Here is a 122,696-nt window from a genome sequence, read left to right on the forward strand (position 1 = left end):
ACCGTGTTTTTGCATGGAGCAAAACTAAAAAATAAACTGAAATAGCAATTTACTAATTTCCAATCAATATCTAATAGAAGTGATAGAATCCAAAAGAAAATGTGAAAAACCAAATATAAATGTTTGTCTTATTTGTAAACATAAGTATGTGGTATATTATAAAATAATATTTTAAATCACAGTTATTATAAAAAAAAATTAAATTTAAATTATATTTCTGACAATCAATGATATTTTTTATCTTTAAAACACTTGGACTCCAAATCGAAATGAAGTTGAGCATTTTTTTAGGGTAAAGTTCCAAAGAAAACTCCTCTGCTTTCACGAAATGTCAAACTAGCATTTGAAAAGGTTTGAAACTATAAAAATGAATGTTATCGACTTCAAAATGAAAAATTTCAAGAATTAAAATTGTTTAGTGTCACATTTATTCTGAAACTAAGTATTTTATTTTTCAAAATCATCAAGTCTTTGAATTTTTCTATTTTGAGATCGTCAATTTTTCTTTGATGATTTTTAAAAAATAAAATTCATTTTGAAATCAATCAAGAAAAATAAAAAAAAAATGGAGTAATTAGCAAACAAATTCAATTTGTTTTAATTGTCATCAAATTACCCGCTCAAGTCACGAATCTATGGGATATGCAAACGAAAATGTAAAAAAAAAAAAAAACCCATGCAATGTTATTCTAACAAAATCTATAAATCAGAATTATGATATGTAATTTTTTTTTATAAATTTAAATTTTATTGATTACTATAATTTTAAATCATCGCTTAATTTTTCTTTCCACCAGAATATTATAAAGCATCCCGTGCATTGCAAGAGGTTCATGCTAGTTCAAAAGAAAAAGAGTTAATTTAGTCCTTATATTTATTTATTTTGTAAATTAACCCCCTTTATTATCTAATTATCACAAAGAACCCCAAAATAAAAAATAAAAATTTACACCATATTCTCCATTTCTTTTTTATTTTTTATTTTTCTTCTCCTTTCTCTCTCCTCTTTTTTTCTCTCTTGTCTCTCTCCTCTTTTTTCTTTCTAAAATCAATTGAATTTTTCTAATCCATCAATCCCATTCTTAGAAACATGTATGCATCCCACATTAATTCCTGACAATAATAACCTCATTCATATAACTAACTACAGAGGTTACTGCCAGTTATGATCAAAAACTCTGATGAGATTCTCGATATTCCGTGGGACTCTGAGCCGGCCTGCTATAAATGTCATCAAAATGTAGATTTACATTCCCTCCCGTTTCAACATCTTCCTCCATATAAGTTGCTCGTGACAAACTCCTCCAATCCAGAAGTTGTTGCTCTTGCTCCTCCAAGCTTCTATCTGACAAATTATCATAATTATCTGAAGTGAACCGGTTGAAATTAGGAGGCTCGAGAAAACTATCTTGGGTCTGTGCACCTGGTGGACCACTTCTAGCCCACAATCTGGTTTATCAGAATGTACATAGTCGCTGGTATCGTGTTGCCTAACTACACTCACCCGGAAGAAAGGAATTAATGTCGATGCTCCCGAATAAGACTCCGTTCGATCTTCATAGTTCTGATTCCAAAATTCATCATTGTGAAAAAAAATAGTCGAGGCTACATATGTGCTTGAACCAGAACAACCTTTGTTGAATGAAGCAGAACCTGGCGAAAGAAAATGAAGATAATGAATTGATTTTGATGAAATTCATATTCAACAGTTTCTACTTTTCCCCTCAATTAATTATGTGAGACTTCTTCTTCTTTATTTTTGATGGATTAGCAAAATTCAATTGAATTCTTAAAGAAATTAAGAAAGCGGAGAGAGAAAAAGAGGAGAGAGAAAAGAGAAGAAAAATAAAAAATAAAAAAGAGACGGAGAAGATGGTGTAATTGATTTTTATTTTTTATTTTAGGGTTTGTTTGTGATAATTAGATAATAAGGGAGGTTAATTTATAAAATAAATAAATATAAGGACTAAATTAATTCTTTTCCTTTTGACTTTTAACACCGTTAGTCAATTTGGTATGTATTTGCTAACGGAATGAACCTCAACGTACCACTTTGCAAACTTTTAAACCACATAAGTGTTGTTCGAAAATAGGTGTAACCACGAGGTTTATTTTTGTACTTTTCCCTTCAAATTATTTCATAACATTAATTTAGCTTTTTTTATAAAGAATATTGTGTGAAGTGTGAACAGTTGACTGACGTTAATTAGATGAGATTTTAATACCATAAGAAATCGTTATTGATATTAGCGTGAAAACTTCTATATATATATATATATATATATATATATATATATATATATATATATATATAGAGGAGAAATCAGGTGTGACACATTCCTTATGGTGTGACAAGCCTTATTGTGTGACAAGAACCAATTTTGTAATTAACCAAAAGGAGTGGTAAATTTGTAAATAAAATGAAAGAGAAAATTGTTTTATTTTTTTCTTTAAAATGTATTTTCCCGACTTTTCCAACCTAGTTTTTCAAAAAAAATTATACCGTTGGACTCGTCTTAATTAGACGGTCATTTTAAGATCCCAGAAGCTCGGGTAAAAAAAATTTCCGGCGAACGGAATCCGGCGATCTGTTTTTCTGTAAGAAAAAATGTCCAGAAAATTGTCAAAAAATTCCAAAAAATGTAAAACATCATTCTCAGAAACTTTAATTCTTGACTCAAAGTGAGATTTCTTACGGTTTAATCACAAATCAACGGAATCCGGCGATTAGATGGGCGTTTTCCGGTGAGAAATCTGAAAGTGTCCAGAAAATTCTCAAAATATTCCAGAAAATGTACAACATTATTTGGAGAAACTTTAATTATTGATTCGAAGTAGGATTTCTTACGGTTTAGTCCCAATAAATTGTTGAAGCATATAAAATGGATAAAATTAAGGAACAAGTTTTATTGGGACTAAACCGTAAGAAATCCCGCGTCGACCCAAGAATTAAAGTTTCTTAGAATAATGTTTTACATTTTCTATAATTTTTTGAGAATTTTCTGGGCAACGTTTTTCTCGCCAGAAAACGCCACCCGGATTCCGTTCACCGGAAATTTTTTTACTTGAGTATCAGGGATCTTAAAATGACCGTCTAATTTAGACGAGTCTAATAGTATAAAATTTTTCGAAAAACGAGGTTAGAAATGTCGGAAAAATGTATTTAAAAAAAAAAATAAAATAATTTTCTGTTGGAAAAATATAACTATTATGTTGGAACAAATGGTAAACTAATTTGGAAAAATTTCGTACACTGTCGGAACAATGTAAGTAGGACAAAAAACGTGCCCAGAAAATTATCAAAAAATTCCAAAACATGTAAAACATCATTTTAAGAAACTTTAATTCTTGGCTCAAAGCGAGATTCCTTACAGTTTTGACCCAACAAATTATTGAAGCATGTAATGGATAAAATTAAGGAACAAGTTTTATTAGGACTAAACCGTAAGAAATCCCGCTTCGACCCAAGAATTAAAGTTTCTTAGAATAATGTTTTACATTTTCTGAATTTTTTTGAGAATTTTCTGGGCAATTTTTTTCTCGCCAGAAAACGCCCACCCGGATTCCGTTCACCGGAAATTCTTTTACTTGAGCTTCAGGGATCTTAAAATGACCGTGTAATTTATACGAGTCTAATAGTATAAAAAATTTTGAAAAACGACGTTAGAAATGTCGGAAAAATGTATTTTAAAGAAAAGAAATAAAACAATTTTCTGTTGGAACAATATACGTATTATGTTGGAACAAATGATAACAAATGGTACACTGATTTGGAACAAATGGTAAACTGATTTGGAACAATTTCGTACACTGTCGGAACAATGTAAGTAGGACAAAAAACATACCCAGAAAATTATCAATAAATTCCAAAACATGTAAAACATCATTTTAAGAAACTTTAATTCTTGGCTCAAAGCGAGATTCTTTACGGTTTTGACCCAACAAATTGTTGAAGCATGTAAAGTTGATAAATTTAAGGAACAAGTTTTATTGGGACTTAGCCGTAAGAAATCCCGCTTCGACCCAAGAATTAAAGTTTCTCAGAATAATGTTTTACATTTTCTGGAATTTTTTGATAATTTTCTGGGCAGTTTTTTTTCGCCAGATGTAATCTTATGGATTAGGGATTAGAGTTGGCTCAAATACATGAATATCATAATTGAGTACAAAATTACAACTAAAACATATTATCAAACTTAATTCTTTTTTTTAGAACCAAACATAATTTTTAATAATGGCATTGAAATAGTATTGTCTCGTCAATCTTGACTTTAAAATTATATTATTTTTAAACATAGGCTGAATTTGCTTTTCCCAAATAAAAATATAGCTACATTTGTAACATATCCCTATTAATGTTAAGAGAAAAATTGTAAAATAAATTTTGAAATCTCTTATTACGCTATTGTTATTAAGAGACGATAACTAACCAAAAAAAGAAGAAGAGATAATTTGTATGATTGAATTATAATTAAAATTAATTTTAAATTTTACAAAGAAAAATTAATTTTTTAGGAGTGGCAGTCTATCTATGCGACCTCGCTTGTGTTTTTGATGGTGGATTACTATTCCCAGTCCCAAATTCATATACTCAGCCTCGAAAAAAGATGATACTATCCCTTACCCTATATTTGAAAAATCCTAAACCCTCTAAAACTCTCTCAAATCTCAATTCATTCCTAAACCCTTGATTATACGTGTAATGGCAAGCAATCCGTCATCCCCGGAAAGAGATGATCACGACCAATCCGCTGATCTCGAGGTATATTTCCATTTAAAATTTTCTGAATATGTTTAAAATTTTCTGAATATCATGGTTGCTGGGGTCCGGGGCGTGTGAACATTGCATCAGGTCTCTGTCGAAAAATTGGAGCATGCACTACTACTAACATATGGAGCAGTCCTTGGCTTCCAGATAGCTTGAATCCATACGCTATCAGTACTCCGTCGCTTGAAGAACCAATGGAGATGGTGAAGGATTTAATGGACCAAACGGGCAGCTGACATAAACAACTGATACATAGATTATTCAACGCAAGAGATGAACGACTCATCTTATCAATTCCAAATGGGAGACCTTGGGCCGGTGACTCGTGGTTCTAGCAACACACTCCGAATGGGGTGTATTCAGTGAAGAGCGGATACATTCTGGCGGTAAATGCCTCCGAAGACGAGCCCTTGACGACAAACGCAGGTATCTAGAAGAAGTTGTGGAAAATAATTGTTGCACCAAAGGTTAAGAATTTTCTCTGGCGGGTGCTATCTCAATGTCTTCCATCTTTGTCCAACCTCAATACAAGACACATCACTTTGCCCAATCGGTGCCCGACATGTAATGATACTGGCGAGAATGAAAGTCATATTTTCCTAACATGCTTCTTTGTAAGACACTTATGAGGGAGCTTTTATTCTGATGACAGAATGGACGGAGTCTGTGACTTTTTCAGTTGGTTCGTTCAGTTATTGGAAATTAATCCATCTTCGATTGAGATAATATCAATTATTCTATGACAATTGTGGAAAAATCGGAACCGTACGGTTTGGGAGAAGAAATTCTGCATTGCTGGGACGGTGCTGCCAGCAGCTTATATCGAGCTCCAAGACTGGATGTCGGTTACTTGGGTGAAAGAATTACAACAGACGGGATCAGTTGAAGGATTGATCAAATGGAGGAAGCCGTTGCAGGGATCCTTAATTTGTAACATTGATGCTAGAATGTGTAAGGAAGAGGAGTTCACTTCAACTGGTATGCTGATTCATGATCATACGGGTAGCTGTTTGCGTGCAAGGAAGATGGGGTTCTCTTACTTGATCAACCCGACGGTAGCAAAAGCTATAGCAGTTAAAGAGGTTTTAAGTTGGATCAAATCTTTTGATCTATCTCACGTGAAAATTCAATCTGATTGTTACGAAGTTGTGCACATCAAAATTTCAACCTGTCATATTGATCTAATGTTATACAAGATTGTTGTTTTTTATTAATATATTTGAACCTAGTTTCGATCTCATTTATTAAACGATCAGCGAACCTATCAACTCATTCCTTGGCGAAGACTGTTAGTTCTAGTTCTGATTATGGTGAGTGGGCATGTCCACCACCGTTTATTTCCGATGTTCTCTTTTTAGATTTAATTTAATTCAATACATTCTTAAAAAAAAAAAAAAAACCTTACCAAACTATTATTATTTTTTTATGTAAATTTGGTTGGCCACCTTCATCTAGAGATGAGCAAAATAACCGGTAACCGATTACCAAACTGATAATTGTACCAAAAGTTTTAATTTAGTTCGGTTATTTTAACATTCTGGTTCGGTTCGATTTTAATTTTGGCTTACTTTGGTAATCGGTTATCGGTTCGGTTACTGAAAAATATATCGGTATAACCAATAACTGAACCAAACTTATTATATAAATATAAAAATGTAATTTTGTTTTTACATATATAAATAACTTATAAAATATAAAATCCAACCCTTAAAAAATATACTTTTATCTTTATATATATGAATTTTGGTCCATTAGTCTTTAATTTCTTCAATTGTAACTATTATACAAGAGCATTATTTGAAAACCAATTAAACAAAATATACAAAAATTAAATATTATGAGTTTTCGGTTATTCAATCGCTAACCGAACCGAACCAAAAATTTTCGATTAAAGAAAATTCGTTTATCAATCTTATTTCGTTCGGTTCGATTATGAAAATAGTACGAATTTCGGTTTGATTAACCGAAAGTTCGGTTCGGTTAACCAACCGAAACGATGTTCACTCCTACCTTCATGGTTTGACTTTGATGTACAGTAATAAGCCATATTTGGTAAACAATTTTTTTTTTTTTTTTTTTTTTTTTCATTTTTTCTATATTGCCTTTCAACTTTCAAGATATTCGATCGTCTTCTACTTCTCTCTCTCTCAAATTTTATTTGGTAGCTCTTCCACTATCATTAGCAATGGCTGAGAGAGGCTTTACCTACGTGGGGAAACTACTATCCAACTTGATCAAGTTAATTCCAATTGACTTCGAAAATCTGAAAAGATTTTGGGGATTTGAAGACGAACTCAACCAGCTTCAACAATCACTAGTTTCCATTGCTGACCTAGTTGAAGATGCAGAGGAGAAACAACAGACACTGGCGGATGTTAGAGGGTGGCTGAGAAATCTGAAAGAAGTAGCTTATGAAGCCGACGACTTGCTTTCTGAGTTGGCTTACGAAACTACTCGATTTCAGATTCAAAATCAGGAGGTATCTATATAATCTGATAGCTAGGTCGTCAATTAAATTTTGAATTCACGGAATATGGAACTTAGTTGTACGAATTTATAGTTTCTGAACTAAGAAAAGAGTAAAATTATTAGAAGATTCAAAACTAGGAGGTTATTTTGTTCTTAATCACAAATAGAAATTTATGGTTATTAATTATCATTCCAGGAAAACTACTATCTAAGTTATACATGCTTTTCCAACTAGGTTCATAGCTTCTCTTCAATTTCAAGAGCCATCGACAATGTCAGAAAGACTAAATTTCTTGGCCAAATGGTGCCTAAGCTTAAGAAAGTGAACCAGTCACTACAAACTATCGGGAGTGGCCTAATGGTGCATCTTGAGATAGTGAATCAGTCACTACAAACTATTCTGAGGGACGGTCTATCCCTTGGACTTAGTTCAATCCCACACAATTTGGAGAGTATAATGTTTCAAACTCCTGCTATCAACAACTCAGTTGTAGGAAGGAAAGCTGATGCAGTAAAAATTGTCAACCTGATTACTAGCTCCTGCTATCAACAACTTACGGTTGTTTCCATTATAGGAGGGGAAGGTGTAGGAAAGACGACTTTAGCTAAACTTGTGTGTCAAAGAGTCATGGCTTTAACCAGAAAACCTTTTGATGTTACAATATGGTTGTGTGTTTTTGACAACTTGAGTGTACACAAAATTTTGGGAGGAATGTTGCAATCTTTGAATGCTTCGAAGGGGGACTTAACCAGCCAGGATGCAATTCTTCAACAACTTAAGGAAGAGTTGGTGGGTAAAAAATTTCTTCTAGTTCTAGATAATGTTTGGGACGCCGATCCTAGACAGTGGGATCTTTTAAAAACTTTGTTGTCAAGAATTTGTACAAACAATGGAAATGCTATTCTTGTCATAACTTGTTTTGAAAATGTTGCATCCTCTATAGGGATTTCATCTCAGCATAGTTATCAGCTTAATTCCTTGTCTAATGATGAGTGTTGGTTCATTTTAAAGGAAAAGGCATTTAGAAATGCAACATCACCAGTCCCATCAAATTTAATTGATATAGGAAGGGAGATTGCAAAACTTTGTAGAGGAATTCCATTGATTGCAAAAGTTTCAGGAGGGATAATGGGATTTAATAGGGATGAAGAAGCATGGTCGAAAATTAGAAATAGCTACACTTGGATAGAAATGAAGAATCAGGATTATTTTGCTAAGGTCGAACAATTTTTTCATCACTTGCCCTCATATCTAAAGCCATGCCTCGTATTCTGTTCAAAGTTTCCAAAAGACTTCCTATTTAGAAAGGAAGAGTTGATATGGTTATGGATTGCTGAGGGAATTGTTGAGTCATGTGACATGGGCAACAAGTGCTTTGATGCCTTATTTGCAAGTTCCTTGTTCCAAGATGCAGAAATGGATGATTATGATGATGTCATATTATGCAAGATGAATGATCTTGTGCATGATAGTTTATTATATTTGTGCGCACCTGAAACATCCTCCATCAATTATTTATATACAGATTATCAGCATGTAGCAGATTCGATGAATGCTCTAAAGGGTGGGGCCAAGAGGTTGCGTACTCTTATCGTGGTCGGTGCTCCCAATGAAGAGATATGGAAGGTAAAAAGGTTGTGGAGTCTGTACTTAAATGTTGCTGATATGGAAGTATTGCCATCAGCAATCGGGGAAATGAATGATTTGAGATATCTCGATGTCTCAATTACTAAAACCAAAGAGTTGTCTGAGTCAATTACCAAGCTGTACAATCTTCGAACTTTGAATCTCTCAAATTCTAGCATCAAAGGGTTGCCTGAGTTCATCACCAAGCTCTTCAATCTTCAAACTTTGAATCTCTCAAATTCTAACATCAATGAGTTGCCTGAATCTATCGTTAAGCTCCATAGTCTTGAAACTTCGAATCTCTCAAATTCCAACATCAAAGAATTGCCTAAATCCATCAGCAAGCTTCACAATCTGCAAACCTTGGATGTCTCAAATTCTGACATCAAAGAGTTGCGTGATTCCATCACTGAGCTCTGCAATCTTCAAACTTTAAAATTCCTTGAATGCAAGGAACTTACCAAGCTTCCTAGAAGGAAGATTAACAATCTGATCAGTTTGAAGCACATTTCTTTTTCTTATGAGAACCCGATGCCATTCGGTTTGGGGAAGCTAAATGGTCTTGAAACATTGTTATTCTTTGTTGTGGATCCCAACTGGGGAGGTAGCATGGAAGAACTTCAATTCTTAAACAAACTAAGAGGGAACTTGAAAATAACCAGGCTTGAGGAGGTGTGTGATAAGGAAGAAGTTGCACGAGCAAATTTGCAGGGGAAAGCAGAAATACAAGGACTTGTTTTTCAATGGAGTTATGGTGCAAATCATAGAAGTTTAAGGGACGAGGAACTGCTGGAAGGCCTTCAACCTCATCCAAACATAGAAAGGATAAAGGTCAAGTATTACATGGGAGTAAAATGGCCATCATGGATGTTCAGGATGAAGAGTCCAGGTAATGGTAATTCTTTTGGTGTGATTAATAATCTGGTGGATCTCACGTTAGAATGGTGCTGCAACTGTGTACAACTCCCTTGCCTTGGAGATCTTCCTCATCTTAAATTTCTGAAGATGAATCACATGGGAAAAGTGAAGCGCATAGATAACGATTTCTATGGGATTGACATTAAAGGCAGTAGCATTGGATGCTTGAGGTTATTTCCAGCATTGCAATCATTGTCCATAAGCTGGATGGATAATTTGACTGAATGGAGCTTTCCATCTTATGGCAATAATGTTGTTGTGTTCCCTTGTCTTGAGAATTTGTCCATTCAGTCTTGTTCTAAATTGACAGGTTTCCCGATGAGTGATCTGTCTGAACTTGTGAAGCTAGAAATCAGAGATTGTGAGGAACTGAGGCTCTTAACTGATAAGCAACAGTCCTTTGCTTCTCTTACAAGTCTATCAATTGCTGGATGTTCAAAAGTAACTTATCTTCGAAATTGGCTTCAATCTGACGAGTGTTTCATGGAATTAAGTGTGACAAGATGTGAATGGATGATGTTTATTCCAGAAGATCTAGGGAAGGTAAGCTGTTTAACCTCCTTAGAGATATATTGTTGTAAAAGATTGAGATATTTTCCTGAGGGGATATTATGCAAACTCAATCGGTTGCAGAATTTAAGTATTGGTGCATTCTCAGAGGACTTGGATGATTTTCGTTATCTGAATGGAATCAAAGACCTCCCCTGCCTTGAAGTGTTAGAAATATGGGGATCTGATTTTTTTGGTCGTGAAATGTGTTCTATACCAAAACAACTTCAACACCTTACTGTCCTGAAATCATTGAAGATAATGGGATTCACAACAATGGAAGCATTGCCAGAATGGTTCACAAATCTTCAGTCCCTTCAGTACCTTTCTCTGGATGACTGTAGGCATATTGAGTTTCCATCAACAGCTGTAATCATACAACGCCTCTCCAGTTTAACGCGCCTCAGCCTTAACTGCTGTCCCATTCTTACGGAAAGTATATCTGAATGGTTGCTGTGTTTGATCAGCACAGGAATCAAAGTTGAGTTTTCACCTGTATCGAAGGTCAGAGTCCGTTTGGGATATTAGTTGGATCAATTTTTTTATTTGATTCAGTTTGGCTCCAAGATGCTCATATAATCCTCCATGAGAAGGTCATCAGGTAATTTCTTGAGATAGTAGGTACTTGTGAACTCCGCCTGTGAGGGTCACTTGGTGGCCTTTACAGCCGGTCCCAAGCCCGGACAAAGGAGGAGGGTTGCGGTAGGTTTGTGGCGGCCAGCGTAAAACTTAGCCACATCTTATGACATGAACCATAATATAAATACCGTTGGGGCGTTCCCTACTCAGCGACGCGCTGCACTTCCTAGACCCGGGTGTAGTGATAAATGTGCAAGGGTTGCTAGGTCGTCGCCCCGAAGCGGCGCGCCACCCCAGGACCCGGGGGTGGTGTCAAATATGCAAGGGTTGCGGGTAAATAAGCTAGTCCACGGTAATGGTAGGGGTAGGGGTAAGGGTAGTAGGTTACGCTTTGGGACATGGAACATAGGTTCTTTGACAGGAAGATTAGCTGAAATTGTAGATGTTATGAAGAGGAGGAGAATAAATATATTATGCCTACAAGAAACCAAGTGGGTTGGAGCCAAGGCTAGAGAGATAGCTCCTTGGGGTTATAAGCTTTGGTACTCAGGAAAGGATAAGGGTAGAAATGGAGTAGGTATTCTTATTGATAGGGAGTATATTGATGAGGTAGTAGCGGTGTCTAGGAAGAGCGATAGAATTATGAGTGTTAAGCTAGTGATAGGGGATGAGGTTGTGAATGTCATTAGTGCATATGCGCCACAAATAGGATTAGATGTGTCTATAAGACAAGCTTTTTGGGATGACTTAGAGGAAGTGGTGCAACAGGTTCCTAGGGATGAAAAAATGGTACTAGGGGGTGATCTCAATGGACACGTGGGTTCTAGGCGAGATGGGTTTGAGAGTGTTCATGGAGGGTATGGTTTTGGAGATAAGAATGAAGCAGGAAATGATATTTTGGAATTCGCATCAGCCTATGACTTGAGTATCATGAACACATGGTTTATGAAGAGAACATCCCACTTAGTGACTTATCGGAGTGGCGGTAATGCGAGCCAAATTGACTTCTTCTTAGTAAGGAGTGCTTGGAGAAAGAGTTATATTGATTGTAAGGTGATCCCTGGTGAGAGTACGACAACCCAACATAGAGTAGTGGTGCTAGATTTTCGAAGTAGGAAATGTATAAGAAAACAAACACCTCAAGTAGAGACTAAGATTAAGTGGTGGAAATTGCAAGGGGAGAATCAACAAAAATTTGTGGATGAGATGACCAAAAAAGATATTTGGACTTGCAATATGGATTCAGATATAGATTCAATATGGAATAAGATGGAGCATAGTATAAGGGAAGTAGCGAAGGAAGTTCTAGGGGAATCTAAAGGTAGCATGCCACCGGGTAAGGACACATCTTGGTGGACAGAAGAAGTACGACAAGCAGTAAAGAGTAAGAGAGAATCCTATAAACTATTGGGGAAATGTAGGAGTGACGAGAACTACGAAAAATACAAAGAGGCTAAAAGGGAAGTAAAGAAGGTCATACGAGATGCTAGAGCAAAGGTGAATCGGGATCTGTATACAAGATTGGATACGAAAGAAGGGGAAAGAGACATATATAGAATTGCTCGGATGAGAGATAGGAAGACGCGAGATCTCGGAAAAGTTAAATGTGTGAAGGATGTGGACCAGAAAGTCCTAGTTGGAGATAAGGATATCAAGGAACGATGGAGGTCCTATTTTGATGACTTATTTAATGGAGATCGCCAACAAGATGTTGGAGATATAAGTATCCATCACGATATGATAAATCATGAATGCCTGCGGAGAATTCAAAAGGGTGAAGTCAAAATGGCATTAAGTAAGATGAAGTTGAAGAAAGCAGTAGGACCTGATGGCATCCCTATTGAGATTTGGAGATGTTTGGGAGAAAGAGGAATCGAATGGTTGACGACGTTCTTCAACAAAATTTGGAGAAACAATAAGATGCCATCAGAATGGAGGAAAAGTACCTTAATCCCTTTGTATAAGAACAAAGGCGATGTCCAAGATTGTGCCAACTATCGGGGAATCAAATTAATGAGTCACACTATGAAACTTTGGGAGCGAGTGATTGAACAAAGGCTAAGGAGGACGGTGAAGATCTCGGAAAACCAGTTTGGCTTTATGCCGGGAAGATCAACTATGGAAGCCATCCATCTAATGAGACAATTAATGGAGCACTATCGAAATAAGAAGAAAGACTTGCATATGGTTTTCATTGACTTGGAGAAAGCATATGATAAGGTACCAAGGGAAGTACTTTGGTGGGCCTTGATAAGGAAAGGCATTTCGCGGAAATATATTGACATCATAAAGGACATGTATGAGGGAGTATGCACGAGTGTACGTACTAGTGTTGGGAAAACTGAAGAGTTTCCTATTACGATTGGAGTGCATCAAGGTTCCGCACTAAGCCCATTTCTTTTTGCCATCGTTATGGATGAACTAACAAGTTCACTTCAAGATGGTATACCATGGTGCATGCTGTTTGCAGATGATATTGTGTTGGTTGATGAGACGAAAGAAGGAGTGGAGATGAAGTTGGAACTATGGAGGCAAACTCTAGAATCTAGAGGCTTTAAGTTGAGTCGAAGTAAGACAGAATATTTGGAGTGTAAGTTTAGCGGCCGTAGGAGTAGGGAGGCAGGGACAATCACCCTAGATGGGAGAGTTGTTCAGGCCTCGGATTGCTTCCGGTATTTAGGATCTATTATCCAAACGGATGGAGAAGTAGATGGAGATGTTGCCCATAGGATTAAAGCTGGTTGGTCGAAGTGGAAGAGTGCTACGGGTTTCCTTTGTGATCCCGGCATGCCTAATAGATTGAAGGGAAAATTCTACCGGACGGCAATTAGACCAGCATTGTTATATGGTACGGAGTGTTGGGCAGTGAAACACTGCCACATCCATAAGATGTCGGTGGCGGAGATGCGTATGTTGAGATGGATGTGTGGTCACACGAGAAAGGACCGGGTGCGTAATGAAATAATTAGGACAAAAGTAGGGGTTACATCTATTGAGAATAAAATGAGAGAAAACCGACTAAGGTGGTTTGGCCATGTGAGACGTAGAGCGCTTGATGCGCCGGTTAGGAGAACCGAAGAGTGGCAAAGGGATGTAGTGGTGAGGGGTAGGGGAAGACCTAAGCAAACTTGGAGGAGGGTGATCGAGAGTGATATGAGTTTATTGGGAATTGAGGAAAATATGGTAGTGGATAGGACGGAGTGGAGGGAGCGAATCTGTGTCGCTGACACGACTTGATTTTCACGGTTTTATATGATGGTTCATGTTAGCCGACCCCGAATCATTTCGGGACTAAGGCTTTGTTGTTGTTGTTGTTGTTGTAGTAGGTACTTGTGAAAATTCCCAATTGCTATATGATTTCTTAAAACAATAACAATTTCTGTTCAAAGTGAGTGCTTTTCATTGAATGTTTTTTTACATTTTGGATGTTTTTCAGAAGCAAAACTTTAAATGATCAGCCATTGTATTAGATGTACTTTTTGGAGGCCGATAATGGGGATGAAGACGAAGATAATATAACAGAGAATGAGGATACTGCACTTGAGAAAAAGTAAGATGCCTCTTTTCTGTTGGAACAAAGATTTCATACGTTATAATATAAGCATTACAAAAACATGTATACATTTGTTGTAACTTGTATTATTAAGCAAATTATGATTCCTAAAAAGCTCACTTGTTTAGTTTTAATGTTTGTATGAACTAGTTATGAGATAGCGCACGGAATCTTGTGTCAATACCTATTTATTTATAGGGTTTTTTAGGTTAAGCTTTTCATCCCTTTAGGAATCCTTGTGAGTTTAGAATTCCGTATCCCTCAAGGAGTTCGAGTTCTGGGAGGAATCCTTTGTCTAGTGGGATTCTAGAAGGTTCTTTCGTATAAGGAGGTCGGAGCTCCGATCGTTGTCTTCGTTGGAACTCCTCCGCACGTGCCTTTTAGCCTCAAAGGAGCGAAACTAACATCATTCACGTGATGTCATTTTGCATGATATCGGTTAGGTTTAATGTTTTTTACATGGAAATTATATGCAATGATTATCAAACTTCTTATTATTGGGGTTGTATTTGGCAATCTTGTTGCTTTTGCTGTGAAATAGGAGAACTAGAAATTGAATAGGTTTTTCAATTACTATAGAAGAATTGATTCATCTTCATGGCGGAAGGGTTGGTTTGGGTCATTGACTGATGGTAACCACTGTTTTATAATTAATATCTTGCTTTGGAATTCATTTCTTTAAGATGCATTGCTTTGGAACGGGTTGAGGATAGGAATTTTATGCAATGCAAAATGCATGATTTTGCATTCTCTCTATCCAAATTTGATGTGCTGACTAGGGTGAACTGTTATTGAAGGCGGCGAACTAAAGCGTAATAGTTGGTTGGTCTTTTGAATTTGTTTAAATTGATCTAAAGTGTAATAAATTGGTCTCTAGAATTGCTTAAAGTGATGCTATTACATGCTTCAACTTGTCTAAAAACGATGCTTTGTCACTTAGAATTTGGAAGGTTTAATCATATCATTTTAAATCTCTAAAAACAGAAATTGATACATCCGATGTATATTCCATTAACCCCTTCTATATAGAGGCAATTTCTTATGGAGAAAAGGTAAACATAATATATGTCTATGTATCAATTTCTGTTTGTGCCATTTAGCAAAGGTTGAGAATGAAATTGTGCTGTTTTGTTCCTTATGCTCTTCTAGAAAATTGAAGCTGATTATTCTCGTTTTTTTTTTTTTTTTTTTTTTTATTATTGGAAGGCTTTGTCAAAATTTAGCCCTCATTGGTAGGTGATCTGTAAATTCCACTGTAAACCCTCATGGAGGTCTGTGGTTTGCCCTGACCTTGGGAGTGGGTAGACCTACCCTTACCTAAACTTTTTGTCAACCAAAAAAAAATTATGTAAATTTAGGCCTACTATATACATATCACCTCTAAGTCGGGTAAATTATATACGATGTATACAACCTTTAACATGTTTTAGATTTTGATATACAATCTTTATTTTTCCACACAACACTACCACTTTATGGGTGACCTATAACTAAAGTGTGCAGATCAGTCTAAGCCGTACATAGCAAAAAGACGTCATGAATCAAAAAAATGACTAAGTTTGTTTGTTCAGTCACCATTAGATTTAGAGGTTATTATAAGTAGATCTGTTCATGGATCGAGCTGGGTCGGGGCCAACACGCCTTTATCTAAAAATGCACAGTCCAAGCCCAGTCTAGCCAGCTATTATTTAGGCGGACATTGGTTGGAAAAGCAAATCTCAAACCCAACCCACATAAGTCCACCTAAAAAAAATAAATATAATTTAATAAAAAATAAATTTATAAGTAAATTTTAATATATAAATTTATTAATTAATATTAATAGATGAACTGGGTCGGATTGTGTTATGTTTATAAATTTTAAGCCCGTCCAGAAAATAGGTGGGCTTAACGTGCCTGAGCCTAAGGTCAAATATTCTTGTCCAAGTTCGGCCCATGAGATATTGGCACAAGCGTGTTTTCAAGACACGTGAACAATAATTCTATGGTGGAGCTTAAAATATTCTGAGGCTTAAATTTAATAAGCCTAAATCTAACAATGATTGGCCAGATGAAAACCATTATGGTTGGCTAATGACTGTCAAACGAATTTGACATCAGGAATATCTCACAACAAATAAGGCGCATAACATGCTCCATCGAATCCCAAACAACCACAAGGATTCAGACAGTGGCAAAGTCGGGATTCAAAGTTTGGGGGCTTCGTTAAATATAGACTTTTTCTGAATAACGACTCAAGACATTTGATTCATATTGAAAATGTGTTTATATACATATGCCAACTTAAGTGCCTTGTTGGTGTAGTAACGGTGTGCCCACTGATATGTAGTAACAGTGTACTCACTGTGTATCATTGTAACACAACATGTAATTTGAAGTTGTTTGTACTTAACCTTTTAGATGATAAAAATTTAAAATAGTGTCACGAAAAATATTCAGATGATACGAAAACAAATGTCTATCTAATGTGTCATGTGAAAGGGAAAATGGCGTAGTGTTGATGTGAACTTTGGTTTTAAGTAAAGTGTTTGTATCTGTGAGATTTAAATATTGATATTTTAACATGTTATATTTTACAATATCATTTATAAAATAAATATTTTAAACATAATTAATGTTTTAATTTAATTGGTATAAGATTCATCTAAATAATACTAATATACAAGAAGTTTCAAACAGAGTAATGGGAAGATTTATAAAAAAAATGAAATACAGAATACAGTCTATTTAAATTTTCTATTAAATATGATAAAATTAACTTTTTTTTTTTATTCTAAAATATTAGGAATAAAATTAAATGATAATTTTGGATTTGTTTTTTTAGTTGACAAAGGTGATATACCATGTTCTTCTAGCGCCTGTATATCTCGCGCTCTCTAATTTGGTTTGGTAGCTCTTCCAGTATCATTAATGGCTGATACAGGCTTTACTTACGTGGGGAAACATATATTATCCAACTTGATCAAGTTAATGCCAGTTGACTTTGAAGATCTGAAAAGATTTTGGGGATTCGAAGACGAACTCAACCAGCTTCGACAATCACTAGTTGCGCTTGCTGATATAGTGGAAGATGCAGAGGAGAAACAACACACGGTGGTGGATGCGAGATTCTGGCTACGGAATCTGAAAGAAGTAGCTTATGAAGCCGCCGACTTGCTTTCTGAGTTGGGTTATGAAACCATTCGACTTCAGATTCAAAATCAGGAGGTATCTATAATCTCATCACTATGTGGTTTTAATTTCATTGAATATGAAACTTATTTCAAATTAAATTTATTAGAAGATTCAAAATAATGGCTATTAGTTTAATCGAATGAAATTTTAATGATTTTGTTATCATAAATGGAAGTTTATGGTTATTATCATCCCAAGAAGACTAATCTCTAAATTATACATTAGGTTCATAGAGTCTCTTCAATGTCAAGAGCCATGGACTTTGTCAGAAAGGCTAAATTTCGTCTCAAAATGGCGCTTAAGCTTAAGAAAGTGAACCAGTCACTACAAAAATTTCAGATGGACAGTCTATCCCTTCAGCTTAGTTCAATCCAACACAATTTGGATAATTTGTTGTCTCAGAAAAGGTTCCTAACAGACTCAATCATTGAGAACTCATTTGTAGGAAGGAAAGCTGATGTAGCACAAATTGTCAACCTGCTTCCTAGTTCCTGCTATCAACAACTTACCCTTGTTTCCATTACGGGAACGCATGGTATAGGAAAGACGACTTTAGCTAAGCTTGTGTGTCAAAAAGTCATGGCTTTAACCAGAAAACCTTTTGATGTTAAAATATGGGTGTGTGTTGCTGCCAACTATGCTGAACACAAAGTTTTGGGAGAAATGTTGCGATCTTTGAATGCATCGATGGGGGGCCTAACCAATGAAGATGCAGTTCTTAGACAACTTAAGAAAGAGTTGGCAGGAAAAAAGTTTCTTCTAGTTCTAGATGATGTTTGGAACGACGATCATAGGTGGTGGGATCTTTTAAAAACTATGTTCTCAAGAATTTGTACGAACAATGGAAATGCTATTCTTGTCACAACTGCTTTTGAAGAAGAGGCATCTATTATGGCGACTTCATCACATCATAGTCTTCAGCTTAGTTCCTTGTCTCGTGATGAGTGTTGGTTCATTTTGAAGGAAAGAGCATTTAGAAATGTAATAACACCAGTCCCATCAAATTTAGAGGCTATAGGAAGGGAAATTGCAAATAGATGTGGAGGAGTTCCATTAATGGCAAATTTTTTAGGAGGGATAATGGGATTTGATAGGGATGAAGAAGCATGGTTGAAGATTACAGATTATTTTGTTTTGATGATACTAAGGGGCGATTTGGATTATTTGTCTATGGTCAAATTCATTTTTCTTCACTTGCCCTCATATTTACATTCATGCCTTGCATTCTGTTCAATTTTTCCAAGAGACTTCCTAATTAGAAAAGAAGACATGATTTGGTTATGGATGGCTGAGGGGATTGTTGATTCATATGACATGGGCAACAAGTGTTTTGATGCCTTACTTGCAAGTTCCTTGTTCCAAGATGCAGAAAAGGATGATTATAATGATGTCATATCATGCAAGATGCATAAGTTTCTGCATAATCGTGTATTCTATTTATGCGGGCTTGATACATTTAATAGGTAGAAGTCATCCCTAGATGAACCATTTCCCATCTACCATTTATATTTTGATGAACAAATTGCACCAGATTCGATGGATGCTCTAATGGGTGGGGCCAAGAGGTCGCGTACTATTGTCGTCGGCGGTGCTCCTAATCAAGAGATATGGAAGATGAAAAGGTTGCGGAGTCTACACATAAATGTTTCTAACATGGAAGTATTGCCATCATCAATCGTGAAAATGAAACATTTGAGATATCTTGGTGTCTCCATTTCTAAAACCAAAGAGCTGCCTGAGTCAATCACCAAGCTATACAATCTTCGAACTTTGAATCTCTCAAATTCTAGCATCAAAGAATTGCCTGAATTCACCACTACGCTCTTCAATCTTCAAACTTTGAATCTCTCAAATTCTAACATCAACAAGTTGCCTGAATCCATCAGCAAGCTCCACAGTCTTCAAACTTTGAATGTGTCAAATTCCAACATCAAAGAATTGCCTGAATCAATCACTAAGCTCCACAGTCTTCAAACTTTGGATGTCTCAAATTCTAACATCAAAGAGTTGCCTGAATCCATCACCGAGCTCCGCAATCTTCAAACTTTGAAATTCCTTGAATGTAAGGAACTTACCAAGCTTCCTAGAAAGAAGATTAACAATCTGGTCAGTTTAAAGCATATTGCTTTTTCTTATGAGCACCAGATGCCATTTGGTTTGGGGAAGCTAAATGGTCTTGAAACATTGCTATTATTTGTTGTGGGTCCTAACTGGGGAGGTAGTATTGAAGAACTTGAGTGCTTAAACAAACTAAGTGGGGACTTGAAAATAACCAGGCTTGAGGAGGTGGGTAATAAGAAAGAAGTTGAGAGAGCAAATTTGCAGGGGAAAGCCGAAATACAAGGGCTTAGTTTTGAATGGAGTTATGGAGCAAATGATAGAAGCTCAATGGATGAGGAACTGCTGGAAGGCCTTGAACCTCATCCAAACATAGAAAGAATAAAGATCAAGTATTACATGGGAGAAAAATGGCCATCGTGGATGTTGAGGATGAAGAGTCCAGGTGATGGTGATTCTTTTGTAGTAATTAACAATTTGGTGGATCTTAGGTTGGAACGGTGCTGCAATTGTGTACAACTTCCTCGTCTTGGAGATCTTCCTCATCTTAAATTTCTTAAGATGAATCACATGAGAAAAGTGGAGCGCATAGGTAATGAGTTCTATGGGATTGACAGTGAAGGCAGTAGCATTGGATGCTTAAGGTTGTTTCCAGCATTGATATCATTGTCCATATGTTGTTGATACGTTGGTAAGGAAGATTTTGTATGATAAAACATTCATTATAGAAACATGCGATCAAATGTTTAGAAAACATATATGTGAATCAGGTATCATTATGGTTCTTTCACTTGTTTGCAGTAAATTATAAAATGTGAACAACTGTTTGCCAAACAATTACATGGAATGTTTTCATATACTCTCACGTGCAAAAAAATTCTTATGTTTGATGTAATTAGTCTGACATGTTGGAGTGAAGTGTTAAATATAATCAGTTGTTTGTGAGTTCTTGCACTTGAATGTAAAACTCTTATTTGAATTCCTGTATTTTCATACTCAATTACTAGAAAAATCAGCGTATCCGACTTGTGCAAATCCAAAGTTCCTAGGAGGAGTCCTTTCTTGGTCTACAAATCCAAAGGTAACCTAACACCTTCTTTATTCCTTCATTTTGTTTTGCTTAAAAGCTTAGCCTTGTTTGGGTCAATCAATTCCAGACCTTTCTGTGAGGCAGATTATTGAGAAACAAAGAGAAACGGTGCTCTGCTGTGACAATGTACTCGAAAAGGGCGCTTTTGTTCGAGTTAAACCAGAGAGTTTCTGAACCAAAAGTTGCCAAGGTAATTGTGTGCAACCGATTTTGTTAGAGCTTGTTCTTTATTTATAGTTTATTTGAGATTGAGATTTTGTTTTGATTTTTTATGCTATGGTTGACTTGTGGGAAAGTGATGGTAATTGTGCAAATTTTAGCTTGTTTGGTTATCTTGATATGGTGAACATTAATTCTCAAAACAAAGCTAGGAAGGTCGTCAATTATTTCTACTAGTCTAAGTTCCAAGTTCTATAGATTGTCGATAAATTGCTTCTATGAGTTTACTTCTCTAAAATTGATGAACTGTGTTCTTTGTGCTTCAATTTAGGATTCATTGGGACCTCAGCCTGTTCCATTAACTGTTCCTGCATAAAATCTATCAAAGTGCTTCATTTTGTATTGAATTATGTAAAGTCTAAGAGAAGAGAGGATTGATCCCTCCTGCCAAAAGTTCATTTATTTATGTTATTATTTCAGTGTGCTGTTAATCCGAGCAGAGAGGTTACTTTGTTGATTTACTTCAGAACCTGAGTGATGAGTAATTGATTATGATTCTGTATTGGAGATTAATGCATAAACCACAAGAGTCCGTTTGGGATATTAGTGGAATGAATATGAATTTGCTATATATTGTTTTTGTTTGAGTTATTATTGAGATAAGCATGCTAAGTCATTGGAGATAAAATTAGAACAAAATGGAAGGGAGGAGTGTCAAGTAAGAGGACCCGATAAAGTTCTGCCGCGATTAGCTAATGAGTCTACCACCCTGTTACTCTTCCCAGAAAAGTGTGAAACCACCATCCTCATTTGACTGACAAGGCTAAGACAATCTTGCCTAAACTGTCAAGGGATCCGAGTAGACTTCTTAGGTAAAAGATTGACGACAACTAGAATCAGCTTCCACCCAATACATCTCCAGCCTTTGGACTAGGCAATATGAATGGCATAAATGACCCCTTGCAATTCAAAAGGACAACAAGGAGAAAGCGGGATGGCAAGGCACCATGAGCAAAACCCCAACGATTCCTAAATATTCCACCAGCCCCTGCACCCCCAAAGTCGTCTGTCACCGAGCCGTCAGTATTAACCTTGATCCGATCGGGGAGAAGGGGGGGCCATATGACTTCCACAATTCGTGAAGCCAGAGATAAACGTTGGGTAAAGATAGTTGTGATGGAAAAAATTATGAGTATCAATAGCTGTGATTCCTTTACTTCCAAATTGTACCTCACGGACCGAGCTCCATAAATCCCGTAGCAGCAGATGAAAATTAGGATCGATCGAGTAAAAAATTGTTCTATTTTGGGTTAAGACATGAGCAATTTGAATTAGACTTAAAATAGATTGACATTCTGAACTTATAAAGTGTCTCGTTAACTTTCTGAACTTACAAAGTATCTCGTTAGTTTTCTGTACTTGTTTAAAGTAACATAATTAACCATTAAGTACACGTGGCAGAACAAGATTAAATTTGGACAAATTGAAATATATATCACTTTAAGTAAGTTCAGAGCCGAATAGATCAATGTAAGCAAATTAAGGAGGTCAATATATAACTTTAAAGAAATTCCAAGGTCTAATACACCATTTTAAGCAAATCCGCAGGCCTAATGAAATATTTTGTAAAATCAGAAAATCAATAGATTTTTTTAAGACAAGTTTAGAGACCTAACGATGTATTAAGCTTTTTATTATTTTAATTACGCAAAAATAGTCTTCAGGCCCTGATCTTTCTTTTTTTAATTCATAAAGCCCTTGATCATTTATTTGATCAGAATAAATATTTGATCATTTATCTTTTTGTCTCGTTAAGTCTATGCTTATCAAACTAGTTAGTTGTAAAAATTTAATTCAGTTCATTTCATTTTTGTCGGATATTAGTTTGAAGTGGACCTTTAACTATGAGTTTGAACTTTTAATTGAATTGGTTGGTGATAATTTTTATTTGAAATAATATATTTACATAAAAGATATTTAATGAAAAAAAGAATGAAATATCATAATGCTTTTTGCCTCTTAATTATGCATGCTCTTTAGTTTAGAATAATTTAATTGGCTGTGTAAAAGTTACAAAAGTAGAAAAAAGGAAAGTAATGAGTTAGCAGTTAGCATTGGATTCTTCCAAAAAGAAAAGAAAAGCAGTTAGCATTGGATACCTTCATCTTCTTCGAATAACACTAATCTCTTTTCTGGATATTGGATCATCTTCTACCCTCTCATCTCTTAAATTTGCTCTTCCACTATCAATATTAATGGCTGAGAGAGGCTATGTGTACGTGGGGAAACTACTATCCAACCTGATCAATTTAATTCCGGTAGACTTTGAAGATTTGAAAAGATTTTGGGGATTTGAAGACCAACTCAACCAGCTTCGACAATTACTAGTTGCAATTGCTGATCTAGTGGAAGGTGCAGAGCAGAAACAAGAGACTGTGGTGTATGCCAGACGGTGGCTGAGAAATCTGAAAGAAGCTGCTTATGAAGCTGACAACTTGCTTTCTGAGTTGGCTTATGAAACTACTCGACTTCAGATTCGAAATCAGGAGGTATCCATCTATAATCTTATAGCTAGGTCGTTAATTTAATTTTAATCCCACTGAATATGAAACTTATATCTACTAATTTATAGTTTCTGAACTGAGAAAGAGTAAATTTGTTAGAAGATCCAAAATAATGAAGTGTATTGTTATTACAAATTAAATCTCAATGATCTTGTTATCGCAAATTGAAATGAAATGTATTGTTATTATCATCCCAAGAAGACTTATCTCTGAACTAAACATGTTTTTCTAACCAGGTTAATAGTTTCTCTTCAACTTCAAGAGCCATCAACGATGCACGAAAGGCTAAATTTCGTAGCCAAATGGTGCCTAAGCTTAATAAAGTGAACCAGTCACTACAAAACATTCAGAGGATATGTCTATCCCTTCAACTTAGTTCAATCCAACACAATTTGGAGGATAGTTTGTCTCAGACTAGGTTGCCAACAGACTCAATCTTTGACAACTCAGTTGTAGGAAGGAAAGCTGATGTAGCAGAAATTGTCAACCTGCTGACTAGCTCTTACAATGAACAACTTACCGTTGTTTCCATTGTAGGTATGGGTGGTATAGGAAAGACGACTTTAGCTAAACTTGTGTGTCAAAAAGTAATGGCTTTAACTAGAAAACCTTTTGATTTTACAATATGGGTGTGTTCTGACAACTTCAGTGAACACAAAATGTTGGGAGAAATATTGCGATCTTTGAATGCATCGATGCAGGGCTTAACCAACAAAGATGCAATTCTTAGCCAACTTAAGAAAGAGTTGGTCAGTAAAAAATTTCTTCTGGTTTTAGATGATGTTTGGAACAAGGATCATAGCCAGTGGGATCTTCTAAAAGCATTGTTGTCAAGAATTTGTAGAAACAATGGAAATGCTATTCTTGTCACAACTCGTAAGGAGGAAGTGGCATCCGTTATGGGGACTTCATCTCAACGTATTTATCGGCTTAATTCTTTGTCTAATGATGAGTGTTGGTTCATTTTGAAGGAAAGGGCATTTGGAAAGGTAACAAAACCAGTCCCATCAATTTTAGAGGTTATAGGAAGGGATATTGCAAAAAAATGTACTGGAATCCCATTGATTGCAAAAGTTTTAGGAGGGATAATGGGATTTGATAGGGATGAAGAAACTTGGTTGAAAATTAGAGATGCTATCCTTTTGAAAGAAGGGGATGTTTTGATAGCTATGTTCGAACGAATTCTTCATCACTTGCCTTCATATTTAAAGCCATGGTTTGCATTCTGTTCAACTTTTCCAAAAGGCTTCTTAATTAGAAAGGAAGAGTTGATTTGGTTATGGATGGCTGAGGGGATTGTTGAGTCATTTGACATGGGCAGCAAATGCTTTGATGCCTTACTTGCAACTTCCGTGTTCCAAGATGAAGAAAGGGATGCTTATGGCGATATCATACTATGCAAGATGCACAATCTTGTCCACGATCCATTGCTTGTGTCCAGATCTGAAACATCTTCCATCTATCATTTATATGTAGATGATCAAGTTGTACCATATTTGGGGGATACTCTAAGGATTGGGGCCAAGAAGTTGCGCACTATACTCGTAGGCGGTGTTCCCAATCAGAAGATATGGACGATGGAAAGGTTGCGGAGTCTGCACTTAAATGTTTCTGATATGGAAGTATTGCCATCATCCATTGGGAAAATGAAACATTTGAGATATCTTGATGTCTCAATTTCTAAAACCAAAGAGCTGCCCGAGTCAATCACGAAGCTATATAATCTTCAAACTTTGAATCTCTCAAATTCCAGCATCACAGAATTGCCTGAATTCATCACCAAGCTCTTCAATCTTCAAACTTTGAATCTCTCAAATTCTAGCATCAAAAAGTTGCCTGAATCCATCAGCAAGCTCCACAGTCTTCAAACTTTGAATGTCTCAAGTTCCAACATCAAAGAATTGCCTGAATCCATCAACAAGCTACACAATCTTCAAACTTTGGATGTCTCAGATTCTAACATAAAAGAGTTGCCTGAATCCATCTCCGAGCTCTGCAATCTTCAGACTTTGAAATTCCTTGAATGCAAGGAACTTACCAAGCTTCCTAGAAACAAGATTAACAATCTGTTCAGTTTAAAGCATATTGCTTTTTCTTATGAGCACCAGATGCCACTTGGTTTGGGGAAGCTAAGTGGTTTGCAAACATTGTTATTCTTTGTTGTGGGTCGTGACTGGGGAGGTAACATTGAAGAACTTCAATACTTAAACAAACTAAGAGGGAACTTGAAAATTACTAGGCTTGAGGAGGTGGGTGATAAGGAAGAAGTGGAGCGAGCAAATTTGCAGCAGAAAGCAAGAATACAAGGACTTTGTTTTGAATGGACCTATGGATCAAATGATAGAAGCTCAAGGGACGAGGAACTGCTGGAAGGCCTTCAACCTCATCCAAACATCGAAAGAATAAAGATCAAGTATTACATGGGAGAAAAATGGCCATCGTGGATGTTGAGGATGAAGAGTCCAGGTGTTGGTGATTCTTTTATAGTAATTAATAATTTGGTGGATCTTTGCTTAGAACGGTGCTGCAACTGTGTACAACTCCCTCGACTTGGAGATCTTCCCCATCTTAAATTTCTTAAGATGAATCACATGGGAAAAGTGAAGCGTATCGATAATGATTTTTATGGAATTGACAGTGAAGGCATTAGCAATGAGTGCTTGAGGTTGTTTCCAGCATTGAAATCATTGTCTATGAGACGGATGGATAATTTGACTGAATGGAGCTCTCCATCGGATGGTAATAGGGTGGTTGTGTTTCCTTGTCTCGAACATTTGTCCATTCAGTCTTGTTCTAAATTGACAGGTTTTCCGATGAGTGATTTGTCTGAACTTGTGAAGCTAGAAATCAGAGATTGTGAGGAACTGAGGCTCTTAACCAGTAGGCAGCAGACCTTTGCATTTCTTACAAGTCTCTCAATTGTTGGGTGTTCAAAATTAACTTATCTTCGAAATTGGCTTTTATCTGATTTGTGTTTCATGGAATTGAGTGTAAAAAGATGTGAATGGCTAACGTTTATTCCAGAAGATTTCGGGAAGGTAAGCTGTTTAACCTCCTTAGAGATATATTGTTGTAAAAGATTGAGATATTTTCGGGAGGAGATATTATGCAAACTCACTCGGTTGCAGAATTTAAGTATTGGTGCCTTTTCAGAGGAGTTGGATGATTTCTGCTATTTAGATGGAATAAAAAACCTTCCATGCCTGGAGGAGTTAGAAATATGGGGATCTGATTTTTTCGGTCGTGAAATGAGTTGTCTACCAAGTCAACTTCAACACCTCACAGTCCTGAAATCATTGAAGATAATGGGATTCACAACAATGGAAACATTCCCAGAATGGTTGACAAATCTTCAGTCTCTTCAGTCCCTTTCTCTGGATTACTGTAGGCTTCTTGGGTCTTCATCAACAGCTACAGTCATACAACGCCTCTGCAATTTAACACATCTCAACATTAACTGCTGCCCCATTCTTGAGGAAAGTAAATCTGAATGGTTACAGTCTTTGGACACCACAAGAATCAAAGTTGAGTTTTCACATGTCTCGAATGTCAGAGTCCGTTTGGGATATTAGTTTGATGAATTTGATTATGTTTGGCAGTCCTTGTTTAAGTCTTTCGAATATAATTATAGGAATAGATATTTGTTGTTGATAGTTTGATAATAAGAAAAATTTTGTATGATAAAACATTCTTCTTCATATTCATTATAGAAAGATGTGATTAAATGTCCAGAAAACATATATGTGGATCAGATATTATTATGGTTCTTTCACTTGTTTGCAGTGAACTATAAAATATGAACAATTGTTTGCCAAACAATTTGATGGAATGTTTTCATATACACACAAATTCAGTCTGATATGTTTTTCTTCTAAGTATTGGCCATACTTTTAGTTCATCTTCTTCAATTCAATTCAATTCAGTCTCGAGGGCGAGCCATGGCGCAACGGTAAACGTTGTTGTCGTGTGAGCAAGAGGTCACGGGTTCGAGTCTTAGGAGAGGCCTCTTGCCAAATAAATTGGCAGGGGAAGGCTTGCCCCCAGCACACCCTTGTGGTGGGACCCCTCTCCGGACCTCGCTCAGCGGGGACGCGTAGTGCGACCGGGCCACCCTTTTTAGTCTGATATGTTGCTACACACTGATGTGAATTGCATCGAGAGTTAGAAGCTTAAGGAAGAAATTTAGATGAGATTGCATTATTTGTATACTTTAATCACTGATATAGAATTATTTGAATCCTTTACATTATAGTAAACAGCTCCGTTTTTGAAATTCCATATTTATTTTCCTTCAACTATTCATTTGCTGGCCCTTTTTAAATATGGCTTCTTAAAGGTAGCAATTGCTTTATTGGAAGTTCTAATAACTATGTTCTATTGCTTGCTATATTAAATTCAATTAGAATTAGATTAGGTAATGGCTATACATTGAAGTATAGAGTTTGATCAGTTTATCGTTATCGTCGAGTATCAACAAATGATCATGCGATTTAGGATTCTTGAGAGACATTAAGAAGTGTTCTAGTTACAATATATGTTTTAATTGCGGTTATTTGTTATATCTTATCATTTTTGTTTGTTTGTTTGTTTACTCTCGTGCTCATGATTGCATATAGCTTTTGAGCTGATAGAGCATCTGCAGACGGACAATGGGCGAAACTAATATTAACATATAGTTAGACTGGTGACTGTAAAAGCTTTTGGTTTTATTGACATATCTCTTAATGATACATATAGTTAGGTTCGTTTTCATTGGAGAGTTTAGGTTTTCTTAGAACCTAAATTGAAAAACATATAGAGATCTATCTTAAATATACAAGACTCATAATATGATCGCCAAAATGAAATTGTGGTGTTTTAAGGCGAAAATACGGGGATCCTCCGCAGCTCTCAAGATCAGTTAGTATGTACTGGAAACAGTTGCATTATCTTATCTTATAAGCACTCATTTGTTTGAAACATTTTTCAATCTTTGGTTTACTATTATCAAAAACCAGTAAACAGAAAAAAAGAATTAGTTGCACTTAGGAGAGAAGCCTTTGTATGATTTTGTAGGATTATTTTAGTAATTTCAGCTGCAATTTTGTATTAATGATATATGTTGATAATAATAACTTCTTATGTCTTATTGTTGATAATAATAACTTTTACGTGTTTGCCTCTAATTTCTTATTTCTTATGTTGATAATAATTTCTTATGTCTTATTGCAAAATAGTCATTTTGCAGTGATGTTGAATTTAGGACATTGCTACGTATGCTTTTGATTGCTCGGCATTTGCCACAACTATATATATGCACGGTTTAGAACTAAGGACCGCTTAGCTTCTGATTTTTTCCGATTAGTTCCTCTAGATGTTGTTTTGGTCCTTAGGCATATTTTTATCCACTTGAACCGTCTAAAGCAGACCATCTAAACCGTTAGCTGCTGTTTTAGCGATGATGAATAAAAACATTTTTTTATTTTTTATCGTTAATTTAATTTTACGTGTTTGTACACTTTTAAAAATATATGTAACAAATATACACATGTTTCTATATTAAATAATTTTAATGTTTCCGACTTATAATCATCTATTTTCGGGGTTCGGGTTGTCACATATTAATTATTTTCATAATTTTAATTATTGTTGTTCGGGTTCATGATTTTGGAGAAAGAATTTTCAGTTTTTGATCAAAATTATGAAAAAAGGGGTGGTAAATAGCAACCCACTTAATGAAAAAGAGTACATTGGAGAAACTGTTTCGGAGTAGAATATGTTTCCACTTTTCGAGACAAAGATGGGGACTGGATGATGCTCGGAGATGTGCCTGGAAGTGAGTTTTACACAATTGTCCGTTCAAATTTTCTTTTTAATTGAGTTTTCAGTTTGTTAATAGTATATTTATTGTAATTTTGTGCAGAATGTTTGTTGAATCGTGTAAACGATTACTGTTGATGAAAAACTCCTACGCAGCCAGTGGTTGCGCACGTGCAGGTGTAGGTGCAGGTGTGAGGATATGTTCAACATGCTCGAGCTAAGAGTGAACAAAAACAGTTATTGAGCAGAAATTGCTTTTTACAGGTTTCATTAATTGGATACTGCAATTACTTTTTCCTTTTTTCTTTTTTGGGATTAATTTTGTCCCCAGTTTTCAGCTATAGATTATTATCCTTTTGTTTGAAAGGAACACAGAAATTTACATATATTACCCCACTCTTTTTAATTAGTTAGTAATACAAAGATGAGAGAGAGAGAGAGAGAGAAAAAAAAAAAAAAAAAAAAAAAAAAAAAAAAAAAAAAAAAAAGATGGTGTAATTGATTTTTATTTTTTATTTTGGGTTTTTTTTATGATAATTAAATAATAAGGGAGTTTAATTTATAAAATAAATAAATATAAGGACAAAATTAACTCTTTTCTTTTTTATTTTTAAAACCGTTAATCAATTTGGTATGTGTTTGCTAACGGAATGAACCTCAAGGTACCATTTTGCAAACTTTTAAACCACATGAGTGTTATTCGAAAACAAATATAACCATAAGGTTTATTTTTGTAGTTTTCCCAATTTTTCATTACATCCAATTTATAAATATTTGAAAGAAGTTAAAGTGTTAAATTTTTTTTTTTTAAAAATCCTTAAAATATTGTTTGAATAATAATATTAAAAGAATAGTTGAATAGAAATCATGAGTTATTTTCTTAACTATAAATTATAATATTGCCACTCCTAGCCGTAGGGTGAAATTGGTTATAATTTATAAGAGTTCAGATGTAAAAATACCCAACATTTTAGGTCAGGAACAATTTTATCTCTAATGTTTAAAATGGTATAATTTCTCTAACGTTTGTAGCCAAGAGTAATTTTACTTCTAAAGTTGATAATTTGGATCAATTTGAGAAATAATTCATCAAGCTGTTTACTCAGTCATTAATCTTATTATCTACACTTCACACGTGTGTCATTTTATCAGTAACAAATCGCAAATATATGTAGGAATGCGAAAAAAATAAAAAAAATATACTGTCTTTTGTACGAATTAGATAAAAAAAATCAAAAAATCAAAAAATTTATGGAATTTATAAATATTAATCTTTATTCTATTATTAAATTATAAAAAACATGAAATCTTTTTTTTAGAACAAATTGATATGCAATTTGTGTAAAATAAGAAACAAAAATATTTGTATTTTATAATAGTGTTTGAAATCGACCAAAATTATTGATATTATGGATAAAGTTGCTCTTGACTATAAATGTTAGAGGTAAAATTGTACCATTTTAAACAGTAGGGATAAAATTGCTCATGACCTAAAACATTAAGGGTAAGAGCATCTCTAACAGCCTCTTAAATTGACTCTTAAGTTAAAATTTGAGGAGAGAGAATGAAAAATCAGCTCCAACAGTCTCTTGGTGGTTCCTTAAATTACTAAGAGCCGCTCCATCCTCTCTATTAATAGAGAGTTTCTCTCCACCTCTTAATGCCTCTTAATTCATTTTTTATTAATAATTTAGTATTGTGGACTCTCTCTCCTCACACTATTAGTAAATATATCAACAATTAATAATTTTAATGATAAAATAATAAATAAGAAGTGAATATAAGAAGTATTGTTGGAGATGATATGTCTTAGAGCATTTCCAACAGCCTATTAAGTTGACTCTTAAGTTAAAATTTGAGGAGGGAGAATGAAAATTCAGCTTCAACAGCCTCTTAGTGGCTCCTCAAATTACTAAGAGCCTATTCATCCTCTCTATTAATAGAGAATCTCTCTCCACCTCTTAGTATCTCTTAATTCATTTTATATTAATAATTTAGGGTAAACTTCAAATAAAACCCTTGTGGTTTCACTAAAATTTTCAAATAAAGGATTGTGGTTTACTTTTTGTCAAAACGAGGATTGAGGTTTTCAACTTTAGCAAAATAAGGACTTTTTTTATTGATACTATTAAAATCACCATTGACGACTTCAAAAATGACATATTTTAAGAACTACTAATATTCTAAACAACTTTAATTCTTCAACTTTTTTATTTTGAGATTGTTTAGATGATGTTTGGTAAAGAGAGAGAAAGTTTTAAAAAAGATGATTTTCGAAAATCGAAAATGTAGTTCCATAAAAAATATGACATTGAACAACTTTAATTCTTGAAAACTTTCATTTTCAGGTCGTTAAAGATGGTTTTAATAGCATTAATCCAAGTGCGAAACCTCAATCCTCGTTTTGACAAAAAGTAAACCACAGTCCTTTATTTGAAAATTAGTGAAACCACAGGGGTTTTATTTGAAATTTACCCAATAATTTATTATTGAGGAGTCTCTCTCCTCACACTGTTGGTAAATATAACAACAATTAATAATTTTAATGATAAAATAATAAATAAGGAGTGAATATAGGGAGTATTGTTGGAGATGAAATGTCTTAGTCACTCTTAAATCACTAAGAGTCCATTATTTATATTACTTTTAGAGAATGCACTAAGAGTCTCTTGGAGATGCTCTTAGTTACTCTTAAATCAGTAAGAGTTAATTATTTATATTATTTTTAGAGAGTCTACTAAGAGTCTTGGAGATGCTCAGATTTTAAATATTAGAGAAATAAAAAAAATAAAAAAAAATTGGATAAGTTTGACAAAAATATATGTGTTTTGTTATAGTGTTTGAAATTGACCCAATTATCAATGTTGGCGTAAACTTGTTCTTGACTACCAATGTTAAAGGTAAAATTGCACCATTTTAAATGTTAGTGGTAAAATTACTCATTACCTAAAACGTTAAGGGTATTTTTGCACATCATCCAATTTATAAAGTGTAATTAATAAATAGATTTTAAATATTGGAGAAATAAAAAAATAAGAAAAAGAAAATTGGATAAGTTTGACAGATGAGGTTGAGGTGTCACTATGTTCTTACGCCTACAAATTCAAGACCTAATTTAGTTTGTGTCGAAAGAAAGAAACTGCTTTTGAAGGGTGGGTCTTATCCGCCGCCGTGCGATAGCCCACCCCTCCTTCTCGCCGCCGTAGAACAACGAAGCATCTGTGTAAACTTTGATAGATGCGATTGCGATTGTGATTGAGTCGACTATCAACTGATAGTCATGAACCCATACAAAATCATCGGAAATCTGGCTAAATCCGGCCAGCTACTTCTGGGTAAGTAACTCTTTGTAGTTTTGCTCTATTAGATTTTATGTTTTAATCGGAATTCTGTGATCATTACTATTTGGATCTGGCAAATTGAAAATTAACGAAGAGAACCTAGGTTAGGTTATTATCTATTTAGCATGGTCCTTTATCTCAGAAACCTTTTAGCACCCCAAAATTAAGTTTCAATAAAATGCATCAGAAGGCTAACTAACTTACAAGTAGGTGGATTTAAACAGTCGTTTCAGTCATTTTAATTTTGGGTTCCTAATATAATTTTAAGGTGAAAAAAATAGATTATATGACCCTCTGAATTTTGACGAGAGTGAATTTATAGATGAGAGGATTATATACGTTTTATGTTCATCTATGTCTCCTACTTAAGTTATCGTTCTTATCGAAAATCAATTTTAGTTGGTATAAATGTTGGACTAGCTGTAGATTTTGAAAATTAAAGCAACTTATTTTAATAAATGTATGTATGCACTATTGGCTATTTGATAATTCAATGTAATGAGAACCTCGATTGTCAAGCATTTTTTTAGACTATTAGCAGTGGAAAATGGCATTACTTATTTACAAAAGTGATGCAGAGTTAATTAGTTCTTGTTCAGTTACAGAAAATAAGGGCCATTTTCTGGCAACATTTTGTAAGAAATTGGAAAATGCAGATAAATTTTTAGTTGCAGATAGTCTTAAAGAGCAAATTGGAAACTAGTTTTCCAAGATTTGTATTTTACATTTACTTAGGAAACCAATTTTGTGATGTTTTCCACATCTTTATGAGGAAAATATGGAAAAAAAGGGAATTTTCGATGAAATCTCATAATCGCCTTTTTTATTATTTTTCGTTTTTAATTATTTTTACTATGTCATGAAAGCCATATGATGCTATAATTGGTTTAGAACACATTAGCAATCTTTTCTTGTTTTAATTTATGAAGATCATATTTTACTATTGGTATTTTAATATATTTTTCACATGTTTTCTTATTTTAATTATAAAATGGCTTGTTTATAATATATATCACATTTTTCATAATGTTTTATATATTGAATAAACAGTCTTATTTACAAAAATGATGCAGAGTTAATGAGGTCTTAATTTACCTTAACTTAGAAGGTAGAAGTTCACTTAATTTGTTTGTTAGCTTGCACAAAAATAACCTCCTAATTTGGAATTTATATTATATATAAAAATGCAGATGCAGAAGGTAGAAGTAGAGGGATGGAAAGAGAATCAAAGGTGCGTGAAACATTATTTGGGGAGGAGAAAATAAAAGAGATGGTTAGATACACTAGAGGAAGCGATTACGTTGAAGTTAAGTGTGGCTGCACCAGCAAAAGGTACGGAGACACCACTTCAACACTTCAACACTTCGAGTTTATGCCAACCGCCAATTTCTTCTCGTCCGTGATTGCAGTTCCGCCTGTCTACGGAGTAATTTGCTACTTCCTCTTGTCTTTCTATATCTCTTTCTTGAAATATAGGGAAAATGCATGATAGTAAAAATTGAATGAATGCAGTTAAAAATGCAACATATTTCACTTGTTTCTTACTAGAAGTATAAGTATGATCGTTTGAGCATCGTATATATGCAATGTTTGTCCTCTTTCCTTCTCATTGCTCTTCACTTGATTGAAATCGAATGGATAACTAATTGATGTTTGAATTCTCAGATATATTTCATTATCTTCTCGTTAAACTACTATTTGATTTTGATAGTTGTTTTTGAGTTGAATAAAATGTCTTGTGTTATTATGGAAGACATAGAAATTACTTGTTGAGGCCTACATCGCACAAGAATTTTGATTTCAAAGCTTTTTAAGTTTCCAAAACGTTTCGGAATTCGAGATTCTCTGAAAACTTGTATGAAATGTTTCGGGTCATGATTCTATCGTTTTTTTTTCATGAAATGTTTCGGGTCATGAATCTTCAACCCATGCCCCTTCATTCTCATTCCTATTTGTTAAACATGGTTACTAATAAGAAATTTCTATGAATTTTCAATAACTTGAATAAATGTTTTGCATATTTTTATCACGTTTTATGGTGAATTTTGGTGAAATAAGTTGCCTGGCAATGGATTTTGAGTGGAAATTTTTTGCAGCTAAGCAAGGATCTCAACCTTGAGCCTAAAAAGATCAATTTCTGGGAAATGAACTTATGGAATCATCCAAGAGTTCTGGAACTGTGCCAATAGATGCAATGACATTGGTTGAAATGTTCCTATATTTGGTAAGTAGTGAAATTAGCCCCAGCTCTAATTACATTATATATGCAAGGACTCATTTCAAGAAATTTCTTTTGATTATGCAGGGTAAATGGGTGGATCTCTTTCCAACAATTGTTACCAAAGCATGCATAATTCAAGTACATGAAACTGGAAAATTAGGACATATGAAACTGGAAAATTAGGACACATGAAACTGGAGCATTATGCAAAACAAATATGGTTAGACAGTGAACGTTTTGTTGTGCTATACATCCATAGATGTCAACACCATCAATAATCAAGGTGAGACTGCAATGGATCTGGCAGATAAACTTCAATACGGAGACTCAGCATTAGAAATCAAGGAAGGTCTTGTGGAGGGCAAGTGCAAAGCATGCTTCGTAACTGAATGAAGCAAGTGACATAAAGCACGAGGTCCGCTCGGAAACTAATAGAAGAGTTTCTGGTAATAGCAAAAGAAGTAAGGAAACATCACAGGGGGACTGTCCAAAACACCACGAATTTGGTAAAGTCATTGATGTTCTCTTTCCTTCAAATGCTTTCTTGGCTATATTCAGTGTGCCCGGGCAATATTGAACCCGGTCACTGTGCCATACGACTGGTCCAGTAGATAGCCTAAACTCCCCCATTTCCTTACAATACAATACTGAAATAACAGCATATAACCCACAGAGCCTAGCCTAGCCTACTTTGTTCATTTTCTGATATTTATTTGGAGAGATTCATCATAGTGAAAAAAATAGAGTATTATCCTGTTTCTTTTTTGATTTTTGTTGGATGACATTGTTTTGTATTGATAAGATATTAATGGGAAGGAAGATTAATAGATGAGATTGCAACCGATTCATGTTTTTGATGATTTCAAATGTTATTAGCTGATATTAATCTCTACTTGTTATGTTGGTTTGTCCCCTGTGCTTACAACTTTTGATTCTCATCTTTCCTTGTGTACTCTTCACATATTTATGGAATATGTCATGCTCTGGAAATTTAATTATACTCCCTCCATTCTCAAATAAGTGTCGGAAATTTAATTATACTCCCTCCATTCTCAAATAAGTGTCGTTTTAGATCATTGTTTTTATTCCTTTTTAAGTGTCGTTTTCGTTTTTTAATAAAATTTAGTATAGGTTTTTGGTCTAAACATTTAAATTTTGTCTTGATTTATGTGTTTTTTAAGCTTTCAAAGTTTTTTCTCCAATCATCATAAGAGAGAGAATTTTTATTTAGTTAATCCACTTAAATTTATTAATTTAAGTGCACATTAATTGTGTTTATTAATTTGTGTGAAAATTCTAAAACGACACTTATTTGAGAATGGAGGGAGTAGTAAACAGCTCCGTTTTTGAAATTTCAATTTTCTTTTTCTTCAACTATTCATTTGCTGGCCCTTTTTAAATATGGCTTCCTTAATTGATTTATTGAATATATTCATTGGCTCCAGGACCCCCTTCCGTCTTAGTTCTAAGACCTTGCAATTATCGTGTTCGAGTCGTGTCATTTTGGGTTCGTGTCAAAAAGACTAAACCCAACCCAAAAACTTTCGTGTCAAAGTCGTGTTAACCTGTTCGGGTTAGTGTCGATTAAGTGTTGTGTTTTCGGGTTACATGTAATTTTGTTATGCATATATATTAGGGTAAATTTCAAATAAAATCCCTGTGGTTTCACTAATTTTCAGATAACGGACTATGGTTTACGTTTTGTCAAAACGAGGATTGAGGTTTCGCACTTGGATTAATGCTATTAAAATCATCTTTAACGTCTTGAAAATCAAAATTTTCAAGAATTAAAGTTGTTCAATGTCATATTTTTTTTTATGATACTACATTTTCGATTTTTGAACTTTTTTGGAACTCTCTCTCTAAACATTAATTTTCTCTCTCTTTACCAACATCATCTAAATAATCTTAAAATAAGAAAGTTGAAGAATTAAAGTTGCTTAGAATATTAGTAGTTCTTAAAATATATCCTTTTTGAAGTCGTCAAAGATTATTTTAGGAATATCAATCGAAAAAGTCCTTATTTTCCTAAAGTTGAAAACCTCAATCCTAATTTTGACAAAAAGTAAACCACAGTTCTTTATGTGAAAATTAGTAAAACCACGGGGGTTTTATTTGAAATTTACCCTATATTACGAATAACTCTTAAAAATATAAGAAGATATGGTACTATTTTTAAACATTTTATATCATTTTTAGATTAGTATGTTAACACTAATTATCGAAAAGTTATCATGTTAGATGGTCATGTAACATGTTTATAACAATTTAGGAAATTCAAATCAATATTTACAATTAATAATTATAATTTTATTATCTTTATTAAAGTGACATAAAAAATACGAGAGAATATAACAATCATTTCTAAATATCCGTATCATTTCGTGTCATTTTCAGGTTCACATATCAACACTAACCCAACCCAAAAATTTGTGTGTCAGTTTCGTGTCAAACCAAAAATGACACATTACCTACTAAGCTCAACACTAACACTAAAAATCCGTGTCGTGTAATCGGGTCGTGTGTCATTTTGCCACCTCTAATAACTATGTTCCATTGCTTGCTATATTAAATTCAATTAGAATTAGATCAGGTAATGGCTATACATTGCAGAATATAGTTTGATCATACATTGCAGTATAGAGTTTGATCAGTTTATTGTTATCGTTGTGTATCAACAAATGATCATGCGATTTAGGATTCTTGTGAGACATTAAAAAGTGTTCTATATGTTTTATTTGCGGTTAGCTGTTATATCTATCATTTTTGTTTGTTTACTCTCCTGCTCTTGATTGCATATAGCTCTTAACTGATAGAGCGATTGCATATGGCTCATAGCTGATAGAGCATCTGCAGACGGACAATGGGCGAAGCGAAACTAATATTCTTCTGCTAAGGAATAATGTAAGACTGGTGACTGTGAAAGCTTTTGATTTATTGAAATTAGAAGATAAACATAAAGATCTAGCTTTAACACTCTATTATAAATTAGAAGGAATAAGAATGCCCCCAGGAAGTAAAGTAATTAGTATAGAAACAAAAATGATATATGCCCTTACAGGTAATCATCATATCAGAAAATCTGTAATGCAAATAATTACTGAAAGTTACAGACATATTCAAGCTTTAATCAATGGAAGAGAATAAAGAAATAACAGAACAAACCCATACAGAAAATACTAATATCTACTATCAAATGGATACTTATGAAGGTGGTATAACTCAAACTTTAAGTTTTAAACCAGATATTTATCAGAAAATACAAGATGAAACTGAAGAGCTATCTGTAAATAAGATATTTAAAACAAAATGGTTTGAGAGAAATAAAAATATACGATATATTGTTCAGAAGCATGAGAATATTATAGATACAACTACTATAAATGGTAGAGCAAGGATAAATTTAATAACAAATGACGTAATAAAAAGAGAATTATCCAAATTATCACATAAAGAAGCAAAGAAATATAGGAATATTTACTTTGGAGGAATAGAATTCACTATAAAAGCATATTTTCAGAAAAATATCGATACTCCTATTCAAATATATGTATTAGATGATAGAATATTAGATAATATCCAAGATGCCTTAATAGCAGTAGTAAGAGGAAACTTAATTTATCAGAAACTTAAATTCACAATTCAACCAGATTTTAGTATCTCATTAGAAGATAAACATAAAGATCTAGCTTTAACACTCTATTATAAATTAGAAGGAATAAGAATGCCCCCAGGAAGTAAAGTAATTAGTATAGAAACAAAAATGATATATGCCCTTACAGGTAATCATCATATCAGAAAACAAAATGATAGGGATATATTAGTACCAAAATTATATCAGGAAATATTAGAACCACTAGAACATAAGGAAAATTCCATCATAACAATACCAGATGAAATATGTATAGATTTTAATTCTAGAAAACTACAACCAATCCAGAAATTATTACCTAGGATAGAAGGAGGAAGGTTAAGTTTTAAGAAAGACATAATAAGACAACCGAGAACATTAGATTTATTACATACATATTATGAAGATAAGTTACGAATAAAAGTAATATTATTTAATGAGCTACGAGCAACTGACTGTATAGCTGAAATTAATACAGGAACCAAAAGTTTAGTACATATTAGCCAAATAAATGAGAATAAATGTGAACTAATCGAACCACAAACTTATAACTGTCCAAATAGTACAAGAGAAATAATCATAACTAAAAGCATAAGAATTAGATTTAAAATTCAAGATCTAGAATATGAGATAATTGTAGGAGTAACAGAATATGATAGTACATATGCACTATTATTAGGATACGACTTTTTAAATAAAATAAAATATAAGATAAATAATGAAGGAATTACGATAGAGGACCAAAACAAAATACGGTATATAAATAAAATATGAACATACGACAACAACTTGATAAAAAAGAGAAAAAATTACAAATAATAAAAACTATTATGGCAGAGACAATCATAGAATCTCAAATAAAATATTTAGAAATTGAATCTAAACAACAGAGACTAGAATGTGAAATCAAACAATTAAACTCTTTATTAGAACCACCTAAGAAAGAATGGATCAAACTTGAAGACGGATGGATAAAAAGAATCTACAAAGATGAGTGATCCTAACCAAAAATTGGACCAAATATGGATAGAGATTGTAGCAAAAGAACAATTAAAGAATACTCTTAGTTTAATACAAGAAAACCATATTCAAATCCAAGAAATGATAACACATGAATTAACAAAACTGTGGAATACATCGGAAATACCAACGTTTAAGATAATTTTGGAAAAATTAAACATGTTAGTAGCTAATATAGACAAAAGAAAAAGACCCATAGAAGAAAGCTGTAGCATTACCTCAGGAGAAAATCTAAACATTACTATAACACAAACTAAAACTCCAGAAATAGTACCCATAGATGCTTGGAGACGAAGCAAGGACCCAATAATGATGGATATAAGTGAAATAAAACCTAAAATCCCTACAACCGTAAATAAAACCTTAGATCTGTTAACCGATTTACACAAAAAAGGACAATTCTAATCTAATGGCCGAACAAGAACATAGTGTAATAACATTTCTTAAAAATCACGCCCAAGAAATTATTGAAAAGGAAAAATACAAATATGAACCGCTAAAAAACAGCAAACTCAAAGACAATGATGCTAAACCATCCAATGTAGACGTAAGCACCGAAGCCGAATACCTTCAACTAAAAATCGAAAAACAACATAAAGAAATCAAAGACCTACAAAAAGAAAACATAAAATTAGTCATAAATTCGAGTACAGAATGGGTCGAAAAATATAAAAAATATAAACACAAATTTAAAAATACTAAAAAAGAATTAAAAGAAACAAAGCTAGAATTAAAACAAACAAAAACAGAGCTAATCCACATTACAGATGAATTAAAAGAATTAAAGGAAGAAGTAAGAGTCTTAAGAACAATGGTTAAAGAAGTAAAAGGGAAAACTATTCACATCAGTAACAGTAGTAGTGATAGTTCAGATAGTTCAGATATTCAAAGTGAAAATAAACTAAAAATCATTGGGTATATAGAAGAAGAAAATAAAGATGAAACAAAATTAATAGAAGAAAATCATCAAATAATGAAAGCATTAGAACAAATGAAGAACATTAATGCAATAATAGAAGAAGAACCAGAAAGTGATATAGAAAACAACGAATACAACAACAAATACACTAGGTATGAAGAATCAGATATAGGATCAGAAAATATAGTAAACGAAGATGCCGATAATTATCCAGAAGAAGAAATGATAGACCCCAATTTAGACGTAGTAACTAAAAGAGTACCTACGATTCCACAACATATACCTATAGGCCAACAAGGAGACTTTAAAGAATTTATAGGATCTATGTCTCAAGGATTAAATCCAAATGGATATTTTTTAGACTTAGATAATGTCTATGATGAACAAGAAATAAGTAGACGAATAAATGATTGGAATTTAGGAATGTACATAGCCTTAATGAATTCATCTCACACTGAAAATTTAGATTATATGTATGACCTAATCTCTAAAACAATGATAGGAAAAGTAGGATTTTGGATGGAATCTATAACTCATCAGTTAAGACCACAAATAGAAGCTTGTGCTCATGATTGGAAATCAATGTTATTATTATTCGATATGGTATTAAAAAGAGAATTTTTAGGAGAAAGATGGTTAGTGGCTAGAGAAACAGTATTTGCTGAAAGAAAAGCTGAAATAATAATGAATTTGAATAACATGAAATGTTGTAAAATTAGTAAATTACCAGAATATACTATCAGTTTTACTAAGTTCTTTTATGAAGCTAGGTTTTTACCACAAGAAGGATTGATATACCAACAACTATATTATGACCACTTACCAAACCCATACAACGTAGAAGTTTCAAAAGAATATACTCAATTAGAACCAAAAGAAAATACATTAGGAGAAAGAATTAGAGTACTACGAGCTTATCTTATGCGAAAATGTGAAGAATATAGAGTTCAACAAAAGGTTAAAAAGGATAAGAAACTCGGGTTACGAGAAATATGTGGATTCACGGAAAAACGGTTAGTTTTTGGTTGTGATGATAAAATTAGGAGAAAATATAGACGATATACTCCTAATCGCACTTATAGACATAATCCGACATATAAGAAGTCTTATACTAACAAGTATGATAATGGACGATTTCGACGAAAACGATTTAGACGATATAAAAATAATCCCGAAAATCGGAACAGATTTAGATATAAACGAAAATTTAGGAAAAGACGAGAAAGACCACTAAGGGATAAAAATACTAAACTTACAAAATGTAAATGTTGGAATTGTAATGAGAAAGGACATTATGCTAATAAATGCCCTAAATTAAAACAAAAAGGTGTCAAATATATAGGAACAACAGAATTTATAATGAGTCTAGAACAAATAAGAGCCAGCGATGATAAATGGCATAAAGAAGATGAATTTTATATTACTGAAACAGAAGGTGAGAACTCAGAAGAATTAGAACCAATAGAATATGAAGATAGTGAAACTAATAACTAATGGTAGCCATATATGTAGAAGCACCGGTAGAATATAAACCTAATAAGATTATAAAACGCCGCATATTTATAGATAGTGGAGCTGATATATGTTTAGCGAAGCAAGATGTACTAGTTCCCCATAAATGGAAAAGATCTAAAGGACATAAGGTCAGAGTTACATGATTTAATGAACAAATGAAAGAATTAGATATTATAGCCGAAAATATGAGATTAATACTTAACAAGACAATCTTTCGATTACCCATAATTTATCAAGAAAATAATATGAAACAACATATATTATTAGGAAATAATTTTCTTGATTTCTTTAAAGTCCAGCTAATCAAACCTGAAACCATAAGTCTTTTAACTCCTTGTAATAAATGGATTATCCTTAAGCGCGTCCTACCTTTATATCCACTCACAATACATAATATCAAAACAAACAGAGATACTAATTTAGAACTTTTAAAACAAAAATATTTAGACCATTTAAAGATCAACTTTGGAGAAAACCCTATAACGTTGTGGGAAAAAGAAAAGATATATGCTAAGATAGAACTCATAAACCCTAATGATGTTGTTCGCACTAGACCAATAAGATATAGTCCTGATGATCAAAAGGAATTTGAAATACAAATAAAAGAATTATTAGACTTAAAATTAATTCAAGAAAGTAAAAGCCCTCATAGTAGCCCGGCATTCTTAGTAAGAAAACATAGCGAACAAAAGAGAGGCAAAGCAAGAACGGTAATAGATTATCGAGAACTAAATAAGAAAACGATTTTTGATGGATATTTTTTACCTTATAAGAGAAATTTAATTAATAGATTATCAGGAAAAAAGTGGTTTAGTAAATTTGATTGTAAAAGTGGCTTTTGGCAAATTAAGCTTACTAAAGAATCAAGACCTTTAACAGCATTTAGTGCACCACAAGGACATTATGAATGGATTGTGTTACCTTTTGGTTTGAAAAATGCACCCCAGATATTTCAACGACGAATGGATACGATATTTAGAAAATTAAATGACTTCTGTGTATCGTATCATTTAATTTTCTAAATATCGTATCCATTCGTCGTTGAAATATCTGGGGTGCATTTTTCAAACCAAAAGGTAACACAATCCATTCATAATGTCCTTGTGGTGCACTAAATGCTGTTAAAGGTCTTGATTCTTTAGTAAGCTTAATTTGCCAAAAGCCACTTTTACAATCAAATTTACTAAACCACTTTTTTCCTGATAATCTATTAATTAAATTTCTCTTATAAGGTAAAAAATATCCATCAAAAATCGTTTTCTTATTTAGTTCTCGATAATCTATTACCGTTCTTGCTTTGCCTCTCTTTTGTTCGCTATGTTTTCTTACTAAGAATGCCGGGCTACTATGAGGGCTTTTACTTTCTTGAATTAATTTTAAGTCTAATAATTCTTTTATTTGTATTTCAAATTCCTTTTGATCATCAGGACTATATCTTATTGGTCTAGTGCGAACAACATCATTAGGGTTTATGAGTTCTATCTTAGCATATATCTTTTCTTTTTCCCACAACGTTATAGGGTTTTCTCCAAAGTTGATCTTTAAATGGTCTAAATATTTTTGTTTTAAAAGTTCTAAATTAGTATCTCTGTTTGTTTTGATATTATGTATTGTGAGTGGATATAAAGGTAGGACGCGCTTAAGGATAATCCATTTATTACAAGGAGTTAAAAGACTTATGGTTTCAGGTTTGATTAGCTGGACTTTAAAGAAATCAAGAAAATTATTTCCTAATAATATATGTTGTTTCATATTATTTTCTTGATAAATTATGGGTAATCGAAAGATTGTCTTGTTAAGTATTAATCTCATATTTTCGGCTATAATATCTAATTCTTTCATTTGTTCATTAAATCATGTAACTCTGACCTTATGTCCTTTAGATCTTTTCCATTTATGGGGAACTAGTACATCTTGCTTCGCTAAACATATATCAGCTCCACTATCTATAAATATGCGGCGTTTTATAATCTTATTAGGTTTATATTCTACCGGTGCTTCTACATATATGGCTACCATTAGTTATTAGTTTCACTATCTTCATATTCTATTGGTTCTAATTCTTCTGAGTTCTCACCTTCTGTTTCAGTAATATAAAATTCATCTTCTTTATGCCATTTATCATCGCTGGCTCTTATTTGTTCTAGACTCATTATAAATTCTGTTGTTCCTATATATTTGACACCTTTTTGTTTTAATTTAGGGCATTTATTAGCATAATGTCCTTTCTCATTACAATTCCAACATTTACATTTTGTAAGTTTAGTATTTTTATCCCTTAGTGGTCTTTCTCGTCTTTTCCTAAATTTTCGTTTATATCTAAATCTGTTCCGATTTTCGGGATTATTTTTATATCGTCTAAATCGTTTTCGTCGAAATCGTCCATTATCATACTTGTTAGTATAAGACTTCTTATATGTCGGATTATGTCTATAAGTGCGATTAGGAGTATATCGTCTATATTTTCTCCTAATTTTATCATCACAACCAAAAACTAACCGTTTTTCCGTGAATCCACATATTTCTCGTAACCCGAGTTTCTTATCCTTTTTAACCTTTTGTTGAACTCTATATTCTTCACATTTTCGCATAAGATAAGCTCGTAGTACTCTAATTCTTTCTCCTAATGTATTTTCTTTTGGTTCTAATTGAGTATATTCTTTTGAAACTTCTACGTTGTATGGGTTTGGTAAGTGGTCATAATATAGTTGTTGGTATATCAATCCTTCTTGTGGTAAAAACCTAGCTTCATAAAAGAACTTAGTAAAACTGATAGTATATTCTGGTAATTTACTAATTTTACAACATTTCATGTTATTCAAATTCATTATTATTTCAGCTTTTCTTTCAGCAAATACTGTTTCTCTAGCCACTAACCATCTTTCTCCTAAAAATTCTCTTTTTAATACCATATCGAATAATAATAACATTGATTTCCAATCATGAGCACAAGCTTCTATTTGTGGTCTTAACTGATGAGTTATAGATTCCATCCAAAATCCTACTTTTCCTATCATTGTTTTAGAGATTAGGTCATACATATAATCTAAATTTTCAGTGTGAGATGAATTCATTAAGGCTATGTACATTCCTAAATTCCAATCATTTATTCGTCTACTTATTTCTTGTTCATCATAGACATTATCTAAGTCTAAAAAATATCCATTTGGATTTAATCCTTGAGACATAGATCCTATAAATTCTTTAAAGTCTCCTTGTTGGCCTATAGGTATATGTTGTGGAATCGTAGGTACTCTTTTAGTTACTACGTCTAAATTGGGGTCTATCATTTCTTCTTCTGGATAATTATCGGCATCTTCGTTTACTATATTTTCTGATCCTATATCTGATTCTTCATACCTAGTGTATTTGTTGTTGTATTCGTTGTTTTCTATATCACTTTCTGGTTCTTCTTCTATTATTGCATTAATGTTCTTCATTTGTTCTAATGCTTTCATTATTTGATGATTTTCTTCTATTAATTTTGTTTCATCTTTATTTTCTTCTTCTATATACCCAATGATTTTTAGTTTATTTTCACTTTGAATATCTGAACTATCTGAACTATCACTACTACTGTTACTGATGTGAATAGTTTTCCCTTTTACTTCTTTAACCATTGTTCTTAAGACTCTTACTTCTTCCTTTAATTCTTTTAATTCATCTGTAATGTGGATTAGCTCTGTTTTTGTTTGTTTTAATTCTAGCTTTGTTTCTTTTAATTCTTTTTTAGTATTTTTAAATTTGTGTTTATATTTTTTATATTTTTCGACCCATTCTGTACTCGAATTTATGACTAATTTTATGTTTTCTTTTTGTAGGTCTTTGATTTCTTTATGTTGTTTTTCGATTTTTAGTTGAAGGTATTCGGCTTCGGTGCTTACGTCTACATTGGATGGTTTAGCATCATTGTCTTTGAGTTTGCTGTTTTTTAGCGGTTCATATTTGTATTTTTCCTTTTCAATAATTTCTTGGGCGTGATTTTTAAGAAATGTTATTACACTATGTTCTTGTTCGGCCATTAGATTAGAATTGTCCTTTTTTGTGTAAATCGGTTAACAGATCTAAGGTTTTATTTACGGTTGTAGGGATTTTAGGTTTTATTTCACTTATATCCATCATTATTGGGTCCTTGCTTCGTCTCCAAGCATCTATGGGTACTATTTCTGGAGTTTTAGTTTGTGTTATAGTAATGTTTAGATTTTCTCCTGAGGTAATGCTACAGCTTTCTTCTATGGGTCTTTTTCTTTTGTCTATATTAGCTACTAACATGTTTAATTTTTCCAAAATTATCTTAAACGTTGGTATTTCCGATGTATTCCACAGTTTTGTTAATTCATGTGTTATCATTTCTTGGATTTGAATATGGTTTTCTTGTATTAAACTAAGAGTATTCTTTAATTGTTCTTTTGCTACAATCTCTATCCATATTTGGTCCAATTTTTGGTTAGGATCACTCATCTTTGTAGATTCTTTTTATCCATCCGTCTTCAAGTTTGATCCATTCTTTCTTAGGTGGTTCTAATAAAGAGTTTAATTGTTTGATTTCACATTCTAGTCTCTGTTGTTTAGATTCAATTTCTAAATATTTTATTTGAGATTCTATGATTGTCTCTGCCATAATAGTTTTTATTATTTGTAATTTTTTCTCTTTTTTATCAAGTTGTTGTCGTATGTTCATATTTTATTTATATACCGTATTTTGTTTTGGTCCTCTATCGTAATTCCTTCATTATTTATCTTATATTTTATTTTATTTAAAAAGTCGTATCCTAATAATAGTGCATATGTACTATCATATTCTGTTACTCCTACAATTATCTCATATTCTAGATCTTGAATTTTAAATCTAATTCTTATGCTTTTAGTTATGATTATTTCTCTTGTACTATTTGGACAGTTATAAGTTTGTGGTTCGATTAGTTCACATTTATTCTCATTTATTTGGCTAATATGTACTAAACTTTTGGTTCCTGTATTAATTTCAGCTATACAGTCAGTTGCTCGTAGCTCATTAAATAATATTACTTTTATTCGTAACTTATCTTCATAATATGTATGTAATAAATCTAATGTTCTCGGTTGTCTTATTATGTCTTTCTTAAAACTTAACCTTCCTCCTTCTATCCTAGGTAATAATTTCTGGATTGGTTGTAGTTTTCTAGAATTAAAATCTATACATATTTCATCTGGTATTGTTATGATGGAATTTTCCTTATGTTCTAGTGGTTCTAATATTTCCTGATATAATTTTGGTACTAATATATCCCTATCATTTTGTTTTCTGATATGATGATTACCTGTAAGGGCATATATCATTTTTGTTTCTATACTAATTACTTTACTTCCTGGGGGCATTCTTATTCCTTCTAATTTATAATAGAGTGTTAAAGCTAGATCTTTATGTTTATCTTCTAATGAGATACTAAAATCTGGTTGAATTGTGAATTTAAGTTTCTGATAAATTAAGTTTCCTCTTACTACTGCTATTAAGGCATCTTGGATATTATCTAATATTCTATCATCTAATACATATATTTGAATAGGAGTATCGATATTTTTCTGAAAATATGCTTTTATAGTGAATTCTATTCCTCCAAAGTAAATATTCCTATATTTCTTTGCTTCTTTATGTGATAATTTGGATAATTCTCTTTTTATTACGTCATTTGTTATTAAATTTATCCTTGCTCTACCATTTATAGTAGTTGTATCTATAATATTCTCATGCTTCTGAACAATATATCGTATATTTTTATTTCTCTCAAACCATTTTGTTTTAAATATCTTATTTACAGATAGCTCTTCAGTTTCATCTTGTATTTTCTGATAAATATCTGGTTTAAAACTTAAAGTTTGAGTTATACCACCTTCATAAGTATCCATTTGATAGTAGATATTAGTATTTTCTGTATGGGTTTGTTCTGTTATTTCTTTATTCTCTTCCATTGATTAAAGCTTGAATATGTCTGTAACTTTCAGTAATTATTTGTTTTTGCATTTCTATTGTCTGTTCTTGCTCTCTATGTTTTTCTTCTAATCGTTTTACTTCATCTTCTAAGTCAAAAACTCTTTTTTGTAATTTTATCTTTTCAATACGCTTAGCATCTAAAGCACCTTGTGCTACTTCTAATTGTCTATCTTTTAATTCCATAATTTGTAATGCTCTTCTACAACTTATAATATGTTAATTGATATCCTGATTATAAATTAATGGTTTTTCAGCAATAATCCTAAGACTTTCAACTGGTATATCCATTATCTAGTGTGTATAATTCTGAAAAATCACGATTGTGAAATTAATTAGGCATTTAATCATTTCTACTTTTCTTATTAACATTATATGCCTATTTAGATCACTAGTTCCTATATTAAGGAGATGTTGGTAATATTCTAATAATATAATTAATTTGCCTAATAGAATAGAAATTTCTAAACTATTGCTTAAATCTAATTCAATTATGCCGCTTGTAATTTTATCAACTGCTTTCCTATGAATATTAAGCTGTGATGCAAACATACTGGTATATGAAGATGACATAGTGATTTCAAAAAGTTCTAACTATTTGTGAGATCCTTTGAAAGCTCTGATACCATTTTATGTGATAATTTGGATAATTCTCTTTTTATTACGTCATAAAAAGCCACTAGAACATAAGGAAAATTCCATCATAACAATACCAGATGAAATATGTATAGATTTTAATTCTAGAAAACTACAACCAATCCAGAAATTATTACCTAGGATAGAAGGAGGAAGGTTAAGTTTTAAGAAAGACATAATAAGACAACCGAGAACATTAGATTTATTACATACATATTATGAAGATAAGTTACGAATAAAAGTAATATTATTTAATGAGCTACGAGCAACTGACTGTATAGCTGAAATTAATACAGGAACCAAAAGTTTAGTACATATTAGCCAAATAAATGAGAATAAATGTGAACTAATCGAACCACAAACTTATAACTGTCCAAATAGTACAAGAGAAATAATCATAACTAAAAGCATAAGAATTAGAATTAAAATTCAAGATCTAGAATATGAGATAATTGTAGGAGTAACAGAATATGATAGTACATATGCACTATTATTAGGATACGACTTTTTAAATAAAATAAAATATAAGATAAATAATGAAGGAATTACGATAGAGGACCAAAACAAAATACGGTATATAAATAAAATATGAACATACGACAACAACTTGATAAAAAAGAGAAAAAATTACAAATAATAAAAACTATTATGGCAGAGACAATCATAGAATCTCAAATAAAATATTTAGAAATTGAATCTAAACAACAGAGACTAGAATGTGAAATCAAACAATTAAACTCTTTATTAGAACCACCTAAGAAAGAATGGATCAAACTTGAAGACGGATGGATAAAAAGAATCTACAAAGATGAGTGATCCTAACCAAAAATTGGACCAAATATGGATAGAGATTGTAGCAAAAGAACAATTAAAGAATACTCTTAGTTTAATACAAGAAAACCATATTCAAATCCAAGAAATGATAACACATGAATTAACAAAACTGTGGAATACATCGGAAATACCAACGTTTAAGATAATTTTGGAAAAATTAAACATGTTAGTAGCTAATATAGACAAAAGAAAAAGACCCATAGAAGAAAGCTGTAGCATTACCTCAGGAGAAAATCTAAACATTACTATAACACAAACTAAAACTCCAGAAATAGTACCCATAGATGCTTGGAGACGAAGCAAGGACCCAATAATGATGGATATAAGTGAAATAAAACCTAAAATCCCTACAACCGTAAATAAAACCTTAGATCTGTTAACCGATTTACACAAAAAAGGACAATTCTAATCTAATGGCCGAACAAGAACATAGTGTAATAACATTTCTTAAAAATCACGCCCAAGAAATTATTGAAAAGGAAAAATACAAATATGAACCGCTAAAAAACAGCAAACTCAAAGACAATGATGCTAAACCATCCAATGTAGACGTAAGCACCGAAGCCGAATACCTTCAACTAAAAATCGAAAAACAACATAAAGAAATCAAAGACCTACAAAAAGAAAACATAAAATTAGTCATAAATTCGAGTACAGAATGGGTCGAAAAATATAAAAAATATAAACACAAATTTAAAAATACTAAAAAAGAATTAAAAGAAACAAAGCTAGAATTAAAACAAACAAAAACAGAGCTAATCCACATTACAGATGAATTAAAAGAATTAAAGGAAGAAGTAAGAGTCTTAAGAACAATGGTTAAAGAAGTAAAAGGGAAAACTATTCACATCAGTAACAGTAGTAGTGATAGTTCAGATAGTTCAGATATTCAAAGTGAAAATAAACTAAAAATCATTGGGTATATAGAAGAAGAAAATAAAGATGAAACAAAATTAATAGAAGAAAATCATCAAATAATGAAAGCATTAGAACAAATGAAGAACATTAATGCAATAATAGAAGAAGAACCAGAAAGTGATATAGAAAACAACGAATACAACAACAAATACACTAGGTATGAAGAATCAGATATAGGATCAGAAAATATAGTAAACGAAGATGCCGATAATTATCCAGAAGAAGAAATGATAGACCCCAATTTAGACGTAGTAACTAAAAGAGTACCTACGATTCCACAACATATACCTATAGGCCAACAAGGAGACTTTAAAGAATTTATAGGATCTATGTCTCAAGGATTAAATCCAAATGGATATTTTTTAGACTTAGATAATGTCTATGATGAACAAGAAATAAGTAGACGAATAAATGATTGGAATTTAGGAATGTACATAGCCTTAATGAATTCATCTCACACTGAAAATTTAGATTATATGTATGACCTAATCTCTAAAACAATGATAGGAAAAGTAGGATTTTGGATGGAATCTATAACTCATCAGTTAAGACCACAAATAGAAGCTTGTGCTCATGATTGGAAATCAATGTTATTATTATTCGATATGGTATTAAAAAGAGAATTTTTAGGAGAAAGATGGTTAGTGGCTAGAGAAACAGTATTTGCTGAAAGAAAAGCTGAAGTAATAATGAATTTGAATAACATGAAATGTTGTAAAATTAGTAAATTACCAGAATATACTATCAGTTTTACTAAGTTCTTTTATGAAGCTAGGTTTTTACCACAAGAAGGATTGATATACCAACAACTATATTATGACCACTTACCAAACCCATACAACGTAGAAGTTTCAAAAGAATATACTCAATTAGAACCAAAAGAAAATACATTAGGAGAAAGAATTAGAGTACTACGAGCTTATCTTATGCGAAAATGTGAAGAATATAGAGTTCAACAAAAGGTTAAAAAGGATAAGAAACTCGGGTTACGAGAAATATGTGGATTCACGGAAAAACGGTTAGTTTTTGGTTGTGATGATAAAATTAGGAGAAAATATAGACGATATACTCCTAATCGCACTTATAGACATAATCCGACATATAAGAAGTCTTATACTAACAAGTATGATAATGGACGATTTCGACGAAAACGATTTAGACGATATAAAAATAATCCCGAAAATCGGAACAGATTTAGATATAAACGAAAATTTAGGAAAAGACGAGAAAGACCACTAAGGGATAAAAATACTAAACTTACAAAATGTAAATGTTGGAATTGTAATGAGAAAGGACATTATGCTAATAAATGCCCTAAATTAAAACAAAAAGGTGTCAAATATATAGGAACAACAGAATTTATAATGAGTCTAGAACAAATAAGAGCCAGCGATGATAAATGGCATAAAGAAGATGAATTTTATATTACTGAAACAGAAGGTGAGAACTCAGAAGAATTAGAACCAATAGAATATGAAGATAGTGAAACTAATAACTAATGGTAGCCATATATGTAGAAGCACCGGTAGAATATAAACCTAATAAGATTATAAAACGCCGCATATTTATAGATAGTGGAGCTGATATATGTTTAGCGAAGCAAGATGTACTAGTTCCCCATAAATGGAAAAGATCTAAAGGACATAAGGTCAGAGTTACAGGATTTAATGAACAAATGAAAGAATTAGATATTATAGCCGAAAATATGAGATTAATACTTAACAAGACAATCTTTCGATTACCCATAATTTATCAAGAAAATAATATGAAACAACATATATTATTAGGAAATAATTTTCTTGATTTCTTTAAAGTCCAGCTAATCAAACCTGAAACCATAAGTCTTTTAACTCCTTGTAATAAATGGATTATCCTTAAGCGCGTCCTACCTTTATATCCACTCACAATACATAATATCAAAACAAACAGAGATACTAATTTAGAACTTTTAAAACAAAAATATTTAGACCATTTAAAGATCAACTTTGGAGAAAACCCTATAACGTTGTGGGAAAAAGAAAAGATATATGCTAAGATAGAACTCATAAACCCTAATGATGTTGTTCGCACTAGACCAATAAGATATAGTCCTGATGATCAAAAGGAATTTGAAATACAAATAAAAGAATTATTAGACTTAAAATTAATTCAAGAAAGTAAAAGCCCTCATAGTAGCCCGGCATTCTTAGTAAGAAAACATAGCGAACAAAAGAGAGGCAAAGCAAGAACGGTAATAGATTATCGAGAACTAAATAAGAAAACGATTTTTGATGGATATTTTTTACCTTATAAGAGAAATTTAATTAATAGATTATCAGGAAAAAAGTGGTTTAGTAAATTTGATTGTAAAAGTGGCTTTTGGCAAATTAAGCTTACTAAAGAATCAAGACCTTTAACAGCATTTAGTGCACCACAAGGACATTATGAATGGATTGTGTTACCTTTTGGTTTGAAAAATGCACCCCAGATATTTCAACGACGAATGGATACGATATTTAGAAAATTAAATGACTTCTGTGTAGTTTATGTCGATGATATATTAATCTATAGCAATAATATAGCAGACCATTTACAGCACCTAGATGCATTTATAAAAACAGTACGACAACATGGAATCCTTTTATCTGAAAAGAAATCAGAAATCTTTAAAAATAAAATAGAATATTTAGGATATATAATAGATAGTGAAGGATTACAACTACAAGATCATATCGTAACTAGAATCGAAAATTTTAAAGAAAAATTAGATACTAAGAAAGAAGTCCAACAATTTCTAGGAATAATAAATTATGCATCAGATTATATAAAAGACTTACCAAAATTACGACAACCCTTGCAAGAGCTAATTAAGAAACATAAAGTATTTGAATGGACGACAACTCACACTGATACTATAAGAAAAATAAAAGAAGCAGTAAAAGTTCTCCCAAAATTAAGACTACCTAAAGATAATGATCAATTAGAATTATATACAGATGCTAGTGATATCGGGTGGGGAGCAGTACTCATCGCATATAGAAAAGAAGATATAGACAAAGAAACTCCTTTAATATGTGGCTATAGATCAGGAACTTGGAAACCCTCAGAGAAAAATTATCATATCAATGAAAAAGAATTACTAGCTGTTAAAAATGGAATTAAAGGATTTAGGTATCATTTGTTACCCATAGAATTTATCATAAGAACAGATAATACACAAGTAGGAGCATTTATCAGAAATAAAATAGATCCCCTACCAGAATTGAACAAAAGAAGGCATTGGCAAAGTTTTTTCAATTGCTATAATTTTGTTGTTAAACCTATCTCTGGAAAACGAAATATCTTAGCTGATTTTTTGAGCAGGAATGGAGATAATGATCCAGCGAATATCAGAAATCAGAAATCAGAACCGCCAGATGCTGGCAATGATCAGAAATCATGAGAACTTTCTGGACAACCTTGAGGAAGAACTCAAGAAACTCCAGTCTCAGAACAATCAGAATATACGAACCATGACTCCTAGATCATCTTATGAGTTGTTAGGAGATCTTCATAAGAAGCCAATTGAGCTGCCAACTTCATCTAGTGGACTCTCAGGAGCCACCACCTTGAACCATTCTAAGCTGATTAATCAGAACTCATCAGAAATCACAACCTCCCAGGTTATACAATTCCCTCCAGAAATGACAGAAGCATATAAGAATATCATGAAATTTTTTACATATAAGAAGAGTCAAACCGTATATAGAACCATTAAGATGACCAAATACCCTAGGTATATATGCTCAGAAGACTGCAGTCCAGATGTTGTTCAGAAACTATTTCGATATGGATTTCTGGACAAAGTCATGACTGATGAGAGCCTTAATAGTGTTTCAAAACTCCCATCTATCATACCCAGATCCATTGACGAACTTGGATTAAGATTTGGAAGAGGAATATTTTGTGTTCAAATTTTTGATGCTGCTATGGACTTAGAAGGGAAACCGATAATAATTGCTCAGATTTTTAAGACTGGTAGAAACACTAAGATTGATGTAGATAATTCCGACCATCAATGGGACATTCCATGCAAATTAGAAAATTTTAAATCTTGGTTAGGAGAAAAACGAGCACATGGAATCCATACGATCAAATGTAGACTCGAAGACTATATTAGAAATAAAAAGGTGGCTATAATAGCCAGATCGAATCATGGAGAAGTTGAAGAAATGATAACTATCAACTATTTAATGGAAATGAGTGATGAAACGAGTCAACAAATTTTGATAGAAATGCATACGAAATTGATGGATAAGAAATATAAACATAGTTCAGATACATTAGCCCATTATGAATCTATATATGGCCCAAGAAAATCATGTTTAATTAGAATTGAGCCCATAAGACCTGAGCCCATGAATATTGACTCCATAAGGCCCAAAGAGCCTTTTAGGTTTTCTTAGATCCTAAATCGAGAAACATATAGATGTCTATGTTAAATGCAAGACTCATAATATGATTATTGTGGTGTTTTAAGGCGAAAAAATACAGGGATCCGCAGCTCTCAGGCTCAAGAAACAGTTGCATTATCTTATAAGCATTCATTCGTTTGAAACAATTTTTTTTTATCTTTGGTTTACTACTATCAAAAACCAGTACAAGAAACAGAAAAAAAGAATTTGTTGCACTTATGGAGAGAATGTGTGTATATCTATGACATACCGACTCTTCTAAAAGGTTGATGTACGAGCAGTGGCGGAGCCAGGAATTTAGGTTTGGGGGGGCTAATTTTTGTCGTAGGGTTAAGGGTAAATTTTTAAAGTCCAGCCCGTAAGGGCTGGACAAATTTTTTTTAGCCTCAAACGTGTTAAAACTGTAAAAATGTTATCATTTTTTAGAAACTAGCATTGAACTAATAGAAAATTAAGTATGTTTAGCGGACACACCCATTAAAAAATTAAAATTTAATTTAAAAACTAAGTTATTTGAATCTAAAAAATAAGAAATTAATTTTTTTAATGGTAAAGACATAATAAAAATGAATTAAAAATGTTATCAAAATAAAGAGTCCATTTAAATTAATTAATAATGGTAACTATTGTAAATGTGTGTATCTCATTACTAATGGGTATAGCATATATATAGATATAGAGGGGTATAATGGTCATCCATTATATTATTTATAACACTCCCCCTTGGATGTCCATTATACAAAAATAAGTAAATGCGATTGGGGATGTTGCCTCATTAAAAACCTTACCAGGAAAACCTAGTGGGAAAAACCATGGTCAAGGAAAAGAGTGCAACACGCATTTACTCCCCCTCATGAATACATAGCTAAAAGTCTTTACAACGACGCAATCCAATGCGATAAACTAACTTCTTAAAAGTAGCAGTTGGAAGCGCCTTGGTGAATAGATCCGCCAAATTGTCACTTGAACGAATCTGTTGAACTTTCACATTACCATTCTTTTGTAGATCATGGGTGAAGAAATTTTTTGGTAAGATATGCTTCGTTCTATCTCCTTTAATGTATCCTTCCTTCAGTTGTGCAATACATGCAGCATTATCTTCATACAAAACTATTGGAGCTTCTTTTCCGATAGATAGACCACAATCTTCTCGAATATGTTGAGTGACAGACCGCAACCATACACATTCACGACTAGCTTCATGAATAGCTAAAATTTCTGAATGATTAGAAGAAGTAGCTGCTATGGTTTGCTTCATAGAACGTCAAGAAATTGCAGTATCACCACATGTAAACACATATCCTGTTTGTGATCGAGCGGTATGAGGATCAGACAAATATCCTGCATCAGCAAAACCAATCAAGTCCTCTTTGGACTGGTTAGAAAAGAATGAGCCCATATCTTTCGTACCTTGAAGGTAACGGAATACATGTTTAATCCCATTCCAATGCCTTCGGGTTGGACATGAGCTAAACCTTGCTAACAAATTCACAGAAAATGATATGTCGGGTCTTGTATGACTAGCAAGGTACATCAATGCCCCAATTGCACTTAAGTATGGTACTTCTGGACCAAGAACTTCTTCATTGCTTTTCCGAGGACGGAATGGGTCCTTATCCACATCAAGTGATCTTACAACCATTGGGCTACTCAACGGGTGTGCTTGATCAAAATAGAATCTCTGAAGCACCTTTTCTGTGTATGTTGTTTGATGCAGAAGTATTCCATCTTTCAGGTGTTCAATTTGCAGTCCCAAGCAAAATTTTGTCTTTCCAAGATCTTTCATCTCAAATTCTTTTTTCAAATATTCCACTGTATGTAAAATCTCTTCAGGAGTTCCGATGATATTTAAATCATCAACATACACTGCAATTATGACAAATCCAGACCCAAATCTCTTAATAAAAATGCACGGGCTGATAGGGTCATTCTTATAGCCTTCTCTTATCAAATATTCACTAAGGCGATTATACCACATACGCCCTGATTGTTTCAATCCATAAACTTTCACCAAGATCATAAAATCGCAAAATATCCCGATAAAGCGAAAATTCTTAGTCGTTGAACTGGGATCACAGCTCACAAATAATTGTAAACAAATTCATACATTGAATAAATAAAGCAAACAGAAATCGAATCTGCAGCAAATGAGGGAAAAAAAAAATACCTGGTGGTGGCAGAGCTGCAAATGACTTCAGTGAACTTCGGAGCTCCGGTGGACACTGGCGAAGGTTGATGTCTACCGGCTGCAGATCGTGGGTGGTGGAAATGTCGCCGTGGCCAGTGGTCGGGGGTCGCCTATGATGATAGCGGAGCGACCGAGATGAGAGGCATGCTCAGACGGCTAGGGTTTCGTGCTCAGACGGCTAGGGTTTCGTGCTGATAACGTATTGTAAATGTGTGTATCTCATTACTAATGGGTATAGCATATATATAGATATAGAGGGGTATAATGGTCATCCATTATATTATTTATAACAGTAACATGTTTTATAATTATTGAAAAATGAAGTTAAAATAAATAAAAACTTTCTAAAATAAAATGGGATTGGGGGGAGTTGAACTTAGGACCTCTTGAGTAAAAACATGCATCCTTAACCATCTCATCCACCTTTAAACATTGTAATATTACTACATAGAATAAATTTATACTAATTTTAGGAGGGGCTACGGGAGAAAAACAAAAAATTCTCAAGGGCGGAGCCGGTGGCCGGGGGGGCTCCGGCCCCCCCGAGCCCTGGGCTGGCTCCGCCTCTATGTACGAGTGTCGACACACGGATACAAATCATATGTAGCAGTATTAATTGATTTATTGGATATATTCATTGGCTTCTGGACCTTTTCTGGCGTTAGTCTGCAGTGTGCCTCTAATAACTATGTTTCTACAAGCATAAAGTATGATTGTATAAACTTTAATATGAGTATAATTAATGTCAAATTATTATTATATTGAGAGGTTTTGTGTTTTTTCAAATTTTGGATAAAGGGTAGTTTGGTCTTTTCATGGGGCTAAAGGTGGGAATTCATGGCTGGGTTTAGTAATCCACTATTATAAGGTTGAAGAGTACATTGAATCATAGCCAGAAATGGAAAATAATTAATACTGCTATGTTTGCTTTTTCTCTATATGCATGTATACTTTATACTAATAATTTTGAATTATAGCTATCTGATTTAGATTTATTTTTCATAAAAGTATAAGTGACAACAATTGTACTAATAAGATAGAGTTTTTGCGAATTTGAACTCTTTTTATATATGAATATTATTTTCAAATCTTGAAAATCTCTTTTGAAATATAAAGAGATAATAATTTGATTAGATGTGAAAGCCAAATTTAACTTGAAGGGGTGGAATATTAGGTAGTGTTTGGTTGCTCATTTTCGTGTTTCTGCTTGTTTTTTTACTTCAAAATGAAGAATTTTAGGTGTTTGGTCAGTGACCTCCAGTTTGCCTTTTACATCTGAAAAGCAGCATTAGGTGATTGGTTAGTGACCTCTAGTTTGCCTTTTACATCTGAAAAACAGAGAATCTCTGCGTTTTGGAAAAACAGTTTTTTTCCAACAGCAATCAGCAAACCGTAACAACAAGAAGCAACAACAAATAACAAATCGTAACAACAACAATAAACAGTAGGTAAAAGAAACGGACCTTTAGTAATTGTAAGATGAAAGGGGATTGAGATTGAGTAGTTAAATTTTGAGTGTTGCTATTTGTTAAAATAATAAACTTAATTTTATTATTATATAAAAAAATAAAAAATAAAAAATAAAAACAACAAAACAAGAAATAAATGTACATTTAATTATTTTTTTTGTCATGAAGTCTAAAATGTCAAAGAGAAGTAGTTGGGTAGACTTGACTTTGACAATCAACATTATCTTTGTAATAATGTAATATGTGAGTTATTTGCCTATAAAGACATTATGTAATCTTCATTTTTGAGTGAGTGAAAATAATAAAAAAGAGTTGAGTGTTCTTTTGTCAAGTAGATAGTATTTTGTGCCATTTCTTCATTGTCCGAATTACAAAAAAAAAATATTCTTTCAAAATTACACTTCAATCCTTAATAAATTACAATTTGAGTCCTTTGTACTTCAACAAAGTGGTATCAGAGCCATATTACGAGAGTCAGTCTTCCGCCAAACAAACCCTATAAAAAATGTCAGACGGTCTCAAACTTCCTTATCAATACCCTCAGCTCACCAAAACCAATTATTCAAGTTGGTGTATTCGAATGAAGGCGTTACTCGGATGTCAAGATGTATGGGACATTGTTGAAAAAGGCTACGTAGTCCCAGCTAACGAGGCAGCGTTGATACAGACAGAAAAAGATACTCTGTAGAAAAATCGCAAAAGTGATCAAAAGGCGCTTACTCTCATCCATCAAGGTTTGGATGAATTAATGTTCGAGAAAGTAGCCGAAGTTACCACCGCCAAACAAGCGTGAGAAATTTTACGAGTTTCTCTTCAAGGGGAGGAGAAGGTTAAAAAAGTTCGTTTGCAGATGCTGAGAGGAGAATTCGAGGTGATGAGGATGAAAGAGACGGAGGCCATTAGTGATTACTCATCCCGAGTAAAATCTGTCGTAAATCAGATGCGGCAGTATGGAGAAAAAATTGAAGAGTCTAGAATTGTTGAAAAAATTATGCGCTCACTACTACCAAAATTCGATTACGTAGTGGTGGCTATGGAGGAGTCTAGAGACATCGGTGAAATATCAGTTGACGAAGTTGTAGGGTCATTACAAGCACGCGAGGAGCGGTTTGAGAAACGAAGTGAAGATTCCGCAGAACAAGTCTTAGCAACGAAGACTGTGTTTAAAAATGGTGAAAGTAGTCAGTCCGGCAGAGGACGCGGAAGAGGCCGAGGAGGAAATGGTAGAGGACGAGCACGTGGCAGAAGTCAAGGCAGAAATGAAAACGGCAACAACAACAATGATAGAAGCACTCAATTCACTAGAGGCAGAGGAAGAGGCCGAGGACGCGGTCAAGGAAGAGGAAACTGGAGGCCGAATGAAGGACGTGACAAGTCCAATATTCAGTGTTATCATTGCTCCAAGTATGGTCACTACGCGGTAGAATGTTGGAGTCCGCCTAAGGAGGTAGAGGAGACTGCCAATAATATTCAAGATGAGGAAGTAACTGACACTGTGTTACTTACCTACGAAGGTGAAGAAAATCGCGAAAATAATATATGGTATCTTGACAATGAGGCAAATAACCATATGTGTGGTGACAAGAAGATGTTCGTGGAGCTCTGTGAATCCGTTCGCGTTAATGTTGTATTTGGAGATTCCTCCAAGGTTCCTATTACAGGCAAAGGAACAATTCTTATTCGGCTCAAAAATGGCGCTCACCAGTTTATTGATAGTGTTTATTATGTTCCTAGCATGAAAAGCAATATTTTGAGTTTGGAACAGTTACTGGAGAAAAATTATGAAGTTCACATGGTGGACCGGAAACTACTCCTGTTGAATGAGAAAAAGGAGCTGATTGCACGAGTACCCATGGCGAGAAACAGAATGTTCACAATTAACATTCAGATGGACGTGGCCAAATGTTTGAAAGCTTGTGTGCAAAGTCCCCCATGTCTTTGGCATCTACGGTATGGACATCTCAATTTTGGAGGACTGAAGCTGTTAGGACAGAAGCAAATGGTAAATGGATTGCCTCACATTGACCAGCCTCACCAACTGTGTGAATGATGTCTTGTTGGAAAACAATTCAGAACCAGTTTTCCAAAAGAGTCCATGTCAAGAGCAAAGGCGCCACTTGAGCTAGTTCACACAAACGTGTGTGGACCGATCACTCCACAGTCTCTTGGTAAAAATAAATATTTTCTACTTTTCATTGATGATTATAGTAGAAAAACTTGGGTGTATTTTTTGAAGGAAAAAACAGAAGTTTTTGAGACATTTAAAAAATTCAAATTCCAAGTGGAGAAAGAAAGTGGTCATTTTATTAAAGCACTCAGATCAGACAGAGGCGGTGAATACATGTCCATCTCTTTCAAGCAATTTTGTGAAAAGCATGGAATCCGTCATTTCCTTTCAGTCCCCAGATCACCTCAGCAAAATGGCGTAGTAGAAAGAAAGAACAGAACGGTGCTCAACATAGTGAGGAGCATGTTAAAAAGCAAAAATTTGCCGAAGGAGTTATGGGCCGAAGCAGTAGACTGTGCTGTCTACCTGTTGAACAGATCGCCAACTGTTAGTGTTTAGGGATCAAACTCCACAAGAAGCATGGAGCGAAATAAAGCCCAATATTTCTCATTTACGTGTTTTTAGCAGTGTTGCTCATGTCCATGTGCCGGATGAAGAACGCAAGAAGCTAGATGATAAAAGCAAGAAATATTTATTTGTGGGCTATTCAGAACATTCCAAAGGGTACAAAATGTTTGATCCTCAGACTCAGAAAATCATCATCAGTAGAGATGTCACCATTAATAAAGAAGCAGTTTGGGACTGGACAGGTGAAAAAGAAAACAGCTACAGTTTTTATCCTTTCATGGATGAAGACAATGATCAGGAAGAACTAGCCACAGTCGCAGTCACAACACCAGCAACCAGTTCGACATCAGCAAGCTCATCCAGTTCGAGTTCGTCATCGAGTAATGAAGACAGTTCAGATGAACATCCGCCTAGAAAGCCTAAAAAATTCATACATATTAAAGATCTCTATGATGTAATAAGAAATCTCGATGATGAATTAACTCTTTATTGTCATTTTGTTAATGATGAACCAACAGATCCAGAAGAAGCAATGAAAGATGAAAAATGGAGAAAAGCCATGGAAGAGGAGATTCATTCGATCGAGAAAAATAAAACATGGGAGCTGACGTCACTTCCATCTGGTCAAAAACCCATTGGAGTTAAATGGGTGTTCAAAGCAAAGAAAGATGCAAACGGTGAAATTATCTGATATAAAGCAAGACTGGTGGCGAAAGGGTTCAGTCAACAACCCGAAATTGACTACAATGAAGTTTTTGCTCCTGTTGCCAGAATGGAGAGTATTAGACTGGTAATTTCTGTAGCTGCTCAACACGGGTGGAGAATCCATCAAATGGACGTGAAATCCGCATTTCTCAATTGATATCTGGAAGAGGAAATTTATATCCAGCAACCACCTGAGTATATTGTGAAAGGTCAAGAAAATAAAGTGCTAAAATTAAAAAAGGCACTTTATGGTCTTAAGCAAGCACCACGAGCCTGGAACAGTCGCATTGACAAATATTTTCAAGAAAATGGTTTTGTCAAATGCCCACATGAATATGCCCCGTATGTAAAGGTGAAAATGGAGATATGTTACTTGTTTGTTTGTATGTGGATGATCTCATTTTTATAGGGAACAATCCTAAGATGTTTGAGGAGTTCAAGAAGACAATGGCTCGTGAGTTCGAGATAACTGACATTGGTCTAATGTCATATTATCTTGGCATTGAAGTGAAGCAGAATGACGATGGAATTTTTATTTCTCAAAGTGATTTTGCAAAGGAGATCTTAAAGAAGTTCAAGATGGAAAATTGTAATTCCGTCAGCACGCCAGTCGAATGTGGAATCAAGCTGACAAAAGATGAAGGTGGAGACAGAGTCAACCCGACATTATTTCGAAGCTTGATCGTGTCACGTCCGTGTCCAAATTTCTAAACTTTATACCTAGATATTAATATATATTATTATTATGGGGTATGTGATTTTTATTTGGTGTTATAGGAAAAATTTGGAGTTAATTTGATGGGTTGATGTGCAAATTAGTCTGAAGACCTATTGGGTATGACAGAGAAGTGTTGGGTAAGACCATATGGGATAGGCAATGTTAAGAGACGTCTCGTATATATTGTGAATTGTGATTTGAATTATAAGGGGATGAACTCAAGAATGGATACAAGATTATATATTTTTGATTTTTGGTTTAATACCTTGATCCTATTACGAACTTTAGTTTTGAGTATATTTTACAAGGTTTTGATTAAATCCTTTATAAATGTATATATATGTAGTTATATTAAGTAAAGTTGATTTTTATAGCTGATAGTTTCTTATTGAGATTTTTATCTCATGTTTTCCAAATGTTTTTATTGTTTTGTTTTAGGCGAGGAAGTGCAAGGTACCGAGAGGGGTACTCGATCCTAGGGCGAGGTTCGGTTACAGCTACGAGGTGCAAGTCGTCTCTAGGGTATTGCACCCATTTTGTTCATGTACATATAAGTGGATATTATACGGACACTTGTATAACTTGTTTTGGCAGTGTCCTTTTGTTTGGTTTGTACTATCTACTGGTATATCTATAATTAGCTGGAGTTGAGAACTTATGCAATAGTGTGATATCGGTTATGATTAAGTCATAACTTTGAGCTAGTGATATAGAGAATTGTCTATATAGGTGCTGCTGGAAGATCAGATTCACACCTGAATCTTAAGATGCATTTTTCGACTAGATATAGGCCGAATCTGTCATGGAATCCTAAATGAAAGTTCTTTATTTTTATCTTATGTTTCCAGGGGTTTTTGAATCACCTTAATCGGACTCCGTATGACAAAGTTAAGCTGGAAACGATATATGTTATTCATTTTAGCTTTACACCAGAATTTGGTTTTTGATTTGATTTTTCTCTTTAATTGAGAGATATTGCTACTGGTTTATATAATAAGTCGGTGGTAATGTCTCACCGTCTTATCTGATCTTATTTTGGGTCGGGTTTGACAGGTCGGAAGTCTCAGATACTTGACATGTACGAGACCGGATATTCTCTATGCAGTTGGCTTAGTAAGTCGATACATGGAAGTCCCAATGGTGTCACATTGGAACGCAGCTAAAAGAATTCTCCGTTATGTGAAAGGTACAACTAATTTGGGTTTACTTTATTCAAAATCTAATGATTTCAAATTAGTTGGGTACAGTGATAGTGACTGGGCCGGTGACAAGGATGACCGAAAAAGTACAACTGGTTTTGTATTTTTTCTGGGTGATACTGCATTTACATGGAGTTCGAAGAAGCAGACAATTGTGACGCTGTCAACCTGTGAAGCTGAATATGTTGCTGCAACCTCATATGTCTGTCATGCAATTTGGCTCCGAAAATTGTTAAAAGATTTTCAGATGGAAGAACGAGATCCGACAGAGATTTTTATCGATAATAAGTCTGCATTGGCGTTAGCTAAAAATCCAGTGTTTCATGATCGGAGTAAACATATTGACACGAGATATCATTTTATTCGGGAGTGTATTGAGCAAAATGACGTGAAATTGAAGTACGTAAAGACACAAGATCAACTTGCAGACATTTTCACGAAGCCGCTAAACTACAATATGTTCAGTCACTTAAGAGCTCAATTGGGAGTCATGAAAAATTAAGTTTAAGGGGGCATGTTAAAATAATAAACTTAATTTTATTATTATATAAAAAAATAAAAAATAAAAACAAAAAAACAAAAAAAACAAGAAATAAATGTACATTTAATTATTTTTTGTCATGAAGTCTAAAATGTCAAAGAGAAGTAGTTGGGTAGACTTGACTTTGACAATCAACATTATCTTTGTAATAATGTAATATGTGAGTTATTTGCCTATAAAGGCATTATGTAATCTTCCTTTTTGAGTGAGTGAAAATAATAAAAAAGAGTTGAGTGTTCTTTTGTCAAGTAGATAGTATTTTGTGCCATTTCTTCATTGTCCGAATTACAAAAAAAAAAAAAAAAAATTCTTTCAAAATTACACTTCAATCCTTAATAAATTACAATTTGAGTCCTTTGTACTTCAACACTATTTACCGTCCTCAAATTTCTAGTTATTGTTCCCTATTGAATAATTTTACCCTTTTCATTTTTGTTTTTCAAAAACTGTGAATGGCTAGACGGTCACAGACTGCTTATGGTTGAGTATCTATTTGGTTTTCTTTTATGTTTACGGAGTATTTGGTTAAAACTAAATAACACTTGTTGATAACTATTTTGAAAGTAAAAGCAGCTCATATCTACAAGCTACTAGCAACCGGATAACAAAAACAAAATGGATTAAGAAAGGGAATAAATGACTTCCTTTATTGTTCATTCTAACTTTTTACAACATCTTACATATCCCTTCCCAAAATCATAATAAAAACCATAAAACAAGATCATACAACATCAAATAGAGAAGGATCTTCTTCTCTTCTAAAACCCATTACACAATACTTACAAATTTCATATATCACTCAACATTACCTTCTTCTTAGTTGGTGTCTTAATATACCCCAAATGTGTTGAATTCTCAACTTTTGTCAAAGTGCCAAGATCATAAACAATCCAACACTTAAAAGATTTGGTATGATAAAAATAACCCAAACACTTACAATCTTCTGAGCATTTATTCCTACAAACCTCCATCTTCATAGGCCCATCTCCATTACTATACTTAGCACTAAAATGATCAACCCCTTCAAACCCTCAGAAACACTAATCAAATCACTAAACGAGAAGTAAATCAAAGGGTTTGGTGAATTTGGGGATTTATAGTATAACGATAGAGTGTTTTCCTCCATTACTAAACTATAAGGACCATTCACATTTTCCTCTCTAGAAACCCTACTTACAAGGGTAGTCACACCCCCAATTTTAAGAGACTGACCTACTAAAAGAGTATCAGTCGGAGAATCAAAACTCTGCCAGATAAACTCACCATTTGATCCATAGAGAACCATGTTCCCATTTGAGAGCAATTTGAATCCAATTACGCCTTTATCTACGGTGTTTGTTTGCCAGGCGATGGTGCCATCAGAATCGGCTAAGACAAGATTGCCGTCGGTGGAAAATGTGAGTGAGGCATTTTCTCGAACAGGTTTGTTGCGATTTGTTTTTATAGTTGCTGTTTAGGTTATTATTATTATTATTTAATGATTTAAATTAAAATATTAAATATTTATTTAATTTATCAAGACCTAATACATCATCTCTTGAACTTGTCCATAAAATAAAACAAATGGGCTTCCTAAACTTTGTTAGTATTTCATTAGTTTCCTAAACTTTTTTATTTCGTACGAGCTTTCTAAACTTGTTTATAAAAACAGATTAGCTCCTTCAACTTTACAAGTGTCTTTCTAGCTCCTTAAAAACAGTTCACTGAGAAAAAAGTTAGGGATCTTACCATGTGTTTTTGAAAATACAAGGACTAAACAATGTGTTTTATAAAAATATAGAGAATAATAAATTAATTACCCTTTCTATATATGTATCATTATTATTAACTTTTTAGGCATCGTTCGGTGAAGTAGAGGAAACAGAAAAGGTAGGGCTTGAAGTAGAAACAAAGTAACACTACAAGAAAATATGCTATCACCGACAGAAATGGCCGACACATGGTTTTGCGTCGGAAATCACCACGGATCATCGATAAATCAATGATTTCGTCGTTGTTCTCGCTCGTGTATTACCACCTTGTTATTACCGACACAATGGGTCGGTGTTACATGTCCGTTGGAGGTGTCACCGACGAAAATATATCTTGACCGACTGATAATTCCGTTGGACGTCAAAAGAAAAAGAATTAAATAAAAAAAATTAAAAAAAATACTGAAGCAACGGGAAAGAAATGAAAATCTGCCCCCTTTTCCTTTCAAACCTAAACCTAAAACTAAAACATCCAAAAAAATAAAAAACATAAAGCCTTCGCTTTCTCCCTCTTTCCATTTTTCTCTCATACTGCCTCTCTCGTCTCTCTCCCTCAAAATAACCGGCATCTCCTACCATCATCAACATCCCTGCTCCATATCCTTTGGCCTTCTCTAGATCTAATCTCTCTCTCCTTAATTTTATTTTTCCGTTCTTCTACATCCTGCGAGCGGTGCGATCTGTCGTCATACAAAAGTGGATCCACGGCTTGAAGGAGGCCAACGACGACGCAACCAGTTCCACACTACCCAGATCCATATACTAGCAACCTCAAGCGGCTAGGTTAGTTAATTTATAGCTTTCTGATATGTCACTTTCTGGATTTAGCCAAGTTATTACGATGTTATTAGTTTAGAAATTCAATACATCTTAACTCTTTCAAATTTGTGTTGTTGATATTAGGAAATTTAGTCTTTAATTCACTGGGATTTTATTTCATAAGAGTTCTTAATTCACCAGTTTTTGACCAGGAGCCTCTTATCTCCTTCGCAATTGGAAGCCTCCTAAATGTTCATATAAATTAACTGATACAGATTGAAAGCGATAAATGAAGGTTTTAATCGTAAACCAACAAAGATGTTCTTCTCTAGCTGAACTAGAAGGAGTTAATCCCGATAAACAAGGTATAAACCTTAGGTTCTCAAAGAGAATAACGTTTGATTGATAAAAGTTGCCGTCATTCTTACAAAATGAGGGTTTAAATACTCCCCTTTAATAATGACAAAAGACAAAGATTACCTCTACTAGGGTTACAATAAGGCTAGCTATAAAAGGGTAAAATAGGTGATACGCCCCGACAATCAGTACACTGGTACAGGTACGGATTGTCTGGGTTGTTGGTGAAATACTTCGGGAGGAACTAAACCTAGAGATCCGCCAATAAGCATAGAGATCCGCCCAGGGTAGATGTTGATGCGCCTCCTTGCGTACTCCTAGATTCGCCCTGCTTGCTTGTCTTGGGGATCCGCCCTCCTAGGTACAACCTCCGTGGGTCTGATGTCTGGGGATCCGCCAGAGCGCGTGTGATCAGTGATCCCAGTTAGGATGTCCGCATCATTCTCTCTTTCTTTAAAAGAATTCGGCACTGATTCGCCGTGTTTGAACTCCAAAGGACCATCCGGCTTCCATGGGCTAAGGTCACGGATGTTGAACGCTGGTGAGATTTTACCAAGCCAGTTCAGCAATGCTATATGATAGGCATTGGCATTGACCCTCTTGGTGATCTTATATGGCCCGTACTTCCTAGGCCGAAGCTTGCTACTTACGGCGTTGGCGAGTCTCTCTTTGCCCAGATATACCATAACCTCATCCCCGACTTCAAACTGTAGGTCCCTACGGTGCTCATCCGCCTTAACCTTTAACTTTTGATTCCTCTCCTCAAGAGTCTCTTTCACCTCTTGGTGCATCTGTACATAATCCCTGGCCAGCTGGTTGGCGGTCACATTTCCTTTGGGAAGATGGGCTATATCTAGGACGTGATTCGGGGTCTTTGTGTATACCACTTCAAATGGAGATCTCCCGGTTCCCGAATGTACAGAGCCGTTGTAGGCGAACTCAGCTTGGGCTAAAACCACATCCCACATCCTGGGCTTATCCTTACATTTGCTGCGCAGTAAGTTTCCCAAAGTTCTATTGACCACCTCTGTCTGTCCGTCTGTTTGAGGATGGGCGGTGGTGCTAAATTTCAGAGACGTGTCAAACAAAGCCCACAACATCCGCCAGAAATGACTGAGGAACTTCGTATCACGATCCGAGACAATGCTCTTAGGTACGCCATATAGCCTTACAACCTCTTTGAAGAATAACTTCGTAGTTGCCGAAGCATCATTAGTCTTGCGACATGGTATGAAGTGGGCCATCTTTGAAAACCGATCAACCACGACAAAGATGGAATCCATGCCCCTCTGAGTTCTAGGTAACCCTAGGACAAAGTCCATGGACAGATCCTCGCAGATGGTTTCTGGCACAGGCAAAGGTAGCAGCAAGCCAACATTTGTAGTGCGTCCCTTGGCGGACTGGGAGATATAGCATCGTTCTACTAAGTAGGCAACATCTCTCATCATCTTAGGCCAGAAATAACGGGAACTCACTGCTTCATAAGTCTTGTCTCGCCCAAAATGCCCTCCAAGGGATCCGCCATGTAGATCCCGAACAACCTTCTCGCGAATGGAGGTGCAAGGTAAGCAAAGCTGGTTGCCCCTCATGAGATACTCATCCATCAGGTGATACGCCCCATCTCCATGCTGGTTTTTACACTTTTCCTAGATACTGCCAAAATCAGGATCCGCCACGTATTCTCCTCGGATGTGTTCAAAACAATCGGTCTCGAGGTTAACTGTCTTTATTAGTGATACCCTTCGACTTAATGTGTCCGCCACCTTGTTCTGTTTTCCAGCTTTGTGGACAAACTGATAGGGAAACTTATCTATAAAGGCGGACCATCGAGCATGCATGGAGCTTCGAAGTTGCTTCTGACTTCCCAGGTACTTGAGAGCTTGGTGGTCGGTGTAGAGGATGAATTCTTTCCCCACCAAGTAATTCTCCCACACTTTCAACGCCCTCACTACAGCATAAAACTCTTTATCATACGTTGCCCACTTTTGTCGTGCCTCACAGAGCTTCTCACTGAAGTATGCGATGGGCCTCTTCTCTTGCATCAAGACACCGACAATCCCAACTCCACTGGCATCACACTCAACTTCGAATAGTTTATCAAAATTGGGATACGCCAGCACGGGCGTTGTACTCAACTTCTCCTTGATCAGGGCGAAGCTCTTCTCTTGGGCATCCGCCCACTCGAATCCCTTTCCTTTCTTCAAACATTCTGTCAACGGGGCCACTATGGAACTGAAATTCTTGATGAATCGTCGATAAAATGTTGCCAGCCCATGAAAACTCCTGATACCCCCACATTCCTCGGAGTGGGCCACTCTCGAATAGCTCTTACCTTCTCCCCATCAACTTGGACTCCATCGCCACTAACTACGAACCCAAGGAAAACCAGGCTCTCCATGACAAAATCACTTTTCTTAGTGTTGGCGTATAGCTGGTGTTTCCTTAATAGGTCAAATACTGTCCGCAAGTGTTCCACATGTTCCGCCAATGTCTGGCTATGAATCAGAATGTCATCAAAATACACAACTACAAATTTTCCAATCACCGGGCGAAGCACCTGATTCATCAGCCTCATCAAAGTACTGGGGGCGTTAGTCATCCCGAATGGCATAACTAACCACTCATACAATCCATCTCTGGTCTTGAAGGCGGTCTTCCACTCATCCCCAGATCAGATTCGTATCTGATGATAACCGCTTCTGAGATCAATCTTGGAGAAGACTCGAGATCCGCCAAGTTGGTCCAGCATATCATCCAACCTTGGAATCGGAAACTTGTACTTGATGGTGATCTTGTTAATGGCCCTGCTGTCAACACACATCCGCCAAGACCCATCCTTCTTTGGTGTAAGTAAAGCTGGAACGGCGCAAGGATTCATACTCTCCCTAACGTATCGCATCTCGATGAGTTCCTCCACTTTCTCTCTCATGATGTCATTTTCCTTTGGGCTCATTGGATAATGTGGGAGGCTTGGTAAACTAGCCCCAGGCACAAGATCGATATGATGTTGGATATCTCTCAAAGGTGGTAACCCACTTGGCAACCCTTCAGGGAACAAATCTTGATATTCGCCAAGTAGGCGGGTCACTTCAGTCGGCATCTCCCTTTCGCCCCTTTGGGAGGATTCGTGATTCGCCTTAACCATTACCACATACACCATCTGGCTCTCTTCACATTCACTGACAAAAGATTTGTGTGTGGGGCAGACTACCAAGGTAGACTTCTCATCGGCCTTTGGCTCTCTCGTCATTGGCGTAAGTACGAACTTCAACCCATTCTTCACAAACCTGTAAGTGTTCTCTCTCCCTGCGTGGATGGCGTTGTTGTCAAACTGCCAGGGTCGGCCCAACAATAGATGGCAGGCATCCATATCAACCACATCACAACAGACTTCATCACTATAATCACCAATCACAATAGGTACCCTGCATCTCTGGGTCACCCTAAGTTCGCCCACGTTCTTGATCCAGCCCACTCGATATGGGTCAGGATGCGCCTCCGCCAACAATCCGAATTTCCGAATGGCGCTGCTGCTCACAATGTTCTCTTGGCTCCCACTATCTATTATCACATTGCATCGCCCACCCTTTACAAGACAGCGGGTCCTGAATAGTCGGTGCCTCTGATCTCCCTCTATCCGGTTGGAGACTAACAAACGCCGTACCACATGAATGGCGTATCTCCCTTCATCCGCCTCATCATCATCTTCTCCCAAGGGTTCACAAAACACTTCATCCCCTTCGTCGTAGTCATCTTCATACCTCTCCACCATGTTGGCACTCTTCCTTCTAGGACACTCGTTGGATCTATGGCCTGGTTCATTGCACCGAAAACATTTAAAAGGCGCTGGCCTCGCATACGGATTGTTGCTCTTAGGTGGTATAGGTGCTTCCCTGTACGGCCTAGTATCTCCGACAGATCCCCTTCCCACACTGTTGACCTTGGCCTCACTGGCACTCGCCACCTGCTTGCCTTTGTCATAGGATTTCACGCTATCTCTTCCTCTAGGCGTATACTCAGTAGTGGCGGATCTCCTGGATCTCCCAGTCAGTTGGGATTCAGCCTTGAGGGCTAAATTCCTAGCATCTTGTACCCGAACCACCATTTGTGTGCCAATACGATCTTGGATGTTGTATCTCAACCCTTCTAGATACCTAGAGGTCTTTTGGCTTTCAGTCTCCGACAAGTTGGCTTGGCTGACAGCCTCAAGAACTCTGAGGTATACTCATGGACACTTCGGGTCCCTTGAGAGCATCCCCTGTAGGAGCTGTAAATATATTGCTCATAATCCGGCGGTAAGAACCGCTCCCTCAACATCGCTTTCATCCGTAGCCAAGATCTAATCGGATCTCTGCCCCCTCTTCTTCGTTCTTCCCTCATCTGATCCCACCAAACTGATGCGCCACCCTTTAGGCGATACGCCACCAGCCTTACTTTCCTCTCATCAGGAATCCCAGCATATTCAAAGGAACGTTCGACTTCCGATAACCAGTCTAAGAACCCCTCTATATCCAGTTCGCCTCCAAAAGACGGTAAGTCTATTTTTAGTTTAAAGGCATCATCTCTATCAAAGTTCTCTAGACCTGGGTATCCCCTAGCAACCTCCATACGTCGGTTGTCAATAGGCCCAACATCCCTCATAGTTCTAACAGTGTCATCATTCCCGATACCCTCAAAGTCATCATTATCACTATCAGCGTTATGCACAATGACAAAGTTGGGTCTTCTTACCTCAGGATCCCTAGGACCCATTTGTGGAAGTGGTTGTTCACGGACTCCTTCATTCTTCTGGGTCGATCCTCCCGCGGTTGGTCGGATTATCGCCAGAACCTCCAGCTTAAAGTTTTCGAAGGAGGTGGTTAGCTCCAGGAACCGTTGGTCGGTTTGCCTCTGCCGCTCATGGCTGGCTTGGATCTGCTCCGCGAGGTGCTCCCTCAGCTCCTCATACCTCCGGTCACTGGTTTCCATGGAATCTTGCGGTTGTCGGGGTTGAACCATTGCCAAAAGAAGTTTCGGGTCAGGAAACGATTGGCTCTGATACCAACTGATACAAATTGAAAGCGATAAATGAAGGTTTTAATCGTAAACCAACAAAGATGTTCTTCTCTAGTTGAACTAGAAGGAGTTAATCCCGATAAACAAGGTATAAACCTTAGGTTCTCAAAGAGAATAATGTTTGATTGATAAAAGTTGCCGTCATTCTTACAAAATGAGGTTTTAAATACTCCCATTTAATAATGACAAAAGACAAAGATTACCCCTACTAGGGTTACAATAAGGCTATCTATAAAAGGGTAAAATAGGTGATACGCCCCGACAATCAGTACACTGGTACATGTACGGATTGTCTGGGTTGTTGGTGAAATACTTCGGGAGGAAGTAAACCTAGAGATCCGCCAATAAGCATAGAGATCCGCCCAGGGTAGATGTTGATGCGCCTCCTTGCGTACTCCTAGATTCGCCCTGCTTGCTTGTCTTGGGGATCCGCCCTCCTAGGTACAACCTCCGTGGGTCTGATGTTTGGGGATCCGCCAGAACGCGTGTGATCAGTGATCCCAGTTAGGATGTCCACATCATTAACATCTAAAATGATGTAAGTTTTGATCCAGACTTTTACCTGCCATTTTCTGTACTTAGCATAAGAAGTGTGTATTTTTTTTAAGTTTCTATAGCTTGCCTAACACAAATTATGTATTTGCAGATTCCATGTTTACTTTATTTATCTATTTTGGAAATTCAGTTCTCGAATGGACCTCTGCACTTGAGTTGCATCATATTTTTGTTTATTGATATTATTATTGTGGGCAGTAATATTATATGGTATTTATGAGCTTATATATTACTAGTAATAATGTTATGTACATGATACGTGTATGTACAATCCAAGGTATTTTCATGTTTGTGATATCTATTGGAGTAAACCTGTCCTATTGAAGGCATGAAAAACTGCTCGGGTTGTTCTGTTATTTTATATGGGTTTTATAGTAAATATGTTATTGATACTTCAAGTGTTGTTGTGGGTTTTGCAGGATGCCATGACTTGTGCCAAATTTGTTAATATGTGTTAAACAATTGTGAAGGATACATGAAATTTGTTACAAAATGTATGAGCCGACAAAGGTTGTAGTACTTTTGGAATTAATGACTTTTTCCTTTAATATTTGGAACTTTCTTCTTATTATTATCTTTTTTTTTTGTAGGGATTCTTCTTATTATATTTAAATTCTCTCTTTATTAACGTCATATATGCATATTTTTACATCCTACTTTACTTGTATAAGTCATTTTAAGGTATTTCACATAAATTAAGAAATACATTGATTAATTAATTTTTTTCTCTAATGTCACTATTAAGGAATAAGTATTGAAATATTAAAAAAACATATATACTCTTGACAAGGATAGGCATTGCTGGGCCCTGACAAAAAATGGAGCTTACTCTTGCAAGTTTGCCTTTGAAGCTTTTACTCTTGACAGATCCGACCCTCTTTCGGACACTTGGAAATCCATTTGGGCTCTGAAAATCCCTTACCGAATGAGGAGCTTCTTGTGGCTTGGAGTCAAGGACAGGTTGCTGACTAATTCGGATAGACATAGACGTCACTTGGCGGATTCAGGTGCTTGCAGTAGATGCAGAGGCCAAGTTGAATCTTTGTGCCATGCCTTTAGGGACTGCCCTAAGAGTAAGGAGGTTTGGCAGAAAGTTCTTCCGCACCACATTCTCCCCTCCTTCTTTGCCTACCCTGAGAATGATTGGTTCTCCAATGGGGTTAAAGGTAGGTTAATGGCTAGCATGGAGCAGGGAGACATTTTATTTGCTATTATCTGCCACCACCTTTGGAAGTGGAGAAACGAGGAGATCTTTAGTGAGAAGACTGTTTTTATTCAGAACTTACCCGAGTTCTTCTCTAAAAAGCTCCTTACCATTACGGGGAGCTTCAAAGGGGACCCCCTTGCCAATTCTATCCAGAATAAAGAGGTTCAACTCGTTGGGTGGTGTAGGCCGAAGGATGGGGTGGTTAAGTTGAAAACGGATGGCTCTTGTCTCAACAATGGAAAGATCGCGGCTGGAGGCGTGCTCAGGGACGCGGGAGGTGCCTGGTTGTCTGGATTCACCCATAACCTGGGTTTGGGCTTATCCTTTTCAGCGGAACTTTGGGGTATTCTTTCTGGAGTCAAGCTTGCCAGAAAGCTGGGTATTAAAAGGCTTGCTGTGGAGTCTGATAATATGGAGGCTATTAGTATGATCTCTAATAATCATGCTTTTTGTCTTAGTAGACAGAACCTTATCAAAGCAATAAGAAGTCTTGGCTCCTCCTTTGAGTCCTTAGAGTTCAGCCACATCTACAGAGAACAAAATCGAATTGCGGATCGCTTGGCGGCGGCTGGGCACGAGGGGATGTTAGGTGTTTCCACCCTTTCTGGTCCTCCTATCTATCTTTCTTCTCTCCTTTTAGAGGACAAAGTTAGGGTTAGCTTTCCTAGGCTGATCCCAGGTTAGCTTTTGTCTCGGTGTTGGTTTGTTTTCTTTCTTGTTTCTACCAAAAAAAAACATATATACTAGTACAAAAAAATTTAATTTTTAAATAAAAAAACCAAACTAAAAGTTATTAGGATCCTAGAATGACTTATATTTGAGAAAAAAACTAATTTACTAAAATGACTTATGTAAGAGAATGAAAAGAGTATTATATTTTATATAAAAAAAACATATCATAAATTAACAGATGTTTCTCATTGACCTGAAAAGCACGTCTCAAAGTATATATATATATATATATATATATATATATATATATATATATAGAGGATGGATCAAGTGAGAACCCTCCCCTAGGTGAGAATCTTTGTGCCATGCCTTTAAGGACTGCCCTAAGAGTAAGGAGGTTTGGCAGAAAGTTCTTCCGCACCACATTCTCCCCTCCTTCTTTGCCTACCCTGAGAATGACTGGTTCTCCAATGGGGTTAAAGGTAGGTTAATGGCTAGCATGGAGCAGGGAGACATTTTATTTGCTATTATCTGCCACCACCTTTGGAAGTGGAGAAACGAGGAGATCTTTAGTGAGAAGACTGTTTTTATTCAGAACTTACCCGAGTTCTTCTCTAAAAAGCTCCTTACCATTACGGGGAGCTTCAAAGGGGACCCCCTTGCCAATTCTACCCAAAATAAAGAGGTTCAACTCATTGGGTGGTGCAGGCCGAAGGATGGGGTGGTTAAGTTGAAAACGGATGGCTCCTGTCTCAACAATGGAAATATCGCGGCTGGAGGCGTGCTCAGGGACGCGGGAGGTGTCTGGTTGTCTGGATTCACCCATAACCTGGGTTTGGGCTTATCCTTTTCAGAGGAACTTTGGGGTATTCTTTCTGGAGTCAAGCTTGCCAGAAAGCTGGGTATTAAAAGGCTTGCTGTGGAGTCTGATAATATGGAGGCTATTAGTATGATCTCTAATAATCATGCTTTTTGTCTTAGTAGACAGAACCTTATCAAAGCAATAAGAAGTCTTGGCTCCTCCTTTGAGTCCTTAGAGTTCAGCCACATCTACAGAGAACAAAATCGAATTGCGGATCGCTTGGCGGCGGCTGGGCACGAGGGGATGTTAGGTGTTTCCACCATTTCTGGTCCTCCTATCTATCTTTCTTCTCTCCTTTTAGAGGATAAAGTTAGGGTTAGCTTTCCTAGGCTGATCCCATGTTAACTTTTGTCTCGGTGTTGGTTTGTTTTCTTTCCTGTTTCTACCAAAAAAAAAAACATATATACTAATACAAAAAAATTTAATTTTTAAATAAAAAAACCAAACTAAAAGTTATTAGGATCCTAGAATGACTTATATTTGAGAAAAAAACTAATTTACTAAAATGACTTATGTAAGAGAATGAAAAGAGTATTATATTTTATATAAAAAAACATATCATAAATTAACAGATGTTTCTCATTGACATGAAAAGCACGTCTCAAAGTATATATATATATATATATAGAGAGAGGATCCATATATATATATATATATATATATATATATATATATATATATATATATATATATATATATATATATATATAGGATGGATCAAGTGAGAACCGTCCCCTAGGTGAGAATCTTTGTGCCATGCCTTTAGGGACTGCCTTAAGAGTAAGGAGGTTTGGCAGAAAGTTCTTCCGCACCACATTCTCCCCTCCTTCTTTGCCTACCCTGAGAATGACTGGTTCTCCAATGGGGTTAAAGGTAGGTTAATGGCTAGCATGGAGCAGGGATACATTTTATTTGCTATTATCTGCCACCACCTTTGGAAGTGGAGAAACGGGGAGATCTTTAGTGAGAAGACTGTTTTTATTCAGAACTTACCCGAGTTCTTCTCTAAAAAGCTCCTTACCATTACGGGGAGCTTCAAAGGGGACCCCCTTGCCAATTCTACCCAGAATAAAGAGGTTCAACTCGTTGGGTGGTGTAGGCCGAAGGATGGGGTGGTTAAGTTGAAAACGGATGGCTCCTGTCTCAACAATGGAAAGATCGCGGCTGGAGGCGTGCTCAGGGACGCGGGAGGTGCCTGGTTGTCTGGATTCACCCATAACCTGGGTTTGGGCTTATCCTTTTCAGCGGAACTTTGGGGTATTCTTTCTGGAGTCAAGCTTGCCAGAAAGCTGGGTATTAAAAGGCTTGCTGTGGAGTCTGATAATATGGAGGCTATTAGTATGATCTCTAATAATCATGCTTTTTGTCTTAGTAGACAGAACCTTATCAAAGCAATAAGAAGTCTTGGCTCCTCCTTTGAGTCCTTAGAGTTCAGCCACATCTACAGAGAACAAAATCGAATTGCGGATCGCTTGGCGGTGGCTGGGCACGAGGGGATGTTAGGTGTTTCCACCCTTTCTGGTCCTCCTATCTATCTTTCTTCTCTCCTTTTAGAGGACAAAGTTAGGGTTAGCTTTCCTAGGCTGATCCCAGGTTAGCTTTTGTCTCGGTGTTGGTTTGTTTTCTTTCCTGTTTCTACCAAAAAAAAAAAACATGTATACTAATACAAAAAAATTTAATTTTTAAATAAAAAAACCAAACTAAAAGTTATTAGGATCCTAGAATGACTTATATTTGAGAAAAAAACTAATTTACTAAAATGACTTATGTAAGAGAATGAAAAGAGTATTATATTTTATATAAAAAAAACATATCATAAATTAACAGATGTTTCTCATTGACCTGAAAAGCACGTCTCAAAGAATATATATATATATATATATATATATATATATATATATATATATATATATATATATATATATAGAGGATGGATTAAGTGAGAACCCTCCCCTAGGTGAGAACCACTCAAAACTACGTATTTTTGGGTGTAAAATTTAATAAAAAATTACTTCTGCTTGGAGGGGTCGAACCCTAGCCTCATGATTTCCACTCCACACTACTTACCACTGAGCCATTTGCTTTTTTTGTGTATTTTGCCGCGCGCTAATTAATATACCAATGCCCTTGTAGCTTCTATTGTTTAATATTTGATGCCTGCACTTATTAATATTGATTAAATTCGCATAATAATTATTAATAGAAAAAAACAAATGTGCATAATAATTAATTATTAATAGAAAAAAACCAAGAACATGCTCTAATTTCTTATTTATTTAATTCCTCTATATTTGTGTAATTTATGTTTTAAATTGTTAAAGACGATGTTCTAAATATGTTCTAAACTTTATAATTTGTGTTCTAAAAATTAAGATAATGTCTTAAAAAAATAGTAATTATATGGGCCATTTTTTTGTTCAAAAAAAAAACTCACATTCTAAATAACATAACGTATGTTCTAAAAAACATAACATATGTTCTAAAGTTTATAGTTTGTGTTTCAAAAATTAAGTATAATTTTCTAAAAAAAGCAGTAGTTATCTGGATCGTTTTTTCACTTGTTCTATAATATAATTTATAACTCATGTTCGAAAAAACATAACACGTGTTCCAAAAAAACATAACGTATGTTCTAAAAAATATGTCGTACGTTCTAACTTCATAGTTCGTGTTTTAAAAGTTAAAATATATGTTATAACATATGTTTTAAAAAATATATAGTTTGTGTTGTAAAAATTAAGTATAATGTTCTAAAAAATCAGTAGATATCTGGATCGTTTTTTCATTTGTTCTATAATATAATTTATAACTCATGTTCGAAAAAACATAACACATGTTCTAAAAAACATAACGTATGTTCTAAAAAATATGTTGTACGTTCTAAACTTCATAGTTCGTGTTTTAAAAGTTTAAAATATATGTTCTAACGTATGTTTTAAAAAATATATTTTCTTATATAACATAAATTACAAAAATATAAAGGAATTAAATAAATAAGAAATTGGAGCATGTTTTTGGATTTTTTTCTATTAAGGACATTTTCTTTCTATTAATAATTTATTATTATGCAAATTTCTTTGTTTTCTATTAATAATTTATTATTATGCACATTTAATCAATATTAATAAGTGCATGCATCAAATATTAAACAATAGAAGCTAAAAGGACATTGGTATATTAAGCAGTGCGCAACATAATACACAAGAAAAGCAAATGACTTAATGGTAAGGAGTGTGGAGTGTAAGAGAGGAGGCCAGAGTTTGACCCCCCCCCCCCCCCCCCCAAGTAGCAGCGTTTTTTTAAAAAATTTCTACCCAAAACGACGTAGTTTTGGGTAGTTCTCACCTAGAAAAGGGTTCTCACAAGAGCCCTCTCCTATATATATATATATATATACTATATATATACTATATATATATATATATATATATATATATGTGTGTGTGTGTGTGTGTGTGTGTGTATCATTAAAAGGACGTAAAAATCACTAAAATTGTATTTTTGAGGTCCTAAATAATGAATTTCGGCGAAAGCAGGCGTGTCCGTAATAAAGTTTTGAGTTTTGACCGTTGACCCATTTCGATTGGAAATAGGTTTTTAAGGTTTCAAAACCCTATTTCAATCGGAAACAGGCCAACGGTCAAAACTCACAACTTTTCTGTGAGCTCCACACTTTTTTAGTCTAATTTGATCATTTAGGATATTGAAAAAGCAATTTAGTGATTTTCCAACGTTTTTAATGTTTTTTCTATGAATTATCTCTACTTTTTTTATGTAATTAGTGAATTTTAACTTAATGAGCAAAGAGTCTAACTCAGTTGCACCGGATTTTCATTTCAAAATTACCAATTTGGCATTGTTGTGTGTTGGATACGACACCCAGAAACGACCTACAACCAGCACAAACAATCTAAACCCAGTTCATGGATTGATTAATGTGCTAAGAAAATTTTCATACTTGTACAAGTTAAAAAATATTGTTAAAAAGAATAATAATGAAATTAATAGAAAAAGTCACAATAATTATTAGACACAAATTAAAATACGAAATTATGTTGTATGGCCCAGGTTAACTTTGGGTAAACTGCATCTATAATTAAATGGGTATTTTAGTCATAATTTTAGACAACTGTTGTTTGCCGCAAAAGTGGGCACAGAAAGACAGAGAGAGGAGTCAGCTATTAGTGAGAGTCTAGTAGTCATAATGTTAAAAAGCGTAAAATTGATTACGTTTTTGAAGTGTAATAGCTATACTGTGAAAATTGATAAAGTTCACTGGTCATGGGGTAATTTATCAATTTTAATTTATGTAAGCTACTTATATTATTTTGGTCAATTACTTCGTTTTTTTTGGGTCTAAAATGGACATATTTTAAATTAATCAATAAATAAATGGTAAAATGCTTTCCCTAAATGGATGAATTTGGCCAAAAAACGACATAACTCATGACATAGCTGTGACTTTTGATTACTGGCCCGTTTCCAATCAAATTAGGGTCCAAAACATAAAAAAAAAAACAAAAGCTACAAAATCATCATGAAATCATCCATCATATTTATCTAAAAAGGGACGAATTAGGGTTTAGGTTTTTGGACCTTATTTTAATTAAAAACTGACAACAGTCAAAACCCACCGATATACTGTGGGACCACCTTCGTTTGACCGAATTCCATCGTTTAGGACCTAAAAAATACCATTTTGTGATTTTCTGACCTTTTTAATGTAATTTTCTCTGAATTATTTTTTACTTTTTTTAATTTAAATATGACGAAAGACATTCATAGAATTGAAAAGGAAATTCGACACGATACCAAGCCCTTACAAATTAAAGCTAAATAGTCTTATTAGGACCAAGTTCTTTTATTTATTAGTATTTTTTTATTATTTTTTTTAGTGTTTTATGCATGCACATGCGAGATTATTGGTGAAAGCGGGAAATTTGCACAATTTAATGTGTTAGAGCTAAACGGGAAATTAATCGTAAAATCCATGGGGATAGACATGGGGGAAATACTAGGAACAGGTTCAAGAATCTCCACGAGTCTGGGATACATGTCCCTGTTCCCGTCCCATCGCGTTTTTTTTTAATTGAAGATGGAGAGGGAGCAGGGACATCCCAACTAGGTTGGCACCCCCCTTAAAACTCCGACCCAGATATTATTAAAAAAGAAAAAGCAAAAAAGTTCATACAGTAAAAAACTAAGTAAACCTGAAAGAGGGACGACTCCACATATTGTCCCTAATAAGACCAGTACAGAAGTCCGGAGCAGAATTCCACCATTCAAGTGTTGGATGTAATGTGCCGTAGTTTGCTAGCTTGTCAGCTGCTTGGTTCCCTTCGCGAAATATGTGAGAAACCACAAAATTAAGGTTTGACAGCATGCCTAGACAGTCAATCCACTCCCCGCGAAGCAGCCAGGGAACCGTCGTCGAACGAGAGCGGAACATTGCAACCACATAGGATGAGTCGCACTCGAGCCAGATGTTATTCCAATTATTCTCAACCGCGAACTTTACCGTCCGAATGGCTGCCTCAAGCTCCGCCATATGTGCGAAAGGTAGCTCTGAATGCATTGCAAAGGCGCCCACGACCATACCTCTGCTGTCTCAAAAAATGCCACCGCCTCTTGCTGAATTATTGGCGACAGAGGCATCAGAGTTTGCCTTGATCCATCCGGTAGGCGGAGCCTTCCAACCTACAGGAATGATCCGGGGCATACGCTGAAGCCGAGGGCTAATAGAGAGAGAATGTAAGGTCTGTCTTTCAACCACTGAATTCCAAACATTTCCAACACCAATTGAATCCGATTGCCGAAGCCTATTCCATAGGGTGCGGAGTGCCTGGTGTATGTTTGGCTGAGTATCCTCGAAGCAGCAGTCATTTCTGGTTTTCCAAATTATCGAAATTACGCTTACAGCAGCGGTTAGCCACAGCGCACGGACTTGGGAGCTTAGCCTAGCCGTAACCATTTCGCTGATCCTACCCCGAAGATCACTAGCTTCACTGATACGACGACCGAAGAGAGAGGAGATGGCACCCCAAAGCTCGGAAACGAACTTGCAATGTAAGAAGAGATGTGTTACTATTTCGTCGCTACAATTGTATAAATAACATCTGGAGACAATTGATAAACCCTTTCGTCTAAGCATATCATGAGTAGGTATCCGTCCATGGATTACCCTCCAGGCAGTTAGCGAGTAGGACGGAGGGATGAAAGTCCGCCACAAGTGGCTCATTAGATTCGTCCGAGTTTCCCCCATAAGCCAATTATAAAACAGGCGAACAGTAAATATTTCGTCCGAGCTAGGCTTCCATATGCATAAATCGACTGTATCTCTGTAGGTTTTAACCTTGGAAATTGCCTCAATCGTTTCATCATTTAACTCTGGGAGATCTTTTCAGGCACCATTATCCCTGAAGACAGACACTCTATCTCGATATTTCTGTCTATCTACGATGCTTAAACCAGCCCGGTCCGCAACAGTAGGCGTTAGCCATTCATCGTTCCAAAAGCTTAGACCAGTTTCGCTACCAATGAACCATTTACAGTGCCCCTGTAAGGCTTTATAAGCTGATTTAATTGAGATCCAGATCGAGGAGGATGCAATTGGTCTGATCAGCCCCCCGGCATTCATAAAACGAGAATGGAGGAGTTTAAAGCAAAAGGAAGAGTCTGCGAGCACACCCCACGCCAGCTTCCCTGACAGCGCCATATTCCAAGTGTCAAGCTTCTTAACTCCCAGGCCCCCCTCCTTAAACGATGGATAGCAATCCTCCCAACGGAGGGGGGGGGGGGGTAATGAGCTTATTCTTTGAAATAGAACCAGACCATATGAAGTTTCTGATCTGACGTGATAACCTTTTCAGCAGTTTACTTGGCCATTTATAGACCAAGAAAGAGTGAGTTAAAGAGCCATTGATTACTGCTTTGACTAACGTTAGCCTCCCGGCCATTCATAGAGCTGAGCCTTTCCATTTTGAGAATATCCCAGTGATTTTGTCAGCCAAGGGGTTCAAAAAAACAGAGCGGGGGGCTCCAACAAACAATGGCACGCCTAAATAGGTGAAAGGAAGAGCACCTTGTCGAATTCCAGTAACTTCCGCCAACCTTATCCGCCTCCTAGTTGTTACCGAATCAGCGAAAAAAGCCTCAGATTTTTGCCAATTGACCCACTGACCAGAAACCGATCCGTAGTATTCAAAGACTACTGCCAGCGTCTTAACATTTTCCATTGTCGCACGGCAAAACAAAATAATGTCGTCAGCGTACAGAAGATGAGTCGGGAAGTTAGAGGAGCTTGAATACGCCGATTGAGTAAGCTTCCCTTTGGCTGCTAGCTGGTCGAGCCATCTGCTGAGAAACTCTTCAGCCAAACTGAACAGGATGGATGACAACGGGTCCCCTTGACGAACACCTCGCGAACAGGCAAAATAACCATGAAGACCAGAGTGTGTCATAATTAAGATTCTGGCTGAAGACAAGATGTTCAGAATCCAGTCCCGAAATTGCAAGGAGAATCCAAACGCCTCCAAAACTGCGAGGAGAAAGTTCCAGTCTAAGGCGTCAAATGCCTTGGAAATATCAATTTTTAGGCTCATGTTTCCTCCGAAACATTTTTTCCGCATGGTATTAATTCCTTCCGAGGCCACTGTAATGCATTGATGAATGTTTCGCCCTTTAATGAACCCGAACTGATTAGGAGAGACAATTACATCCGCCACTTCGGCTAACCTGTCAGCGAGAAGCTTAGAGATAATTTTGAAACTGAAATTACTCATAACTATCGGTCTGTACTGATCAATACGGAGAGCGCCATCAACCTTAGGAATCAGCGAAAGAACATTTGAGTTTAAGCCAGTGCTAATTTCCCCATGCACAAAGAACCAATAGACCAATTGGCAAACTTCCGGACCAACTATCCCCCAGAAACTTTGATAAAACTGACCGGTGAAGCCGTCGGGCCCTGGAGCGCTTGACGGACTCATGCTCATCACCGTTTTATAAATTTCTAGATCAGTCGGGCAGCGCAGTAAGTCTTCATTCATTTCCCTACTAACCAAACCCGGAATAACCTCTGCTACCTTAGATAACTCCGGCCACCCCGTAGCTGTGTTAGAGAATAACTTACTATAGAACTCAGTGATATGTCCCGCAATCTGATCTTGATCAGTAGTTATATTATTATTGATAAGCATTGCCATGATCCCACTTGATGGCTTTCTTTGGTTAGCCATGCGATGAAAGAAGGTGCTATTTCTGTCACCCACGGACAGCCACAGTGCTTTGCTCTTCTCTCTTAAATAAGTTTCCTTTTGGAGGAGATGGTAGTCTAGCTTGGCGTGTGCTTCTAACTCTTTAGCATGTAATTCCTCAGTAAACCCATCAGTAATCAGCCTCTGGATTTCATTCAACTCCGACTCACTGTTTTCAATATTCCGGTCCAGATGTCCAAAGCAATCCCTGTTCCACTGGCATAAAACATACCTGAGACCCCTTAACTTATGACCGTGCAGCTGCATAGGGCCCATTGGTGGGTGTTCAGCCTCCCAAAAGTTCTTTATGACATCCTTAAGACCTGGATACGAAACCCACATGGCTTGGAACCGAAACCTGGAGACCCGGGAGGGAGCGCTGTAGAAACGGAAAAGCATCGGATGATGATCGGAGTGATGCCTGATCAAAGAGGTGCAATTATAGGACCATAAGGATGTGAAATCTTCTGAAACCATAACCCTGTCCAATCTGCTCTCAACCCGAGCTTGACCGTGCCTACCATTGGACCAGGTGTAAAACGAGCCTGCTGAGGGAACATCGCGCCATTCACCATCATCCACAAACTCCCGAAATTCCCGTGAGGGTCGTGCAACCGGAGGACCTCTAGTCTTTTCATGTGCACCTAGAACCACATTAAAATCCCCGATGGATAACCATACTCCAGGATTCGAACGTTGCAAACTGGTAATTTCATTAAACATCACCTTCCTTCTGTTAGCCCAATTGCTTCCATAGACAAAGCATAAGTGATGTAAACAACCCTGTAAACTGTAGCTAATAACGATAAATTGGTCCCCTCTATGCAAAATCGAGCTCTGCAGCATTAATCGTGAAGCCTGGAATAACCAAATCGACGGTTTCTCTTTGTCGTTTTGCGCAATTAAATTCATATTCAGATGATCCCAGAATCTGTTATTAATAGAATTAAAATCCCCCATCGGCTCAGCTATGCATAACCAGTCCGGCTTGTGCGAATTACAGATGCTCAGAAGGTAACGTTGCGTGTGAGCATTTAGAAGGCCTCTGCAATTCCAAAATAAGATCGTCATCTGAGATAGGCTGGTGGTTTCCGAACTCTTCCTGCCAGGGTTTTGTCCCTGTCCCCTTTTGTTTTTGCGGCCATTTTCTTTCCTGAGGCTGTTTCCCACCCCTGTGTTTCATCATCAATTTCATCCGCCCATCGGACCTGCAACTTGTCCTTTGCTTTTGAAGGCTCCGGAGTAGCGATATTCTCATTCCCGGGCGAAGTGGCCCTCTCGCAAAGCTCTTCCCAACATTGCACTTCTAGAGGCTGGAAGGGGGATTGAGCATTTAAGAGGCTTTCGTTATCAGAGCCTGGTTCTGATTCTGTATCCCGACAAATGCCTTCTGTGTTAGTAGCTTCACCAAGAGCATCCAGAATCTTTGTTGTGACTGTGGAAACTGGAACCAAAGAGTTATTGTTTCCCTCTTGTCGTGGTTTTTCAATCCAAGATGACTGTGCTTTAGGTTCAGATCGGATTGTTTTATCGGGGCGTTTTGTGATAGGAGCCCTTGCTTTGAATTTTTCAGACATTCATAGGCCATGTGCCCAATGTTACAACACACTTTGCAAAAACTGGGGAGATTTTCATAGGAAACGTCAATCCAGAATTGTTTACTTTCCCGTTCAACTCCAAGCTGAGTAGGGATTTCATCAGCTAAATTCACATCAACTAGCAGCCTAGCATAGTGACCAACCTCCCCATTTAAGGTCTTCCTGTCGAGACGAATCAATCCTCCTAATCCTCGGGCAATGTCCGATAGAATCTGAGGGTCCCAATATTCCCATGATAAACCAGAAAGGTGAACCCATACCTGAGCATGTGTCGATTTTTCCACGAAAGGATCAAAGTCCGCCTTCCAAGGCTGCAATCTGAATATCCCAGGCTTCAGATTGAGGACGCCTGAGCTCATCGCCATCTCCTTGGCTCTGTTTGAGGGGAGGAAGACCTGATAGTAACCTCTGCCTATCGAGATCAGCTTCCAGGGAACCGTTAGACCCCATTCACTACCCAATTTGGTTTTCAGTTCCGCAGTTTTCCAGGGGGCTTCGCCCTTTGATAAGATCAGTCTTCCGATGAGGGAATGCTCATAGAGAGAAAGGCGTCGGTCGTATGCTGTTTGTGATATCCGTACTGTGCGTATACCATCGATTTCCGACACAGTGGCCGCCGATTGGGGGGTCGCCGGGATGTTGCGGCGCACTATGGAAGAAAACGAAGGAGGAGGCTTTGGGATAGGTAAATCGGGAGCTCCGAAGCGGAGTTTTGGATTGAAGAGAACTCTAATTCCAACATGATCATCAATGAGATTAACCATGGCTGAAACTGAGGAAGGAACATAGGTCGATCGGGGCGGCGAGGCTAGGTCAAGGCGGCGGCGCCATCTCTTTTAAAGTTGAACTTCAAAATCCTTAATTTGGCATGAGATTACATAATTAAATTCTGTTATTTTTTACTGAAAAAAACTGAATTGTACTGAATGCTATTGAAAAATGTAATTGCCGTGTAATTGCCGTCCCATCGCGTTTACATCTCTAAAACTAAACAAAAATGAGCTGGTCCAAGGACTCCCATTTCGACGAGGTATTAGAGTTAATAAATAATTAGGCATCGTTTGGTATGTTGTAATAGAATGTCCATTACAATATAGACTCATTACCATGTTTGGTTAGTCCTATTATTTTTATCGTAATAGAATCACAAATACATCGCTTAATATTTCTTTGCAAATATATGTACAGGGATGAATCTCCATTACTATTAAATCCTATATTTTTATTACTAATAGTAAAATATAAAAATATAAAAACCGAAAAGGTACCAAAAAAATGTGTACTAGCCACAATTTGTAAATAAATTTTTTATTTGAGTGGGAGGGCTGCCTGGGGAAATTCGTGTCCGTCCTTAGTATTTCAACCAGTTTTTATTAGATAGGGAAGGGGACAGGAAATCTAGGACAGAAGATTTTTTTTCCGAGACACTATGGAATCATTGATTACGAGAAGGACATTATTTAAATTCATGAAAATGAGAAGGCAACTTGACTTTTATTAGTATGAGATAATAAAGTAATACCCGGATGCATTTATTAGCTTAAATAAAGAAAGGGTATTGGTGGAAGCTTTTTCACATGCATGCATGCATGCAAGCTTTCTTTGGACATTAAGCTTTCACTAATTTATTGATACAAAGCTTAATACGTGCATCATTTCATCTCTGAACTTGTCTAAAAACTTTAATTCATTCCTGAATTTTTAAAGTGTTTCGATAGCCTCCTCAACTTATATAAAATGTTTAGTTAATCCTTTAAACTTACACAAAATGTAATGAATTGATCACTCAATTGTAAAAAGTAAGTTAAATACGAAAGATATATTGTACGAGTCTTAAAAAAATAAAATGACCAAAATCGAGATATGCGGTTATAATATTAGAAAGACAAGTTTGATAATTAAGTAAGTAATAACTTCATTATTAATTTATTTTTGAATTATATAATAACATTTCAAGATGCGTGGAATACATCTTCCGTATTTAATTTACTTTTTTTTTTTTTGCGACCGAGTGATCAATTGATAACTGAACATTTTATACAAGTTGAGGGAGTTATCCGGACATCTTAAAAGTTCGGGAGGTCAATTAAATTTGATGGACAAGTTGAGAGGCAAATGATGTATTAAATGGAGATAATTGATATATACTTTGTTGAGATTGATTATTGTATTTGGATCTACCACTATTATTATTGTTAGATGAAGAAATCAGAGATGAGATTTATAAAGTTTTAAATTATTAAAGTGCCTAGTTAAATTTAATTTTCGATTGAATTGACCCTTTTATATATTTTGGGGATTAATCAATAAAAAATAAATTGATTTGGACCCAAAATATATAAAATACATATTTTACGGTTTTCATGTGTTTTTTCTATGCTTTCTATGGTTACTTTGTTTTTGACAAAGTAAGCATAACCTAACCCTTTTTTTTTTTTATTATCAAGTGAATTTGAATGCTCTAAAATTAAAAGTGGTGGACTGATTATATTTCTTCAACCATTAATTAATTAATTAATTAGGTCAAAAACTAAAAATTAATTGTTGAAATCCATTAATTAGGTCAAAAAAGTGAAAAATAATTCGTGAAAAATTAAGTTAAAAGTGCACGAAAATCACTAAATCTTATTTTTGGGATCCTAAACCCACAACTTTGCTGTGAGTTTTGATCGTTGGCCCGTTTCCGATGAGATTTTATTGACACAAAAGAAAAGGAAAGTCTATCAAGACATTATTATTTAGGGAAAAGTGCAAAAATAAACCTTGTGGTTACACCCATTTTCGAACAACACCCGTGTGGTTTAAAAGTTTGCAAAGTGGTACCATGTACTTCATTCCGTTAGCAAACACATACCGAATTGACTAACGGTGTTAAAAGTCAAAGGGAAAAAGAGTTAATTTGGTTCTTACATTTATTTATTTTTATAAATTGACCCCTTTATTATCTAATTATCACAAAAAATCCTAAAATAAAAAATGAAAATCAAATATACCATCTTCTTCATATGTCTTTAATTTGTTATTTTTTTCTTTTCTCTCAACTCTTTATTAATTTCTCTCTCTAAAATCAATTGAATTTCCATGTTTTCAATTTAACGACACTTATACTCTCTCTTCTTCTTCTTTCGTTAATATTCGTCCTTCTAATTTTGCAGGTGATGTGGATGTTGCAAAAACAACTGAAATCTTAGTCCTGGCAGACAACAAGATCGTTGATACTCTTTCTGAACCGAATGACTTTGTGATGACCAGACATGACTAGAACACTGACGTTTTTGAAGTTTGTGATACATAAGGGTTTTCTGAATGCTCGAAACGTGTAATTAACTTGCTGGTTTTTGTGTCCTTGCTAGTTCTTCCTTCAGTGTTTGGAACATTGACCTAACAGACTTTATTGCTCTTTTTCTAGGATTTACATGAAGAAAATCAGTCTCCACCATCTATACTAACATCCCCGCCCTCCGCTTCAGTCAACAAGAAGGATGACAATCTTGATGGTGCTGTAGAGGTGTAAGACTAAATCAACGATCCAAGATAAAAGTCAACAAAAGATAAATATGGTTGAGATTAAAAATCTAGAAGAGGAAGAGAAGAATACACATTGCTCTCTCCTATAAATAGCACCTGATAGTTGTAGTCTAATTTAACTTTCTATTATTCTTACTTTCAATTTCTTCTTCTGTAACTTTACCTTTGATTTAGTTAAGATGGTATCAGAGCAATCTTGAATCGTTATCGATTCCTTTCTCGTTTGCAATCATTCTTGATCTCCTCTTTCATTCTTTTTCTTCTCGATCGACTTCAATCGATTGAATAGCTTCCGCATTTCTTATCTTCCTGAATCAAATCAATTTCATTGTTCGAGTTCCATGGCTCGCAGGGTTGATGAAACCAGTCCGTTTTATGTTCACCCTAGTGAGAATCCGGCATTAGCTCTCGTTTCTCCGGTGTTAACTGCAAAGAATTACCATTCTTGGTCCAGGAGTATAAGAATGGCGTTAATGTCTAAAAATAAGGTGGATTTCATTGACGGAACTATTACCAGGCCTGAGTCTACCGATTCTAATTTTCCGGCGTGGAAAAGATGTAATCATCTCATTCTTTCCTGGTTTGTTCACTCTGTCTCACCTGCGATTGCCCAGGGGATTTTAGGTCATGAATCAGCCAAGGTCGTTTGGGACTCCCTCAAGGAGAAATTTTCTCAAGGCGATGTTTTTAGAATTACTGATTTGTAGGGTGAGATTTATAATGTTGAGTAGGGGGATAAAAGTATTACTGATTATTACACTTTCTTGTGTAATCTCTGGGAAGAATACAAGGATTTAAGGGCCTATCCCCCGTGCGTATGTGAGAGGTGTGTTTGCAATGCTCTTAATATAATTAAAGAGAAGCAGGAATCAGATCTTGTTATTTGCTTTCTCAAAGGTCTCAATGAAACCTTTTCCACTATTAAAACTCATATCATGGTTATGGATCCTCTCCCTGCAGCCAACAAGGTCTTCTCAATGGTGTTACAATATGAAAGGCAAATTGCCTTACCTGTAACAACATCTCAGCAAGAATTGGTTGCTTTTGCACAGAAGGGAACTTTTCAATCCAAGAAACAGCCAAGAAGATCTTTTAACAATCAATCAAAGAGCAACACTGTATGTACTTATTGCGGATATGTTGGAGGCCACACTGTAGACACTTGCTACAAGAAGTATGGCTATCCCCCAGGATTCAAAAAGAAAGATAGGAATGTCAATGTTAATTTTGCTGACATTGACAATCTTGACCAAGGCGAAGAGGATGTCGTCGTTCATGATTCAATAGATCACAGGGGCAATCTTCTTGCATCTGCTACAAATACCGATGAAGGGTTTACACCAGCACAAATGCAGCAACTAATGCAGCTGATACAGATGAATAAATCTGGTGGGCAGGCTAATGTTCACTTCGCCAATGCTTGTGGAACCGCTAACTATACCACAAGTAAGCCTAAACCCATTATATTGAATGTGAATTCCTGGATTTTAGATACTGAGGCTAGCAGTCACATTGTTAATTCATTAGCATATTTTAGAAGTTATAAGCCTATGCACAATTGCTATATTAATTTGCCTAATAACCAGAAGTTGAGAGCTGATATATTGGGGATATTCATTTTTCAGACGAGTTTGTGTTGTGTGATGTCCTGTATGTGTCAAATTTTGCCTTAAATCTAATTTCGGTCACACAACTTACTGCCTCTATGCAGTATAACTTAGTTTTTTCTGCTCATCATTGTCTTATCCAGGACTTGAAGAGCAGGAGGCAGATTGGTTCAGCTAGTGTGGTAGCTGGTCTCTATCACCTAACTGACCCTGAGCCTGTTTTCAATCATGTGTTACATACTACTACTCATTGTAATACAGACGAATTATGGCATTTTAGGCTAGGACATCTACCTAAAGATCGAATTCTGTGTTTGAATAAATCATTTCCTGATATCTCTGTGCCTTCTGATTTTGTTTGTGATATATGTCATTTTGTTAGGCATAAGCGGTTACCTTTTCCCGTCTCTACTAGTTCCAGTTCTGCTTCGTTTGAGCTTGTTCATGTTGATATTTGGGGTCCTACCCATGTTTCCATTGTAGGTTATAGATATTTTGTCACTATTGTTGATGATTTTACACGTTTCACTTGGGCTGTTATAGTTAAACTCAAGTCTGAGGTGTCTGATGTGATTAAGCATTTCGTTGCTATGGTTCAGACTCAATTTGGTAAAACAATTAAGGTCATTAGGTCTGATAATGGTCCTGAATTTTATATGGTTGATTTTTACAATAAGTTAGGAATATGTCATCAAACGAGTTGTGTCGAAACACCTCAACAAAACAGGCTTGTCGAAAGGAAACACCAGCATATTCTCAACACCGCTAGAGCTTTAAAGTTTCAGAGTCATTTACCCAATGGCTATTGGAATTTTTTTGTTGGTCATGCTGTGTTCTTAATAAACAGGACACCCACTCCTTTATTAAGTAATAAGTCTCCGTTTGAACTGTTATACGGCCATGTTCCTAATTATTCTGATTTAAGAGTGTTCGGATGCTTGTGCTTTACTGGTACTTTGCTTCAAAATCGGAGTAAATTTGATTCTAGAGCAAATAAGTGCATTTTTCTTGGTTATGTGCAGGGACAAAAGGGATATAGGGTGTTGGATGTTCACACTAATAAGATTAGCGTCTTTAGGAATGTCAGGTTTTATGAAACTGTATTTCCTTATGGAAATCCTGATGTTCTTGATAGTTTTGATTTAGAAATTAGTAGTGATGATTTGAGTAATGATGGGTCTATGGTTGTAGAGTCATCACCTTGTATCAGGAAGTCATCTAGAATGCGTAATCAGCCCCAATATTTGAAAGATTATCACTGCGCCTTAGCTAACTCGAAAACTATTATTGGGATGGAGCAAGATATATGTCACCCTATATCTTCTGTTATGACTTATGATAAGCTTTCCCAAAACCAGAAAAGATTTTCTTGCTCTATCATAACCGAAACTGAGCCCAAGTCTTATCAGGAGGCTTGCACTAATCCTAAATGGAGAGAGGCGATGCAGGCTGAGATTGATGCTCTTGATAGAAATGGGACTTAGGAAATTTGTTCTTTGCCTAACGACAAAGAGGAGGTAGGAGCTAGGTGGACTTTTAAGATTAAGCGTAATAGCGATGGTAGTGTCGAGCGTTATAAGGCAAGATTAGTTTCAAAAGGTTACACTCAACAAAACGGAGTCGGTTTTTTAGAAACCTTTTCCCCTGTAACCAAGATGACTACTATTAGGATGCTTCTTGTATTAGCAACCATAAATGGTTGGTTTTTAGAACAGCTCGACATCAACAACGCTTTTTTACATGGTGACTTACAGGAAGATATTTACATGGAACTTCCACCAGGAATTGAAACTGATATAATTAATCATGTTTGTAAGTTAAAAAAATCCCTTTACGATTTAAAGCAGGCTAGTCGGCAGTGGAATAGCAAGCTAACTGCCTCGCTAAGAAAGTTTGGTTTTCAACAAGCTGATTCTGATCCTTCTTTATTTACTAAGTTTAATGTTGATGAATTCATTGCTTTAGCCGTTTACGTGGATGATATTATACTGGTTAGCAATAATATGTCATCAATTGTTCAGGTCAAATCCTACCTTCATGCTTGTTTTAGCATTAAGGATTTGGGAACCTTAAAATTTATGTTAGGTCTAGAGATTTCCAGGACTTCTGCAGGTATTTTATTATATCAGAGGAAGTACACTCTTGATCTGCTCAGTGAGTATGGCTTCCTTGAAGCTAAACCATGTAATACCCCCATTTCTATGTGTGATGTTGATATAACCGAATCCGAGTGTTTAGTTGATATTACAGGATACAGACGCCTTGTTGGGAAGTTACTTTACTTAACGAATTCCAGGCCAGACATCGCATTTGCAGTACAAAGACTATCTCAGTTTTTGCACAAGCCACATGAACATCATTTAAGAGCAGCTCACCGGATACTTCGCTACCTTAAGCTTCATCCTGCTCAAGGCGTTTTTTATCCGTCCAACTCTCAACTTTAGCTCAAAGGGTTCACTGACAGTGATTGGGGAAATTGCAAAATCACACGGAAATCAGTCACGGGGTTTGCTGTTTTTCTGGGAAACTCTTTGATTTCTTGGAAATCGAAGAAGCAAAACACCATCAGTCGATCTTCATCAGAATCTGAGTACCGGGCAATGGCTTCAACTGCTTGTGAACTGCAATGGCTTTTATTTCTTCTTAAGGATCTGCACATATATCACCCTAAACCTGCTCTACTGTATTGTGACAATCTATCTGCCATCCATATAGCCAAAAACCCAGTCTTTCACGAAAGAACCAAACATATTGAAATCGACTGCCATTTTGTTCGCCACAAGGTTCAAGCTGGAATTATTCACCTACTGCCTGTACCATCTGCTGATCAATTGGCGGATTGTTTTACCAAACCTCTCCATCGTCATGTTTTTCATTCATTTCTTCACCGACTGGGGATTCTGGACGTGCATAATTCTCAGCTTGCGGGGGGATGTAAGACTAAATCAACTATCCAAGATAAAAGTCAACAAAAGATAAATATGGTTGAGATTAAAAATCTAGAAGAGGAAGAGAAGAATACACATTGCTCTCTCCTATAAATAGCACCTGATAGTTGTAGTCTAATTTAACTTTCTATTATTCTTACTTTCAATTTCTTCTTCTGTAACTTTACCTTTGATTTAGTTAAGAAGAGGTATCAGAGCGGTGGAGTTCTGCATCTGTTCTCGAGCCACTTTTTATTGAGGAGGACATCAGCCCAGCAAGCATCAGATCACAAACGGGTAGGCAATCATACAAAAGCTCGTTTACTTCTAATTGTCGGTTTTATAGCTATGCATGATGAAATTGTATTTTAACTAATACCGGTTATATATGCATATTCAGCTGATTTACCTATCCAACCCTTGAGAATTAAGTTTGAAGAGCTTGTCCAATCAACTGCAGATCCAGGCGCACCTTTGAAAGCTTGTACACAGTATGAGGATTCGATATTCGAGTATAAGTGTCGTTAAATTGAAAACATGGAAATTCAATTGATTTTAGAGAGAGAAATTAACAAAGAGGAGAGAGAAGAAAAAATAGGAAATTAAAGAGAGATGGAGAAGATGGTATATTTGATTTTTATTTTTTATTTTAGGGTTTTTTGTGATAATTAGATAATAAAGGGGTCAATTTATAAAAATAAATAAATATAAGGACCAAATTAATTTTTTTTCCTTTGACTTTTAACACCGTTAGTGGTATGTGTTTGCTAACGGAATGAAGTACATGGTACCACTTTGTAAACTTTTAAACCACACGAGAGTTGTTCGAAAATTGGTGTGACCACAAGGTTTATTTTCGTACTTTTCCCTATTATTTATTATGAAAATTGTAATGTAATTATAAATAACAAACTAAAAAATATACACAATTCCATGGTTTTGAACCTCAAACCTTAAAAATGCGATTTAGTGATTTTCGTTCCTAAATTTTAATGTAATTTTCTTTTTTTTTTCTTTCTTTAACTTTAAAAAAATGGCTTAATACAGTACGGTTTTCTTAAACTTGATTCTAAAAATTGTTTAACCTTTAAATTTATAGATTGTTTGGTTAACTCATTAAACTTGTTGGCTATCTAAATTTGTATAGAATGATATCTACTAAATTTCTTTTATATATTCTCCATCCCAATAATGTGTACATGAACATTTCTCTCAATCATTCACATTTGAACTCTTGATCAATTATTTATTTTAACATAGTAAGGGTTGGTTTGCTTCATGGAATAAGGATCGAATAGAATAACTATTTCGGAGGGAATAAAATTCATATTCCAACATTTGGTTTAACCTAGGAATAACTATTCCTAATAAATATCATCATTCATTTTCAAAATTATCATCTAGACAATTTCTCAAATCCTATAAATTTTGGCAAATTCATAATTTGTATCCTAAAAAAACCATGAAAATTGAAAAAAACAAGGAAAATGTTAATTAATGCAAAAAATGTGAAAACACGAAAACGTAACAAAACACGAAAACGTGAATCAACGCGAAAAAATGAAACGTGAAAAAAATGCAAAAATACAAAAATGTGAATAACACGAAAATGTGATAAAACACGAAAACGTGAATAAACACGAAACCCAAAGAAACACAAAAACACGAAAACATGAATAACATGAAAGGGTGCTAAAACACGAAAAATACAAAAACGTGAAAAATGCAAAAAATAAAAACAGAAAACGTGAATCACATGAAAGGGTGATAAAACACGAACAATACAAAAACGTGAAAAAGGCAATAAATATGAAAATATGAGAAACGTGAAAAAATAACACGAAAACGTGAGAAAACGCCAAAAACACAAAAAAGTGACAAAATGAGAAAAAAATACAAAAACGTGCAAAAACACGGAAATGCAAAAACGTGAAAAAAGAAAAAAAAACGAAAAACACTATAACATGAAAATCGTAAAAACACGAAGAAACAGAAAAACGTGACAAAACACAAAAAAAAATATGAAAAGGTAAACAAAGACGAAAACAAGAAAACATGAAAAAACGTTAAAAGCGCATAGTTTCAGCTTCAATAATTAATAATATCCATTTACAATCAATTTATGAAATACTCATAACTAACTGCCCATTACCTGAACAAATAAAGGTTTAGGATTTTACCTAGAAATTTAGGAAAGCCTTGATATTCAGTTTTAGATTTTGATGGTCTCTGTCCTTAGAACGTGATGCTTACAGTTTGATACTAATATAAAATAATCAAATTATTAATTATTAATTATAAATTTATAATCATAATATATCCATTTTTCAATCAATCAAATCTATTAGCACCCATTAATTTTATCTACATAAATTTTTCTGTTATAGAAAAATATTGCTATATATACGCTCCGTGCATCATCGCGGTTGTGTGTCGAATCCATAATTTGATATCACGTCATATATTTTATGATATGATAAGATGTAAAAATATCCGTAACATTTACACCTATTAACAATTTTACTCATAACGTCTAAAATGATATAATTTTACCTTTAATATTGGCCAGGGCCGTCTTAAACATTTTTGGGACCTGTGCTAAATGAAAAAAAAATTAGGCCTTATTTATTAAAAAAAATTAATACTTTCATATAATAATAATGTTTCTACAAAATGAAACACAAAAATACTTTTAACTTGATTTTTAACATACTAAATATAATAAAAATAATTAAATTAGATATTGTATAATAATAATAATAAAAATTGCGCCCCTTAAAACTCTTAGAGCGTTAATTTTCTGGATACGTTAACATTCACTTAATTTTTTACATAATAATTATTAATAATAATTTATTTAGATTTGTATAATAAAAAAAAACTAGGCCCTCTTAAATTTGGAGCTCTGTGCGGGAGAACTACTTGTATACCCATCTCCTACTCCCCTGATGTTGGCATTCCATAGTAATTTTATCTCTAACATTGATAAGTTAAGTCAATTGGACAAATTATTCATCAAATTGTGTTATCGGTTATGAATCTTATCATCTACACTTCACATTTGCGTCATCTTATACTCATTAGTAACATATCACAAACATATGACTAAACATGATTTTTTTAAAATATATTGTGTTTTATACGAGTTGGAAAAAAAGACAAATCAAATATTTTACCGAATTAAAAAAATATTAATCTTCAAGTCTATTATTACATAACAAAAAATATGAATTTCTTTTAATCAACTTACGTGCATGCATTGGTGCAGAATAAGGAACAAAATATTTGTGTTCTATAATAATGTTTAGAATTGACCCAACTTGCCAACGTTTGGGTTAAAATTATTCTTGGCTGCCAACATTACGGGTAAAATTGTACCATTTTAGACATTAAGTTTTAAATTGTACTATTGTTCTTGGCTGCCTATAAACGTTATGAGTATATTTACACCTTATCGCTTTTTATGATTTAAAGTTTATAAAGTTAAAATTCGGAATATAGAATTCTTTTGTGTCTAACGTTTATATTTATTTTTATGAAATTAATCTTACTTAAAATTTTAAAATTACAATTTAGGCATTTTTTCCTTATGGTTAAATTCGCACTTTTTAAAAACTATAAAGGTAATTTTGAAACTTATTCTAATTTTAAATATTAACATGTTAGACCCTTGATTCGAGTCTAAAAGCAATGAAGTGAATGCAAAATTGGTAAGTCCACACCGATTGCCGAAGTTTGGATTGACAATTATGCCATTTTGTTTTACAGTCCACACTTCCTGAGCAAAACAAAACGATGCAGTTTCAATCAATCCCGCGTGCGTCTACAACCCCTCAAAGAAAACGACGCAGTTTCCATCCATCTTCTTGACTGTTAAGGAAAGGCTAAAGGTACGGAGGGAAAGAAGTAGCTCGCCCTGTACTACTAGGTACTTGACCAGTACTACTAGGTACTTGAAAGCAAGGAGGTCAACTTTCTGCTGCCTTAGTTTTTCCATCTCTTCCAATCTTTTTGCGCCGTTATTAAAGTGAATTTGGATGTTTTAAAAATTACCTTGTTACATTTCTTTAACCCTTTTTTTTTTTGTAATGATCATTAATTAGATAAAAAAACGGAAAATAATTCATAGTAAAAAAAGTTAAAATAAAATCACTAAAACCCTTTTTCTTTAAATTACTCATAGTGCTGCTAGTATGTTTTTCGAATATAATTTATTAGCGTAAAATTAACAATAAAATCTATAAATACACAATTTTATTATAAATACACACATCATCTTGAACCTTCACTTTTATTATATTTTTATAAGTGTTGTATTATCACTTTAGTCAATGACAGATGTTAGCTTTTAGCTGATTACATTAGTTGATTTGACTAGCTGTTTGTGCAAAAAGATGAATAAAGGTATTTTTTTGGCAATTTCAAGACCTGTTTGATAAAAATTGGCTAATTGATAATAGCGGTTTATACAAAAAGATGAATAAGAGCATTTCTTTGGTGTCCACATATTTTTCTATTACTGTTCTATTAACAAAATATGCCCTACATCGCACAAAAATATGTGTTTTACTTTGATTAGTAGATACAAGTGTTCTACATAATTTTAGATTTCTACTAAACAAAAATTATGACCTATTAGGGTTAAAATAGTCCATTAATTTTAATATTACAAAACGCTAATTGAAAAAGCTCCTAAAATGAGCTTTTTCTAAATTAGCGTTTTCATCCTAAAACTCTCTCACAAACCTCTCTCCACCAAACACTCCAATCAGCAGTTTCAGTGGTCAAACGGTTAAAGTTGGTCAAACCGCTCTTTACCAAACAGAGCCAATGATTTTTTCTAGAGTTTCTCATAACGTCAGTTTTTGGTGTTCCTATGTATTCTTGGGATTTTATGAGCTTCTGCAAGTTACATGTCTTGAAATTTCACGTCTAAAATTTGAAGAATTAACTCTCATGTGGTCCGATATGGAGTCCTATGCTTGTTTTATTTATACAATTTATAATGTTAGTAACCCTATTATTCAGGAGGCCATGAATTCAAATGCTTTAAGGAAGTATAAAAACAAGAGAAAATTATAAAAAATAAACTTTGTGGTTTTATCAGATTTTATCAGATTTGTAAAAAAAGTCTTGTGGTTTAAAAATTTACAAATAAAGATTTATATATTATGTACTATAATTAAATGTCATTTGATTGTCAAATTTTTCTTATTCCGCATTCGGTTATCAGTTCTGTTATTCTAAAAAAATATCGGTCTAACAAAAACCGAACCGAATTTATGTTTAAATAAAAAATATAATAAAAACGTTAGAATAAAATTTGATTTTTATCTAAAAAAACATTGAAGAAATTAATTTGACAGTTATTTGGCCACATATATAATTAATATATGTTTCTAAGTAGAAAACATATATATTTTTTTTTGAAAATTAGAGACTTCATTAATCATTTGGAAAGTATTACATCAATGCTAAAGGCCAACACGGAGGAGGGCCAATAGGCCAAAAGGAAGGGCTAGCGCTAAAACGGGAGGCCCGAGCGAGACTATGAGCGACCCGATTTGCTTGCCTAGGCACAAAAGAGATGCAATGCAACTGGGCATCGACCTCAACGAGTACTTCATGGAAATTCCGGGAGCGCAGCCATAGTAACGCCTCCTTTAGGCGCAGGGCTTCGGCGATCACAGCTTCACCAAGACCCGGAATCACCGCAGACAGACAGCCCTACACTTGCCCCTTATCGTCTCGTAGTACAAATCCACACCTGTTGAGGATATATCGGGGAAGATATATCGGGGAAGGAGGCCGCATCAACGTTCAGCTTCAACTTTCCATCCGGGAATTTGAATATGAATAGATAGATATATATGTGTCAGATGAAGAAAACTAACAAAACAAATTTAGTTTAAAAGTACAGCTGACAAAACAAATAAAAAAATACAGTAAAGGAAAAGTATTTTTTTAACAATAGTGTGTTGCGGAAACGACTAGCAAATTGAAAGATAAAGCATAAAGCAAATAGAGAAAACACCAGAATTTAACGAGGTTCGGCCAATATTGCCTACGTCCCCGGACACTACTAAATATTATTGCAAATGAGCAATTACAATAGAGAAAGGAGAAAGGAGGAGAAAACAACAAGGCCTTAGAAATTAGAGGAGGCTTGTTGTGGGGTGCCTTAAGCCTAAAACCCAAGCCCAAATATATAGTGTTCCAAACTCCCCCCAAAAGTATAACTTTCCAATGTGGGACTTTAAACAACTAGTATACTCTATCCCTCTTATTCCCTTTAGGCTAACATTATGACATTCTTAAAAGAGAGCCATTTTTTCTACAATCTCCACCTTTGAGATCTTCTAAGAAACATCAACCAAACTATCTCTCCACCCTTTCCTGTACTCAGTAGTGTCTTCAAATTTCAACTTCAAATAGAGATAACATTAATCAAGTCCAAACAATGTTGAAACTTGATTGATGTTACCACCTTCGTTGCCATATCTGCGGGATTGTCAGCGGTCGGAATCTTCTGAAGTTGTATTTGACCCGCTTCAAGAATTTCCCTTACAAAATGATAACGAACATCGATATGCTTCGTCCTTGCATGATAGACTTGGTTCTTTGCTAAACAAATAGCACTTTGACTGTCAGAATGCACTTTGACATGCTTCTGTCTGATTCCCAACTCTTTTAGCAACCCTTGAAGCCAAATTGCCTCCTTAACAGCTTCTGTAACTGCCATGTACTCTGCCTCTGTCGTAGACAAAGCAACTGTCGACTGTAAGGTAGACCTCCAACTAACTGGTGCCTTCGCTATGGTAAACAAATAACCAGTAGTTGATCGCCGATTATCCAAATCACTGGCATAGTCTGAATCACAATATCCCATATGCATTCTCCGACTTTCACATCCCGCTCAAACACCAAACCAACATCCACAGTATGTTGGATATACCGTAGAATCCATTTCACAGCTTGCCAATGTCCTTTGCCAGGATTATGCATATACCTACTCACAACTCCAACTGCTTGTGAAATGTCGGGCCTCGTACACACCATCGCATACATCAAGCTACCAACTGCATTCGCATATGGAACATTTAACATATGTTGTAACACCCATTTTTAGAAACCGTCAATTTCTGAAACAATAATAAATTTCATACAAATAAAACTCAAAAGTGTAGATAAGCTAGACTATAAGTAATATAAACCTAATAATGACGACTCTACATACTGGTTGATCCATAAGAGCGTCGCTAGCCTTTTATTCCTGAAATGTGGTGGTGGCAAGGGGTGAGCTGCCGACTCAATAAGATAGTTAACTAAATACACAGTTCAACCACATGCGCATATAATAATTTTGTGCATTTAATTTATAGGTTATCAAGCAATATGTTTATCAATTTAAAATTTAATAGTCATTTTTCTTTAAGGGCTCTGCTTATCATAGTCTAGTAATATTCAATGGTTGCATGACCAATAAAATAATATCATGGGATACCCTATCGTAACAAATACCAGGTATCCCGTCTCATATCTCTAGGTACCCTGTCGTAACAAATACCCGGTACCTTAACACCCTGTCGTAACAAATACCCGGTGTTCTCATTTCAATCGCAACCATTGGATATACTATCCTGGATAAGCTCTTATTCATATAATTTTCCAGTCTTTCATATTATCCAAAGTTTATCAATTTGTATTATAATCGATTTCCATTCTATTTCCAATAAGTCACAGTCTGAAATCCATTCATGTTCTCACAACCATCACTACCAAATTCAATTCATTCACGTCACCGTAGTCATCATAAATATCAAGTATACATGTCAAACGTATAAATCAAATCAATAAGCAATTATTACACCAAATCAAGTATAGCACTCAAACATACAAACACACATCCGATATATTTAATTAACCATTTACACATATCAAACACGAAGATCGAACCAATAGACAATTTATCTCAACCAATTAACATGGCAACAAATATATAATGAAGGTACTGTATATTTAATTAATTACTCACCTCAATTCCGAAAGATAACGCTAAATTGACAAGCCATGATGATCTGATCTATCTTGAATTGATACATGCTTCCCTATCTAAAACAATGAATCTTTTTTTTTACATGATATTAATGATGATGGTTTGCGGCTCTCATTCTCCCCCAAAAAACAAGAGTTCACAAAATATAATATATATATATGTAGGGAAGAGGAGTTTGCCCAAATAAAAATTTGATTTAAAAGAATTCATTATTGTTTTTTTTTAATGATAACTATATATATAATTGTTCTAATCTATTAGAACACAAACACTTCTATTTGGCTCGGCAAAAAGATAATTAGTAATATATCAATACTAATTTATTATTCTTAAAAAAAAACTACCAATTTATCACAAATATTTAATATGAAAATTTCTTTCAAAAATAAATATATGATATTAATATTTTCCCTTATTAAAATTAATAAAACTTAATGAATTATTTAGGATCCAAATTTCAAAAATTTACATGTATGGAATAATAGTAATTTTTTTTTACGGGCGTTACATATGTTCTCGTTCTTCATCACTTTCTGGAGATAGAGTTGCACTAAGTTTGAAATGAGGAGCAAATGGAGTACTGACTGATTTTGTCTTCTCATCCATGCCAAAATGTCTCAGTACTTTCTTCAGATATTGCTTTTGAGTCAAACAATGTCTCCCCAATTTCCTATCTCAGCTTATCTCCATACCGAGAATCTTCTTAGCCTCACCTAAATCTTTCATTTCGAATTCTTGATTCAGTTGAGCCTTCAATTTTTCTATCTCTCGTTTATTTTTTGACGCAATCAACATATCATCGACATAAAGGAGAAGATAAACAAATGATCCATCTTGTAGCTTGCGTAAATATACACAGTGATCATACTTGCTTCTAGTGTACTTCTGCCCCATCATGAACTTATCAAATCTCTTGTACCACTGCCTTGGAGATTGCTTCAATCCATACAATGATTTGCTCAACTTGCACACTAAGTTTTCCTTACCAGGAATCTTGTATCCCTCTGGCTGAGTCATATAGATTTCCTCCTCCAAGTCCCCATGTAAAAACGCAGTCTTTACATCCAATTGAACTAGTTCCAAATCAAACTGTGCTACCAAAGCCAACAATATTCTTATGGAGGTGTGTTTTACAACTGGAGAAAATACTTCATTGTAATCAATTCCCTCCTTCTGAGCGTAGCCTTTAGCCACCAACCTTGCCTTGTAGCGAATACTGGACTTGTCAGGAAATCCCTCCTTTATTGCAAACACCCATTTGCATCCAATTGCCTTCTTTCCCTTTGGTAGACTTGCTAGCTTCCATGTCTGATTCTTTTCAAGGGACTGCATCTCCTCATCCATAGCATTTCTCCATCTTTCATCTTCTGAGCTTTGTACAGCTTCAGAATAAGAGGTAGGAATTTCTTCAAAAGAAGGTGCACAAGCCACCGTATCTTCATAGCGAGCAGGCTTTTTTCTATTTCTATGTGGCTTTCTCAATGCAATTGGCATCTCTTGTTGTGGCGGTTCTTGTGCTGGAACCTCACATTCTTCATCTGATCCTTCTACAGTACGACTATCGGATTCCGTTGTTGGATCAATTTTTCTACCTCCTTCAAACTCCACCTGTTTGGAAGTATCCTCCACCTGTTGTGGAGTACCATCTGCTTGCTTATCTTCTACCTTCTTCAATATGGTGGATTCATCAAAGGTAACATCCCTGCTAAAGATTATCTTCTTAGACTCACGACACCATAAGCGATATCCTTTGACTCCAGAGGAAATGCCCATAAATACTGCTTCTTTTGCTCTCAGATCCAATTTTGATTCCTTAACATGGTAGTATGCAGTGGAACCAAACACACGTAAGGAATTATAATCTTTAGCTGGTTTTCCATGCCACACCTCTAAAGGTGTCTTGTCGTTGATAGCAGATGATGGTAACCGATTAATAAGATGGCTAGCATATGTTACAGCCTCAGCCCAGAACTGTCTGCCCAAACCAGCATTGGACAACATACATCGAACTTTCTCCAGTAGAGTTCGATTCATCCGTTCTGCCACCCCATTCTGTTGTGGTGTATTTCTTATTGTGAAGTGTCGGACAATTCCTTCATCTTGACAAACTTTCATGAAAGGGTCACTTTTGTACTCTCCACCATTATCTGATCGGAGACATTTGATCTTCCTTCCTGTCTGAGTCTCCATCATCTTTTTCCACATGAGAAAAATTCCCAACACTTCATCCTTCGACTTCATAGTGTACACCCACACTCTTCTAGAGAAGTCGTCAACAAAGGTAACATAATAGGATTTATCCCCCAACGAAATTGTTTTGGAAGGTCCCCATACATCTGAGTGAACATAGTCCAAAATACCCTTGGTATTATGGATTGCAGTGCCAAACTTCACTCTCGTCTGCTTCCCTTTGATATAATGCTGACAAAGATCTAACTTGCAGGTCCGAACTCCATTCAATAACCCTTGACTCGCCAAAGCTTTCAAGGATTTTTTGCCTGCATGCCCTAACCGCATATGCCACAATCTGGTTGCTTTTAGCTCTTTATCATCACTGGAAACCACTGCTGCTGCCCCAATAATTGTGCTACCATCATAATAGTACAAGTTGTTGCTCCTTTGAACGCCCTTCATTACCACAAGTGCGCTAGAGATGACCTTCATGGAATCTTCTTTGATAACAATAGTATTCAATAGGTAGCCTTGGGAATCTAACCCAAGTTAGGATCCTGTTAACAGAACAGTCATGAGGATTAAATGGTTGTCATACTTATTATCTGAATTCAGGTATCAACCACAGTTGCCTATTCCCTTATATTGTGATAACCAAGCAGCCATTCACATAGCAGCTAATCCAGTATTTCATGAGCAAATGAAACATGTTGAAATAGATTGTCATATAGTCAGACAGCATATGGAGTCAGGGTTTATTAGTACTCCTTATGTGAGTTCTTCTCAACAAATTGCTGATTTACTGACAAAGCCTTTGACAGGACCTTAGATGGCCACAGCTTTGCATAAGATGCAGTTGTACACTTATGCAGATTATGGTTGTGCAAGTTGAAATTCAGAGTATCTCAACTTGAGGGGAGGCTGTTAGAATATATACATATATCATTGTCTATATTGGTGTTATATAGACAGAGGTTGTCTATATTGGTGTTATATAGACAAGGGTATTAGAGTCTTTAGACATAGAAAGTATACTTCCGTATTCCGTATTAGTTGTAATTGTTTGTATATAAATACTGTAATCTTCTCTGATTCATATATACGAAAATATCTTTTTCTCTTCATCTCTTTTCAATTCCAGTTAGGTCAATAATAGGTAAATCAGTGAATGGGGCATTTCCAGTACAGATCAACAACATGCCAGTGCAGAAAACTAACAAACTGAAAGAAGATAGAAGGAAAAAAAAAGTAAAAACAATAGTGCATAGTAACGTGAAAACCCGCATTTGCACCACCGTTAAAAAAAAAAGAATTCAGAACAGTAAAAGTTATCAGTGTAAGCTCCACAGCTAGATTGAAATGAAACTCAGTAGTTGAATTTTAACAGTGGTCTATACTACACAAACAAAAAAAATTGGGTAATAGAGTATTCGGTTTTTTCGGTTAAGTTCCGTTTTCAACTGACGCACACCCCTAGTTAACGCACAATGAAATAACATAACCAAATCAACTGACCTTCGGCTTTTGGCAGGTGGGATCAATCCTCTCCTCTTCTCTAGACTTTTAAATCAATCCCTTAGAAGGGTGCAGCAATGTTATGATCGTTGGTTTTATTGTCTATTTATTATTTACGGGGCATTTGGTATTCTACTGGAATAGGGATAGGGATAATAATAAATGGTTGGGATAAAGATAAAAATATGATAGTCGAGAATTATTATTCAATGTTTGGTATGTGGGATAGGGATGGAAATAAAATAATACATTTTACTATTTTAAGCTTATTTAAACTACATAACATTAATTTGAGGAATAAGATGGACTTTTCCATCTTATTAAAATCGCATGAACTTATCTCACCTCCTTATACCACCCCCTCCTGGGTATAGGATTTGAGGGATAAGAAATTTATCCCTCATCCGTCTCACTCTTCTATCTCCCAAACAAACACGGGATAACTTATCTCGTGTTTTTTTTATTCCTATCCCACCTCTTATATCACTTCTAACAAACACCCCGTTAGGGATTTTTATTATTTAGGAGTCTTTTATTAATTAGGCAGATTTACTTGTTTTTATTATTATTTAGGAGTCTTTTGTTATTTAGGAGTTTCACTAGGAATATCTTTTAGAAGTTTTATTATTTAGGAATATCTTTAATATTATCGGTTAAAATCCTATTTTGGTTTATGTGATCAGGAACCATTGTACCTCTTTAAAAGGGGATTTTTCATCGAATAAACTTATGCAAAATTTTAAATCAAAAATATCAGAAAGAGATGATGAACTCTTAAATAAAAACATCCACCATCGTTTATTGAGAATATAGGTCCTTCAAAGAGGGCAGAAATACCAACAAAGGAATCGCATCTGATTTCATTGTGGAAAGACCCTTGACGAGATCCTATTCGCGGAACCATAACAAGCAACCCTTTACAAAATTCAATAAAAAGACCAAGAACACAACTTCAGTTCCTAAAGCTTGAGAAGGATAGATTCTCATGACACATAAATGTAAGACTTTCAAATATAAAAAGATTCAAGGGAGCACCTTCAGCTTGCGAAGAGAACCAGTAATTTCTTGTTCTTGAGGAGGGAGCAGGCTCAAATCTGAAGAAGAAATTTTCTAATTAGTTTTTTTCCATGCTTGAGGTAATTAAAAACATTATACAAGCTTGAAATGGTTGAACAAACCCATTTTAGAAGTTACAACTTAATAACAGTGAAACCTTGACATAAATGTGTATTTGTTCATATTACTAAATAAGTAACAAAAGAAAAACATTGCAAATTTTTAAGTGGAATCAAAGGAATTTAAATGCATACTTGTGCTTTCCCGAGCATGGTGGACGTATGTTCAGTCTTTCTTACTGCTCGTCTTATGTGTTTCTTATGCCTCTCCACATCTTCTTAAGCTATTTCATCAATGATGTAAGGCCACTGCAACCAAAGAGGAGAACAAACAATCATTAGATATAAGTCTCACTTGAACAGAAGTTATTATCTTTTAAGAGTCCCTCTATCTTTCTTCTTCGATTCTGCTAATTTTTTCTGCTGTTCTTTATGTCTAGCTCTCTTATTCAAGTCAACTCACTAAAATAGAAAGAATTCAGATGATATAGTTATCAGAAAATATATTCTATTTCTATGTAGTCAGGACCAGGAGATCGTCAAATAAAGTTCATATTCATTGGATATAATGTCCATACAGAAAAACATTATATGTAGCAGATAATAGGTGAGCTTTTATGTTTATGTAATGCTTATAACATATAAAATCTTTGTTGCAATAGGAAAGAGGAATCTTACTTTTTATCAAGTGCAGTATCCTCATTCTCTGTTACATTATCAGCCTCGAGAAAGTACATCTAATACAACAGCTCAGCTCATGATTCAAAAATATTCTTCTGGGAAACAACCAAAATATAAAAATGCATTAATAAGAAGCAACATCTTCTTCATCAAGCACCGGGTGTTTTGCGGAAACAATTAATTGATACAGATTGAAAGCGATAAATGAGGGTTTTAATCGTAAACCAACAAAGAATTTCTTCTCTAGCTAAACTAGAAGGAGTGAATCCCAATAACAAGGTATAAACCTCGGTTCTCAAAGAGAATAATGTTCGATTGATAAAAAGTTGCCGTCATTCTTACAAAATGAGGGTTTAAATACTTCCCCTTAATGATAACAAAAGACAAGGATTACCCCTACTAGGGTTACAATAAGGCTATCCCTAAAAGGGTAAAATAGGTGATACGCCCCGACAAACAGTACATTGGTATAGGTACGGATTGTCAGAGTTGTTGGTGAATTACTTCGGGAGGAAGTAAACCTAGAGATCCGCCCAGGGTAGATGTTGATACGCCTCCTTGCGTACTCCTAGACTCGCCCCGCTTGCTTGTCCTAGGGATCCGCCCTCCTAGGTATAACCTCCGTGGGTCTGATGTCTGGGGATTCGCCAGAGCGCCTGTGATCAGTGATCTTAGTTAGGATGTCCGCATCATTCTCTCCTTCTTTAAAAGAACTCGGCACTGATTCGCCCTGTTTGAACTCCAAAGGACCATCTAACTTCCATGGGCTAAGGTCACGGATGTTGAATGCTGGAGAGATTTTACCAAGCCAGTTCAGCAATGCTATATGATAGGCATTGGCATTGACCTACTTGGTGATCTTATATGGCCCGTATTTCCTAGGCCGAAGCTTGCTACTGGCGGCATTGGCGAGTCTCTCTTTGCCCAAGTATACCATAACCTCATCCCCGACTTCAAACTGTAGGTCCCTACGGTGCTCATCCGCCTTAGCCTTTAATTTCTGATTTCTCTCCTCAAGAGTCTCTCTCACCTCTTGGTGCATCTGTACATAATCCTTGGCCAGCTGGTTGGCAGTCACGTTTCCTTTAGGAAGACAGGCTATATGAAGGACGTGATTCGGGGTCTTTGTGTATACCACCTTAAATGGGGATCTCCCGGTTCCCGAATGTACAGATCCGTTGTAGGCGAACTCAGCTTGGGCTAGAACCACATCCCACATCCTGGGCTTATCCTTACACTTGCTGCGCAGTAAGTTTCCCAAGGTTCTATTGACCACTTCTGTCTATCCGTCTGTTTGAGGGTGGGCGGTGGTACTAAACTTCAGAGACGTATCGAACAAAGCCCATAATGTCCGCCAGAAGTGACTGAGGAACTTCGTATCACGATCCGAGACAATGCTCTTAGGTACGCCATGTAGCCTGACAATCTCTTTGAAGAATAGCTTAGCAGTCGTTGAGGCATCATTAGTTTTGCGACATGGTATGAAGTGAGCCATCTTTGAAAACCGATCAACCACGACAAAGATGGAATCCATGCCCCTCTGAGTTCTGGGTAATCCTAGGACAAAGTCCATGGACAGATCCTCCCATATGGTCTCTGGCACAGGCAAAGGTAACTGCAAGCCCGCATTTGTAGTGCGTCCCTTAGCGGTCTGGCAAACATAGCATCGTTCTACTAAGTAGGCAACATCTCTCCTCATCTTAGGCTAGAAATAGCGGGAACTCACTGCTTCATATGTCTTATCTTGCCCAAAATGCCCTCCTAGGAATCCGCCATGTAGATCCCGAACAACCTTCTCGCGAATGGAAGTGCAAGGTAGGCAAAGTTGGTTGCCCCTCATGAGATACTCATCCATCAGGTGATACGCTCCATCTCTATACTGGTTCTTACATTTTTCCCAGATACTACCAAAATCAGGATCCGCCAAGTATTCTCCTCGGATGTGTTCAAAACAATCGGTCTCCAGGTTTACTGTCTTGATTAGTGACACCCTTCGACTCAAGGCGTCCGCCACCTTGTTCTGTTTTCCAGCCTTATGGATAAGCTTATAGGGGAACTTATCTATGAAGGCGGACCACCGGACATGCATGGAGCTTCGAAGTTGTTTCTGACTTCCCAGGTACTTGAGAGCTTGATGGTCAGTGTAGAGGATGAATTCTTTTCCCACCAAGTAATGCTCCCATACTTTCAACGCCCTCACTACAGCATAAAACTCTTGATCATACGTTGCCCACTTTTGCCGTGCCTCACAGAGCTTCTCACTGAAATATGCAATGGGCCTCTTTTCTTGCATCAAGACACCACCAATCCCAACTCCACTGGCATCACACTCAACTTCGAACAGCTTATCAAAATTGGGATACACCAGCACTGGCGATGTACTCAGCTTTTCCTTGATCAAGGCGAAGCTCTATTCTTGGGCGTCCGCCCACTCGAACCCTTTTCCCTTCTTCAAACATTCCGTCAACGGGGCCACTATGGAACTGAAGTTCTTAATGAATCGGCGATAAAACGTTGCTAGCCCATGAAAACTCCTGATATCCCCCACGTTCCTTGGAGTGGGCCATTCTCGGATGGCTCTTACCTTCTCCCCATCAACTTGGACCCCATCGCCACTAACCACGAACCCGAGGAAAACCAGACTTTCCATGACGAAATCACACTTCTTAGTGTTGGCGTATAGCTGGTGTTTCCTTAATAGGTCAAACACTATCCGTAAGTGCTCCACATGCTCCACCAAGGTCTCGCTATGAATCAGGATGTCATCAAAATACACAACTACAAATTTTCCAATCACTGGGCGAAGCACCTGATTCATCATCCTCATAAAAGTACTGGGGGCGTTGGTCATCCCAAATGGCATAACTAACCACTCATACAATCCATCTCTCATCTTGAAGGCGGTCTTCCACTCATCCCCAGATCGGATTCGTATCTGATGATAACCACTACTGAGATCAATCTTGGAGAAGACTCGAGATCCGCCAAGTTGGCCCAGCATGTCATCCAACCTTGGAATCGGGAACTTGTACTTAATGGTGATCTTGTTAATAGCCCTACTGTCAACACACATCCGCCAAGACCCATCCTTCTTCGGTGTAAGTAAAGCTGGAACGGCGCAAGGACTCATACTCTCCCTAACGTATCCCATCTTGATGAGTTCCTCCACTTTCTGTCTCATGATGTCATTCTCCTTTGGGCTCATTCGATAATGTGGGAGGCTTGGTAAACTAGCCCCAGGCACAAGATCGATATGATGTTGGATGTCCCTCAAAGGTGGTAACCCACTTGGCAGTTCGTTAGGGAACAGATCCTGATATTCGCCAAGTAGGCGGGTCACTTCATTCGGCATCTCCCTTTCGTCCCTTTGGGCGGATTCGTGATTCGCCTTAACCATTACCACATACACCATTTGGCTCTCTTCACATTCGCTGACAAACGATTTGTGTGTAGGACAGACTACCAAAGTAGATTTCTCGTCCGCCTTTGGCTCTCTCATCATTGGCGTAAGGACAAACTTCACCCCATTCTTCACAAATCTGTAAGTGTTCTCTTTACCTGCATGGATGACATCATTATCAAACTGCCAGGGTCGGCCCAACAATAGGTGGTAGGCATCCATATCGACCACATCACAACAGACTTCATCACTGTAATCACTAATTACAATAGGTACCCTGCATCTCTGGGTCACCCTAAGCTCACCCACGTTTTTGATCCATGCCACTCTATAAGGGTCGGGATGCGCCTCTGCCAATAACCCGAACTTCTGAACGGCGTTGCTGCTCACAATGTTCTCTTGGCTCCCACTATCTATTATCGCGTTGCATCGCCCACCTTTCACAAGACAGCGAGTCCTGAATAGTCGGTGCCTCTGATCTCCCTCTATCCGACTGGAGACTAACAAACACCGTACCACATGGATGGCGTATCTCTCTTCATCCGCCTCATCATCATCTTCTCCTAAGGGTTCGCAAAATACTTCATCCCCTTCGTCATAGTCATCCTCATACCTCTCCACCATGTTGGCGCTCTTCCTCCTAGGACATTCGTTGGATCTATGGCCTGGCTCATTGCACCGAAAACATTTGAAAGGTGCTGGCCTCGCATACGGATTGTTGCTCTTAGGTGGTATAGGTGCTTCCCTATATGGCCTAGTATCTCCAACAGATCCCCTTCCCACACTGTTGACCTTGGCCCCACTGGTATTCGCCACCTGCTTGCCTTTGTCATAAGACTTCACGTTATCTCTTCCTCCAGGCGTATACTCAGTAGTGGCGGATCTCCTGGATCTCCCGGTCAGTTGGGATTCCGCCTTGAGGGCTAAATTCCTAGCATCTTGTACTCGAACCACCATCTGTGTGCCAATACGATCCTGGATGTTGTATCTCAACCCTTCTAGATACCTAGAGGTCTTTTGGCTTTCAGTTTCAGACAAGTTGGCTCTCGCCGAAAGCCTTAAGAACTCAGAAGTATACTCATGGACACTTCGGGTCCCTTGAGAGCATCCCTTGTAGGAGCTGTAAATATACTGCTCATAATCCGGCGGTAAGAACCGCTCCCTCAACATCGCCTTCATCCGTAGCCAAGATCGAATCGGATCTCTGCCCCCTCTTCTTCTTTCTTCCCTCATCTGATCCCACCAAACTGATGCGCCACCCTTCAGGCGATACGCCACCAGCCTTACTTTCCTCTCATCAGGAATCCCATCATACTCAAAGAAACGTTCAACTTCCGATAACTAGTCTAAGAACCCCTCTATATCCAGTTCGCCTCCAAAAGACGGTAAGTCTATTTTTAGCTTAAAGGCATCATCTCTATCAAAGTTCCCTAGACATGGGTATCCCCTAGCAACCTCCACACGTCGGTTGTCAACAGGCCCAACATCCCTCATAGTTTTAACAGTGTCATCATTCCCGATACCCTCAAAGTCATCACTATCACTATCAGCGTTATGCACAATGACAAAGTTGGGTCTTCTTACCTTAGGATACCTAGGATCCATTTGTGGAAGCTGTTGTTCAGGAACTCCTTCCTTTCTCTGGGTTGATCCTCCCGCGTTTGGTCGGATTAGAGCCCGGACCTCCAGTTTGAAGTTTTCTAGGGAGGTAGCCAGCTCCAGGAACCGTTGGTCGGTTTGCCTCTACCGCTCATGGCTGGCCTGGATCTGCTCCGCGAGGTGCTCCCTCAGCTCCTCATATCTTCGGTCACTGGTTTCCATGGAGTCTTACGGTTGTCGGGGTTGAACCATTGCCAAAAGAAGTTTCGGGTCAGGAAACGATCGGCTCTGATACCAACTAATACAGATTGAAAGCGATAAATGAAGGTTTTAATCGTAAACCAACAAAGAGTTTCTTCTCTAGCTAAACTAGAAGGAGTGAATCCCAATAATAAGGTATAAACCTCGGTTCTCAAAGAGAATAATGTTTGATTGATAAAAAGTTGTCGTCATTCTTACAAAATGAGGGTTTAAATACTTCCCCTTAATGATAACAAAAGACAAGGATTACCCATACTAGGGTTACAATAAGGCTATCCCTAAAAGGGTAAAATAGGTGATACGCCCCGACAAACAGTACATTGGTATAGGTACGGATTGTCAGAGTTGTTGATGAATTACTTCGGGAGGAAGTAAACCTAGAGATCCGCCCAAGGTAGATGTTGATACGCCTCCTTGCGTACTCCTAGACTCGCCCCGCTTGCTTGTCCTGGGGATCCGCCCTCCTAGGTATAACCTCCGTGGGTCTGATGTCTAGGGATTCGTCAGAGCGCATGTGATCAGTGATCTTAGTTAGGATGTCCGCATCATTAATAGGACAGGCTGAGATCCCAACTAGGAGTGCAAATGAGCCTGCCTAGTTCGCAAACCGTTCGAGTTCGGCTTGGTCAAAGTTTGGATCGATTGGGCTTGGCTCAAGCATTAATGAGCCCGAGTCTGAGCTTCTTTGGGTTCAGCTCGAAAACTCTTATTATTGATTTTTATTTTTTAATTTAAGTACCTTTTAATTTTGTAATTTTTTAATTAGTAATTTTGAACCAAGCATAAATGTTTGGCCCAAAACTCAATTTGAAACTATATAGTTGTAGACTACATGTTAAATTCGAATTTGTTAGATTCTACATTTGTTTAATCTTTATTACTTTGTTTAACTTTGTTGTAAATTGTATGTTATATTTATATTCCTTCTTTAGAAGACTGATTTTATATAATAAAATGTTAATCAGGTACATTAAGTATATTCAAAGTTGTTTAAAAGAAATTTCAAAATGAGCCGCTCGATGAGCTTCGAGCTCGAGCCGAGCTCCAAAAATCCAGGCTCGTCGAGCTTCGAGCTAAAGCCGAGTCCGATCTTCGAACTTCTCAAGCCGAGCCCAATTTTTTTTATTACATCCAATTTTATAAATATTTGAAAGAAGTTAAGGTGTTCAATTTTTTTTTTAAATCCTTAAAATATTGTTTGAATAATAATAATAAAAAATAGTTAAATAGAAATCATGAGTTACTTTCTTAACTATAATGTTGCCACTCCTAGCCTAAGGTGAAATTGGTTATGGCCCTTTTAATTTAAGTCCAACTGCTCAGATAGCAAAATCGTAAGGTTCACAGTCTGAATCTCTTACCTTATTCTCTCTTGGTAAGAGAAAATAAGTTCTATCCTTCAGGGTTGTCCTTGCGGAAGTTGGTGCTTTCTTAGCCGTCCAATCGTGAAGTTAAGTTCTCATAAGCGGATTTAGTTTAGGGATGGCTTCTTCCTGAGCTCTAGTTTCTCGGATTGAGATAGTGAGCCTATCTTCCCCTTCCCTTCCTCAATAGGACTAGCTATTGAAAAAGTTAATATAGATAAAGTCAGCTGTGAATGATTGTCATGTCTAAGGCTGACCGTACCTAGTGCTTTGCTTAGTTAGTCGTTTACCTTTGCTTTGGAAAGCGAGAAAGATTATGTTGGAAAGCGTTTAGGAAGCAACTCCTTCTAAATAACCAAACCAGGGGAACTTACTTTCATTCCCGAAGGCTAGGCAGCAAGTGCAGAAAGGACTGAAGGTTAGGGGAGGGGGGACGAGAGAGTCTCCGACCGGGATTTGGTTCAGGTACAATTTCACTCTTAACATCTAAAATAGTGCAATTTATCTCTAACGTTTGTAGTCAAGAGCAATTTTACCCATAATGTTAATAATTTGGATCAATTTGAGAAATAATTCATCAAACTGTCTGCTCGGTCATGAATATTGTCATCTACACTTCACACGTGTGTCATTTTATCAGTAACAAATCACAAACATATGTTGGGATGTAAAAAAATATATTGTCTTTTGTACGAATTAGACAAAAAAAATTCAAAAAATTAACCGAATTTATAAATATTAATCTCCAATTCTATTATTAAATTACAAAAAACATGAAATTTTTTTTAAACGAATTGATATGCAATTTGTGCAAAACAAGGAACAAAAATATATGTATTTTATAATAGTATTTGAAATTGATCCAAATTATCAACTTTAGGGATAAAATTGCTCTTAACTACAAATATTATGGGTAAAATTGTACCATTTTAAATATGGAAAAGTACAAAAATAAACCTTGTCGTTACACATGTTTTCAATCGCAGACTTGTGGTTTAAAAGTTTGCAAAATGGTATATTGAGGTCCATTCCGTTAGCAAACACATACCAAATTGACTAACGGTGTTAAAAGTCAAAGGGAAAAGAGTTAATTTGGTCCTTATATTTATTTATTTTATAAATTAACCTCCTTTATTATCTAATTATCACAAACAAACCCCAAAATAAAAATTACAAATCAATTACACCATCTTCTTCATCTTTCTTTAATTTCTTATTTTTTCTTCTCCTATCTCTCTCTCCTCTTTTTCTCTTTCTTCCCTCTTGAATTCTGGCGGATTTCCTGCCGGAGATATATGCTTCGGTGGCGACTCCATAGCTCTCCTGTTCTGGAACCAAACTTCAACTTGTCTCGGGGGCGTAGATTTAACTGCCTAGCCAAAGCTAGCTTTTGCTTCTGTTGATTAGAGAACACTGACCAAAATTAATAACTTAAACACAAAAAAATAGATGAAATTAAATGAAAGAATAGTGAAATTAATTACAGGATTAAGAGTGATGTGTTGCTTAAAACCACAAATTGGAACCCTTCTGTGTTTCCCAATCAATTTGGAACTTGGGGCAGTAAGAATTCAAATCCGTTGGAGACGTCGAAGCTGAGAAATTAGATCATCTTTGCTCAGCTGCTCCAGTTTCATCAAATCTTTAGCTTCAGATGAATCTAAATAGCTGGAGCCCTCACTCATCAAAGCTTGTAAAGTATTATCAGCATCATCAGCTTCGTGGTTTTGAGCAAGCTGTTGAGAGGGGGTGGCTTGATTTTCAGCATCATTTCCGGCAAAGGTCTGCATGGCATTATCAGCCTCGGCAAACGAAGACACCAAAATCATTGCTTGGGGTTTGGGTTGTTTCTCCTCTTCATAAAGAAAAGGAGTATCAGCAAACTCGTCAAGTGAGGGAAGGACTTCTTCATTCATCCCAGCAGTTTCATTTTGGAGGGGTAAGAGTAGAATACGTTAACAACAGAGGTAGGAGGAGTCCCAGTTAAAGCTTCAGTTTGCATCAGACTAGCAGCAGAGCATAAGGAATTTCAGTTTCAACTCCGGCCTGCACTTCGATAGTTTGGGTTTGATCAATTTGAACTTTGGAGAGAAGAGAGAGAAAAAGGGGAAGAAAAATAAGAAATTAAAAAAAGATAAAGGAGATGGTGTATTTAATTTTTAATTTTTATTTTGGGGTTTATTTGTAATAATTAGATAATAAGGGGGATTCATTTATAAAATAAATAAATATAAGGATCAAATTAACTCTTTTCCCTTTGACTTTTAACATCGTTAGTCAATTTGGTATGTGTTTGCTAACGGAATGAAGTACATGGTACCATTTTGCAAACTTTTAAACCACATAGGTGTTGTTCGAAAACAGGTGTAAACACAAGGTTTATTTTTGTACTTTTCCCTTTTAAATATTAGGAGTAAAATTGCTACTGACCAAAAACGTTAGGGGTATTTTTGCACTCACCAACAACTAACTTGGCCTCGCAGTAAAGGGTCTTAGGATTTTGCTATTTACCACATCCTTTGACAATTTTGCCTTTTGCATAAGAATTTTTCAAAACCGGGAAACAAAATTTTGAGAAAAAATTTCAAAATTTGGCCTAAACGGATGCAGCATTTGCCCGACCCATGGTGGGGGCGGATACGGCATCCGCCCTGTGCAAAATCGTAAAAATTTTAGTGACGAAAAATACTAAATCGTTCAATTTTTTGTGACGAAAAATGTAAAATTCTCTAATTTTTTGAGACGAAAAATGCAAAATCGTCATGAAAAATATGTATTATTTTCCTGAGTTCTTTGATAAAAAAATGTAAAATTTTAATGTTTCCGACTTGTAATCATCCATTTTCGGGGTTCGGGTTGTCACACATCAATTATTTTCATAATTTCAATTATTGTTATTCGAATTTATGATTTTGGAGATAAAATTTTCAGTTTTTGATCAAAATTATGAGAATGGCAAAAAAAAAAAAATCCAAAATGGGAGCCGCGATAAGTAATTTGAGACGGTATTTAGCAGCTCACATTTATAAAGTGTAATTAATAAATAGATTTTAAATATTAGAAAAATAAAAAAATAAGGAAATGAATTTTGGATAAGTTTGACAGACCAAGATGAGCTGTCAGTCTGTTCTTACACCTACATATTCAAGACCTAATTTAGTTTGTATCGATACAAAGAAAGTGCTTTTGAGGGGTGGGTCTTCTCCGCCGCCGTACGATAACTCACCCCTCCTTCTCGCCGCCGTAGAACAACGAAGCATCTGTGTAAACTTTGATAGATGCGATTGCGATTGAGTCGACGATCAACTGATAGTCATGAACCCATACAAAATCATCGAAAATCTGGTTAAATCCGGCCAGCTACTTCTGGGTAAGTAAATCTTTGTACTTTTGCTCTATTGGATTTTATGTTTCAATCGGAATTCTGTGATCATTACTATTTGGATCTGTCAAATTGAAAATTAACGAAGAAATCCTAGGTTAGGTTATTGTTTACTAGTAGGTGGATTTAAACAATGTTTCAGTCATTTTAATTTTGGGTTCCTAATATAAATTTAAGGTGAAAAAAATAGATTATATGACCCTCTGAATTTTGACGAGAGTGAATTTATAGATGAGAGGATTATATACATTTTATGTTCATCTATGTCTCCTACTTAAGTTATCATCGATCTTATCGAAAATCAATTTTAGTTGGTATAAATGTAGGACTAGCTGTAGATTTTGAAAATTAAAGCAACCTATTTTAATAAATGTATGTATGCACCATTGGCTATTTGATAATTCAATGTAATGATGACAATGTGGTGGTCGATTAACTATTTTCATGCTCTCACAAATGTATATTTTGAATTTTAGGGATAAAGTACCAAAATAGTATTATATAGGTTTAACCTTTCAAAAGAGGTTCAATTTAGGCGTCATTTCTATTACTCTGTTAAGTTCTGATTTCTCCCTTAACTTACAATTGACAGAACTTAAGGAATATTAATGATGTGTCTCGTTCCGTTCCGTTATGGAGGTCTAAATTGGTACCTTTTTTAAACATTAAGCCTATATTGGTGTTTTTTTATACATTGAGCCTAAATTGATACTTTCCCAAAAATCATAGGCCTATTTTAGTACCTTATCCTTGAATTTCACATCAAACCTCAATTGTCAGAGTAAATATTTACATCGAATATTGATTGTCGAACATTTTTTTAGACTATTGGCAGTGGAAAATGGCATTACTTGTTTACAAAGGTGATGCAGAGTTAATTAGGTCTTGTTCTGTTACAGAAATAAGGGCCATTTTTTGGCAACATTTTGTACGAAATTGGAAAATGCAGATAAATTTTTTGTTGCAAAAAGTTTTAAATAGCAAATTAGAAACTAGTTTTCCAAGATTTGTATTTTACCTTCACTTGGGAAAACAATTCTGTGATGTTTTCCACATCTTTAAAAGGAAAATATAGAAAAAAATAACGGAATTTTCCATGAAATATCATAATCATCTTTTTTATTATTTTTTCGTTTTTAATTATTTTTACTATGTCATGAAAGCCAGATGATGCAATAATTGGTTGAGAACACATTAGCAATCTTTTCTTGTTTTAATTTATGAAGATCATATTTTTACAATTGGTATTTTAATATATTTTTAACATGTTTTCTTATTTTAATTATAAAATAGCTTGTTTATAATATATATCACATTTATCATAATGTTTTATATATCGTTACAAAAATGATGCAGAGTTAATGAGGTCTTAATTTACCTTAACTTAGAAGGTAGAAGTTTACTTAATTTGTTTGTTAGCTTGCACAAAAATAACCTCCTAATTTGGAATTTATATTATATATAAAATGCAGCTGCAGAAGATAGAAGTAGAGGGATGGAAAGAGAAGTAAAGGTGAGTGAAACATTATTCGCGGAGGAGAAAATAAAAGAGATGATTGGATACAATAGAGGAAGCGATTACGTTGAAGTTAAGTGTGGTTGCACCAGCAAAAGGTACGGAGACACCACTGCAACACTTCAACACTTCGAGTTCACGCAAACTGCCAATTTCTTCTCATCTCTGATTGCACTTCTGGCTCTCTATGGAGTAATTTTCTACTTCCTCTTGTCTTTCTATTTCTCTTTCTTGAAATAGAGTGAAAATGCATCATAGTAAAAATTGAATGAATGCAGTTAAAAATGCAACATATTTCACTTGTTTCTCAGTAGAAGTATAAGTATGATTGTTTGAGCATCGTATATATGCAATGTTTGTCCTCTTTCCTTCTCATTGCTCTTCACTTTATTGAAATCGAATGGATAACTAAATGATGTTTGAATTCTCAGATATATTTCATTATCTTCTCGTTGAAGTACTATTTGATTTTAGTAGTTGTTTTTGAGTTGAATAAAATGTTTTGTGTTATTATGGAAGACTCAAGCATAGAAATTACTTGTTGAGGCCAACGTTGCACATGAATTTTGATTTCAAAGCTTTTTAAGTTTCCAAAATGTTTCGGAATTTGAAATTCTTTGAAAACTTGTATGAAATGTTTCGGGTCATGATTCTAGAATTTTTTTTCATAAAATGTTTTGGGTCATGAATCTTCAACCCATGCCCCCTCATTCTCATTCCTATTTGTTCAACATGGTTACTAATAAGGTATTTCTATGAATTTTCAATAACTTGAATAAATGTCTTGCATATTTTTATCATGGTTTATGGTGATTTTTGGTGAAACAAGTTGCCATGCAATGGATTTTGAGTGGAAATTTTTTGCAGCTAAGCAAGGATCTCAACCTTGAGCCTAAAAAGATCAATTTCTGGGAAATGAACTTAAGGAATCATCCAAGAGTTCAGGAACTGTGCCAATAGATGCAATGACATTGGTTGAAATGTTCCTAGATTCGGTAAGTGAGAATTAGCCCCAGTTCTAATTACATTATATATGCCAGGACTCGATTCAAGAAATTTCTTTTGATTATGCAGGGTAAATGGGTGGATCTCTTTCCAACAATTGTTACCAAAGCATGCATAATTCAAGTACATGAAACTGAAAAATTAGGACACATGAAACTGGAACATTATGCAAAACAAACATGGTCAGATAGAGAACGTTTTGCTGTGCATACATTCATAGATGTCAACGCCATCAATAATCAGCACGAGACTACAATGGATTTGGCAGATAAACTCCAATATGGAGAGTCAGCATTCGAAGTCAAGGAAGGTCTTGTGGAGGGCAGGTGCAAAGCATGCTTCATAACTGAATGAAGCAAGTGACATAAAGCACGAGGTCCGCTCGGAAACTAATTGAAGAGTTTCTGGTGATAGCGAAAGAAGTAAGGAAACATCACAGGGAGACTGTCCAAAACACCATGAATTCGGTAACAGTCATTGATGTTCTCTTTCCTTCAATTGCTTTCTTGGCTATATTCGGTGCCCAGGCAATATTGATAGCCTAAATTCCTCCATTTCCTTACAATACAATACTGAAATAACAGCATATAACCCACAGAGCCTAGCCTACTTTGTTCATTTTCTGATATTGTTTTGGAGAGATTCATCATAGTGAAAAAAAAATAGAGCATTATCCTGTTTCTTTTTTTATTTTTCTTCAATGACATTGTTTCGTATTGATAAGATATTAATGGGAAGGAAGATTAATAGATGAGATTGCAACTGATTCATGTTTTTGATAATTTCAAATGTTATTAGCTGATATTAATCTCTACTTGTTATGTTGGTTTGTCCCCTGTGCCTACAACTTGTGATTCTCATCTTTCCTTGTCTACTCTTCACATATTTATGGAATATATCATGCTCTGGAAATTTAATTATAGTAAACAGCTCCGTTTTTGAAATTCCATATTTTTTTTTCCTTCAACTATTCATTTGCTGGCCCTTTTTAAATATGGCTTCCTTAAGGGTAGTAATTGCTTTATTGGATATATTAATTGGCTCCAGGACCCTCTTCTGCACTTGCTATATCAAATTCGATTAGAATTAGATCAGGTAATGGCTATACATTGCAGTATAGAGTTTGATCAGTTTATCGTTATCATTTGAGTATCAACAAATGATCATGCGTAAAAAGTGTTCTAGTTACAATATGTTTTAATTGCGGTTATCTGTTATGTCTTATCATTTTTGTTTGTTTGCTTGTTTACTCTCGTGCTCTTGATTGCATATAGCCCCTGAGCTGATAGAGCATCTGTGGACGGACAATAGGCGAAACTAATGTTCTTCTGCGAAGGAATAATGTAAAGACTGGTGACTGAAAGTTTTTGATTTTATTGAAATTTAGTAATTAATTATGAAATGTATTTCCGAAGTATCACAGTGTATCCCCTACTTAAAAAAGAAAAAAAAACGGGATATACGTACGTTGACCTTTTAAAAGTATCGGTGCTTCATTGGTGATGACTAACTGATTATCATTTTTATCAATAGCCTTTTTTGCTTGTGTATTGGATACAGATGCATAAACCAGAGGAATCAAACTTGAGTTTTCACATGTCTCGGAAGAAGTCAGATTATATATGTTTTTAGTTATTGCATAAGATTTTCAAAATGCAATTATAGGAATTTATTTTTGGTGTAAATTTATTGAGAATGAAAATTTTGTATCATAATAAAACATTATTGTTTCAATTTTCATTTCAATTCTCCATATTTGTCTATTTTCAGTATTCCAACTTTTCCGTTCGTTTTTGAACTGATGAACACTCCTTATATAGATCATCATCAAACAATACATAAATAAAAACTACAGTAAAAAACCTCCATCATGTTGTGGTTGCAAAAAAAAAAAAAAAAACTCATTGTATGTTTAGATAAACAAATTTCATAAGTATCTGTTTTGACAAAACATGAAAGCATATGGGTTTTTTTGGACTTTAGTCTAAAAAAAACCAATTAAATGGAAAAGGTAGAAAAACTTATCTTATTAAAATCAGCGGTCTTCACAAGAGCAGAGCTCGCCGACGGTTTAGGACCTGTTTGTTGTTGTCGTTTGCTGTTGGAAAATGCTGCTTTTCCAAAAAGTAGAGATTCTCTACTATTGTAAAAAGCTGATTTTCAGGTGTGAATACTTACCAAACACCTAATACTGTTTTTCATATTTAAAAGTCAAACAGGAGGTCACTAAACCAAACACTTAAAACTATCCATTTTGAAATGAAAATGCAAACAGGAGCGTGAAAAGGAGCAAACAAACACTCTCTTATTCTCTCATTAAAATGGTATAATAACTATGGTATAACATAAAAATAATGACCATTTATTCTCCCTTTAAAATGTCATAATAACGACGATAAAAAAATGATTGTATGCAGGGAGAATCTAGCATGGGCCCCCACTGACATTTGTATTTTTTAAAAAATTCAGGTTTTATAATTGAGGATGAAGAATGGTTTTAAATTTAATTTAATTTTTTATTTTTTTAATTATGTTTTAAAGCAAAACAACGTCGTTTTATTTAATTAGAACTATGTCGTTTTTTTTACAACAAAAATAAAAAAAATAAAAAGTAAATATTTAAATGTAAAACTAAATAGGTCCTAAAACAAATCATCGGTCTCTCTTAATCTCTTTAGTTCTTCTTCCTCAATTCCTCTTTCTTCTTAAGCCTAAATTGAAATCCTTAATCCTAAGTAAGATTAAATCAAAATCGACAGCCAATCTCTCCGTAATTGGATCGTTGGTCCAGCACTCCATTTCCGATCTTTGCCTCTTTGCTTTGGTATTTTTTTGCTCCTACTTGAATTTTGATTTGATATTTCTGCTACTATTTTACTTAAACTTAAACTTTGATCCCTGGTTTTCTATAATTATTATTTTTTGGATAAAAATTATTTTAGTCGTATTGTTTGTCTCCATGGGGGAGAAATCCTGGATTCGCCTCTGATCGTATGTTCTCTAGTTAAAATGTATAGTAGTGACAGTGTAAATAGCAACCGTTTATTCTCATATTAAAACGTCGTAGACTTCTTAATTATATAATAACGATGGTTATATTGATTGTGATTGTTGAGTATTAACTACCCGTTACTTATTTTTAAAACTAGCCTATGTATACTGGTATTATTTACATTTAATTAGGAAGACTATAATAGTATAAGTCATCAAAGATGTATTTCTATCTTCAAACGACGGGATTTACAGTTGGTTTATGATTTTGATTTATTTATATTGATTAATCATAATTTATGGAGATATGTTATTATTTCGCTTATTGTTTTTCTCCAAATAGAGATATTTAATAGATTAAAGGTCTG

At 35.4% G+C, this 122,696-nt stretch overlaps 5 protein-coding genes across 6 annotated transcripts; all 5 read left to right on the forward strand.

Annotated features, from left to right (window-relative positions):
* Window positions 1-6,953: 6,953 nt before the first annotated feature.
* On the forward strand, window positions 6,954-17,529 carry LOC136227289 (putative disease resistance protein RGA3). Its single transcript, XM_066015937.1, has 4 exons — window positions 6,954-7,247; window positions 7,473-10,325; window positions 10,416-10,932; window positions 14,347-17,529. The coding sequence occupies exons 1-3, from the start codon at window positions 6,954-6,956 to the stop codon at window positions 10,857-10,859; spliced, it is 3,591 nt and encodes a 1,196-aa protein (XP_065872009.1). The 3' UTR covers window positions 10,860-10,932; window positions 14,347-17,529.
* Window positions 17,530-19,025: 1,496 nt separating this feature from the next.
* Window positions 19,026-21,575, forward strand: LOC136226663 (putative disease resistance protein RGA4). Of its 2 annotated transcripts, XM_066015280.1 has the most exons (3): window positions 19,026-20,386; window positions 20,703-20,776; window positions 20,870-21,575. In XM_066015280.1, the coding sequence occupies exon 1, from the start codon at window positions 19,174-19,176 to the stop codon at window positions 20,377-20,379; it is 1,206 nt and encodes a 401-aa protein (XP_065871352.1). In that variant the 5' UTR covers window positions 19,026-19,173; the 3' UTR covers window positions 20,380-20,386; window positions 20,703-20,776; window positions 20,870-21,575. The 2 variants fall into 2 exon arrangements, with proteins under 2 accessions (XP_065871352.1, XP_065871351.1); XM_066015279.1 differs by having other exon boundaries at window positions 19,026-20,776.
* Window positions 21,576-23,049: 1,474 nt separating this feature from the next.
* Window positions 23,050-27,825, forward strand: LOC136226662 (putative disease resistance protein RGA3). The gene is made up of 2 exons (XM_066015277.1): window positions 23,050-23,493; window positions 23,745-27,825. The coding sequence occupies exons 1-2, from the start codon at window positions 23,200-23,202 to the stop codon at window positions 27,078-27,080; spliced, it is 3,630 nt and encodes a 1,209-aa protein (XP_065871349.1). The 5' UTR covers window positions 23,050-23,199; the 3' UTR covers window positions 27,081-27,825.
* Window positions 27,826-32,403: 4,578 nt separating this feature from the next.
* On the forward strand, window positions 32,404-120,119 carry LOC136226563 (uncharacterized). Its single transcript, XM_066015127.1, has 5 exons — window positions 32,404-32,642; window positions 33,839-34,074; window positions 34,745-34,872; window positions 34,954-35,562; window positions 119,936-120,119. Exons 1-3 carry the CDS (start codon window positions 32,588-32,590, stop codon window positions 34,835-34,837), a joined length of 384 nt encoding a protein of 127 aa, XP_065871199.1. The 5' UTR covers window positions 32,404-32,587; the 3' UTR covers window positions 34,838-34,872; window positions 34,954-35,562; window positions 119,936-120,119.
* Window positions 116,597-120,119, forward strand: LOC136226564 (uncharacterized). Its single transcript, XM_066015128.1, has 4 exons — window positions 116,597-116,804; window positions 118,289-118,524; window positions 119,200-119,327; window positions 119,407-120,119. Exons 1-3 carry the CDS (start codon window positions 116,750-116,752, stop codon window positions 119,290-119,292), a joined length of 384 nt encoding a protein of 127 aa, XP_065871200.1. The 5' UTR covers window positions 116,597-116,749; the 3' UTR covers window positions 119,293-119,327; window positions 119,407-120,119.
* Window positions 120,120-122,696: the final 2,577 nt, after the last annotated feature.

Source organism: Euphorbia lathyris, chromosome 4, assembly GCF_963576675.1.
Source record: "Euphorbia lathyris chromosome 4, ddEupLath1.1, whole genome shotgun sequence".
Taxonomy (NCBI): domain Eukaryota; kingdom Viridiplantae; phylum Streptophyta; class Magnoliopsida; order Malpighiales; family Euphorbiaceae; genus Euphorbia; species Euphorbia lathyris.

Excerpts from the sequence above, each read along its gene's own strand:
- LOC136227289 (XM_066015937.1), top strand. The coding sequence starts at position 6,954 with ATGGCTGAGAGAGGCTTTACCTACGTGGGGAAACTACTATCCAACTTG. Across the intron at positions 7,248-7,472 it reads TTCAGATTCAAAATCAGGAG|GTTCATAGCTTCTCTTCAAT; the intron begins GTATCTATATAA and ends TTTTCCAACTAG. Across the intron at positions 10,326-10,415 it reads TTCCAGAAGATCTAGGGAAG|AATTTAAGTATTGGTGCATT; the intron begins GTAAGCTGTTTA and ends AATCGGTTGCAG.
- LOC136226663 (XM_066015279.1), top strand. The coding sequence starts at position 19,174 with ATGGATGCTCTAATGGGTGGGGCCAAGAGGTCGCGTACTATTGTCGTC.
- LOC136226662 (XM_066015277.1), top strand. The coding sequence starts at position 23,200 with ATGGCTGAGAGAGGCTATGTGTACGTGGGGAAACTACTATCCAACCTG. Across the intron at positions 23,494-23,744 it reads TTCAGATTCGAAATCAGGAG|GTTAATAGTTTCTCTTCAAC; the intron begins GTATCCATCTAT and ends TTTTCTAACCAG.
- LOC136226563 (XM_066015127.1), top strand. The coding sequence starts at position 32,588 with ATGAACCCATACAAAATCATCGGAAATCTGGCTAAATCCGGCCAGCTA. Across the intron at positions 32,643-33,838 it reads ATCCGGCCAGCTACTTCTGG|ATGCAGAAGGTAGAAGTAGA; the intron begins GTAAGTAACTCT and ends ATAAAAATGCAG. Across the intron at positions 34,075-34,744 it reads CAGTTCCGCCTGTCTACGGA|CTAAGCAAGGATCTCAACCT; the intron begins GTAATTTGCTAC and ends AATTTTTTGCAG.
- LOC136226564 (XM_066015128.1), top strand. The coding sequence starts at position 116,750 with ATGAACCCATACAAAATCATCGAAAATCTGGTTAAATCCGGCCAGCTA. Across the intron at positions 116,805-118,288 it reads ATCCGGCCAGCTACTTCTGG|CTGCAGAAGATAGAAGTAGA; the intron begins GTAAGTAAATCT and ends TATAAAATGCAG. Across the intron at positions 118,525-119,199 it reads CACTTCTGGCTCTCTATGGA|CTAAGCAAGGATCTCAACCT; the intron begins GTAATTTTCTAC and ends AATTTTTTGCAG.